The following is a 144,179-nucleotide window of genomic DNA, read 5'->3' on the forward strand; positions in this document are numbered from 1 at the left end:
ATGAAAATCTCTGACAGTGTCTGGTTATTGTAGGCCATTAATAAAGCGTAACTATGTAAGATCAAGTCCTGTTTGTTGGTATTTAAAGAAATCAAATATCAAAAAGGGGAAAAGTCACCATCCAAGATTTTAAAAAATTTTCTCTCTGTAAAGTTAAATAAAACACAAGCTTTATATTTCAAAAATGAAAAAAAAAATCACTTATTTTGCAATTAACAAAGGACAGAGTGGCTTTGGGGGAATTTTTACTTAAAAATTTAAAAGTCCAGAACTTAGCCTTTACATCAGTGGGCTAAATATGTGTACCTTTTATGGTTATTAGTTTTGGATATGTTAAATTACTATCCAAAGCAATTTTCTGTTTAAAAAATAATAAGACAGTAATAAGACAGCCCTTCATGTATTCCAAATTATCCCAATATGTGAATTGGGTGTGGGTCAAGATGCCCAGTGGGAGACCTAAGTTAATTCTAGCTAAATAATTATAAGCTTGCTTGGCTCAGAGTACACTGAAGTTTATACACCAAACTAAACTGTATTATTGATGCAGTTAATTAGAAATCAATCAGCAACAGGAGGCCTAAGGTAAAGACTATCTGAGAGTGCAGTAACATAGGGGAACACCGCTGGGTGGTTGCAGAGCAGGCAATACTGCTCTGGTCCCACAAATGCCTTCCCAATGTGGAGACTGCAAGAGGGTCTCGTAAAGAGGGCTTGTGCAAAGGTCTCTGAGAAGGGAGACGACCTGTCTTCAGGATCCTGGAGGGTCTTTGCAAATGAGAGCTGGCAAGGAGGAGAAAAGCCTTGCAGGGCAGAGATCAGAGAATGCCTCAGGCTCTGCCTAGGTTCTTGGAATATGGAGTGATTTTGATTGCTCAATGTCCTCAATGCCCCTTGATAAAAGCCCCTGGATGCATTGGGTTTGGTCAGACTAGGTGGCTCCTCATCTGCTATACTTCTGATGTAGCCGCACCCTGATAACAATTGGTGATAAATCAGAGTACTAGTGCTCTCTTCGGCAGCACATATGCTAAAATTGGAATGATACAGAGAAGATTAGCATAGCCCCTGTGCAAGGATGACACACAAATTCATGAAGTTTTCCATATTAAAAAAAAAAAAATCAGAGTACTAATTTAGCATGTCTTAGAAAGATCTCAAGCGCTGTTAAATGCTCACAGTACTAGTTTACCATGTCTTAGAAGGCTCTCAAGTGCTCCCCTGCCATCTTATCTACCCCTTCACCCTCCCCTGCCATGCCCATAAGATCAATGAGATTATGCATATAATAAAAGTGTTTGGAGCCCAGAGCTCCGGCCAATGGGATTGGTCCCCTGGACCCATGCTGTACATTCTATTCTTGTGTCTCTGTCTTTATTTCCTTTTCTCTATCCTTCGTCACCACCAGGACTAAGGGCACCCATGTATGGGGTTGGGGCTCATACCCAACATTGGGAAATGGTTTTCTACTGACATGAATCTATGAATATATCTCCTAAGGTAGTTTCCCAGAAAAATGGCATTAGAAGGTACATCAGGAGTTTCTAGTAGTCCTTATACCTACAGATTTCCTATTAAATTCATCTGGGAGGGGGTAACTTTATCAAGAATATCTGGGAAGGGGGTAAATTCATCAAGAATATCTGGAAAGTACGAAGTTAAATACTCCTTCCCTCCCTCTCCAGTAAACCTCAATAGTCACATACAGACACACACACATAATGATCATAAAACAAACAGACTAATTTTTACATTTTATTTTATTTCATTTTATTTGAGACAGGGTCTTTCTCTGTCAGTCCGCCTGGAGTGCACTGGTGCAATCACAGCTCACTGAAGCCTTGACCTCCTGGCTTCAGTGATCCTCCCACTTCCACCTCCCACGTAGCTGAGACTACAGATGCATGCCACCATGCCTGGCTAATTTTTTTTTTTTTTTTTTTTTTTTTTTGCCTGGCTAATTTTTATATTTTTTGTAGAGACCAGTTTTTGCCATGCTGCCCAGGCTGGTCTGGAACTCCAGGGCTCAAGTGACCCACCCACCTTTGCCTCCCAGAGTGCTGGGACTACAGACATGAGCAACTGTGCCTGGCCCAGACTAATTTTTAATAGCAAATATGTCAAACTAAAATATTCATGAATATTAGCACCTTCAAAGGAGTCACCTTGGGAAGCTATTTAGCAGCTGAAGACTATCATGATATCTCAGCATCTTTTTAGGATTCCTCTTTTATAATTAATTTTGGAAGCTAACACATTCTTTCCTGTACCACTTATCATAATAAATATGTACTTTAAGAATAAATTTGATTTATCTTAAAGAGTCAAAAGTTATCTAAGACCGATTCTGGTGAATTAAGTGATTAAGGTAATAATATTCTCTAGTAAAAGATGGAATATGGATTTAAAATACTATGACTCATAGTCTGTCTTGGAAGTAATGACACAGTTGTGGAATAAAGGCAGATACTTATTCTAAAATTTAAAGGGCAAGTCTCATTCAGGTTCATATGTAAATGCACACGAACACCCACAAAGTGATGCAAAAGTCACTAACAATTTTTATTTCAGACTTTCTTGAGCAGCAAGAACAGTGTTGCCTCTCTGCTCCTGGCTTCCAAATCACAGCATGCTGCAAGAACGAGTTCTTTTACCTCCCAGAAGGGGAGAGAGGGGTTGGCTGGAAAAGTATTCAAAGAAGTAATGGCTTGAAACTGTCTATATTTGGCAAAAATCATAAGCCTAGAGATTCAAGAAGCTAAGCAAATTCTAAACAGGATAAGCCCAATGAAATTCACAAGACACATCATAGTGAACTTCTGAAAACTAAGACAGAGAAAACCATCTTGAAAGCAGCCAAAGAGGAGTACCACATTACCGTTAGTGGGACAACAATTTGAATGACAACAGATTTCTCACTGAAACTATGTAGGTTAGAGAGAAATGGCACAACATTTTTCAAGTACTGAAAGAAAATAACTATTGGCCCAGAATTCTACAATCAATGAAAATTTCCTTCCAAAGACCAGGCACCGTGCCTCAGGCCTCTAATCCCAGCACTTTGGAGGCTGAGGTGGGTGAATTACAGTCAAGAGATCCAGACTATCCTGGCTAACATGGTGAAACCCTGTCTCTACTAAAAATACAAAAAATTAGCCAGGCACGGTGGCATGTGCCTGTAATCCCAGCTACTCAGGAGGCTGAGGCAGGAGAATCACATGAACCCGGGAGGCGGAGGTTGCAGTGAGCCAAATTGTGCCACTGCATTATAGCCTGGACAACAGTGAGACTCAATCTCAAAAAAAAAAAAAAAAAAGAAAGAAAGAAAGAAAGAAAGAAAGTATCCTTCCAGAACGGAGGGTAAAGGGATTGTAGTTTTAAAATTTGGGAAACTGACTAAAATCTGAGATCTTCTCTTAGGAAAGTCAAAGGCAAGCAGCAAGACCAGGAGATGTAGTTTGGGGGAGCAGGGAGGGGATATAGGATTAGAGATTCTTCTTTGGAGAACTGATTGAAAGGTTTAGGAAGTACTTGGAGAATAAGGAAATGTTGGGGTGTCCTGATGAGTTAGTTTGTGAACCCCAAGTATACAAAGACATTCTTATCAGGCAGAATGTCTCAAAGACTTAAAGGTTATCTCCTAGGAGTCAGTGAAGGGCCAATGTTTTCTTTGAAATGTACAGAGTTTATACATCCCAAGCCTGCTTAGTTAACCCTATATTGCACATATAGCAACCAAATGCAATGTGTGGACCTTGCTTGAATTTTGATTCAAACAAACCACTGTAAACAAAACAAAACAGGGCCGGGTGCAGTGGCTCACGCCTGTAATCCCAGCACTTTGGGAGGCCGAGGCGGGTGGATCACGAGGTCAAGAGATGGAGACCATCCTGGTCAACATGATGAAACCCCGTCTCTACTAAAAAAAAATACAAAAAATTAGCTTGGCATGGTGGCACGTGCCTGTAATCCCAGCTACTCAGGAGACTGAGGCAGGAGAATTGCCTGAACCCAGGAGGCGGAGGTTGCGGTGAGCCGAGATTGCGCCATTGCACTCCAGCCTGGGTAACAAGAGCGAAACTCTGTCTCAAAAAAAAAAAAAAAAAAAAAAAACCTTTTTCTTTTTTCATTTAACAGTTTATTAAGGTAGAATAGACACATAATACATTGCATTTGTTTAAATTGTACAGTTTGATAAGTTTTTTTTTCTTTTTGAGATGGAGTTTTGCTCTTGTTGCCCAGACTGGAGTGCAGTGGCATGATCTTGGCTCACTATAACCTCTGCCTCTCAGGTTCTTTTTTTTTTTCTCTCTCTCTTTTTTAATTTTTTTTTTTTTTTTTTTTAAAGATGTGGTTTCACTATGATGGCCAGGCTGGTCTTGAACTCCTGACCTCAGGTGATCCACCCACCTTGGCCTCCCAAAGTGCTAGGATTACAGGCATGAGCCACCGTGCCTGGCCTCGCCTCCCAGTTTCAAGCAATTCTCCTGCCTCAGCCTCCTGAGTAGCTGGGATTACAGGCATGCCCCACCATGCCTGGCTAATTTTGTATTTTTAGTAGAGACAGGGTTTCACCATGTTGGACAGGCTGGTTTCGAACTCCTGACCTCAAGTGATCCACCCGCCTCGGCCTCCCTAAGTGCTGGGATTACAGGCATGAGCCACCACTCCCAGCCGATAAGTTTTGATATATGCATATACTTGTGAAACCATCACCACTATCAAAATAATGAATGTATACATCACTCCCAAGAGTTTCTTCTTGTTCCTCTGTAATCCCTCTACCTGGCTCTTCTATGTCCTCCCTATCCCCAGGCAACCACTTATCTTCTTTCTGTTACCAAATGGTGCAATCATAGCTCACTGCAGCCTTGGACTCCTGGGCTCAAGTGATCTTCCCACTCAGCCTCCCAGAGTAGCTGGGACTACATGTCACCTTGCCCAGCTAATTTTTTTTTTTATTGTTTTGAAGAGATGGGGCCTCACTATGCTGCCCAGACTGACTTCAAATTCCTGGCCTCAAGTGATCCTCCACCTTGTGCTGGGATTACAGGTGTGAGCCACTGTACCTGGCCAAATGGTTACATTTTAGGGTATAATGTTAGTATTATGTTATGTACTTTTCTGTTAAAGATATATACTTAGGTATTTATTTATTTATTTTGTTTTTATTTTTGTTAGGTATTTTTTTTTTAATGACATGATTAAGATTAAAAAAAAACACTCCTGAGGGATGGATAGACAAGATGAAATAAGATTGATAAAATGTCTATAGTTGTTGTAGCTGGATGATGAGTACAGAGGAGTTTACTTCTATGTATGTTTGACATTTTCATAAATATAGGTTTAAAATAAATTTTTAAAGACCAATAGAGAAATGGAATAATTATAAGGATTAGAGTGCAATGGCCATATTTGCAATTTAGAAATATTACTCTGGCTGCAATGGGAAGCTTAATATGGGGCAAGAATGAAGACAGTGACTAAGAGAGCTATTGAAATAACCCAGGGAATTGGTGACAGTAGCCTGAACTAAGTTAGTGGTAACAGGTTAGAGTGTAGTGGATGAACAGAAGAAGTGGTGTCTATTTGGATGCGAGTTGAGAGAAAGGGAATTCAGAATCATACTCGGTTGGATGGTGCCATTTATCTAGTCAGAGATCACTGGAAAAGGAACAGGTCTCCAGCAGAGGAAAGAAGGTTATTTAAATTGGCCTTGGGTCAAGCTAGTGCATTTGTGTTATCTGGCCAGAACTGAGTGGACAGATGACAGCAAGGTACTTGAACAATTATTATTTAGTGAACAGTGGAGGAGTAAGCAAGGTAGACAGAAGAAACATGTCACTCAAACCTAACTTGGGTTAGTACAACAGGATTTTTTTTTTTTTTTTTTTTTTGAGGCGGTGTTTCACCATGTTGGCCAGACTGGTCTCAAACTCCTGACCTCAGGTGATCCACCTGCCTCGGCCTCCCAAAGTGCTGGGATTACAGGCATGAGCCACCGCGCCCGGCACAACAGGATTATTCTAAATAGACATGTAGCATTAGCAGGCAACCGAAGATAGAGTACAATGACAATGTCTGGGTAGACAGGTTATTTTATAAACTTGAAAAACTACTTGAGACAAGATATAAAGACTCCCTAAATTCACGTTGAGTGAACTGGGAAGTGAGCATAATTCTCTTCATGGGAAGGTAGCTCATAAAGAAGCCTGAGTGTAAAGACAGTTTTCAGTTGAATTTGCAAGGGGCTACTGGAGATCCCCCAAGCTGGGGAATGTAGTGGCAGAGATCATACATGGGGGCCTTGAATCTTTGGCTAAGGGAATAAGTTTGGGGGTACTAAACTGGGAGGGGGTCATAATTTCTACTCCCAATAGTCTTGTTTTGGGAAGGTTCAAGGTGAGATTACAAGTGACCACAGAACCCTTCGACGTCTGCCCTTTAAGAGTTTCCCGCACTAGTCATATCGAGGTGGAGGAGTTCCAGCAAGTACTTCTGTTAAAGATACTTGTTTCGTGAAAAGTATACAATGTGGCGTTATCATTCCTATCTGTGTGATTCATTTCTTAGGTTCGTGCAGTTCCTTTGCTCCCCTTTCCCCAGCAGGATGTGGGCAAAGCTATCCCTGCCCTCTTAGTTCTCCTGGGTTTCTCTTGCCTTGGGAACCACATCCCGGGGCGGAGTCCCGCCCACGGCCCGTCCGCCGAGCCTAGCCCCGCCCGCCGGCCCGTCTCCCTCACGGAGTCCCGCCCACAGCCCGTCCCCGACGCAGAACCCCGCCCACGAGCTCGTCTCCCGCACGGAGTCCCTCCCACAGCCCGTCTCCCGCGCGGAGCGCCGCCCCGCAGGCTGCCGGGGGTCCACCTCCGCCCCGGCTAGGCCGCCCTGCCTTGCGCGCAGCGCCGCCATGGCTGGGGGCCGAGGGGCCCCCGGACGTGGCCGGGACGAGCCTCCGGAGAGCTACCTGCAACGACAGGACCACGAGCTACAGGCCCTGGAGGCCATTTACGGCGAGGACTTCCAGGACCTGCGGCCGGACGCTTACGGACCGGTAGGAACGTGGCTTGTCAGGCCCAGGCTGGCGTGCCCTGGCCTCCCCGGGCCCTGGCCCAAAGCCTAGACGCTTCCAGGTTGGGCCGCCTCTTTAGGATCCTGCAGTCTTTTCATCCCTCAATTGCAGTCTGTTCATCCCTCAGGTTCTACTCATTCTCCCTTTTAGTCCTTGCACCTGCAGCTGGTCTCCAGAACCCTACCTAGGCCGAATTCTCCTACAGCCCTTTCCCCCTGATTTCCCCAGAGGAATCCCCCTGGATTCCTTTCTCTTAGCTGGCACTTCTCGCCTACATCCGATAACATATCTGCCTCCTTTCAACCTTGTCCTTTTTCCCCCCTGAAAGCCCTCGCGGATGATACAACAGCACATTCATACGCACCCGTTGCTACTTTGTTCTGAAAACGCTTTTTGGGTGCTCACACAGGCCTTATGCCCTCAATCAGGATTCTCAAGTCTCATCCGTGCATTCAAATCTGTATGCCACATAATTCCCGCTTTACTCCCCAGGTATCTTCGCTGTGTTTTCTGGTATGGAGGAACTTTCCATACCTCTGCACCGTCCTCTAAGGCATTTAGCTCAGAATATAGAACACATTCATCTTAGCTGCAGTGGAGAGAGGGTTCTAGACTGAGCCTAGAGCAGAACTGTCCAATCTTTTCGCTTCCCTGGGCCACACACAAAATACACTAACACTAACGGTAGCTGATGACCTAAAAAAAAAAAATCGCCAAAAACTTCAATGTTTTAAGAAAAATGTTTTAAAATTTACGAATGTGTGTTGGGCCACATTCAAAACCATCCTGGGCTTCGTGTGGCCCATGTGCCTCGGACTGGACAAGCTTACTCTAGACCTTTTAAAATGGCATTTTTATTGAACAAATTTCCACCATAAGAGCAGTGAAAAAAAAATAATAATAATAAAATAAAATAGCATTTTTGTTAAAATATTTTTTCTTTTTGTCTGGAAATTAAGGCAAATGATAAACTATTTATATTGACAGGAGTTGATCTACCATATTTGACTATTATGATATTATCATTTAAAACATACTTCTAACTTCATCAGCTTTTTTTTTTTTTTTTTTTTTTTTTTTTGAGACAGGGTCTTGCTCTGTCACCCAGGCTGGAATACAGGGGTATGATCACTGCTCACTGCAGCCTATTCTCAAGCAATCCTTCTGCCTCAGGCTGCCAAGTAGCTGGGACTATAGGCACATGCCACTACGCCTGGTTAATTTTTAAAATATTTTGTAGAGACAGAGTCTTGCTCTGCATGCTGGTATTGAGTTGCTCAGCTCATGCTGTCTCTCACACTGGCCTCCGAAAGTGCTGGGATTACAGGCATGAGCCACCGCGTCCGGTCCAAAAAACTGAATTCTTCAAAGTTTACTTTTAACTTGTTCATTACTTCATTTTTACATTTTCTTTTTCTTTTTCTTTTTTTGAGACGGAGTTTTTGCTGTTGTTACCCAGACTGGAGTGCAATGGCGCGATCTCGGCTCACCGCAACCTCCGCCTCCTGGGTTCAAGCAATTCTCCTGCCTCAGCCTCCCGAATAGCTGGGACTACAGGCACGTGCCACCATGCCCAGCTAATTTTTGTATTTTTAGTAGAGACAGGGTTTCACCTTGTTGACCAGGATGTTCTCGATCTCTTGACCTCATGATCCACCCGCCTCGGCCTCCCAAAGTTCTGGGATTATAGGCGTGAGCCACCGCACCCGGCCTTTTTTTTTTTTTTAAGATGGGTTTCACCATGATGGCTAGGCTGGTCTTGAACTCTTGACCTCAGGTGATCCACCCACCTCGGCCTCCCAAAGTGCTAGGATTACAGGTGTGAGCCACCGCGCCCGACCATTTTTACATTTTCATCAAATAAATACATAAGTAGTTTTTTTTTTTTTAAGTCCTTTGTTCTATGGAAGTATGGGCCTAGACCACCTCCCCTAGCTAGGCAGCTAGACAAATAAAGGCAATTGAGTTTTTCGGTGTCTTCCACTCTTTCGAAATGCCATTCCTACAAGCCCAGTGCCTAGTAAAACAAACAAACAAAAAAACTTTCAAAAATTGTTATTGAATGAAATAATTTCCAAATGTATTTTGAGTCTCTTTTTTTCCTTGTCTGGAATGCTTGATCTCTGGCTTGTCTCAGCTTCAATGCTACATCCTGCTACATCCTCAGATAGTTCTTGTCTGCTCACTGCATCTCAGTATATACACTCATACCCACCCAAGTCATTCCCTAAGGAGACCATCACCTCATCTCTTCAACAGCACTCTCTAAACTTGTATTTATGTGTTTATTTTGTTTGTTTTCCCCCACCAGACTGAAGTTCCATGACAGCTGGAACCATGTCTGTGTTCTCACCTCTATGGACTAAGCACAGCGCCTGACACAGAGTCAGTGCTCAACAAGTGTGGGTGATGGATGTGTGATGGGTGAATGAGATCGTGAAAGGCCTGTGGACCACACAGTGCTTAACCCTCCCCGGAACCACTTTTGCAGAATTATGCTTTACGGGAGGACCCTCACTGCATTTCAAAATGGAAAATGTATTTTCTCTGGCTCAGGTTTTGTTTTTAAATCATGCTTTTGGAAAATATGCGAGAATATCTATGTAAAACATAATTACAGATGTTTTTAAAGTAGAACTTTTGAGCTAAAATGATCATTATGACAAGGGTTATTATAAAGCAATATAAGATTATTATAAAGCCATATAAGAACTGAACTTAAAATTTTGTACACATAGTAGAAGAGAACAATGTTTATTATGTGGTACTCCTTGTGTTCATGTTATAAATTTCTTTTAGAATTTAGTGTTGTTTTGTACTTTGCTGCCCTAAAATAATTTTTAGGCTTTCTCCTTTCTGATGATACCATGTTTCTCTTTTTGCCCTGCCTGCCAGTACATTCAGAGAAAAAAATCAATGCTCAATTCCAGCAACTTAGGATGGCTTAATAAAAGAGTGGCTTATGTGAAGAGATAGGGTTTGAAGTCAAAGCTGGATTTGAATCCCAGTTTTGTCACTGTGTATCTGTGGGCAAGAATATAAAACTCCCTGAGTCTGAGCTTCTGCATCTGTAAAATGGAGGTGGCACCTGCCTTGCAGAGTTGATAAGGTGCCTGACTGTGAGAGCGCTCAGTCATTGTTTTTTCTCTCAGGCTCCCCTTTTTCATTATATACATAAAATATGAACTGCTTCAAATCCACTTTGGAAAAAGTGTATATAAATAAATTGAAGAACAAGAGTATTTGGTGATTTGGTGAAAAGCAGTTGATTGAAGACATGTGCAATTCTTTCCTTGTCAAGAGTTTTCATTTGTTAATATCTCAGTATTCAGATATCAATTCAAATCTCCCCTGCTCACAGAGGCCTTCCTTGACCTACCTGTTTAGATATCTTCTCCTCCCCCACCACTACTTCCCTCTACTCTGCTTTGTTTTCTTTCTTTCTCACTCTGTTGCCAAGCACCGGGCTAGAGTGCAGTGGAGTGATCTCGTCTCACTGCAACCTCCACCTCCCAGGTTCAAGCAATTCTCCTGCCTCAGCCTCCCAAGTAGCTGGGACTACAGGCACGCACCACCACGCCCCACTAATTTTTGTATTTTAGTAGAGACAGAGTTTCACCATGTTGGCCAGGATGGTCTCGATCTCTTGACCTTGTGATCTGCCCACCTCAGCCTCCCAAAGTGCTGGGATTACATGCTTTGTTTTCTTTACAGCACTCATCACTATTTGAAATCACTCATCTTCTAGTTTGTATTAGCTGGTTGGGACTGTGTCTGTCTAAATTTACCCTGCACTCCCAGCTTCCAGGAGAGTACCCAGACAAAATAACTCAGTAACATTTGAACGAATGGAAGCTGAATGGAACATTCTGGTTCATTCCTTAGATAACTTCAAAAAGGAAAATGCATTTTCTCTGGCTCAGGTTTTGTTTTTAAATCGTGCTTTTGGAAAATATGCCAGAATATCTATGTAAACTATAATTTCAAATATTTTTAAAGTAGGACTTTTAAAGCTAAAATGATCATTATCTTAATCATTAATGATTGGCTCTACAGCTATGAAAAAAAAATTTTGTTTTCCCTCTTTTAGGTCAAAGAGCCCCCTGAAATCAATTTAGTTCTGTACCCTCAAGGCCTAACTGGTGAAGAAGTATATGTAAAAGTAGATTTGAGGGTTAAATGCCCACCTACCTATCCAGATGTGTGAGTACATTTATAAATATCTTTGATGTGATTTCAGTTTTCTGTTTTGACAACATAGAAACAGATTGAAATTAATATTTTCTCTTTCCTGCTCCCATTCCACATAAAATTTCATTTCCTATATTGCAGCAAAACTACATCAGCAATAGATATTTCATGAAACCTGTCTCATTTTAAGCTTGTTTATAGTTATAGAATTGTCACTACAGACACTAACATTTGCTCAGTGATTATTTGCTTCTTCAGATGAGTTAACTTTTGTTTATTTCTTCATAAAATAGGGAGAGGAAAAATCTGGAAGAAAATGATAAAGGCATGGTGACTATTGAAAGCACTTGTGTAGTTACAGTGTGATTGGTATTAGAAATTCAGCAGCCTGTGCCTGAGATGAACTTTCGCTGCCTAGAGTGAGGAGAATGTTCGGAGCTGTCCTGCCTGCGGTGGGTGAGGCACTGCTGGCGAGTCTCCATTGTGCAGGGCTGTCCTGTGCATTGCAGGACGCTTACATCCCTGGTCCCCACCTACAAATGCCACTAGTGTCCTCCAGGCATTGAAACAACTAAAAAACCTACATATTTCCAAACTCCCCCTGAAGGTGATGTCAACTCTGGTTGAGAATCACTAGTTAGAGCCAGAGTGTTAGTCATCAGCACTTAAGCATGTCTATTTGAAGTAATCTTTCCCCACACATCCCACATGGAAAGGCAGGTTGGCCTGGATGGCGTTAAGTAGTTTAAACTTACTTTATGGGGAACCAGTGAAGGTTTTTGAGAAGGAAAGGGACAAATAAAAGGAAACTCTGCTTTATACAATGAGGGGTAAATTTATGGAATTTATTATCTGAAGAAGTGATGGGGAGGATATGAAAAGACAGCTAGGTCAAAATTGAGCTCCTTAATGTCAGTTCCGTTGCTGGCCCCCAACACTGTACCGAGAGTATTACAGTAGGTATACTATATATACTATCAAAATATTAATTCATGAAACAATTAATTATAAAACATTGATAAAAAAAGATAATTAAAAATATAGAAAGGAAATTAAGACAGTGCCTCTCTAGGTTTTTTTTTCCTAACACCAGATACATGGTGTCTTTTCTGATACCACGTGTGTATCCAATACTTCAGTTCAATACTGACACTATCTGTAGTTAGCATAGACCCCACACACAGATTAAGGACTCAGTTCCATGAAACTGCCTCTATTTCCGATGTTAGCTGAAAGTCCCAGTACTTCTGATCTGTAAATACTGGCTGTAAAGTTGGGGATTTCTACAGCCCCCTCCTTGGTTGTGACAAGTTGCTAGAATGCATCACAGAACTCAGAAAAATACTTTACTTACCTTTACCAGTTTGTCGTAAAGGATATGACTCTGGAATAGCCACCTGGAAGAACCCTGAACCCTGTAGTTTAGGGGTTTTTATGGAGGTTTCATTATGTAGAGATGATTGATTAATTAAATCTGGCCATTGTTGATTGAACTTGATCTTCAGTCCCCTACTCCTCCCCAAAGATCTGGGATGGGACTGAAATTTCTCACCCTGTAATCAAGACTTGGTTTTTCTGATTCTTTCCTGATCCTGAGGGTATTCAGGTACTGACCAGAGTTACCTCATGAGCACTAACTCTGGTATGGTTGAAAGGGGTTTGTTATGAATAATGTGAGATGCTCCTCTCACCCCTGTTGCTCAGGAAGTTCCAAGGGTGATAGGAGCTCTGTTCCAGGAACAGGAGTCAAAAACCAAATACATATTTTTTATTATACCATAGCCTCAAGAATTCAAAGAGTTTATTCTTGAAAAATCAAAATAAAGAAAAAGTCATAAATGCTATAATGTTACACATATATAAGTGCTAAGATATTAATTGTAGCATTATTTATGAAAGTAAAGAAATTGGAAGCAGTCTAAATGTCAAACACTAGAGTGAGGTTTCTCCACCTTGGCACTACTGACATGTGGGCAGATAACTTTGTTGTAGGGCTGTCCTGGGCATTGTGGGATATTGAGTAGCATCCCTGACCTCTGTCTGCTAGATGCCAGGAGTACATTTCTCCCTACGTTGTGACAACCAAAAAAGTTTTCCAGATGTTGACAGGTATCCCCTGAGGCTAAAATCACCACTGGTTAAGAATCATGCCACTAGATAACTATTCAGGTAAATCTTAATGTGTCCAGTTGATAAAAATATTAGATTGTTTTTGACATGGAAATGCTTATAAGAAGATAAAAAGCAAACATTATAATATCAGCTATATAAACTATGAATTATATGGCAAGGAAATAAAGAGAACATTAGAACTTTTTTGAAGTTTAATTAGTATCATAGATGAATTTTTCACCATTCTGTTAATATTGCTATATAATGATTGCTTATTTTTTAAAATTATGACAAAAAGCTTGATTTGGGGGAATATTCTTATCCTTTTGGATATAGTACAGGAAAACGTTTCTTTTCTGCGGAATAGTTCTTGATGCCACTGTGAGAGAGAATCCTAGGTTAGATTCTAGAATTCTGGAAATTTCAGCCCCATCCCAGACCTTTGGGGAGGAATTCTGGGAATTCTAAATTCTGGAAATTTCAGCCCCATGCCAGCTCTTTGGGGAGGAATCTAACCCAGGATTCCATACATAGACTCAGGACTGTATGGTTTTTCTATTCTTTTTCTCATGTAAACTACTTTCTTTCAGATTTCTATCTATAGAAATAGTTAATGATCCTAGCTCCCTATCATACTGAAGCACTGAGAAAACACATAGATAAGTGCATACTCAAGACTTCAAATGCCATGAATTGCTCAGTAATGCTTGGTTAAAAGTGATGAATCATTATCTCTTTAGTAGAATTAAATAACTCCTATTTAATCTCAGAGAGTTGTTATTGGATATTTATTGGTTGGGAATAAAATGAAAACCTGAGGGCTGGTTGTGTAATTTCCTTGAGTTGAAAATGTTGACTTAGATGAGCTCTAGGCAGAGTTCCAGAGAGTGTGCATGACTAGATGTATATATACACAAGGAGTGAGCATTTCCACCTTGTTCGTATCAGAATGAGTGATTGGGAAGCAGCAGCTTGTTGTGGGAATATTAGAGGGATCACCTGAGCTCTATCTCACCTAGTTATTCTTGTTCTGCTTTATGCTAGAGCACATGTGAGTGCAGAGCACTTGGTCTGGCCAGTGAGCTGTCAGAGCTAGGTTAATTCACTGTGGCTGCAAGCTAGGGTAGAGCATTACCATACAAAGGAGCACATGGTTAAGTTACTAGGCTAGAGTCAGCCACAGAACTGAAATGACTGTTTTTTTTTAAGTCAAAGAACTCAGAGTTAGGAATCCAGGGCAAATCAGAGGAAATAAATAGTAATTGATGTTGGGAAATTTTAATCAGATTGTAAAGCTGAAATTAGACACAGGGGTCAAGCCCAGTAAGTCTTACAGTCCACACAGAAGGCTTTGGCCAGCCCACTTCTTCCCTGTAGGATGAAGGTGACTTCACTGTGTCAACTGGAGTTGCAGGGATATAGTTGAAGTCCTTTTGAGATTAAGGACCTCAGCCCCTGAGTGCTTGCAATTTAGCAAATGTTAATGCAAACAGGCTATATTTTCTGGAATAACTCCTTTTTTTTTTTTTTTTCCTTTTCCAGGGTTCCTGAAATAGAGTTAAAAAATGCCAAAGGTCTGTCAAATGGAAGTGTTAATTTGTTAAAATCTCGCCTAGAAGAACTGGCCAAGAAACACTGTGGGGAGGTAAGATTGTTAAACTGGAATTAAAAGAAGAGAGTGAACTTCCCCATTGCACCTCAGATCCAATTTTGAGTAGTATGTTTTGTGTTTTATTGGACCTACAAAAGGGAACATTGTTATTTTTATTTTATTTTTTATTTAATAGGATTAATGAAATTTGTAGAGTGTCTGTAGATGATACTATTGATGCTTAAGAATGTTTCTGAAAAATGCTGGGCACGGTGGCTCACACTTGTAATTCCAGCACTTTGGGAGGCTGAGGTGGGAGGATCACTTGAACCTAGGAGTTTGAGACCAGCCTGAGCAAAATGGCAAGCACTTGTCTCTAAAAAAATTCACTGGACGTGGTGGTGTATGCCTATAGTGCAAGCTAATCAGGAGGCTGAGGTGGGAGAATTGTGTGAGCCCAGGAGTTTGAGGTTACAGTGAACTATGATCGCACTCCTGCACTCCAGCCTGGGCCATAGAGCAACACCCTGTCTCTAAAAAAAAAGACTTTTTCTGAAAACAGTTGATGTGAAACCAGTCATACTTTTTGTACACTTTGTATCTGACATCATGATTTGATCTTGACTTGAACCTTTTTGTTGGAAAATGTGGCCGACAAGCTAATTTCTGACCACCTCTCCCCTTTGCATATCAGAGGAATTTGTTGTTTTCTTTCTCAATGATTAGCAACACACTCCACTCCTTCAGTGTCTACCATATACCTGAGCATTTACACTGAATTCAGTACTCATTCTTTTTTAATCTTCTGGACATTAGGATGTACATGTGAGTTCTCCTTTGGGTGGCACGTCTCTCTCTGGAGGGCAAGACTAGGTGTCTTCTGGAAGCAGAGTGTGACTGCTTTCCTTAGGCCAGACCAATTCCTTTGAAGTATAACGCTACTTTGCCTCACTTTTCTGTAAAATCTCTCAGTGTTTTTGCCTGGCAGCTTATGCTTAACGATCCCTTTATGTGGAAACTGAGAAGAGGTAAGCCCTTAGCTTCCATGTCCGTTTCAGAATTCCATTAGAGATAACCAAAGATAACATTCACCTCATGGAAACTGATGACACAGATTTTTACTTGTATTTCATAACACAGTGAGTCATAGTACAATTCATGGAGTGCCTTTTAGCTGCAAAAATTGTGTCCATTTAAGTTGCTGCTTCCAAGAACTTCAGTGATTGATGAGATATAGAAAATCAGTGTAGAATGGTCTGGATAAAAAACTAGGCCTTGGGAATGATTCCAGAGTTCTTTGTAGTATGAGGGAACTCCAGTGTCTAACTGAAAAGTAATATGAAGTTATATGGAACGTTCAGCTACAGAGAAGCCTCTCGTTTGCCTTTTTTATGCTTCCGCTTACGTGAGGTACCTTGAGTAGTCAAATTCATAGAGGCAGAAAGAATGATGGTTGCTAGGAGCTGTGGGGAGGGGAGAATGGAGAGTTATTTAATGAGTACAGTTTGAGAAGAAGAAAAGTTCTGGAAATGGATGATAGAGATGGTTGTACAGCAGTGTGAATGCACTTAATGCTACTGAACATACATTTAATGGTTAAAATAGTAAGTAAGCTGTGTACATTTTGCCACAATTTTAAAAACACAGGCATACCTCTAAATGTGGTTTGCTTTATTGCATTTCACAGATTATTGTGTTTTTTACAAATGGAAGATTTGTGGCAACCTGGAATTGAGGAAGTCTATCAGTGTCATTTTTCCAAACAGCATGTGCTCACTTCATGTCTCTGTGTCACATTTTGGCACTTTTCACAGTATTTCAACTTTTTCATTATTATTATATCTGTTTTGGTGATCTGGTATCCATAATCTTTGATATTACTGTTGAAAGTGTTTTGGGGCTCCACAGACCGTGCCTGTGTAAGACAGCAAAGTTAATTGATCAGTGTTGTGTGTGTTCTAACTACTGACCAGCCATTCCCCTCTCTCCCTCCCCTTTTTTTTTTTTGGTCCTCCCTATTCCCTGAGACACAGCAATATTGATATTAGGCCAATTAATAACCATACAATAGCCTTAAATGTTCAAATAAAAGGAAGAGCTGCATGTCTAGCTTTAAATGAAACACTAGAAATGATGAGGCTTAGTGAGGAAGGCTGTTAAAAGCCAAGATAGACCAAAAGCTAGGCCTCTTACAGTAAACAATTAGCCAAGTTATGAATGCAAAGGAAAAGTTCTTGACAGAAAATAAAAGTGCTACTCCAGTGAACACATGAATAATAAGAAAGCAAAACAGCCTTATTGCTAATATGGAGAAAGTTTTAGTGGTCTGGAAAGATCAAATTAGGCACCACATTCCCTTATGCCAAAGCATAATCTAGATCAAGGCCCTAACTCTATTCAATTCTGTGAATGCTGAGAAGAGATGAGAAGCTGCAGAAGAAAAGTTAGAAGGTAGCAGAGGTTGGTTCATGAGGTTTAAGGAAAGAGGCCATCTTCATAGCATAAAAATGCAAGGTGAAACAGCGAAGCTTCAGCAAGTTATCCAGAAAATCTAACTAAGATAATTGATAAAGGTAGGTACAGATTTTCATTGTAGATGAAACAGTCTTATATTGGAAGAAAACGCCATCTAGGATTTTCACAGCTAGAGAAAAGTCAATGTGTGGCTTCAAAGCCTTATTAAAGGACAGACTGACTCTCTTGTTAGGAGCTAATACAGCTGGTGACTTTTCAACAGTTGATTCCAATGCTCATTTAACATTCCCAAAGTTCTAGGACCCTTAAGAATTATGCTAAATCTCCTCTGCCTGTGCCCTATAAATGGAAAAGCAAAGCCTGTATGATGGCACATCTGTTACAGCAGGGTTTACTGAGTATTTTAAACCTGTTGTTGAGACCTACCGCCCTGAAAAAAAAGATTCCCTTCAAAATATTGTTGTTCATTGACAGCACACCTAGTCACCCAAGAGCTCTGATGGAAATGTACAAGGAGATTAATGTTTTCATGCCTGCTAACACAACATCCATTTTGCAGCCTGTGGATGGAGTAATTTTGACTTTCAGGTGTTATTATTTAAGAAATACATTTTACAAGCTTATAGCTGTAAAAGATACTGATTCCTTTGATCTGTCTTAGCAAAGTAAATGGAAAACCTTCTGGAAAGGATTCACCATTCCAGATGCCATTAAATACATAATTCATGGAAGGGGGTCAAAATATCAAAATGAACAGCAGTTTGGAACAAGTTGATTCTGACTCTCATGGATGACTTTGATGGGTTGAAGACTTCAGTGGAAGAAGTAACTGCAGATGTGGTGGACATATCAAGAGGACTATTACTAGAATTAGAACTGGAGCCTGAAGATGTGACTGAATTGCTGCAATGTCATGATAAAACTTTAACAGATGAGGTGTTGCTTCTTATGGATGAGCATACAAAGTGGTTTCTTGAGAGGTTCCTGAAGATGCTGCGAACATCGTTGAAATGACAAGTATTTAGAATATTCCATAAACTTTGCTTTAAAGCACCAAGAGGGTTGGAGAGCATTGACCCCAACTTTGAAAGAAGTTCAACTGTGGGTTAAAGGCTATCAGACAGCATTGACTGCTACAGAGAAATCTTCCATGAAAGGAAGAGTCAATCTATGCAGCAACCTTCATTGTTGTCTTCTTTTAAGAAATTGCCATAACCACCCCAGCCTTCACCAACCACCATCCTGATTAGTCAGCAGCCATCAACATCAAGACAAGACCCTCTGTCTGAAAAAAGATTATGATGTCCTGAACGTTCATATGGTCACTAGCATTTTTTAGCAATAAAGTATTTTAAAATTAAGGTTTATTGATTTCTACAGACATAATGCTATTTCACACTTAATAGACTACCGTTTATTGTATGCATAACTTTTATATGCACTAGGAAACCAAAAACTTTGTGTGACTTGCTTTATTGTGACATTTGCTTTATTGAAGTGGTCTGGAACCGAACCTGCAATGTCTCCAAGGTGGCCGGTGCTAGTATTCATCTAAGTTATCGTCATATAATGAGATTTGAATGGGCGTTAAACATGGGAAGGCACTGTGCAAATCACTCTTCTTGTTTGTCTAAAATTTGTTTCCATTAAGTCTAAAGTATTGGGAAGTCTAAAATAGACATAATTCCGAAGAAGTTGTTTCTATTTTCAAGTAAAATAGAGTATAATTAGGTATTAAAGCATGGCACAGGGATTCATTGTGGTATGGTATTTACTGATACCTGCCTTTTAAAACTAGGAGTCATTTAATTACTTGAATGGAAATAAATACTCAAAAACAGATTGTTCTTGAGAACTTCCATTTGCTTCTGAATGATTTTTAATCTATACACAGCTTTTTATCGGTCATGTAAAAGTAAACTGAAGTATAGTCTAGTTTTTCAAATTTGTAAAGCCGTTTATTTTTTATTAATTTATTCAGCAAATACTTACTGTCGGTGTACCATGTATTAAGTGCTATTCCAGCACTGGCAAAACCTCAGTAAGCAAACCACACCATGGGCTACACTGGGAAGGTAACAGGCAGAAGGGAGTCAAATAACTGCACAACCCATCAGGCAGTTTTAAGTGTCGTGAAGAAACTCAGGGTGAGGGGTCTAGAGAGTGATAATGGAGTGGCTGTTCTTCACAAGGCATTCAAGAGAGGCCTCCAGGACTTGAGCAGTGGTCTGACGGAAACCAGTGAGCCCTGTAGCACTGGGGGAGTAGGAGGCAAGAGCCAGTCTGGAAAGTAGTTTTTTTCATCTAGTCTTAGAAGGTTTATCAGATTGATTTGTACAGAAAACTCTAGTAAATTAAATAGAACAGCAAAAGAAAAACCCTCCACAGCTTGGCTCCTGCCTCGTTTTTGGTTTACAAGTGGTTTCTCTTTGACATGATTGAAATTGCCTACTTTCCCAAGTTTTCCTTACAAGAGCTTTCCTTAGAATAACCTGCATCTTAGACTGTAGACTAGTGTTTCTGACTCTAAAGTGAATATGTCCAGTAAATGCCACAGCTTCTGGTATAAGAAAAAATGCATTGTTACCCAACAAGAGCTGTGCTTTCCTTGCATTTGCTCCCTGAGAGAAAGGCAGGATAACAAATGAACTAACTTTTTTTTTTTTTTTTTGAGGCAGAGTCTCATTCTGTCACCAGGCTGGAGTGCAGTGGCACGATCTCAGCTCACTGCAACCTCCGCCTCCCCGGTTCAAGCAACTCTCCTGTCTCAGCTTCCCGAGTAGCTGGGGCTACAGGTCCACACCACCACGCCCAGCTAATTTTTGTATTTTTAGTAGAGAAGAGGTTTCACCATGTTGGCCAGGATGGTGTCGATCTCTTGACCTCATGATCTGCCTGCCTCGGCCTCCCAAAGTGCTGGGATTACAGACGTGAGCCACCGTGCCCAGCCAAATGAACTAACTTTATATGTTTGTGTACAATGATTTCTATTATTATTTACCACCCTGTTAAGTCCCTTTAGAAATGGTTTCAAACATATAATTAAAATACAAATTTTAAAATTGCTTCAATGTAACTGAGAAAAAAAACTCAATGTTATGTTCCTCATCTGCAGAAGGAGTGGCACTCTTTACCTCTTTGGGGGTTGGGTAATCAGTCAGTGAGGGGTCTCAGAAACCTTGTTCTGTTGATTTATCAACCCAAGTATGATTTATGGCTTCTGGGGGTGAGGGAAAGGGGCTTCCTATGTTTACATAAAGAATGCCTGAAAGGGGCCAGACACAGTGACTCACACCAGTAATTCCAGCACTTTGGGAGGCCAGGGCGGGTCGATCACCTGAGTTCAGGAGTTTGAGACCAGCCTGACCAACATGGTGAAACCCTGTCTCTACTAAAAATGCAAAAATTAGCCAGGCGTGGTGGTTCACACCTGTAATTCCAGCTACTCGGGAGGCTGAGGCAGGAGAATCCTCAACCTGGGAGGTGGAGGTTGCAGTGAGCTGAGCTCACACCATTGCACTCCAGCCTGGGCAACAAGAGTGAAATTCTGTTTGGGCGTGGTAGGGCGGGGCAGAGGTGGAGTAGGGAGGAGGAATGTCTGAAAGGGAGACCTTTTTCTTCAGCATTTTATCTGAATGCTTCTCTAAGTGTAAATAAAATATTTTCTTTTTTTTTTTTTCTAAGACAGGGTTTCACCATGTTGGCCAGGCTGGTCTTGAACTCCTGACCTCAGGTGATCCACCTGCCTCGGCCTCCCAAAGTGCTGAGATTACAGGCATGAGCCACCACGCCCAGCCAAATAAAATACTTTCTAAGTATTTATCAGCTTCTTATTGACCTGTTACTAACAAGGAGATAATAATGAGGCCTTTAAATATTTGCCTCTGTACTCCCAACAGAATATTTTCAGTATGCTGGGTAAATAGAAAAAGCTCAGATGTTAGCAATGAGTATTCTCTGCCCAACTGTCATTATGTAGACAGATTTTCTACTTGGGAAGATAGCTTTTACTTTCATGCAGTCTTAAATGTTTTATCAGATTTATTTCTAAAGAAAAAGATTTTATTGGTCTTATTATAGAGAAAATGCCAATAAGCTGAATAGGTCTTCAAAAGGAAAGTGTTTTATTAACCTAGTTAATGATCTGTCTTGATAATAACACAGTGCAATGGGCCCTTTAAAAGCTTTTTCCTGCTGTGATTGTATCATATACTGAATTCAGAATACGCCACATCAAAATGAATAATGACATTCTAAGTGGTCCTCTGTGTTCCGGTTTGCTTTCTTATTCTGTAGCCCCTCCTGTTTGGGCCTTCCCATTATTTGATCACTTGTAGTTGATTTTTGTTTATGTGTTTAGGTGATGATCTTTGAACTGGCTTACCACGTGCAGTCATTTCTCAGCGAGCATAATAAGCCGCCTCCCAAGTCTTTTCATGAAGAAATGCTGGAAAGGCAGGCTCAGGAGGAGCAGCAGAGGCTGTTGGAGGCTAAGCGAAAAGAAGAGCAGGAGGTGAGATGCCCTTGTCTGTGTCCATGTGCGTAGCCAGCCTGGAGGATTGCAAATACTGTAGGTTTTATCTGTCTCTGCCTACAAACATTAAGTTTGCCCAGCTTTTGATTCAAGCAAGGTAGATACATGTGAGAGAAGGCCCCAGGAGTAACTAAAAAATATGAGTGATTTCCTCCTGACACGTATCAGTACTGCCCCTTAGAGCCCTCAGTCAAGGTCTTAAAAACATGAAAGAGAAAAGAAGCTGTTTAAAAAAAACCACCTGTGGTCTTTTGGAGCTTGTGAGGGTGTACAGGAATTCAATGTGTTTCAGAGGTTATTTTCTTCTTCCGTATGCGAGACAAATATCTCACACCGAAATGAGTAATAAAAGCCAGAGAATAAACTTTTTTATTCAAACATTTAGATGCATATATTACCTTTGACTTAAAGGATTTTATTTTTTTATTTTTATTTATTTATTTATTTATTTTTTGAGACGGAGTCTCGCTCTGTCGCCAGGCTGGAGTGCAGTGGCACGATATTGGCTCACTGCAACCTCCGCCTCCCGGGTTCACGCAATTCTCCTGCCTCAGCCTCCCAAGTAGCTGGGACTACAGGCTCGCGCCACCACGCCCAGCTAATTTTTGTATTTTTAGTAGAGACGGGGTTTCACCATGTTGGCCAGGATGGTCTCGATCTTCTGACCTCGTGATCCACCCACCTCGGCCTCCCAAAGTGCTGGGATTACAGGCGTGAGCCACCGCGCCCAGCCTGACTTAAAGGATTTTAAAAATAAGACAGGAATTTATATCCTTATACAAACAGATTAAAGAAAAATTACAGGCCGCCATGTCCTCCGGTGCCAGCGCGAACGCCCTGCAGCACCTTGTGGAGCAACTCAAGCTGGAGGCCGCAGTGGAGAGGATAAAGGTCTCTCAGGCAGCTGCAGAGCTTCAGCAGTACTGTATGCAGAACACCTTGATGCCCTGCTGGTGGGTGTTCCAGCTGGAAGTAACTCCTTCCCTGAGCCCAGATCCTGTGCTTTACTCTGAAGACTCTAGGAGAGAAGTTCGCTGAGGAGTGCCTTCAAGCACAAAGTGATGAATGACTGCCTTCAGGTCTCAAGAAAACACTTTTCCCTAGCCAAGTGACTTTAAGAGATATTTCAGCCCTTTCCTGGGGCCTGGTCCTATAGCCAAAATCACAGAAATTCATGAGTTTCTACTCAAGTAAGGAAACTGGGTGAAAGAATAGAGTTTTAAATAGTGATAGCCTGGTTTTCTGTGGAAATACTTTTATACATAAGACAAAAACCTTACCACCAAATACACCAAAACGCACCTCTTTCATAAGTGAGTCGCTAATGTTTCTGTACCTGGAATATCATATATGTTTTATTTACTGGATGTTTACATTTTAGGAAGGAAAATATTTTTGTTTATTTAAAAAATTGAATACTTGTAATTTGTTGCTGGTAGATTTTTATACCATAAAAAAATTGTTCTCTTCTCATGAATTTACAATTCCTAAATGAAGACAATAGTATAAATTGCTGGAGGGGGAAGAATAGGTTTTACTAATCTGCTGATGTCTTGATTTTTCTAAATGGGAAGATTGTTTTATTTTTAACACTAAATATGGCAGCAGTTTCTTAGCAGACTTGTTTGGAAAAGTTAATGTTGTGAGGTGCATTAGGCTGCCCCATTGTGTATATAAATGAAGCAGATTTGATCTTTGTATTCTCAAGTTCCTCTGCTTTGTAGTTGTGGCTGTACTTAAAGAAATACAGGATTTCATATATTTAAAAATGTTGAAAGTGTGACCCACAGAACATTGTAAACGGTTAAAAACTAACATGAAAATATTACAACCTAAAAGAATTCTTAATGTCACAAGTGTTTTACTTTGATGATGTGCCTTTAATTTGGGACACTTTTGTTTTTAGAAGAATACATTATTTGTGTTTGTAACAGTCTTTGAAGAGCTTGGAAATAAAATTTCTGCTTAATTAATCATTTTTCTATGACAGCAAAAAAAAAAAAGAAAATATACAAATGGTTACCATTTGTATTTAAATCAAAGATAATATATGCATCAAAATGATTACCATTTGTATTTTATAAACTCCTGTTTATATCCTATGCAAACAGATTGAAGATTTATTAAAGTACAGATTTGTTTAAATGCAAATAGTTATCTTTTGTATTTAAATCAAAAGTAATATATGCATCTAAATGGTTATCATTTTTTGGATGTTTCTGCATGTGTGAGATATGCCACCCTTGAACCTTGTTAGGACATTAGCACATTACTCATCTGAGGTGAAAGCAAAAGAAAGAAAAAGAAGTCATTTACTTGTTTTTAAAAAAACTTAAATACTGGCATTATCCAAAAAATGTTAACAGGTTTATCTATAATTATTATAAAGTTGAACTGCTGAAACTCGTTCACTGAAACATTTTGACTTGCGTTAACGCTTTACATCCCCTTATTTACATTAAAAATTCACACATGAATGAAAATAGAGAAATAACCAATGCATAATTTCTGTCCCCTCTTTTTCTTCTCACAATTATACATGTAGGTACGTTTTGACCCCATGGGAAAAAAAAATATGTAACATTCAGAACTATCAGGAATAAGAAGAGTTTTTTTTGTTTTGTTTGAGAATGAAGTTTCTCATCATGGTGGATTCTCTTTTTTTTTTTTTTTGAGACATAGTTTCGCTCTTGTTGCGCAGGCTGGAGTGCAATGGTACAACCTCAGCTCACTGCAATCTCTGTCTCCTAGGTTCAAGCGATTCTCCTGCCTCAGCCTCCCGAATAGCTGGGATTACAGGCATGCGCCACCATACCCGACTAATTTTTGGATTTTTTTAGTAGAGATGTGGTTTACCATGTTGGCCAGGCTGGTCTCAGACTCCTGACCTTGTTAGACTTCTCGCCGAGTTCAATGAGGAAACAGAGACCGGAGTGAGGAAATTAAAAGCCAATTTATTCAGCTCCCGGGCGAGGTTCTGTGGTCCGGGAAGGGGCCAGAGAAGTCGCGCTTCTCTTCTTGTGGTGCGGGGTTTTATAGGGAATAGAGGTAGCTGATTACGGGGGAAACAAAGACGAGGTAGTTCTATTGGTTATTAAAAGACTGGAGACGGGCTAGGTGAACAAAGCGGGGGCATTTCCATTGGGTATAAAGGGAGTGAGCACCGACGAGGGGCTGGTGGAGAACGTACGGGGGGCTACTATAGGGCAGGTTCTTGGCGGGCTTTTTCAAAATTTCTGGCGGGTGCAGGGCTGAGACTGGAATGCGGAAATGGGAAAGGGGGAGTCCGCGTGGAGAGGGCAAATGCTGAGCAATGCGCTCAGAATGATGACGTAGTTTTTAGGCGCAGAGGGGGAGGGGTGTGTCCACTCGGCTCCCAAGGAGGCACCGGCGTTACAACCTCATGATCCACCCACCTCAGACTCCCAAAGTGCTGGAATTACAGGCTTGAGCCACCACATCCAGCCCATAGTGGATTCTTAAGCACGCTCTCCACGTATTTGTCATACTAGCTGGACATATTTCAGCACAATTGTTACATGTTTGGCATGGGTAGATAGCCCACAGGTTGGTATTTTCAAAAAGGCTAACCAGTTAGGCCTCGCTTGTCTCCTGCAAACACCAATAACTGCGCTCTGGAAGCACAGATCTGTTTTAAAATCCTGAGCAATTTCTCACACCAGATGCTGAAAGGGGAGTTTGCGAATCAGTTCAGTGGACTTGTGATAACATCTAACTTCACGGAGCGCCATAGTACCAGGCCTGCAACGATGCGATTTCTTCACTCCTCCAGTAGAAGGCGCAGTCTTGCAAGTGGCTTTTTGTAGCCAGTGGCTTCCTGGGTGCTTTGTCACCCATGGATTTGTGGGCAGTCTCCTTTGTATTATACAAGCCATGATCTAGAGACCTCCTTCCTTACCCCCTTCTCCTGCTGGAGCTAGAGATGGTGCAGCGACGGCTGTGAATGCATTTCTAAAGTGCATCTTAACTGCTTACCTGTACTAGGTTCTATTTGTCAATGATCTGTTCAACTGATCTGTTTTTTCTTGAATCTCTACCACACTCTTTGAATTATTATATCTTGATAATGTTTTAATATCTGACAAGTCAAGCCTACCCTTCCCCATCCCTTCATCTTTTGTTGTTTTTGTTTCTCAGCCATTCTCACCCATTTATTCTTACAGAAGATCTATAGAATTGCTTTCCCAGAGTCAGAACAAAAACCAACCTCCTGGGATTTTTATTGATTTTTTAAAAAACTTATAGATTTATTTAGGAAGAATTGATATCTTGATAGTAGTTAGACTTCCCATCCAGGACTGTTTCTTTTTCCATCCAGGACTGTTTGTTTTTGTTTTCTGTTTCTTGTTTTATTGTTGTTGTTGTTGTTGTTGTTGTTGTTGTTGTTGTTTTTGAGACGGAGTTTCGCTCTTGTTACCCAGGCTGGAGTGCAATGGCGCAATCTCGGCTCACCGCAACCTCCGCTTCCTGATTCAGGCAATTCTCCTGCCTCAGCCTCCTGAGTAGCTGGGATTACAGGCACGCACCACCATGCCCAGCTAATGTTTTGTATTTTTAGTAGAGACGGGGTTTCACCTTGTTGACCAGGATGGTCTCGATCTCATGACCTCATGATCCACCTGCCTCAGCCTCCCAAAGTGCTGGGATTACAGACGTGAGCCACCGCGCCCAGCTTCTTGTTTTATTTTTTGAGACAGTGTCTTGCTCTGTCACCCAGGCTGGAGTGCAGTGGTGCAATCTCGGCTCACTGCAGCTCAAGGGATCCTCTTGCCTCAGCCACCTGAGTATAGGCATACACCACTGCACCTGGTTACTTTAAATTTTTTTTTTTTTTTTTGTAGAGACAAGATCTCCCTGTGTTGCCCAGGTTGGTTTTGAACTCCTGGGCTCAACTAGTCCTCCAGCTTCAGCCTTTCTAAGAGTTAGGATTACAGGCATCAGCCACCATGCCCAGCACCATTTGTATATCTGTTTTTATCTTTTGGTGAGCCTGTCTAATTTTCTTCCTACAGATACTACTGTTTCTTAAAGTTACTTTTAGTATTTTGTTTTTTCCTTCTTTTCTTAGGTTCTTGTGCCTGTCTTTTCTGACTTTATTTTGTTTTTACTTCATTTCGTTTATCCTATGCTTACATTAACACTGTCTCTTTGTAGATGCTATTCATTTTGTTGCTTATATTCTATTTAAGTTGGGTAGCTTAGTTATTGTTGGGAATTTGTAGTTCTTTTTTTATTATTTTTATTTTTATTTGATTTTATTTTTGAGACGGAGTCTTGTTCTGTCACCCAGACTGGAGTGCAGTGGCACAATGTTGGGTCACTACAACTACAACCTCCATCTTTTGGGTTCAAGCGATTCTTCTGCCTCAGTCTCCCGAGTAGCAGGGATTACAGGTGCCCACCACCATGCCCAGCTAATTTTTGTATTTTTAGTAAGGACAATGTTTTGCCATGTTGGCCAGGCTGATCTCAAATTCCTAACCTCAGGTGATCTGCCCGCCTTGGCCTCCCAAAGTGTTGGGATTACAGGCATGAGCCACTGTACCTGATCAGGGGTTTGTAGTTTTTTTTTGATACTAGCTCATTAGCAATAGATCCAAAGAGTTTGTAGTTTCTTATTATTGTCCTGTTGTTAGGAAGGCTTATTTTTATTAAAAGATAGTGACTCTTTAGCCAACAATCTTGTTTTGACATACTGCTATAGCTACCTATAAGTTTGGGTTATGTTTTTACATGTATTATTGTTGTTATGGTTTTTGGTGAATCTCTTAATAGTTTTGATATTTATAATCTGAAATTTTAGAGGAATAACACAAAATAGAGATCAAAATACCACTTTTAACATTGGGAAAGGTGATTGGAAAATGCAGGTGATTGAAGAATGGCAGGTAGGTGTGGTGCTTGGGCCATTGCCACTGCAGGTCCGGGCATTGAGGGTTGCTCAGCCCACCGGGACCCCCCCATGGCAAAGAGCAGGCACAAGTGCTTGTTCTCTGCAGATAGGCAGATATCAAACAGGAGGGGCTAAGACAAATGTGGGAAGAGTGAGAAGCCAGCAGTGTTGCTGTAGTGGAAATTCCCTGCACATGGAACCATGAAGAATGGGGAGTAAATGCCTCTCCCCACACTCAAAATCTGTTTTAATGGGAATGCCTAGTGCATAAGACCTCTGACAAAACTGATAGAATTGCAGTTTGTACTGAGATTCTGTATTTTCAGATCTCTTCAAAAAAGAGGGTTTGAATTATTGAAATTAAAAAGATTTTTCTATAGTTCCGTAATTTGTATGTTGTATGGGTTTCAGAGATTGGCATTTGATGATCGTTTGATTTATTTCAGCAACGTGAAATCCTACATGAGATTCAGAGAAGGAAAGAAGAGATAAAAGAAGAGAAAAAAAGGAAAGAAATGGCTAAGCAGGTACTCTATCAACTCTACCATAATAAAATAATTTACATTTTGCAAAACATAAAGTGTGTTTATTTCCATTGGTGACATCTGTGTTACTATCAGTAATAAAACTTAAAATGAAGCACTAAAAATAAATATTCGTTGTGTATTTTAGACTCCTCAGATAGGTGGCAAAATGTATGTTGTCTGTAGATGATTTAGACTTAAGTAATTACTGTAATTTATCAAATGAGGGAGGGAAGAAATTGCAGCTTTAATAATTAACCTGGACTAGAATTATTTTTTTTGAAACAGAGTCTTGTTCTGTTGCCCAGGCTGGAGTTCAGTGGCATGATCTCAGCTCAGTGCACCTCCACCTCCCAGGTTCAAGCAGTTCTTGTGCCTCATCCTCCTGAGTACCTGGGATTACTGGCATGTGCCACTATGCCTGGCTAATTTTTGTATTTTTTACTAGAGATGGGGTTTTGCCATGTTGGCCAGGCTGGTCTCCAACTCCTGGCCTCAAGTGATCTACCCACCTCACCATCCCAAAGTGTCGGGATTACAGGTGTCAGCCACCGCACCCGGTCTAGAATTCTTAATACCTGGAAAATAAAACAATTTGTTGATACTGAAAAGGGAATGAAAACCATATGGATCTACCTGAAATTTCATTCAGTGATGAAAAAGAGTAATTCAATAGAGCAGATTTAAAAGGCGGTGGTGAAAAAGGATGGAGTGCTTTTTCCTTTATTTTTCCTGAATCTAGCTCAAGCAAAAAGCCAGTCAGACATGTTTGGAGAAATTCAGAGAACATTGTACTCATTCTCTTTTACATAATTAGAGCATTAAACTTAAGGTACACGATGTGTGGTAGCAGGCAGAGGCGCTGAAGTGCAAACAAGCTTCTCCTGGTTCAAGCTTTGGCTTTTCTACTGCCTTGCTCTGTGACCTTGGCAAGGTGACATTCTCTATGACTCACTTTACTTGTCCCTTAAAATGGGACTGATGATGCCTTTCTGTCTTGTGTAATTACTTCCACAGACGAATGTACTGACCTATGGAAAACTAAGCTGTGTAGAAATGTAAGATGAGATCCCTCTTTCCACCAGCGCTCCTGTCTTGCGTCTGACCTGCCTTCCTGTCAGCCACTCTCTTCTCTCTCTTTGAATTCCCCTTCTTCTCTTCATCTCCTCTTACTCTTCCCTAACTTTTTACACTATTGCAAGATTCTAAGCACTTTTATTTATGAAATTTATATTTTCTTGAAACCATAACCTGGACTTCAGTTCTTGAGCCAGTACATATTTAGGCATTAACCTTTTTTTTTTATTTTATTTTTATAATTGACAAATAATAGTTGTATATATTCATGGGGTACATAGTGACATTTTGATACATATAATGTATAGTGATCAGATCAGGGTAATTTGCATATCCATCATTACATACATTTATCATTTATTTGTGTTGGGAAGATTCAGTATTCTCCTAGCTATTTTAAACTATTAAAAGTTAAGTTCAGTTTTATTTCACTTGTAAGCATTCAGCTTAAAATTTGCATTCTATACTGAATTAATAATTATGTACCATGATTGTCTTCCATTTATGACTTACATCTAAAGTTGGTTTTACTTTTCTGTTCTAGGAACGTTTGGAAATTGCTAGTTTGTCAAACCAAGATCATACCTCTAAGAAAGACCCAGGAGGACACAGAACAGCTGCCATTCTACATGGAGGCTCTCCTGACTTTGTTGGAAATGGTAAACATAGGGCAAACTCCTCAGGAAGGTCTAGGTAAGTCCCTGGGATTTCTGATCTGGGAGAATGAAAGATGTAGAAGGATTTCACTACATTAAAGATGTAGTGAAATTTGATGGAAATGTCAGGTGATAGTCTTAATAACTTTTTTCAAACCTTGTATATCTTAATATATTAGCAATATATTAACTATCTTAATATAATTAGCAATGCAAAACAAAATTTCATTAACACTTTCCAAGTATCTTTAATGAATCTAGTTTTGTTGCTCATTCCCCGCCCCCACCCCCTACCCCCTGCCTTTGTTTTCTGAAATGTAGTCTTGCCCTGTCACCAGGCTGGAGTGCAGTGGTGCAGTCTCAGCTCAGTGCTCCCTCCGCCGTCTGGGTTCGAGTGATTCTCCTGCCTCAGCCTCTCTAGTAGCTGGGACGACAGGCATGTGCCATCACACCCAGCTAATTTTTGTATTTTTAGTAGAGACGAGATTTCACTACGTTGGCAAGGCTGGTCTCAAACTCCTGACCCTGTGATCCACCCGCTTCAGCCTCTCAAAGTGCTGGGATTACAGGGGTGAGCCACACCACACCTGGCCTCGTTCCCCTTTATTACAGCCTATAACACATCACAAACTTGCCTTGGTATGATTTGATTTGATATTTAATAACTTAAATTCAGTAAGTGATTTAAAAAATTTTCTTGTATTTGAATCATCATCATCCAGTGTTTAAGTCTCTGACACCTTAGGTCCCACCACATATGTAGGGAGTGCCTGAAAATGAGCACATGTGGGACATCTGTTACATGAGAGCAGGAACTCCAGTTGGCTGCCAGGGGTCCCCTCCCTACTACTGAGGTGGGCTCCTGGGCTGTTCCCTATCACCCCTGGTCACTTGAAAAATACTACTTGTTCTTCCATATCCTTTTTCACTGAAGAATTGTGACTTCACTATCTATTTGCTGTGGCCCTTTGTAGACCAGAGGGAATTTTAGTGCAGGAACCATTTATGAGTAGGGTGGGTTATTAAATAGTGTGGGGACTTCAGCCTTCAATATATGTTTAAATTATCTCTTGTGAGACTCTAAGCAGAACTGAAAACCACCACTTTGCTTCTGTGAAAAGAAACATTTTAGTCACCACACTAAAGATTTATACAAACTTCTGTATAGTTTATTAGAAGGAACCATTTTAGTTCTTTCCCAAATGATCTACTATTAAAAGAAAAAGTTCAGAAATCATTTTGATACTAATGTTTACCTACTATTAGGGTGAACTAAATTTTTTAAAAATGCTGTTTAGAATTTTTTTTTTTAATTCTAACTCCTTACCAATTTAAATTATTTTTGAATCTGGGCTTCTAATAAGGAACAGAGTTTGAAGCCATCAGATGATTTCACTAGGAAATATCTAACACATTTTTATTGTATTAAAACCATTGAGTTAAATCAATGATATAAATAAGTCTTTTCAGATATATGGAAAACGATTGTTTTAAGTTTTAACATTTCTATTTTTGTGGCTAACTATAAACAGTGAATCCAAGGTTAGGCTTGTTTTTGAGATCAAAAATAGCATACTGTGCACGGTGGCTCATGTGTGTGATCCCAACAGTTTGGGAGGCCAAGGCTGGAGGATCACTTGAGCCCAAGAGCCCAGCCTGAGTAACAAAGCTCCTTCCCATCTCAGAGCCTCTGCTGATCCCTCTGCCTGGGCCACTCTCCCTCTGGCACTTCGCATGGTGGGCTCCTCCTTCTCATTCAGTTCTCCCCTCAAATGTGACCTTCTCTGGTATCCCTTCCTGAGCCCTCCCTACCTACTTTCCTGCTTTGTCACTTGCTATCCAATTCTCCATTTTATTTTTCTTCATAACACTTAGCGCTAGCTGAAATTGTTATGTATTTGTTTGCTTTGGAATGTGAAGTCTGTGAGAGCAAAGCCCTCATCTGTGCTTTCTTCAAAGCCTGAAACAGTGCCTGGAAGACACATGGTGGGCTCCTGGTAAACATCTGCTGTGGGGAGGGCAAGAGGGAGGGAAGACGACAGAGGGAAAGTGGGACACTGCGTTTCTGGTGTTTGTAGGGTCTATAGCGTCTTTAACTAGGGGAATTTTACTTTTCTTGATATGTGGGATACATAAAAAACCAGTGAGGTTTTATTTAACAGAAGATTTTTACTGCTGTAAAGAAGAGAAAGAGAGAAAAGAAAACTACTCACTATTCTAGTAGAAAGAACATAAAGGCCTGATACTCAAAGGCTTTTCACCGATCAATCTTTGCTTTTGTTGAAGAACTTTATTTTCTATCCTTCAAGTATTCTTTTCCCCCCTTGAAGGATTCACTTTTGAGAATATAGTGGTAAAAATAAAAAAACATAAAATTATCCATTTTATTGTTTACAGTTCAGTATGAGGCTCTATTTGTGAAGATATACATATTTGTGAAGATAGACATAGTCCTGCCAATCCCTGCCTTCCTTCCGAGATGTTGCTCCTGATCAGTGGGCAGTTTGAACTTTGTAGAAGAAGCAAAACAAAAACCCTCTAAAAGAGCCCATGGTAGAAAATTACTTTCACATGTTCAGACTTGCTGTCTTTGCAGATTACCATAGCATAGCCCAGAATCTAGAATATATTACCTATTTATTTCTGCCATCAACAAGATTAAGCTATCTAGTTTGTTTTCGCTATTCTAAAGCCAGGTATGGTAACTGCTGGCTCCTCATCCTTACAGAGAAGAGATCATTAAGGGTACAAGACATGGGATTCTCTCCGCAAAAAAAAAACTGGGGAACCGTTAAAGTATAAAGGTGTAGCGGAGAGGGGATCCTTGATACATCTCTTCAGACATGGTTCTCTGTGATTCAGTGTTTCTCTAGTTGGTTCCATGGAGACATAGACTAGTTTACCTCAAATTAAACAATATCAGGAATTCTTACTAACGTTGTCTCTACAAAGTGGCTCTGAATTTCAAAGTAAGGGACCTGGAGCTAGCATTTTCTGTGGCATCTTGGTGGATTAGGCAGTAAGGTGAGACTATCTGCCCCTGTGTCTCAGTTGAGATCCTCTTTCTCCATCCTGTCCCAGCCATCTATACATTGATCGTATTGGTGGAGCATTCTTTTGGATGGTAGCCCAATTCTTACCTCCCCACTTGAAAAATTGCCATCTCTCTTCTTGCCACTTGGCTTTTTTTAAAAAAAGATTATCCTTTTTTCTTTTTTCAGATGTCAAGCTCCTGGCTGCCTAATTTAGTCTTCCAAAATTGTATTATGTTTAATTCTCTGTTTTTTTTTTAAAAGACCTAGATTAATATTATTTGGCAATTTTATTTGAAACACCCTTCATCCATATAGGTTGATATAGGTTGGGTATCGCCACAATTACTTGGCAATACTGATAACATGGGTGATATTTCTAATATTATAATAATATTGCAAACCTCATGAACATCTATAATCTACAATAGATCATTGATGATGAGACCAGAGTCATAGCTTCTGAACACCATTTGTTTGCATTGGGGTAGCTGTTTCTGCCAGAGTACAGAAGCAGTTTTACTTATGAATGGATTCAAATCCATAAGGTTGTTCTAAGCCCAGTTCTTGATGAGTCCCAAGTAGAAAGTATGAGCATCCAATATATATGCGTCTCTTTGGTAAAAACAATAGACATTGATGACATTGCATTTGTTTCTTTATTCCTTCTTTTCTAACTCTGTGATTTACTTTTTATCCTTCAGAATTGTTTCTGCTACAACCTGTGCCATGCAGCATGTACCACATTTGTTGTTTTCTTTCTTTCACTTTTAAGATTATCTCTACTATTCCTTCAATCCTAGTTATTCCTTATCTTAGAGCCGTTCAACAGTCATTGTATTTGTACTTATCAGTCATAATAGGATGATTCACATTCTAAAACACCTTAAAACCAAGCATTTATACATTGTAAACACCTTAAAACCAAGCATTCACACCTTAAAACCAAGCATTTACACATTTACACTTTGTAAACTAAAGATCGGAAAGATGGAAAGATGGCCTAGACTAAAATGACCATTCGCACCATCTGCTGAAGAGTCCAGAGCTGATGTAGAGTTGTTTCTGCATAATTGATGTAACTAAGTCTAGCGTATAATTTTGAACCTTTGCTTTTATCCTTTTCTTTATAAATCTTAATGTGTCTCTAGTTGCACACATAACTTTAGAAGTAGAGATTTGAACAGAACTACAATGTATTTGTTATTCTCTGGTGTTTAGAATATGTGGACATATGTGTAGTGTAAGACACCTGGATCATAATATGTAATCTTGTCACTAGTGTGTGAGGGGATTGAGGAAAGAGAGGCTGTGTAAGATTGGAAGCAGATAGCCCAGAAAATAACAGAGTATTACATGTGTCCAGGAGAAAGCTGGAGATGAACTAAACAGGGCAGGGGAAATGGCGAGGAAAAGGTGGTACTTGAAGATCAATTAGATGCAGATCTAGAAGCCAAGGAGACTCACAGGTTTCTCACCTGTGAGATCAAATGGGTGCCTTTGCCTCTAATGAAAATTAAAGAGACAAGGTGGAAAAATCAGGTTTAGAGCGAGTGTGAGGGAGGTGGCAGTTTTACTGACATTGCAATGGTGTGAGGGGGTGAGTACAGAAGTGGGGACAGGAAGTGCAGAAGTGTGAATATTTGGTGCAGAAGTGTAAATATGAGGAACAGGACGGGGTGGGTGGTGCAGGGTTGAGGGAGCGGAATGTGTGGATCTGAGAGATTTATAGGCTGGGGGAGGGAGCCCATACAGAGGGGCTGATTGAACATACAGGGAAAAGGGACTAATAGACTAAGATCCCAGAGGAGACCTCTGTAAGGGATGGGACTGAGGACAGGGGTCGCCATCCTTCCTCAAAGTCACCCACAAAGAAAGAATAGTGCCAATGCCAAGTAACTTTATAGGTAGGACAATATAAATTGTGGACTGGGTCGGGCGCGGTGGCTCCTGCCTGTAATCCCAGCACTTTGGGAGGCCAAGGCAGGAAGATCACCTGAGGTCAGGAGTTCGAGACCAGCCTGGCCAACATAGTGAAACCCTGTCTCTATTTAAAAAAAAAAAAAAAAGAAATTGTGGACTGTATTTCTCATTGCCTCGTGTTCTCAGTGAAAGTAAAAGTCAAAATCATGCTGAGAATGAGAGGGTGATCTCTCTAGAGATCTGTCCATACACTTCATCAAAGTGTTTTTGATAAGTGTTCAACCCTGACCATCAAAAGCTCTCTCCCTTACCTCTTCCCCACCACCCTCTTCCCCAGTTTATGTTTTTGCATTATAATCTAGTTTTTTAGCTATTGCTTCCTCCAAGAAAAAAAGCAGAAAAAAAGAGAAGAGAGGTTGGGTTTTAAGTGTTTCGGAGAAGTCATGGAAGGGAATGATAGGAGTATCTACCAAAGACAAGCAAGAGAATGAATGTGCACTCAGTGGCTGGAGGCCCAGTTGGAAACCAGGAATTAGTGGTGTGTCCAACCCTCTGTTTTGCAGCTTTCCCCAGATGTGTATGTGCATGGGAATGAAGCAATATGGGACACATGTGGAATTGATCTAAATCACTGCTTACTGGTAGAACTTTTTATAGTAATGGAAATGAGCTGTATCTGTGCTGTCCAATACAGTAGCCAGTAGCCATGTATGGCAATTAAGTGGCTACTGCACTTGAACTGAATTTTCAGTTTTATTTTAATAGCCACAGCATTGGGCAGCACAGACCTAGAGTTAGGGATTTATGGATTTCACGTGGAGTAGATGACAATGGGAAGTGGGGAAATTGAGTGGCGTTCCCATTAGTACCTTCTACTTGATTCCCAGTAGAAACAGATGTTAGACTGTGAGTGGGCTAATAAACAGTAATAAACAGGAGAAAATGGAGTGGAAAGAATTTCCTATGTTAATCTTAAAGAAAAAAATTATTGTTCAAATTTATTTTTAAGGCGAGAACGTCAGTATTCTGTATGTAATAGTGAAGATTCTCCTGGCTCTTGTGAAATTCTATATTTCTATATGGGGAGTCCTGATCAGCTCATGGTGCACAAAGGGAAATGTATTGGTGAGTAAACTAGCAAAATCTATTTAAATTATTGTAATGGCAAAAGTTAATCACAAAGGAATGGGATAGATTAGACACTGTGTCATTCAGACCAGTGCAGTCCAAGGAAGACCATCAAGCTGGTAGTTAGTCATTCTGGCTCCCATCCTTAATGACTCCAGTGAGAAGTCACTCAGGTTTCCTCTAATGTAAGATAAAAATAAAATCCTGTGTTTTTGGCTGGGCGCAGTGGCTCACGCCTATAATCTCAATACTTTGGGGACCGAAGTGGGAGGATTGCTTGAGCCCAGGAGTTCAAAGCTGCAGTGAGCCATGAGCATGCCATTGCACACCAGTGTGAGTGACAGAATGAGACCCTGTCTCAAAATAAAATTTAAAAACCTGTGCTCTTGAAAATATTAACATAAAGATAATTTTAAATTTGTCATTATAATTGTCCAAGCTTTTTGAAACAAAAAATGATTAAAATATCGATCAGTAGAATTTTACATCATATACATCTAATGCTGATAAAATATATGTAACAAAATGAATTCTAATGCCTATGATCTTTTTTTTTAATTTTTATTCTTCTCTTTTTTTTTTTTTTGTTATTTCTATTTGTTGATCTTTTTTTTTTTTTTTTGAGACAGGGTCTTGCTCTGTCACCTAAGCTAGAGTGGCACGATCATAGCTCACTATAATCTCAAACTCCTGGACTCATGCAATACTCCCGCTGCCTCAGCCTTCCGAGCAGCTAGGACTGCAGTAATGCCTGTGATCTTTATTGACCAGATCTTATTTTCTTTTCTTTCTTCTTCTTCTTCTTTTTTTTTTTTTTAAATAGAGAAAGGGTTTCTCCATGTTGGCCAGACTGATCTTGAACTCCTGACCTCAGGTGATCCGCCCGCCTCCCAAAGTGCTGGGATTACAGGCATGAGCCACTATGCCTGGCCCCAGATCTTATTTTCTTAAGTGGACATCCATCCACTTGACATTTTCCCACTTGGCATGTTATACCTGACCAGGAAGAGCACTTTCTTTTCTTTTCTTTTCTTTCTTTTTTTTTTTTTTTTATAATGGAGGTTTGCTCTTGTTGCCCAGGCTGGAGTGCAGTGGCACGATCTCAACTCACTGCCACCTCCGCCTCAGGTTCAAGACATTCTCCTTTCTCAGCTTCCTGAGTAGCTGGGATTATAGGCACCTGCCACTATGCCCAGCTAATTTTTGGTATTTTTAGTAGAGACGGGGTTTTACCATGTTGGCCAGGCTGGTCTTGAACTCCTATCCTCAGGTGATCCGCCCACCTTGGCCTCCCAAAGTGCTGGGATTACAGGCGTGAGCCACCGTGCCCAGCCAACCACCTTATTTTCTATATGTCTTATTTAGAAGTTTTGTCCACTCATGGCTATTTGGAATTAAGCTGGTTCAGCAATTCAGAATTTGAATTTTTCATACTAAAGTCAAGTTTTTGATATCTCTTCCTTTGCCCTAATACAGATAAAACCAGTATTGTTGGTATAGGAATTATTTGTACATAGTGAATTTGGCAATTAGCTTTTCAATTTCAATCCCATAAATAGTTTTACCAGAGGTAACAGGTAGCCAAATTATGTGAATTGAGTTTGCTTTCTTTTCACATTTTTTTCCCCTTCCTCTTTAAGGAGATACACATAAGCAAAAGAGTTGCCAGGGAGCAGGGAGCAGGCAGCAGATGGAGGAAGAAGAAACCAAACTTCTTAATAATCTATGAGCGAGATACTTAACTTTGGCAGACAAGCAGCAGCCTGGACAGTACAGGACCCTGCACATATACAGAGCTACCATATTTAGACAAAGCAACCATTGGGCAGGTTCAAGACTTTGGTCATGGTGGTTGGTTTTGGACTTGAAACTGTCGTTGACCCAGAGGCATTTCAGATTCACAAAGTGACAACGTAAAACTCACTACTTCCAATTACCTGGGGAAATCAAGAAGGCAAATTAATCCAATTTCTTATTACCTTAACTTGGTCTCTTATTCTCACTGGTACTCATTAGAAAGATTCACCATAGTTAATACCCTTATTAGGAGACACATTTTCAATTGGAGAATTTTTAATAAAATCACCAAGTAAATTACTCATTTTGTTTTCTCACAATGGGTTTGATATTTTAAAATATGCCCTAATTGTCTATGAAATGTGCTTTATAAAAGATTAACTACTAATTTTTTATTTTTTATGAAGTATTTTTATAAAAAGCAATTAATATTTGTCATTTTAAAGTTGTTGGAACTACAGAGAAGAGAGAACTTATGGATAGAGCACTGTACAGACTGCGTAAATGATCATGGTGGGCATATCATAGAGTTTCAGTCAGAGTTCTTTTGTTAATGTATTTTTTCTCACCCTCATTGCAGTATATTCTTTTGTCCCTTTTTTTATCTCCATCATGAAAAACTGACAAGAAGAGGCTGGCAGCACTAAAGTTATGATTTAAAAAACCGCAGCAACTATGAAATGCTTGCCTAGTCCCAATTAGGGAAACAAGTATTGCAAGAGACTGTACTGCAAAACACAAATTTAATTAGACTTTGTGTAAATAACATCATACTCTGTCCCGTAAACATTTAATGCCATGTGTCTCTAGTAGACTGCTTAGATCCCACATTTTGCAGGTGGCTTCCTTTGGTTGACAAATTTTAAAAGGCAGGAGGATTTTTTCCCCTTAGGCTAAGACTGTCAGGAGTTATTTATGACTAACATAATAGATCATTTTAATTAAAATCTCTAAATTATCAGTGTTCCCATGAAATAAAAACTGCTTCTCAGATAAAAAGTCAAAGTGAGCTAGTTCAGCCAGATTTCTCCAAAGTATTTTTGCTGAGACATCTTTATTATATATACACAGGTTACTTCACTTTTAATCACTCAAAGAGAAAAGACAATTATCAGTATCTCTTTAAAAATTTGTTTTCATTATGAAGATAGTGTAGCATCATGGGAAACTATTATTTATATGGTAAGAGAAAAAGGCAGAATACTATATATCAGGGGTTATCAGGTGGGAGCAATTTTATAGCCTAGGGGACATTTGGTGATGTCTGTACACGGTTTTAATGGCTAACATTGGGGTCGTGGTGCTATTGGCATCTAGTGAGTAGAGACCAGGGATGCTGCTGAAATCCTACAGTGCACAAAACAGCTGCCTACCACAGAGATTACCTGGTCCAAAATGTCAGTAGTGTGAAGGTGCTATATATATGCTATGATTTGGTAAATTATGAGGTAAAAGGGAATAGAGGGAACTAAAAGAAAAATAAAACAAAATGGTAATTTTTTTCCTCCTTTTCCAAGTTTTTTAGAATTTTCTATTTTGTTATAATGAAAATAGAGATTTTTGTAAGAAAACTTTTGGTGTTACAGAAATTTAGCTCTCCCGTGTGTAAGTGAGACCCATATGACTATTACTAAATAAATGTGTCTCATTTTCTAGCTTCAAATCTAAACTGTCATCTCTTGTTCTTTCCCTCCAAAGCATTGACCAATTTGTATTTACTGAGCATATTCAAATATTGCATTTAGAAAGTTATTGATGTATTCAGATTTTCAAATTACTGTTTTACTGTGCACACTAATCTACATCGATCTTGATGGCTTATTCTCTATTTCCATATTCTTTCTGTCATTTCAGTTGGGTTGGTATTTAGCTGTATGAGGGTACACCAGTATATACAGTCAGCAAAGGTAAACTTGTTATGAAAATAACATCATGTATAATGGCTAGTAATATAAAACACTGGTCTCTCTCTCTCTTTTTTTTTTTTTGTTGTTGTTGTTGAGATGGAGTCTCGCTCTTATCACCCAGGCTGGAGTTCAATGGTGAGATCTAGGCCCACTACAACCTCCGCTTCCCAAGTTCAAGTGATTCTCCTGCCTCAGCCTCCCAAGTAGCTGGAACCACAGATGCCTGCCACTACGCCTGGCTAATTTTTTTGTATTTTTAGTAGAGAAGGGGTTTCACCATGTTGTCCAGGCTAGTCTCGAACTCTTGACCTCAGGTGATCTGCCTACCTCGGCCTTCCAAAGTATAGGGATTGCAGGAGTGAGCCACCATGCCTGGCCAAACATTGGCCTCTTTATTTGGTCTGATACTAAGATCTAATTGTTGATTCTTGCCCCTTATACAAAAATTATTTTAGGACTCTGGGTACATTGCTATATATCAGAAATTGTTTACAAAAGAGCATTATTACATAAAGTCATATTTTCCATACATGGTATCCATTGTTGAACTGAAGAATATGTATTACCCCATCCCTTTTTGCCCACCGCTGAAAACATACCAGTGGAATTTAATTACACTTTCTGTTTAACGTGCAGGCAGTGACGAACAACTTGGAAAATTAGTCTACAATGCTTTGGAAACAGCCACTGGCTGCTTTGTCTTGTTGTATGAGTGGGTCCTTCAGTGGCAGAAAAAAATGGGTCCATTCCTTACCAGTCAAGAAAAAGAGAAGATTGATAAGTGCAAAAAGCAGGTAAGCATACAAGGTGACTGACTGAGCAAAAGGCCTGATCTCAAGCTTTAGGAGATGGCAGAACAAAATAGCCCTGCATTTGTTCCCTTGCAAAGATGGTTCAGAGCAGTATGAGAACTGCTTGACCAGAGAGGACAGTGAAGGACCTACCTTTTTGTCCCTTGCTTCTACTTTCAGAACTTCCACAACATGGTCAAAGCTCTTCCCGCTGCCTTCTTAACCTCCTTTCTCAGCCCTTAGTGTGGCATTAAGAGTCATCTTTCCAACTGGGCCTAAACACTAGTTTATAATTGTGTTTTTTTGCAATTCTTCTTTCTTTTCCTACTCTTGAAATATTGCTTCAGGGCTGGGTGCGGTGACTAATACCTGTAATTCCAGCACTTTGGGAGGCCGAGGTGGGAGGACTACTTGAGCCCAGGAGTTTGAGACCACTCTGGGCAACATGGTGAAACCCTGTCTCTACAAAACATGAAAACATTAGTGGGCATGGTGGCACATACTTGTAGTCCCAGCTACTTGGGAGGTGGTAGAATTGCTTGAGCCCAGGAGGCTGAGGCTCTAGTGAGCTGTGTTCATGCCACTGCACTGCAACCTGGGTGACAGAGTGAGACCCTGTCTCCAAAAAAAAAAAAAAAAAGAAAAAGAAAAAAAAACTGCTTGAAAACAATTTTGGGGGACTGGAAGATTTTGAACTTAATTTATAAGTTATAATATATAACCAAGCATAAGGAGAATGTTCAGTATTGCATATTGCAATGTTATATAACAACAAGGTTTACAAAAATTGTAGATAAAGCATCATGTTCAGAAATGTATCTGTATTTATGTATAGAAAGAAAACAAAGTAAATGTGCCAAAATCTTGAGTTATCTTTGAGTGGTGACCACATAGATAACATGTGAGTATTTTCCATCATCCTAATTTTTAAAATGTTGACAGTGATCTTTATTAAATCAAAAAAGGTTATTTTTAAATTAAAGTTTGTTTTTTTCTGGTAGCCATACCTCAAAAGAAATTTATTTTTAAAACTGTTCACTGATTTTGTAGTATTTGCATACTAGGTTTTGGGATTAAAGAAGCTGAGAATTAACTAAATTTTTTTCCATCTTTATGAACTATTAGGTTGGCCATATGGTTTGGGGAGGATTCATTTCAGGGCATATTTGTTCTCTCATTCGAAAGTATATTTTTTATCAAATACTTCACTTTAGGTTTAGTTTTTTTGTTTGTTTCTTAATTCCCCGCATCTTGTATCATCACATACTTCACTTTTGAAATGAAACCCAAGTTAATGCTGATTGGTCCAATATTAACCTTTTTATTTTCCTTATCAGATTCAAGGAACAGAAACAGAATTCAACTCACTGGTGAAGCTGAGCCATCCAAATGTAGTACGCTACCTTGCAATGAATCTCAAAGAGCAGGATGACTCCATAGTGGTGGACATTTTAGTGGAGCACATTAGTGGAGTCTCTCTTGCTGCACACCTGAGCCACTCAGGCCCCATCCCTGTGCAACAGCTTCGCAGGTACGCAGCTCAGCTCCTGTCAGGCCTTGATTATCTGCACAGCAATTCTGTGGTGCATAAGGTCCTGAGTGCATCTAATGTCTTGGTGGATGCAGAGGGCACCGTCAAGATTACAGACTATAGCATTTCTAAGCGGCTTGCAGACATTTGCAAGGAGGATGTGTTTGAGCAAACCCGAGTTCGTTTTAGTGACAATGCTCTGCCTTATAAAACGGGGAAGAAAGGAGATGTTTGGCGTCTTGGCCTTCTGCTGCTGTCCCTCAGCCAAGGACAGGAATGTGAAGAGTACCCTGTGACCATCCCTAGTGACTTGCCAGCCGACTTTCAAGATTTTCTAAAGAAGTGAGTATCACTGAGATTCTCTCTAATAGCACTTGACTCCTGTGCTTTTGATTGTGCTAGAGTGTGCCAGACATCTAAGTGATATGGAAGCTGAAAAGTGAGGAACAGGACTTCATTCTTTGCTCTCTCAATACCGTTATAGTCTCATATGTTTTCTCACATAGGTTTGTGATTCTTTTAACTACCACATTCTCTGAAATTCACTTGGAATTCACACTTGATTTTCAAACTCCTTTTGGGGGACTAATGGTATATTCTTGGAAGTCAATAAAGATTGTTACGGTGAGAAATGCCCTAGGTATCCTAAATACTGACCTTTGCTCTGGTTCCTAAGGGGTCAAAGATGAGGTTTCTTATTTCAAAAACAATTTTGGGAGTGAGATTCTGCCCCTTGTGCTTCTTAACCATTCTTTCCTTCTTTTTTTTTTTTTAAGATGGAGTCTCACTCTATCACCAGGCTGGAGTGCAGTGGTGCAATCTCGGCTCACTGTAACCTCTGCCTTCTGGCTTCAAGTGATTCTCCTGCCTCAGCCTCCCAAGTAGCTGGGATTACAGACACGTGCCACCACGCCCAGCTAATTTTTGTATTTTTAGTAGAGACGTTTCAGTATGTTGACCAGGATGGTCCCCATCTCTTGACCTCATGACTGCCCGTCTCAGCCTCCCAAAGTGCTGAGATTACAGGTTTGAGCCACCATGCCCAGCCCCTTAACTATTCTTCATTGGCCGTTTCATTCATCTAAGTTGTACAATGCACATGACTTCCTTATTCTAGGCAGAGGATTTTCACTACCTGCAAATCACAGGTGCATGTTTAATTACAAAGGCAAGTTTTGTTTTTTTTATTTTTTTATTTTTTTTTAATAAAGATGGGGTTTCACCATGTTGACTGGTCTTGAACTCCCCACCTCAGGTGATCCGCCCGCCTTGGCCTCCAAAGTGCTTGGATTACAGGCGTGAGCCACCACGCCCGGCCCAAAGGCAAGTTTTATCCAATTTGGGAGAACCCTTCTTGAGATGTTTCCTCAGGCCTAACGTGTTTGTCCAGGTCCTTCACTTAAGTGTTTTCTAGTTTAGTGCTGCCTCTGTTTTCAGTCCAAACCAAAGGTAAGTTCTCTGTTTCTGTTAAATAGGAGATAAGATCTCTTCAGTCTGGATTTTTCCAGATGCTCCTCTGATCCATCTGTCCTGTAGAAGTTGACTTGGACTGGTTCCCCTTTCTGACTCTTTGTTTCTTACCTTCTTTTTTCCTAATCATTTGCTTTTATTCACTTCTTCCACTTGCAACATTTGTTTTACCCTTCACATTTCTTTCCCTATTCCTTCTATCCCAGTAGCCAGTTGGCCTGGTTTATATTGTGACACACTGTCACTCATGGTCTTACCATTGCAGATGCGAAAGTAGCTGCACTTGTGTTTGAATGAGATTGTTTTTGTGTAAAGTGAAAATGATATATATGCAGTTGTGGAAAGAGGCCAACTTTAATTCTTTATGTTGGTTTCTCTCCTGAAAGTATATGAAAATAATAAGATTTCTAAAGAAATATTTTATGCTATCTTTTTAATGCAATAGACCTTTTAAAGTATTTATTTAAAGCACTCATTTTAGGTTAGCTAAAATGACAAATATCATGTTAGAATCACAGATGAAAAGCCTCATTTCCATCTTCAAAATATCAGCTTTAGTGTTCTGCCTTCTTCATTGATCAAGAGTAATTTAGTCAAGATTAGCAGTAGCATCATGTGTTGTTAAAAAAACAGCACTAGGAGGTGTAAGTAGAAGTACCTTTCCCATTTAGTAGCAGAATGAATGGGCTCAGTAGCTAAAATTTTTCTAGTTTTCTTCTTAAAGAAAATAACTCTATGCTTTGTCAGTTTGAAATTTGAGATCAGTGCTATTTCTTATTCATTTAACAAGATCGTTCTTTTTTTTTTTTTAATTTTTTTTTTATAGAGACGGGGTTTCACTGTGTTAGCCAGGATGGTCTCGATCTCCTGACCTCGTGATTCGCCCGCCTCAGCCTCCCAAAGTGCTGGGATTACAGGCGTGAGCCACCATGCCCGGCAAGATTGTTCTTTAGAATATTTTGTGTACTACTCTCCCTGGAGTGGTTTGATAGACTGTGCTTGGTTAAGGAGCTACTGAGAACTGTTTTAGGAACTTTTTTGTCCAGCCCTAGTTAACAAAAGAAAAAAGCCATTCATGAAGAATGAAAACAGCAACTTTCCATTTGTAGTTATATTTTTACATACTGGTGAACACCCTTTGGAGAAAAATTTTGTTTCAAATCACCTCTGTGATGGATAAGACTCTAGAGCTAAACATCTGGGTTCAGGTCCCTCCTCTACACACTACTGGCTGAGTGACTTAATTCTCCACCCTGAGTTTCCTCCTCTGTGAAGGTGGGATAATAGCACCACCTACCTCATGAGGTGGTTGTAAGGATTAAATTAGTTAACACCCATAAGTGCCTGGCACTTGGCCCAGGCTTAGTCAGTGCTGGTTTTCATCACCATCCTCGAGAGTGAGAAGAAATGTGGATGTTTCCAGGCATTTTATCCATTTTGGTTCAAAGCTGAACCTTTTCTGTATATGGCTACCCTGTTGCCAAAATTATTAGTATGGAGAAGTTCATTTCAGAGAGATCTTGGTGGCTATAAATCTCTGAAAAATACTGTACATTCTAGGTAGGCTTTTTAACATTTTTCTGATCCAGATTTACTTTCAAATCAATAGCATTTATGTCACAATTGAGTTAGAGTTGATAATGTACTTCAGAAACCCAACAGGGCATGTATAGGGATGCTGATTGCAGCATTTTGTATGTGTGTATACAAGTGAAAAATTGGAAATAATCTCAACAGTAGGAGAATGTGTAAATAAATTCTGGTAGGTCCATGCCTACACAGAAATTTTAAAAAAAGATATTTAAGTACTGGCTTCGAAAGAGCTCCAAGACACATGGTGGAATGAAGAAAGCAAATTGAAGAATAATATATACAACATGATATTGCTTAAAAAAATCAATATCCAAAAATAATGCTATTTTGTTTGGACTGTTGTATGTTTATGTATGTAAGTGCATGGAAAAAGCTCTACAATGATACACACTTAGTGGAAGAAAGAATTGGAAGGGTAGGTTGGTCAAAGGCTTTATCATTATCAGTAATGTTTTAATATTTGCAAGGAGAAGGTACTTATGTTTTAATGATATAATTAAAAATTAATTGTAAATTTAAAGAAAAATACAGTATCTTATACAAATGGTTTTATTAGAATTTTTTTTTGCCTGTCCAAGCTATGAAATAAGGAGTAACTTGCTTTTTACTGCTGTGACATAAAAAAATAAAATGTTTCTATTTATGACAGTTGCTGTCACCACTTTATATGTATAGATTTTTAAGTCCAGAAATCACAATGACAGTTGATTCTTTTAAGTATATTGTTTAATTAAAGGTCAAGTGTTAACCAAGTCATACTACTTAGGCCATTGTAATGAAAGTAGTCTGGCATGGTGGTTCATGCCTATAATCCCAATACTGTGTGAGGCCTAGGTGAGAGGATCACTTGAGTCCAGGAGTTCAAGACCTGTTTGGGCAGCATAGTAAGACCTCATCTCTACTAAAAATAAAGATTTTTTAAAAAGTATTCCAGCACAGCTGGGCATGGTGCCTCACGCCTGTAATTCCAGCACTTTGGGAGGCTGAGGCGGGCAGATCACTTGAGGTCAGGAATTCAAGACCAGCCTGGCCAACATGGCAAAACCCCCTATCTACTAAAAATACAAAAATTAGCCAGGCATGGTGGCACTTGCCTGTGATCCCAGTTACTTGAGAGGCTGAGGCAGCAGAATCACTTGAACCCAGGAGGTGGAGGTTGCAGTGAGACGAGATAGTGCCACTGCACTCCAGCCTGGGCAACAGAGCAAGACTCCGTCTAAAAAAAAATAAAATGACAATAAATAAAGCATTCCAGCATGGTGGTATACGCCTATAATCCCAGCTACTCAGGAGGCTGAGGGAGTAGGATCCCTTGAGCCTAGGAGTTTGAGGCTGCCGTGAGTGATGATCACACTACTGCTGTCCAGCCTGGGTGACTGAACAAAACATTGTCTCAAAAAAAAAAAAAAAATTTTTTTTTAAATGCCATCTTAGGCCGGGCACGGTGGCTTATGCCTGTAATCCCAGCACTTTGGGAGGCTGAGGTGGGCGGATCACGAGGTCAGGAAATCAAGACCATCCTGGCCAACATGGTGAAACCCCATCTCTACTAAAAATACAAAAAAATTAGCTGGGTATGGTGGCTCATGCCTGTAAACCCGACTACTCAGGAGGCTGAGGCAGGAGAATCACTTGAACCAGGGATTCAGAGGTTGCAGTGAGACGAGAATGTGCCACTGCACTCTAGCCTGGTGGCAGAGTGAGACTCCATCTCAAAAAGAAAAAAAAAAAGGCCCGCTTAAATCAGTTAGAATTTAACTACATAGACTTTAACTTAGACTTTAGCTTGCATTGAAATCATGCGGAGCTCTTGTTAAAGCACAGATCACTGTCCAAACCCCCAGAGCTGCTGATTTACTAGGTCAGGGGTGTAGTAGAATTTGTATTTCTAACATTTTTTTAGGGGATACTTATGCTACTGGCCAGGGACTCCACTTTGAGAAGCGCTGGGTTAAAGGTATGGCTTGTTTTTCTTCATTAAGAAACAAAACAAGAATTGTCTATTATACCATTAAACAGTAAGTTAATGGGTTCAGGGAATGAAGATTAACAGAACGAATGTGAGGCCCAGCATGGCAGCTCACACCGATAATCCCAGCAATTTGGGAGGCCGAGGCAGGCAGATTGCCCAGCCTGGGCAATAGCAAGACCCTGCCTCAAAAGAAAGAAAGAAAGAAAGTATGTAGTAAAATATAGGACTTGAAAAAAGTATTCCCTAAATGTTTCCAACTTCATCCTGTAATGAGCAGGCTTCATCTAAAGCTCATCATACTGAGCCATGCTCCTGCACCAACTCTCTGATTTGCTTTGTCTTTAGAAAGCTTTATTGATGACTGGTTCCTGAAAAGGCTTAGTTTCTCATGACAAGGCATTAAACTGTTAAATTGAGGTAAAAATTTATAGCCTACTTGTGCTACCTTAGACTTTTAAAAAATTGTTCCACGAGAGTAAGTCTTCTCCATCTAGAGATGCCTTTTTTTTCATTTGCCTCTTGTATCCAGCCTGTTGCTTAGCATGTAAATCCTGCAGGAATGGTTATTAATTTAAATTCACCTATGAGTACATTCTGTTCTATGAGTAACGTGAATTCTTTTATGTGTTTCTTTTAAAAATAAACCCATAGTTAATGCCTTGGATTAACTAGTTGAGCTCTGATTGTATGTGATGCTAAGATTCTTCCTTCCCTCTCACCAAGATGTGTTTGCTTGGATGACAAGGAAAGATGGAGTCCCCAGCAGTTGTTGAAACACAGCTTTATAAATCCTCAACCAAAAATGCCTTTAGTGGAACAAAGTCCTGAAGGTGAGTCTGTTACCATTCTTTATGTGTATCCTGTTGACATTAAATTATTTTGAACATATACATAAACCTAAAACTGGAAGGCGCTGCATGTATTATTTATTTTATGTCTTTTATTCTGAACTACTTATATCCATGAGTTTGATGAGTGCCATGTGCATGGGACTGTTTTGCCACCCTGATTTTTGTAGTCTCTACCGATGGAGTGTCCATTGATGTAGCCTCTTTTAGTGTTTAGTCACCCTTAGTGCAATGTAACTAGATTTTTCCTGCTGCACCTCAGATTAAGGAACCTCAGTAGAGATTGGGATGGATCATGAGACCTGGGTTTCAGTTCTAACTCTACAGTTAAGTCACTTACTCTGTATAACTCCCACCTCTAAACTTGGGCTAATTATATATTTCTGCCTACTTTAAGGAAGGCAAGGTTAGGAAAAGTTTTAAAAGGCCACTCAGGTAAGAGGTAATTTTTCAAACTACTGTTTGGGGTCTCTTCTTCAAGGGCTTGCATCATCATTGGCTATGTAGCTCTTCCTAAATTTCCAGTGCCTCATGTGCCTCTTGCTCTTTGTTTTATCTCAGATTCTGGAGGACAAGATTATGTTGAGACTGTTATTCCTAGCAACCGGCTACCCAGTGCTGCCTTCTTTAGTGAGACACAGAGACAGTTTTCCCGATATTTCATTGAGTTTGAAGAATTACAGCTTCTTGGTAAAGGAGCTTTTGGAGCTGTCATCAAGGTGTGGTACCAAGTCATCCCCAGTCCCCTTTAGACCTCCTTCTCTATTCCATTTCCACAAAGACTCATGGACTTGACTTCTATTTTGGGAGTGGAGAGGGAAGTGAATATGGCTGTTCAATACCATGCTCATCCTCACCTTCCAGGAGTTAAAGATTTTATTTAAGTTACGCTGGACACAGTTAAGAATTGTTCCATTTCTCTTTCCTTGCTTCATGTGGAGCATTAACATGAAACACACGTGATTATAACAGCACTTCAAGTGGAATCAAGACCTCCACAGAAAGAACGTTTTTGTGCGCTTTGGTTCAGAAAGAACATTGTTCTCTATTTTTTCCTGTTTGTTGTCAGAGTTGCTGTAGAGAAAAAGGTTCTGAGGTTAGAGGAGAGATGGACTTCAAACTGGGAAATGGTCCCAGCGGGTCTCAATGGCTTTTATTTTCCAGCTCTTATTGGGACAGAAAGGTAGTGATGTATTATTAAGGTGTGCTGTTGTTAGATCTTCCTTTCTTCGTTCCAGTCTATTTGGGTGACTTTTATTATTATCTGCCCCTTGTAGAAAGAGGGTTCAGCTGTTTTTGTATAACTGAAGTATTTCTCTGTGAATCAGGAGACCCAGATTATTGTATTAAGTCTATATACGGTACATGTCTTCTTTCACATATGAAGGTGACCCACCATCAGGCATATTGTCTGCTTAGGGTACTGAGAGTATCGTTAGGAAGCATTACTGTTACCATAGAAAAACTTTTACACTGAAAAATGAATTATATTAGTTTTCCTGTGGTAAAAGAAAGACAAGCAAGAGAGATATCCTGATCAGAAAGATCATAATTGTGTCTAAGAGGAGGGGATGATTGAAGCATATATTGTTCCTTTAACTCACAATGTCACTTTGATTAAGGCCTTTAACTTACTGTATTATAGATTCTTGAATTTAGAACACTAAGAAACTAAAATCATTAAGAAATTTCATCTACTTACAAGTACTTAACAATGATAGATAAGCTCATATAACAAAATCTGAGTAATTTAAGCCCCCATGATTTCCAGTAGTTTCTCCCTATGAGAATCTACAGCCCTCACATCCCATCTCTATGCTTCTGGGTCAGAGTAGGGCAGCCTGCCCAGCGATCCAGCATTCATTAGCAGTTGAACCCATTACTGTTTCTGCACCGTTTCATTTCAGTAAATGAATTCCTAGGGGTTTCCCGTGTAGCAAGCTTCATCCCCAACTCATTTCGTATATGATATGTACCGAGATGTGAGAGTGAAAGATAATGCCAATATCCGCACCCCTCATCCTACACTGTCCTTTTCCCTATTAACCTGGCAGTAAAAGAACACAGGGCTGTCATTTTTTTGGAGCACCTGCTATATTTCAAATTGTGTGCCAAGTGGTTCACAAACCTTGTCTTTAAATCTCAGGACATTCTTACAATATAAGTATGATTCTGATTCTCTAGATGAGGGAACTGAAGCTGAAAGAAGATTTGTCCTTTGCCTGAGATGACACACCTCTGCTAAGAGATAAAACCACCATTCAGAACCACCTCTGTGTTATTACAAAGTGTGTGTTCTTATCACTATTTCCATACAAAAAAAGATAATCTGAAACTCAGTTTTCTAGTACTCCCTCCTAATTCCCAGGACTTCACTTAGACTTTTATTAGTTTACGTGAGCCAAACAAAAGAATGATGTTCTGTTTTGTGTTTTGTAATCAACTAATTTCCCTGTCACCCATGGCCACATGGCATTTGCTTTTCTAGAGTATATCATCACCTCAGCTGACCTGCATGGATGGGACTGCAATGTTCCAGTGAATAAGACTTTATTAAAGCTACTTCCATCACTGCAATTACATAGTGGAACTACTTGACATAAGGATGCCTCTATGTGGGATGGGGGACTTGTTTTTTTTTTTTTTTTCATTTTTATTATTTTACTGTGTTGTTAATTGTATTGTTCTGGTTTCAACACATCATCTTAGTTATGTAACCAAATCAGTGGGCAGTGATTGTGTTAATACCAGTTGCTGTTATTTACTGTGCTAATAACCTTTCTCTGTGAGGCCTTGATCCAAGTACTTTACAGTCACCATTTGGGGTAATGGAAATTACCCCATTTTAAAGATAAGAAAATTGAGTCTCAAGAAAACTAAATAATTTCCCCAAGTTCACATGGCTTTAAAAATCAAGGAATTAACCTTTGTGTTCAGGTCTGTTAATATTTTTGGAGTTTAATTTGTTTTTAGTGACTTTTAAGTATATAAAAAAAAACCCAGAGAGAAACTAAAATCATCCAAAACCTTACCCTGACTTCAGAAAATAATTTTTATCTTCGAATCAAGACATTTAGAAATTTAGATAGCAGATACATTGGAAAAGCAGGGAAGTAATTGTCTGTAAAATTATTAAAATGGAGATTCTGTTTTCCCCAGGAATACATCTAGATTGGGGTGGGCTGTTTTCTGAATTTTGTGGCAGCCAAAGCTTTTTTTCAGTTTAAGAATTTCAGACGTGTGGTTCTTGACTGTAGCTGTGGGTTTCATTTAGAGCTTCAGGCTTTCCTTGGGAGGGGATGGGGGAGTGGGGCACATTGCAGAATGCAGGTTTGTGCAAGGCTCCGAGCCGCTGACCTTCCCCTGTGCTGCAGGTGCAGAACAAGTTGGACGGCTGCTGCTACGCGGTGAAGCGCATCCCCATTAACCCCGCCAGCCGGCAGTTCCGCAGGATCAAGGGCGAAGTGACACTGCTGTCACGGCTGCACCATGAAAACATTGTGCGCTACTACAACGCCTGGATCGAGCGGCATGAGCGGCCGGTAGGCCCGGGTACGCCGCCCCCGGACTCGGGGCCCCTGGGCAAGGATGAGCGAGCTGCGCGCGGGCAGCCGGCCGGCGACACAGACGGCACGGGCAGCGTGGAGGCCGCCGCGCCGCCGCCCATCCTCAGCAGCTCGGTGGAGTGGAGCACTTCGGGCGAGCGCTTGGCCAGTGCCCGCTTCCCCGCCGCCAGCCCGGGCTCCAGCGAAGATGAGGACGACGACGAGGACGAGCACAACGGCGTCTTCTCCCAGTCCTTTCTGTAAGCGCCCGCACGGCGCGGACCAGCTGCCTCTGAGGCGCCCCCTGGTTTCCTTTCTTTATTTTTTTATTTCCTTCCTTCCTTCTTTTCTTTCTTTCCTTTTTTGAGATTGGGTCTCGCTCTGTCGCCCAGGCTGGAGGGCAGTTACATGTCCTCTGCTCACTGCAACCTCCGCCTCTCGGGCCAACGAACGTTCCCCAACTTTAATCCCCACCAAGTCCAAACCAGGGAAAAGGGGATTCATACAGAAATCCAAATGAGTTGACCATTTTGTTTTTGTTTTTAAACCCACTTTTAGAGAGCAACCAAATGCAATCTAAAGGAGCAGTCCCCAACCTTTTTAGGCACCAGGGACCAGTTTCATAGAAGACAATTTTTCCACGACGGGAGTTGGGGGAATAGTTTTGGGATGAAACTTTTCTATCTTACATCATCAGGCATTATGAGAATCTAATGTCTGATGAAAACGCGCACAACCTAGATCCCCTGTGTGCACAGTTCACAATAGGGTTCGCGCTCCCATGAGGATCTAATGCCGCTGCTGATTTGACAGGAGGTGGAGCTCAGGCCTTAATGCTCGCTCACCTGCTGCTGTGCGGCCCTAACAGGCTGTGGACCTATATTAGTCCATGGGATTTGGGACCTCTAATTAAAAAAAAAAAACAAAAAAACAAAAAACTAACCCCCCCGCTATTTTCAAAAGATTTCTAAAATCCAAGCCCTGGAAAAAGGAAAAATAGAAATTACTTCCCATACTTCCATCTTATACATTTAATAGAATTTCTCATAGGACATATCCTTTGGATAAGGGCTTGCAACCCTGTGAAACATTTAAGAACTAATTTGGAGTCTTGATACAGTGCCAACTGCAGACCCCAAAAAGGTACCAAATCAGTAATTATGATCCTAAAGTTTATGCTTCTCAGAATCTACCCTGTTTACTTTTCAAGATTTTGTTTTATTTTTTCCAGGTGGATACACTTTATGATTACTCTTAGTTATTAAATTTTTTCAGGAAACTTAATCTGGCTAATTTTTATTAAATCAAAAGAGCTCTGTGTTTTGTATAATAGCAAGTACAAATCAGCACAGTGTAGAGTATACATCAATGCCTGTGGGCTCATGGTGTGATATCTCTAGCCTCTTGTGCTTTCTAGTATTTGAAAGTGTCCATTTTTATTATTGTAATAGGGATTTCTATTCCTTTAGTATTTCTCTGTTTCTCTTTTTCAGACCTGCTTCAGATTCTGAAAGTGATATTATCTTTGACAATGAAGATGAGAACAGTAAAAGTCAGAATCAGGTAAATATATGAATAGAAATTATACCATTTATTCAAGATATAATTGATTTCTGATGTCATAAACCTTAGGTAAAGTATTAAAGCTTTAATCTGATATTCAAATACAGAAACCATTTTGAAATATGATTATTCATTTAAAATATATTCTACCTGTGTTTATTTATAGACCTTTATCCATATAATAAAGCATATCTCCTTTTAGAAGAGAGAAGTCAGTTGAGGCACTGCATTTTTGTATGTGATGAAACAGTTTTCTAAGGGTTTGAGAAACTATCTGGTTAAGGATGAGAAATGAATGCAAATTGATGAACTAAACAGTCTAATCATGGTGTTACCTCAGTCTGTCCCACATCAATTAATCTTGATTCCTTGTTTTCATATGCTACCCTCTAGAACAGTGTTTTTACACTGTGTATCATGATCCTATAATGCAGCAGTGTCCAAACTTTTGTCTTCCATGGGCCACATTGGTAAAAGAATTGTCTTGAGCCACATATACTAACACTAATGATAGTTGATGAGCTTAAAAAAACTGCAAAAAGTCTCAATGTTAAGAACATTTACAAATTTGTATTGGGCTGCATTCAAAGCCATTCTGGGCTTCATGTAGCCCACAGGCCGCAGGTTGGACAAACTTGCTGTAATGAGTTAAGAAATCAATGTAAAGAGTCACAACCAGATTTATTTTATTTGTAATGCCATAAAAAGGAGTAGTGAGGCTGGGGACAGTGGGTCACGCCTGTAATCTCAGTATTTTGGGAGGCCAAGGCAGGTATATCACTTGAGGTCAGGTGTTTGAGACCAGCCTGGCCAAAATGGTGAAACTCCATCTCTACTAAAAAATCCAAAAATTAGCCAGGTGCAGTGGCGTGCGCCTATAGTCCCAGGCATTCAGGAGTCAGGCACAAGAATCACTTGAACCAGGGAAGCGAAGGTTGCAGTGAGCCGATATGGCGCCACTGCACTTAAGCCTGGGAGACAGTGAGCCTCTGTCTCAAAAAAAAAAAAAAAAATGGAGTGGTGAATACCACATGTATTATATTTTAAAGGTTAACTTTGTAAAGTTACAAAGTTAGTTATAAAGTTTACAAACTGTAAAGTTACAAAGTTAGTTATAAAGTTTGCAAACTATGTAAAGTTGCAAAGTTAGTTAAAAAGTTTAACTTCGTTCTTGGTACTTTACCTCATAAGTATGTGTACTGGCTGTGATATAAAGTATATTTCTTCATGTGGATTATGGTTTTAAAAAGTTTGAAAAGCACAACTCCTCAAAGCCTGAAAGTCCCTTTAATTCTGCATCTTCCTCTGCCTAGGCCAGAAGAGCCTCTCTGTGCTGGTGCATGGAGTTCAGAGTGAAGCTTTTTAACTACTAGAGCAGTCAGTTGTGTCTGTGGGGAATTATTCTACTATTGGGGGCTGAACACAACTTTTTTATTAGTTTTTCTAAGAGACAGGGTCTCCATCTGTCTCCCAGGCTGGAGTGCAGTGGTGTAGTCACAACTTACTGCAGCCTAGAACTCCTGGGCTCAAGTGATCCTCCCACCTCAGCCGTCCAAACTGCTACAATTACAGATGTGAGCCACGTGCCCAGCCTGCAGTGACTTTATTACCAGGAATAAAAATATAATTGCCAGCAGTTATAAGGGTTCATTCATAATAGGTAAAGAAAAGTCTAAGTGTAGACTCTTAGATAAGCAGTTCAGTTGATTTGAAGGAGAGCTGAGTATTAGCCAGTGTGTTTTTTATAAGTAGTTCCCTTGTCAATTAAATCACTAATAATAAAAACTTATTAGTTATAAATTTAGCCAGGAATAATAGCATAAATAATCTAAACTATGCTGGCTGTGGTGGCTCACACCCGTAATCCCAGCGCTTTGGGAGGCCAAGGCAGGTGAGTCACTTGAGGTCAGGAGTTTGAGACCAGCCTGACCAACATGGTGAAACTCCATCTCTGCTAAAATACAAAAAATTAGCTGGGTTTGGTGGCAGGCGCCTGTAATCCCAGCTGCTCAGGAGGCTGAGGCAGGAGAATTGTTTGAACTCAGGAGGCAGAGGTTGCAGTGAGCTGAGATTGCATCATTGCGCTCTAGCCTAGGTGACAAGAGCAAAATTCTGTCTCAAAAAAATGTCCAAACTACTGCTAAAACGAAAGTTAATGTTTGGTTTTTAGCATTTGTTATGCACGTAATTATTACAGGGGGCCATCAAATCCTGGTTTTGCTCAGATAAGAGCAGCATCCACGGGCATCCTAATTGATGGATAGAAGACTCCAAGAGATTAACAGATTTTCTTTGATAAAAGAAAAAGTTCTATGCTGGGCACGGTGACTCACGTCTGTAATCCCAGCACTTTGGGAGGCCGAGGCGGGTGGATCACGAGGTCAAGAGATCGAGACCATCCTGGTCAACATGGTGAAACCCCGTCTCTACTAAAAATACAAAAAATTAGCTGGGCATGGTGGCGTGTGCCTGTAATCCCAGCTACTCAGGAGGCTGAGGCAGGAGAATTGCCTGAACCCAGGAGCCGAGATCGTGCCATTGCACTCCAGCCTGGGTAACAAGAGCAAAACTCCGTCTCAAAAAAAAAAGAAAAAGTTCTAAAAATTCTTCCTCAGGAAAAAAAAAATCAGAAGTGGTCAAATGCTAACTAATGCTTTTTCTGCACTTGGGGTTATAAGTATTCAAATATATCTATTGGGGGAAAAGACTTTTTTAAAGAAAAGTATCACGTAGAGAAAGAAAATCAACTGTAGAGGACAAACAGAGTAATGGTTTGAAAAGTGTTCTGGAGGGTCATAGACTGTAAGTGGCAGCTGAGTACATGTTCTTCAAGCATGTACCTCTGAGGGCAGTGTGCCCTTTTATAATGTGGTCACTTTTAAATGGTTTCAGCTAAAGATGGATTTCTAGTCTTGTGTTTCTGAAATAAGCCTACCACCAAAAAATGCGTAATTCCAGCAAAATTGAACGCTTCAAATATTAGCCTGTGTGCATTCTGCCCTTCTTAGCCATAGGAAAGATATCAGTGGTAAGAAAGAATTGACTTGACAAGGAGTCTTTCTGTAGATTGCACATCTTTAATACCTACCTGTTTTCTGTTTACCCCATCGTTGTTCTGTGTAGCGACAGACCTGTAAGCCACACAGAGGATTCTGGAAATAGCAAACTTGCAAAAATGCTGTGAGCTTCTATTTTTTCTTTTTTCTTTTTCTTTCATTCTTTCTTTTTTATTATACTTAGATTCTAGGATACATGTGCAGAACATGCAGGTTTGTTACATAGGTATACATGTGCCATGGTGATTTGCTGCACCCATCAACCTGTCATCTACATTAGATATTTCTCCTAATGCTCTCCCTCCCCTTTCCCCCACCCCACAACAGACCCTGGTGTGTGATGTTTCCCTCCCAGTACTCATATGTTCTTACTGTTCAACTCCCACTTATGAGTGAGAACATGCAGTGTTTGGTTTTCTGTTCTTGTGTTAATTTGCTGGGAATGATGGTTTCCAGCTTCATCCATGACCCTGCCAAGAACATAAACTCATTCTTTTTTATGGCTGCATAGTATTCCATGCTGTATATGTGCTGCATTTTCTTTATCCAGTCTATCATTGATGGGCATTTGGATTGGTTCCAAGTCTTTGCTATTGTAAATAATGCTGCAGTAAATATATGTGTGCATGTGTCTTTGTTGTAGAATGATTTATAATCCTTTGGGTATATACCCAGTATTGGAATTGCTGGGTCAAATGGTATTTCTAGTTCTAGATCCTTGAGGAATTGCTACATTGTCTTCCACAATGGTTGAACTAATTGACATTCCCACCAACAGTGTAAAAGCATTACTATTTCTCCATATCGTCTCCAGTATCTGTTATTTCCTAACTTTGTAATGATTGCCTTTTAACTGGCATGAGATGATATCTCGTTGTGGTTTTGATTTGCATTTCTCTAATGACCATTGACGTTGAGCTTTTTTTCATACGTTTGTTGGCTGCATAAATGTCTTCTTTTGAAAATGTCTGTTCATATTCTTCACCCACTTTTTGATGGGGTTGGTTGGTTTTTTTTTCTTGTAAATTTGTTTACGTTCCTTGTAGATTCTGGATATTAGCCCTTTGTCAGATGGACAGATTGCAAAAATTTTCTCCCATTCTGTAGGTTGCCTGTTCACTCTGATAATAGTTTCTTTTGCTGTGCAGAAGCTCTTTGGTTTAATTAGATCCCATTTGTCTATTTTGGCTTTTGTTGCCTTTGCTTGTGGTGTTTTGGTCATGAAGTCTTTGCCCATGCCTATGTCCTGAATGGTATTGCCTAGGTTTTCTTCTAGGGTTTTTTTGGGTTTAGGTCTTAGGTTTAAGTCTTTAATCCATCTTGAGTTAATTTTTGTATAAGGTATAAGGAAGGGGTCCAGTTTCAGTTTTCTGCATATGGCTAGCCAGTTTTCCCAACACCATTTATTAAATAGGGAATTGTTTCCCCATTGCTTGTTTTTGTCAGGTTTGTCAAAGATCATATGGTTGTAGATGTGTGGCATTATTTCTGAGGTGTCTGTTCTGTTCCATTGATCTATGTATCTATTTTAGTACCAGTACAATGTTTTGATTACTGTAGCCTTGTAGTATAGTTTGAAGTCAGGTAGCGTGATGCCTCCAGCTTTGTTCTTTTTCCTTAGGATTGTCTTGGCTATGTGGGCTCTTTTTTGGTTTCACATGAATTTTAAAATAGTTTTTCCTAATTCTGTAAAGAAAGTCATTGGTAGCTTGATGGGAGTAGAATTGAATCTATACATTACTTTGGGCAGTATGGCCATTTTCACAATGTTGATTCTTCCTACCCGTGAGCATGGCATGTTTTTCCATTTGTTTGTGTCCTCTCTTATTTCCTTGAGCAGTGGTTTGTTCTCTTTGATGAGGTCCTTCACATCCCTTGTAAGTTGTATTCCTAGCTATTTTATTCTCTTTGTAGCAATTGTGAATGGGAATTCACTCATGATTTGGCTCTCTGTCTGTTATTGGTGTATGGGAATGCTTGTGATTTTTGCACAATGATTTTGTATCCTGGGACTTCACTTAAGTTGCTTATCAGCTTAAGTAGTTTTGGGGATGAGACAATGGGGTTTTCTAAACATACAATCATGTTATCTTCAGAGATAATTTGACTTCACATGTTATTTATTCTTTACAAGTCTATAAGAGCTTTACTACCTCTTATAGAATACTTCCTATTTGAATACTCTTTATTTCTTTCTCTTGCCTGATTACCCTGGCCAGAACTTTCAGTACTATGTTGAATAAGAGTAGTGAGAGAGGGCATTCTTGTCTTGTGCCAGTTTTCAAAGGGAATGCTTCTAGCTTTTGCCCATTCAGTATGATACTGGCTGTGGGTTTGTCATAAATAGCTCTTACTATCTTGAGATACGTTCCATCAATACCTAGTTTATTGAGTGTTTTTAGCATGAAGTGGTGTTGAATTTTATCGAAGGCCTTTTCTCCATCTATTGAGATGATCATGTGGTTTTTGTCATTGGTTCTGTTTATGTGATGGATTACATTTATTGATTTGCATATGTTAAACCAGCCTTCCATCCCAGGGATGAAGCTGACTTGATCATGGATGATAAGCTTTATAATGTGCTGCTGGATTTGGTTTGCCAGTGTTTTCTTGAGGATTTTTGCATCAATGTTCATCAGGGATATTGGCCTGAAATTTTCTTTTTTTGCTGTGTGTCTCCCAGGTTTTGGTATCAGAATGATGCTGGCCTCATAAAAAGAGATAAGGAGGAGTCTCTCTTTTTCTATTGCTTGGAATAGTTTTAGAAGGAATGATACCAGCTCCTCTAACTACCATCAGAGAGTACTATAATAAACACCTCTATGCAAATAAACTAGAATACCTAGAAGAAATGGATAAATTCCTGGACACGTACAACCTCCCAAGACTAAAACCAGGAAAAAGTTGAATCCCTGAATAGACCAATAACAGATTCTGAAACTGAGGCGTAATTAATAGCCTACCAACCCAAAAAAGCCCAGGATTGGATGGATTCATAGCCAAGTGCTGTGAGGTTCTAAGGACAGTGGTTATGTTCTGCTCACTGACCTCCCCCTCAGACAACAGGGTGGCCCTGTGTCAGGGGTGGGCACAAATACTTGACGATGATGATGATTTTGCTTAGTTTTGGCCCCCATTTTGAGTTATTGTGTGTTCCTCTTGGTTAGGACGAAGACTGCAATGAGAAGAACAGCTGCCATGAAAGTGAGCCATCAGTGACGACCGAGGCTGTGCACTACCTATACATCCAGGTGGGGTCCTGGTGTGTAACAACACCCACTAGTGGCTGGTGGGCCTGTTTCAGGGTATTGGAACAAGATAATGGACAGAGGAGGGCTTACTGCCACTACCAAAGGTTAATTGGTCAAGATGATTACCATATGGAGGCCTTTTCCCCAGCCTTGAACTCATGCTTTCTTGCAGTATTTCAGGATGTGCCACAGGGCAGCTCTGGGCTCAGGCTGTGCAAGTTCACATCCTGGATCCACCTGTTAGGACTGAACTCGGACAAGATTCTTCAGTATCTTGTGCCTCAGTTTCCCCATCTACAAATTACATAATAGTAGCTCTTATAGACTTATAAAGAATAAATAGGGCCGGGCACGGTGGCTCACGCCTGTAATCCCAGCACTATGGGAGGCCGAGGCGGGTGGATCACGAGGTCAAGAGATCGAGACCATCCTGGTCAACATGGTGAAACCCCGTCTCTACTAAAAATACAAAAAATTAGCTGGGCATGGTGGCGTGTGCCTGTAATCCCAGCTACTCAGGAGGCTGAGGCAGGAGAATTGCCTGAACCCAGGAGGCGGAGGTTGCGGTGAGCCGAGATCGCACCATTGCCCTCCAGCCTGGGTAATGAGAGCGAAACTCCGTCTCAAAATAAATAAATAAATAAATAAAAAAGAATAAATAACTTATGCTTAGAACTATATCTGAGTTCCATAAATGCTAGACTGCATGAGCACAGAAACTCCACTTTGCCTAACCAGCTGAATCTGGACAAGTAAGGTATGATGCACACACATGTTTGTCTGTGCAGAAGTAACACCAACATGACTTTAGACAAAGTGGCTTGTCCAGGAACCTCTGGAGACCAGTACACAGGCAAGCCAGTCCCATTGGGGCGTTACGAAGAAGCCTAGGCTTTGGCCTCCCACCTGCCAGAGCAGCAACATCCTAAACAGGGGTGGGCTCTGCCAGTAGAGGGGTGGCCATAAAACAAAGAAGTCTCTGCACCAAGTGAACAGGACTGTGGGTCACTGTTAGTATTTCAGTTATAACTGCAGACAGGCAGATCTTTAAATGTGAGATACAGAACTGTGCAGAAAAAGGAACCCTGAGACAAGTTGTAGCATTTTAAATGAGATGAATTAGGCGTTTGCTTTCCTGGAGTTGGAGCTGGTTTAGTTATTCCCTAACATAAATGTCTTTGAAGTACCATTTACACAGATAATAAAGCATTTGTCCCCCAAACCACTATTTATCCTCTATTATATTCCATTAGCTTCTACACAATTAGAATGACATATAAGTACACAAAGGAGGTGCATCCAACATGCAGCAGGATCACGGTGTGGGCATCAGAGAATGCCTTGTGAGAGCCGGAGGGTGAGCCAGAGTTTACTGACAGTTTTACTGAGGATGATAGAACAAAGGCTGATCTTCCTCTCTTTAAAAGCAATAAAACCCTTCATGAGAAATCTCAACTGTGGTAGTAGTTGAAACATATAGGCTAGTTTCGTAAATCAAATGCTGCATGTTGATTTAAGATTTAAGTCATGTTGCACTGTTTCCTGATACATGAATACACTCAAGAAAGGGTGAGGCAGAGCCCATCTCACTGTCCCAAGAAGACTTGAATGGTTTAATATTTATAATATTTTACTCTAAACTTCAAGATCATTTGTCTTTAATGTAAGAAAAGCTAATGACATCATTAGATTAATTAACCCTCCTTGTAAATTTGAGTTTGGAAGCGATCTTGTAAAACAATAAATAAAATTTTACTACATCGTCAGTTTTTTAATATTAATTGTGATATGTATTTTAAACGTCATATTTTTAAATGAGCAATAATGTAAAAAAAATTAAAATAGTTACGTTGGAGTGCTAAGATTGTGCATATTTACCCCCAAGGTTTTTTTTTATACTGTTGGTTTCTTTTTTCAGTGTAAAAAACCAAGTCTTTACAACTGTTTAAAACCCATGGTACAGGTTTTTAAATGGAGGACTGTATAAATTGCAGTTATGCAGCTTAACTTAAACCTGTTGTATAATCAGATTCTCCTGATTTGTCCTTGTCTGTGTGTAGATGGAGTACTGTGAGAAGAGCACTTTACGAGACACCATTGACCAGGGACTATATCAAGACACCATCAGACTCTGGAGGCTTTTTCGAGAGATTCTGGATGGATTAGCTTATATCCATGAGAAAGTAAACTTTACACCATTTCATATCTGAAGACTTATGTTTACATAAATTTATGACTGCATGAAAATATCAAATGTAAGATTGGAGAAAAACTGAAATAGAAAACTATGGGAATATGGACATAATCTATTTTTGTAGGAAATAGAACAATGTGCCAAAAGACAATAGAATATTACAAGGTATCAGAGTATAACATTAAAAAATGTTAAGAAAACATTAAAGGTTAGGACAGGATCAGCAAACTGTGACCTGCAGGTCAAATCTAACCCACTACCTTCTCTTGTATGGCCTGTGAGCTAATAATGGCTTCTACATTTTTAAATGGTTGTAAAAAATTAAAAGAACATTTCATGACACATAAAAATTACATGAAATTCAAATTTCAATGCTACCAAGGTTATTGGAACATAGCTATGCTTGTTTGTTTATATATTGCTTGTGGCTATTTTTTCCCTTAATGGCAGATTTGAGTAGTTGCAACAGGGGCTGCAAAGCCTAAAGTATTTACTCTCTGGCCCTTTACAGAAAAAAAATTGGTTAACCTCTGGGAGAGGAGAAAATATTTGAACATTTAGGGAATGTGAGGATGATTTCTTGAGTAGTTTAGAATTAGGGCAGGGCGCAGTGGCTTCCATCTATAATCTCAGCACTTTGGGAGGTTGAGGCATGCGGATCACTTGAACAGGGATTCAAGACCAGACTGGTCAACATGGTGAAACCTCGTCTCTACTAAAAATACAAAAATTAGCTGGCTGTGATGGTGCACACTTGTAATCCCAGCTACTTAGGAGGCTGAGGCAGGAGGATTGCTTGAACCTGGGAGGTGGAGGTTGCAGAGAGCTGAGATTGCACTCCAGCCTGGGCAACAGTATAAGACTTTGTTTCATAAAAAAAGAATTAAGCAAGGATGTGATTAAAACCTGCCAAGTTATTTGATTCTAACTGAATTAGTGCTGCCCTTCCTAGGAACACAGAGAAACCAGAAAGTGATCTAGCAAAAAGAGAAATGAGACTTTCTGAGTAATGTAGCTTGTCGCATGTCTAAAATGTTATTTTAAAGCTAGAAATTGCCATTATAATGTAAATGCTAATAGGCTTAGCTTCAGAATGAAACCCTACTTACATTTTTAAAATGGAATTGTCTAATGCAATAACCAATATAAATTCATTAGTTTTTTTCTCCTTTGCCTCAAATTCTTTAACCTTAAAATGTTTATTCTGTACCATATTTATACTGAGAAGCAAGGGCTGTAATTTACACATATGTAGTTTATAAATGATTTAGTAGAAGCAGAATTTGCAAGGTTAGAAATGAAATGAGTTCTAATTAGGGCCACTAAAGCTGTCTTACTGTGATTTTATCCTGGGATGCTAGAACCATGCCCCCTGTGCTCTCTTTCACTCTATCCAATTTGCTCAGTATTGGCTATCCATTTGCTGGCTTCTAACACTGCGCCATATCTAGAAATACAGAGAGGCACAAGTGTATGTCCCATGCTTGAGAAGGACTTCTTGCTTTTGGAGGGAGCCAGAATTTGCCTTAATGTAATGGTAAAAGAGATTATTATTTTTTATAATACATGAAACAGTCCACATTACGAGCCATGAGGAAAATGAGAAAGCAATCTCATGTAACAAGTAATTGTTGCACACCGACTGTGTGTGCTGAGGATGCCAAGTCAAACTGTTTGAATTACTGTGGAAGCCTCATGAAGGAGCTGGCACTTGCAAATGTTGGTACAGTGTGAATGCATGGGAAAAAGCAAGAGTATCCTATGAAGAGGAGATGGTACAAAGAAAGAAATAGAAGAAGGAACGAAAATGGCGTGTCTCCTGACCAGAGCAGAGATTTTGTAATGTAGCAGAGGGAAAGGTAATTTGGTGAACCCAGTGGAAGGGGCCTTGAATGCCACAGAGAACTATTTAGAGTTCACCTGGTCAGGATAACACCAGGTAGAACTAGGAGATGGTAAGGAGGTCATAGGACAGTCAGGAGACATTGCAGAGGCCAGATAGCCAGGACCAGGGTGGTCTGTGGGAGAAGACCTCATATAATTTCATCACTAGGTTAGCCTTTTAAGTTAGGAAGTAGGTGTAACTCCAAACTATGGATGGGAAACCATTGTTTCTTCCCTCTCTTTCAAAAGGGAATGATTCACCGGGATTTGAAGCCTGTCAACATTTTTCTGGATTCTGATGACCATGTGAAAATAGGTGATTTTGGTTTGGCAACAGACCATCTAGCCTTTTCTGTAAGTATTTTAAAAATTAGGCTGTACCTAAAAACAGACCCAGATGCTTTGATATTCTGAAAGTATTAGCAGATAGAATAGTGTGTTCACAGAACTATGCTGTCTAATCCTCAGGAGATTATGCAAACCTGAAGGGGCATGCTGCAAATGATCTTGTAGGCTTTGAAATTGTGCGTATATTTGAGTGAATGTATTCCACTTGAGGTACACAAAATTATTGGCTTGGGAAAAATATTGACATCAAAGACATTGAATACTTTATGAAATCATTGGGTATTTTGGTCTACCATGCCTTGCGCTGGGCTAGATGCATTATACCTCAGAGGCTTTTCTTGGTTTAGGGAAATGAGGCTCAAAAACATGAAACACCAGGAGAGCATACAGTTGTGAGGATCAAGAAAGGCTGGATAACAACAGTGGCATTTCAGATGTCCTTAAATGGTGGATGGGAGTCCAATAGGTGGAGGTTAAGGACAGCGAATGGTAACACCAGGTTGGGGATTCCAGAGAGAAAGCACAGCATACACAGAGGCCCCAGGGTGAGCAGACTTGGCTATGTGCAGACCAGCATATTGTCTGACTGGCCACAGCTGTGAGGTGCAGGGGGTAGTGAGAGGATGCTGGGCAGTTGAGGAGTCATTGGAAGGTTGTGTAGTCTTGTAGGTGGTAGGTCTTGAATGCCAGAGGAGAAATTTTACTCCACATTATAAGCCCAAATTATTAGGCACCAAGATCGGTAAGAAATGCATTAATTCTAAGGGTGATCAGGAAAGGAAAATAGGATTTGAGTTACTGGTGAGAACAACCATTCCGGCCAAGTTGGAAGGTGAGGCTAGGCATGGAAAGGGAGGAGAGGGAAGGCAGACAGTAAGGACTCAGTCCCAATCATGCTCCCCATGGACGACCAAGGACGGGCCAGAAGGTGGAATCTTGATCCCCAAACTAAAGAATTTAGCTTGATGTCTGGAAGGTTGTAGCATAATAAGGTAGATAAGAGTTCAGGCTCTGGAGTCCCACTGACCTGGACTAGAATCCTATCTCTGCCACTGCTTTGTGGCATGATCTTGGACAATTAGTTAACCTCTCAATACCTCATCTGTAAAGTGTGCCTAATACTAACTAGCGCCTAGCTCAAAAAGTTGTCAGCAAGATAAATAAGAATGCAGGTAAAGCACCTAGAACAGTACCCAGCACTAAAAATGTTGAAGCCAGTGTTACTGATGGTGGCGCTTGTAATGGGAATGGTGACTTAGGGTATTGACAGCACTGTTGCACATTGTGGACAGCAACGTAAGGCTACCTGGGAGGTGTTAGCCATGAGTCAGGGTGGAACACGTTTGCTGAGCAGACTCTAGAAAAGAAAAGTAAAGATCGACCCAGAGAAAGTAACAGCAATGGGAAAATTGAAAGATGAATTTGTTGTTTTTAATATACTCTTACTCTTCTTAGAAAATAGATTCTGTTTTTGGCATTTGCTACTTGAAAAATTGGTTTCTCTAAGCTTTTGCATATTTCTATCCTAAAGAAAGAGTTGTATAGTGATTGCCCCTCTTCCTCTTGATTTCATTGGGTTTCCTGAGAGCCTTGCATTAGTGAGTTAACTAAACTAGAGAAAAAATTAAAACTCAAAGCATTATTATATTCTGATTTCCATGTAATATTTTCTCAGTCTTCATTTAGAAATGGACAAGCCATTCTCATGGAATAATATCATGTTTTAATTGGATATTTGGCTTACTTATATTTTTAGGCTGACAGCAAACAAGATGATCAGGCAGGAGACTTGATTAAGTCAGACCCTTCAGGTAAACCCAGAAGACTATATATTTTCTTTTCTTTTTTTTTAAGACTATATATTTTCATCCATGAGTTAAAGACCACAGAATTTCTTAACCTGAAACCTGCTTTTTACTTGTAAAAGTTTTATTCTACAGCAGATTTTAATTGTTCCTTAACAAAATTATGGAAATGTGTTAATTTTTTAATGTATGAATTGTTCTTTGAACTTTAAGAAATTAGAGCTTCAGTGAGTAGAATAATTGGCTCCCAGGGGTAGACAGTTGTATTCTGTGTAATCTCAGTTGGTAATGTGAGGTTACTAACTCACATTGATAACCAATTCACATCGGTAACCTCAACCTCATGAGCTGATCCATCTGGGGTTTTCTATGTGGCACTTTCCTTCCTCTGCCACAGCAAAGGCATCCTTGTATAGAACAGAGTGCATGGCCATACGTGACTTATGGTTATTCATTTGGTACAATGCATGCTGCTGCTCCCTATGAGTAGTATAGACAGTTAACAGATCATGCCTCACTTGTAAGAAACCTTTGTTTGTTTTTAATTCATGTCATCTATAGTCCTATTATTGGGAAGTTTTCCCTCTGTTTTCCTCCACACAGGTCACTTAACTGGGATGGTTGGCACTGCTCTCTATGTAAGCCCAGAGGTCCAAGGAAGCACCAAATCTGCATACAACCAGGTATGGGGTTTTGTGGGGAAAAGGAATCTCAAAATTAAGGTAATATGACATCTAAATCACAGCATTTGGGGCTTAGTCCCAGCTGAAATAGTCAGGACATCCACTCGTTCACACTCCAGGAAGGACTCATGGTCCCAGGGAGCTTACAGTCAGTCCATCCATCCACCCATCCACCCACCCACCTATCCACCTTGCACCCATCCATCCATGCATCCATCTATCCACGCACCCATCCATGCACCCATCCACCCACCCACCCATTCCTCCATCCAAAGAATGTGTGAATTGACCTGTATCTTGGGCAAGGTGCCAGGAACAGAAGTGACTCCAGCTCTCAGGGATCTTGTCCACTGGTGGATGAAACAGACAATAAATAAGTAAAAAAATAAAATATGTAATCACAAATTGTGATGGAGCTAAGTGACAAAGAGAACAGATTGACCCAAGAAGATCTCTTGAAAGGATGGCATTTAGGATAAAGGATGAGAAAGGAGAAGACACACAGAGTTGGGGGCCGACACATGCAAGGGAGGGAGATAGTGAGAAGCAGAGGGAACTACACACATAAAGAGAAAACCCTGGTTGATAGAGAGCTTGACACATTCAAGACAGTCAAAAAGAAGGCTAGTGTGGCCACAGTGTAGCAAGCAGCAGGGAGAGAAGCATGAAGTAAAGCTGGAAAAGAAGGCAGGGAAAGATCACACAGGGCCAGGTTGGCCTGGATAAGGAGTATGCATTTAATTTGAAGTACACAGGGAGCCACTGAAGAATCTCGAGCAAGAGAGTTCACTCTGGCTGCTGTGAGGAGGGTCTGCAGGAAATCCAGGTAGGACGGCTGGCAACTGGAACTGGAGTGCAAAGAGTAGAGATAGAGAGAAGTTTGCTGATTTAAGAGGGGAACTGAGAGATCTTCCCTGTGGAATGTATGTTGGGTGAGAATGAGGAAGGGAAAAAGTCCAAGGCTCAGGTTTCTTCTGGAGCACCTGGGTGAAGAGTGGTTGACTGAAATGAGAAAACCTAGGGAAAGACATAAGGGAAAGAGGAGAAGATGGCAGAGAAATTCAGTTTGAGGCATGTTAGTTTGAAATACCTGATGAGAAATCCAATTAGAGATGTCAGGTAGATTGCTAGATACCTCACACTTGAGTTCAGAGGAAAGGTGAGAGTCAGAAGTGTAAATTTGAAGTCAGCACACAGATAGGAATTAAAGCTATGAGACTGGATGAGATCACTTAGGGCAAGAGTGTAGAGCTAAACTTTAAAATCACAGGGGCCAGGCATGATAGTTCATGCCTATAATCCAAGCCCTTTGGGAGGCTGAGGCGGGAGGATTGCTTGAGCTCAGGAGTTCAAAACCAGCCTGGGTAACATAGCAAGACCTCACCTCTACTAAACATCAAAAAAATTAGCCAGGCCTGGTGGCACACGTCTGTAGTCCCAGCTACTTGGGAGGCTCAGGTGGGAGGATTGCTTGAGGCCGGGAGATTTAGGCTGCAGTGAACTATGATCACGCCAGTGCACTCCAGCGTGGGCAACAGAGTATGACCCTGTCTCAATCAATATATATGTATAAAATACATTAGGAAGACAATTTCCATCAAAGCAAATGTTCAGGCTTGCAGTGGAGATCCAAGCCTGGGTTTTGGTTCTGACAGGAATCATTGGGCAACAACATAAAGTTGAAACAAATCTCTAAGTACCCAGTGAGGGTGAAGGTTAGGGTATGGGGAGATGGATTGCACACACTGTGAGTGTGGGCAGACATCTTTAGTGTCATCTTTCTTTTTCTTTCTTTTTTTTTTTGAGATGGACTCTAGCTCTTTTTGCCCAGGCTGGAGTGCAGTGGTAGCTCCCCCAACCATGCCCACCTAATTTTTGTATTTTTATTAGAGATGGGGTTTTACCAAGTCAGCAGGCTGGTCTCAAACTCCTGACCTCAGGTGATCCACCCACCTTGGCCTCCCAAAGTGCTGGGATTACGGGCATGAGCCACCACAGCTAGCCTAGTGTCATCTTTCTGAGATCAATTTGGAAGTGTGTCATTAAATCCTAAAAAACGCTCTACCCTTTAGCCCAGCAGTTCTACCTTTAGACATTTATTTAAAAAAAAAAAAAATAGCCGGGAATATCTTAAAAAAATAGATGTGAAAGAGGTTCATCACAGCATGATTTGTAATAGAAAAAAGTAATAAAATAAAAAAATGGGGATCTTGTTAAATAAATTATGGGAGTTTTATATAATTGAATACTATATATCATTAAAATTATGTCCTTAGAAACCTGTTTTAGAAGAATGATGATATAATACAGTATTGAAAAATACTCTCATTGTAAGTGAATACAAGTTAGAAACAGTAGTGTGGCTCTAGTTTTGTAGTATGCATGTGTGTGTGTATATACTTTTTTTTTTTTCTTTTTGAGACCAAGTTTCACTCTTTGACCCAGGCTGGAGTGCAGTGATGTGATCTCCATTCACTGCAACCTCTACCTCCCAGGTTCAAGTGATTCTCCTGCCTCAGCCTCCTGATTAGCTGGGATTACAAGTGCCTACCACCACACCTGGCTAATTTTTGCTTTTTTAATAGAGATGAGGTATCACCATGTTGACCAGGCTGATCTCAAACTCCTGACCTCAGATGATTCACCCACCTTGGCCTCCCGAAGTGCTGCAATCCCAAAGTACGGTGGCGTGAGCCACCACACCCAGCTATATATACATATTTTTTAAAAAACCAAAGTGGGTGCATGTTAGACATCAGTAGTAGATGTCCCTAAGCGGTGGGATCATGGGAGATTGCTGTTTTATCTTGGTACTTTTGTTCTATGTTTTCTATGGCCAACATGTATAGGAAATGCCACAACGAATGTTTTTAAGACGTCGGAGGCCACTGGTGATAATTCAAGAGGTTTGCCGCCTCCTCTTTGAGTCTAGATGTATTGAGGAGTATTTCTTAAAATGGCTTCCATTGTCCTGAAAGCGGCTCCACACCTATGTGCTCCTGTCGGTGTGCAGTCTTCTTCTCGGCAGCCATGTCATGGTCGGCTTCCTCAGCCGCACTCCCTTCCCAGAGCAGTCTTCCCCTTTGTGGCACCCTACTTACAGTTTCTCTGCACTGACTTGCCTTTTAGCTTCTTTTTTCTTTTTATTATGGACGCTTTTATTTATTTTTGTCAATTTTTAATAGTTACCTTGATTATTATATCCTAGTTTTTTTGAGTTTACTGTTTTATTTCTCTAGCTTTTTATTTTTATTTATTTTTTATTTTATTCCCAGCTTATGGCGGTATGATTGACAGAACTTGTCCATATTTAAGGTGGACAGTGTGATGTTTTGATATATATATACTTTGTGAAATGATTACCACAACCAAGCTGACTAACATATCCATCACTTCACCTGGTTTCCATTTTCTGTGTGTGGTAAGAACACTTGAGAGCTACTTTCTTAACAAACCTCAAGAATACGATAGATTATTATTAAGTATAGTCACCATGCTGTGCTTTAGATCTCCAGAATTTATTCATGTTATAACTGAAAATGTATTCCCTTTGACCAGCATCTCCCCTTTACTCTCAGCCCCCAGCCCCTGGTAGCCACCATTCTAGTCTCTGTTACTGTGGGTTAGACTTTTACTTAGATTCCACAGTGAGATCATGCAGTATTTGCCTTTCTGTGTCTAGCTTATTTCACCTAACAGAATGCCCTCTAGGTTCATCCATGTTATAACAAATGGCAAGATTCCCTTCTTTTTGAAGACCATGTGACCTTGTAGTCAGGAGCTGGCCTTTTCTGTTAGCTGCAGATTTTGGTCTATGTTTCATTTTTAAGATGATTAGTCAAGATGCAAAACAAAGCAAATTCTTATGAGCAATCTCGGTTGTCCTTGCTCTTCAGCCATTATTTCCAGTTTTCAGCCAGTGGTTTTCTATGTCTATGGATACAACTAAATTACCATTAATTAATTTTCTAGGAAGGCCAGGCATGTTGGCTCACACCTGTAATCTGAGCATTTTAGGAGGCCAAGGTGGGTGAATTGCTTGAGCCCAGGAGTTAGAGACCAGCCTGGGCAACATGGCGAAATGCAGTCTCTACAAAAACTACACAGAAGAAAATAGTTGGGCATGGTGGTGCACACCTGTAGTCCCAGCTACTCGGGAGGCCGAGGTTTAAGGATCACTTGAGCCCAGGAGGCAGAGATTGCAGTGAGCCAAGATTGCACCACTGCACATCAGCCTGGGTGACAGAGTGACACCCTGCCTCAAAATAGAAAAATAAATTTCCAGGAAAATGTTTAAAGAAATCATGCCAAATATTTTATCATCACCCAAATATAAAATATATTACTTAGCCTTTATAACCATAATTTTTAAGAATGAATCTTCATGTTTTGCCAGTGTGACCTGTTTTGTACTTATACAAATTTTATTTCAGCTAACAGTGCTTATCCTATAATTCCCTGGTAAATTATACTTTCATATCAAGGCTCTCTAAATGCAATTATTTTTTTCCCCACAGAAAGTGGATCTCTTCAGCCTGGGAATTATCTTCTTTGAGATGTCCTATCACCCCATGATCACGGCTTCAGAAAGGATCTTTGTTCTCAACCAACTGAGAGATGTATGTATCAGGTGGTTTAGTGCCTACATTTTCACTAACCTGAATCTTAGCACGGAGATCAGAATTCAAAGCAGGATATTTTTCTGGTATTTATAATATAGAAGAGGCTGTCCTACTGTAATATTAGTGACTCATTTATTCACATATGCCAGGCTAACCAGTTTTCCCATTTTCAGTGAAGCATTTTTCTGAGCAAAAGAAGTCATCTCTGTTAAGTTTTTAAAATAGCAGTTTTGGGAGCCAAAGATCGTCAGCATGTGGCAGGGATCTTACTGGTCTCTCTACTGTGTTTCCAATAAATAGAACCCTAACCCCACTGATGAGAAACTTGCTCCAGTTTTGTTTGATTTTGGAAATCTTACTTGGAGAAATTGCTAGGTTATAGTTACTTTTTAAAAAATTACTCTGAGATTTACTCTTGATCTTAAAACAAAGGAAGAAGCCACAAAATTGGGCTTGATGTTAATACAGTTATAACAAGAGAGTGGATTGTAAGGATAATGGATATTTAGTGTTAGAAGTTAAAGACACCTGTTGAATGGACGAGGTGTAGTAACGTCTAAAGAAAACTACCATGACCAGAAGTTACAATGAGTCAAAAAAAAAAAAATCTGCCCGTTGAAATTTTTTTCCCAGTGAAATTTCCATTTGTGTTCTTAGGATTAATCCTTGCCTCTTTTACTGCCTGAGCTAAAAGGCACCAACATTACATGCGCAAGGTAAGAGGTGCCCATGCGCAAACAGCATTAAGATGAAAGTGAAGAGCGAAGTTTGGGTGAGGGTGATTTAAATTCACATGTTTATGAGCAAGACATCTGGAGAGCCGCCTTCTTTCTTACTGAGCAGAGTGAAGCAGAAATATTTATTAAGTTAAATCATAAACATGGTAACTAGAATACAGTAAGAATATTCCTGTATTCTAATGTAAGAATACTTCTCTGGATAGTTTTGAAAATAAGTAAATTATTTTACTGTCAGTACAGTGTGGATAGCTGTTTATATGAAGTATAGGACTAAGTAAAGTGATTACTGTCACCTCGCCTTGACTGGAATCCTCTTAGATAATTATGTCCTTGATGAAGTGCCTTTCTTTAGTCTAAAATTCATGTTTATTTACCAGAAAGGTGAGAACTTTTGGGGAAGTAGAGAACTTTCAGGGAAGCAGAAGTTTTTTTCTCTTACTCTGTGTTGGTAGGTGGGTGTTTTTTTCCCTTTTATCATCTACATGTATAATAACACAACTTGGTTGTTCTTCGAAGCCATTAGCGTTTTACTTTGTACTCAGATGTGTTTTCTGCGCCTTGACATTTTTTTTCTCAATGAAATTTCCATCTATATTCTTGGGATTAATCCTTGCCTCTGTTACTGCCTGAGTTAAAAGGGACCAGCATTACAGTATGCGAGGTCAAGGGTGCCCTCGAGCTAACAGCATTAATGAGAAAGTGAAGAATGAGGTTTGGGTGAGGCTGTCATTTGGGTAAAGTTTATATTAAAGTAATATGTATATAATTAGAAGAATAAGCATCAGGTTTCAGGAAGGTATCACTTATCTTTCCCTGGTAGCAAATTTTTATTTCTGTATTTGATTTTCTTACTTATGGTGAATAAATGCTTTCACTGTGGCAGTCTGCCAAAACCTTGCTGATTTGAATATATTTTTTTAGCCCACTTCGCCTAAGTTTCCAGAAGACTTTGATGATGGAGAGCATGCAAAGCAGGTAATTTTCTGATGCATCAATTACTATGTCTTCAGTCTTGCATTTTAATTATTATTTTTCTTTTTTTTTTCAATTAGTAATCTTCTGCAACTCATTCTCTTGCATCCTGGAAACAATGTGGGGAAAAAATATCAAAAGATGAAGCACTTAAAATGTTATTAGACTTGAAATACACGATTAAAAATGCCAAGAGCTGGCATAGAAAATTAGCAAACTGCAGGGTTCTTTTGTGCAATTCATTGTGCTTTTGAAGTGCTATTTGGACCCTTGGCTTAGCTGTTGGAAAAAAAAAAAAAGAATGCTTTTACAACTCATTGTTTTAGATAAAGCTTGGGGCTTTAAGAAAAAAATGTAATTTAAAACTGTAATTTTGTTCTGTTTTCTGGTTGCAGTAGCTCAGATAATGGGGGAAGGGTTGCATTTTCTAGACAGTCTGTTATTACAGTATTTTAAATTTTAAAGCACAATTATTTCTCCTATATAATCTGAGTGTGCGTGTGACTCATGACATAGGCTAATACTGGCATCCAGCAAATATTAAAAAGGCAATTATTAGTGAACTTGTGTATTGGGCTCTGGTATGCCTTTCTTAGTGCCAGTTGATTGTCTTGGTACAGTGGTTAATACTCATCATATGGAAGTTTATTTCTTAAACTGACTTACTGGCAATTATAATCAAGGCACATCCCTTATTTAAATAATTAATGCTGAAAACAGAAGCATAGATAGATACTGTATTAATTTGTTGCTGCTTGCTTGCTGGTTATGTATCTGGATGTACATGCCACTTTTCTAGACTTCAATTTCCCTCACCTATAAAATGTATTAAATATTCCGTATTTATATTATCACATTAACATTGTGTCATTTGGTAATGTTTAACATGATGGCTATATATGGCTGTGGGGACCCATTCTGCCTCATCTGTTTAATTAGTGAAGGCCATTAGAAATAACACTGGGTCAGAATTTCCAGCTCCCTGGAATCCCCTCCCACATAGTGGGAGCTTTAAAAAAAAAAAGACAAAGGAAAAAAAAAAGAAATACATTGAGTCATGTTTCTGCGTCTTTTGGTAGCTTTTATTGTTTCTGGGTGTCATAAGTAAATGTTCACTTCATAGCCTTTCCTTATGACAAAGTCAGTCTTATTCAGTGTTTCCCCTTGTTGACAGCTATGATGGCCCAGGAACTATACAAACCATTTCTCACAATGAGGACTGCACTCCTATCGTCAGATATATATTAGGCACCCTTGAGCGTTTGAGTCTGGACTGTACAAATTGGCACCAAAACAAAAACAAAACCACAATCACTTCCCATGTCATAGTCATTGCTTTTTATCTGAAAGGAGGAAACATAGAAGATGCTTATGGAATGAGCATAATTTTTTGCCAGGCACACTTACCAGTACAGCAGTCTAGTATGCTCAATAGGGTATTCTTATTTTTGTCTGTTTAATATACCTTTCATAAAAGTTGTATCATGTCATTTTCTTTCTATATAATATAAAACTCCTGTATCCCATGAAAAGTAATTACCTGTGTTTTTATTTTAGCCTAAGACCGGAGGGAGAGTGGTGTGGGGAGGGGGGAGTATTTTAAAGATTTATAATTAGAAAATGAAGTCTGTCTAATCATTGAGGTTTTCTTATCTCAAATATTTCTCTGACTCTTTATAAATCTTTATTATAAACAAAAGGATTAAGAATCCTTAAGGAACCTCTCAAAGGTTTAGATTGCCTTCATATGGTTCACTGCTTTAATGAGATGGCTGTGAAGATAAAACAAATGAATAACATAAATCAAGAGAATTAAAGGGTAATGGTATTAATGCAGATAACATAAATGGAGCAGAAACCATTAAAACAAGATGTTTTACATTGCTTTTAGGATTCCAGCTGCTATTATACAATTTCTACTCGAATTAGGCATGTAAAGCTATTTGTTTTATCCTTTTACATCTGTTTATACAATATTTTGTGTGTTTATAAGGCCTAATTTCTGCTTCTGTGTACTTGTTGAGTTGATGATTTTTTTTGGTTGTGACAATAAAGTATAAAAGGAAAGGGCCTCCTTTTAAGAAATGTTTATATTTCATTGTTGCATAACTCTGTGGTCATAATAAAGCAGAAAAAATAATGACCTATTCAGAAATTTCATAAGTGCCAGTTAAGTGCAAGAATAGTAGTACCTTTTCTTTGACCTGAACTGACTACTGACTTGTCCGGAGAATAGCTGCATTATCCATTGCGTCCCATCGGCAGCATGCCTGGATTTTATTGCAGAAATCCGTCATCTCCTGGCTGTTGAACCACGATCCAGCAAAACGGCCCACAGCCACAGAACTACTCAAGAGTGAGCTGCTGCCCCCACCCCAGATGGAGGAGTCGGAGCTGCATGAAGTGCTGCACCACACGCTGACCAACGTGGATGGGAAGGCCTACCGCACCATGATGGCCCAGATCTTCTCCCAGCGCATCTCCCCTGCCATCGATTACACCTACGACAGCGACATACTGAAGGTGGGCTTAAACCACACTGCACAAAGGGAGCCTCACCTGGTCCACAAAAGGATCAATTACGTTTCTCATGAATTCTTTTAATGCCTCCAACATAAGTTCTTATGTGATGTCTTGGAATCCCCTAGAAGTACATGCAAAATGTGTGTATATGCATTCTGGGAGGAAGAGCCATACTCTTAATCACTTACTTGAAGGAGTCCTTGACCTTTCCTCCTTCCTACCTGCCCAAGAGATTAAGAAGCAGTGCATACAAGAATTAGTTGGGTGTGGTGGTGCACGCCTGTAGTCCCAGCTACTCAGGAGGCTGAGGCAGAAGAATCGCTTGAATCTGGGAGGCAGAGGTTGCAGTGAGCTGAGATCGCACCACTGCACTCCAGCCTGGCGCCTGATGACAGAGTGAGACTCTGTCTCAAAAAAAAAAGAAGAGGAAAAAGTGCATATAGAGACTGATCCCTGGCCCAAATACCCCGAGCAAAAGCATCAACCAGCTCATACCTAGATGAAGTAGAAAGTAGTTCCCAGTGCTAGTTGTACATCCACTTCACCTCAGAAACTCTGACAATGCAGATGCCCAGGTCCCATAGCCCATCTGGTGGCTCAGAATTTCCAGGTGTGAGGCATTTCAGAATCTCATTAAAAGCTCCGAGGCAGATTCTGAAGTGTAGCTAGGTTGCCAGTTTGGAGAGCCTTCAACATTTTATTTCTTTCAAAAAAAAAATAATAATAATCTGACACATATTAGTGAAATGTTAAAATTTGATAAAGTTGGGTGAGTAGATAACAGGTATTTGTTATATTCTCTATATGTTTCTGTATGCTTAAAATATGATATAATTTTAAAAGATAGAGCAGTGGAGGAAGTCATAGTAAAATTGTGAAAGATCAGTATAGATTTTAGGGACCAAACACAGTTTTTGTTGGCTGTCACTGTTATTACAGAAAGATATTTGCAGGATTATAGGTGACTTTTTTATAGATGTCTTTTTGCTTATTTGTTGTTTCTAAATTTTCTATAGTGAAACAGTACGACTTTTATAATATGAAAACAAATGAAAAAGAAAGCTATTGGCAAAATACGTAAATGCCATGTAGCTTTCAACAGGCCTGCCATGAATCACCTTGGTATGTGGGAGGGGGCGTGATGCTGTTAGGTGGTTTATCACGCCACAGTATCCCTGAGAGTCAGAGAAAATGTGTTTATTTGATTAGCTCCCTCTGAAAGGCAAATATCAATGTGCCCAAGAGCTTGGATTTTGAACCCAGGCAACTTTCCCAATGCTTGAAAGGTTAGCTCTTGCTTTCCGAAGCAGGACATGAAAGATACGTGTCCTCTTCCCTGATGTGTTCACAGATGGATGGACTTGTTGAAACTTCTTTTTTGAACGTGGGAATAAGCAATGTAGTGCCTACTGTAAACCACAGAATAATATATATATATATATATTTTTTTTTGAGACGGAGTTTCGCTCTTGTTACCCAGGCTGGAGTGCAATGGCGCGATCTCGGCTCACCACAACCTCCGCCTCCTGGGTTCAGGCAATTCTCCTGCCTCAGCCTCCCGAGTAGCTGGGACTACAGGCGTGCGCCACCATGCCCAGCTAATTTTTGTATTTTTTAGTAGAGACGGGGTTTCACCTTGTTGACCAGGATGGTCTCGATCTCTTGACCTCGTGATCCACCCGCCTCGGCCTCCCAAAGTGCTGTGATTACAGGCGTGAGCCACCGCGCCCGGCCCAGAATAATATTTTAAAGGATCCCTTTGATAAGGCTTTGATGATGATGTTTTAATTGGTCCTATTTTAGGGCAACTTCTCAATCCGTACAGCCAAGATGCAGCAGCATGTGTGTGAAACCATCATCCGCATCTTTAAAAGACATGGTATGTATGCCCTTTTTAAAAAAAATATTTCTTCTCATAAGACAGTTTTTATCATTTGAAAGAACTGTTAATGTTTGGGCATACCATATTCCACTTTCAAATTCAGTTATAAATAATTGGCATTATATGGAATTTAAGCTTATTTTTGAAACTGATTTAAATATTACAGCCTTGCTATTAATACTAAAATACAATTGGTTTGTGGAGTCAGAAATATGACCAAACTGTCAAACTTAACTCTAAATGAGCTCTCTATTTATAAATTTAGAGAACTAAAGAAAAACTGATATGATTTCAATGGTCCCCATAGCAATTACTTAACTGTCAGATTTGTGTTAATTTTAGGTTGCCTCCTAAGAAAAATGTGAACCTGATGATAAGCTATTTTTTCTAATTTGGTGTAGGAGCTGTTCAGTTGTGTACCCCACTGCTGCTTCCCCGAAACAGAAAAATATATGAGCACAATGAAGCTGCCCTATTCATGGACCACAGTGGGATGCTGGTGATGCTTCCTTTTGACCTGCGGGTGAGGCTGGGAACATACCGCTGACAATCAGGATGCTGTATCTAGTCACAGGGATGGCATCTCTGTTAAAGGATTTTTTCCCTAGGCTTATATTGTAAATGTCACCTTGAGGAAATGTATTCTTGAGGAAGTCATCAGGGTGAGACCATTATTAGAGTAGAGAAAATGTTTGGCCCTGAATGCATCCACCTTCCTCATAGCACAGGTGTTTATGGCTCTAAGAACTGTAGGAACCCTGCATTGCAGGTGCCACGTGCACCTCTGTGTTGAGTAACCACAGCAGGTTAAACTCACCCACTCAGACAAATAAATATTGTTTGTTTGTTTTTTTAACTTCCTGGCTAGATCTTCAGTAAACATCCTAACATGTTAATGCCTAGAACAGCTAAATTCTTCCAACAGCAAGTGTCTCTCCTAATTGGGTATGCTGAGTTTTGCCTGTGCTTGCTTGCTTCTGACCCCCAGGGATCCCGTCGACAGCAGCAGCCTTACTAGTCATTTACTCACATAGCATTGGCTGCTAACAAGCCATCTGTGGTACTGTATGATAGAAAACATGCTATGCCTATGACAGACAAGGGTTTAATACCCCTCATGTACAGAAAGCACTCACAAGTGGAGACATGAGCAAAGGATATAACCAGGCAGTTCTCAGAAGAGAAAATGTGCATGGCTGATAAACTTCTGAAAAGCTGTTCCGCCTCACCAATAATAAAGAAATACAAAGCTATCTCAGCTTCACCCATCAGACAGGAAACATTTTTAAATTAATGTTATCCGGAGATGACAGGGGTATAGGAAAATAGGTACTTTCATACATTGCTGATGGGAATGTGGTATACTAAACCTTTAGAAAAGTAATCTAAAAGTTTATAATAAAACTTTAAAATTTTTGATGTACATTCTATATCCTTAGAACCAGCAATCCCACCTTGAGCAATTTATTCAAAGAAAGAAAAACACATTAGTGTACAAATGTTAAGGGGATGTCGATTGCCATATTATTGTCATAGTCAAAAACATAGTCCTGTTTATCAATAGGAAAATTGGTTGAATAATTTGTCATCAATATTATGGAATATTAAGGAGCCATTGAAAAGAACATTTAGCCTGGCACAGTGACTCATGCCTGCAATTCCACAACTTTAGGAGGCTGAGGTGGGTGGACTGCTTGAGCCCAGTAGTTCAAGACAAGCCTGGGCAATATAGGAAGACCCCCATCTTTATAAAAAAAAAATTTTAAATTAGCCCAGCGTGGTGGCTTGTGCCTGTGGTCTCAGCTACTTGGGAGGTTGAGGCGGGAGGATTGCCTGAGCCCAGAAAGTCGAGGCTGCAGTGAGCCACGACTGTGCCACTACACTCCAGCCTGGGAAACAGAGCAAGACTGTCTCGAAAAGAAATTTTTTTGTTAATTTTTTTGTAGAAATGGGCTCTCACAATGTTGCCCAGACTGGTGGTCTCAAACTCCTGAACTCAAGCGGATCCTCCTGCCTCAGCCTCCCCAAATACAAGAATTACAGGCATGAGCCATCATGCCCAGCCAATCTATGTTTTTATCTGGATCAAATATGTATTTTTGATATATATATATATATATATATATATGATGACAATACAGTCAGCCCTTCGTACATATCCTTGGATTCCACATCCACATACCCAGCCAACTGTGGATGGAAAATACTAAGAAAAAAAAATTCCATAAAGTTCCAACAAGCAAAACTTGAATATACCATGTGCTAAACACTGCATTGAATTCACACAAAAGAAAGGATGTGTAGGCAAAGTAGTAGATATTGTAAATAATCTAAAGATGATTTAAAGTATACAGGAGGATGTGCATAGGCTATATGCAAATGCTATGTTATTTTATATCAGGAACTTAACCGTCTGCTGATTTTGGTATCCTTGGGGGAGTCCTGGAACCAGTTTCTGAGGGACAGTGATATACATTTAGATATATACATGTTTATACTTGATTTGTAGGAATGTGCATGGTATATTGTTAGCTTTTTTAAAAAAGTAAATTTCAAAGGAACTCTAATATCCCATTTTTAATACAGAGAAGGAAAAGGTTTTTTTAAAAAACTGTGTGTGTAAAGGAGGCTGAGGCAGGAGAATCACTTGAAACTGGGAGCCAGAGGTTGCAGTGAGCCGAGATTGCACCACTGCACTAACCGCAAGACCCTGTCTCAAAAACAACAACAGCAACAAAAACTGTGTACACAAGATACATTGTATGTGTTTGCGTACACTTGGTATGTGTGTAGATGTATTTGGCCCTCTACATCCTTGGGTGGGTTCTGCATCCATGGATCCAACCAACTGAGGATGGAAGATATTCAGAAAAAAAAAATTCCACAAAGTTCTAGAAAGCAAAACTTGAACTTGTCACATTCATGTGTGTGAATGACCTTGCACATCAGGTTGTTTGTATCACCAAAGAGTAAGGTGTCAAGGAATACACTCATTTTGACCATATTTTTTGGAGAGGGGGAGTGGAAAGTTTTTTTTAATCTATGTCATATGGCTTATTGTGAAACAGGTTTTGTGTTTATAGTCTAAGAAGAAATTCCTTCCGCATTCCTTACTTCCGTTTTTCTTTTATAGTGAGTAAAGTGATTTGGGATTATTCTGAGGTAGAAGTGAATAAACAGCAAATCAGATGAGACATCTGCACTTTGTTAAAAAAAAAAAGAATAGAAGTACAAATATTTACATAGCTGTACTTAAAGCTCGCTTCTTATTCTCTAAATATTAGGAGACTAAAGTGCAGATTTTTAAACATCAGCTCCCTTTCTATAAGCTGATATTCAAATGCAAAAAATTAAAGCATGTTGAGAATTTGGCCCATCAGTTAATGACACTATGTTGGATCTCTTGGGTCAATCTGACAATGGTTTTACTAGTTGTGGTTATTATTTGAAGGTAGTTATTAAGAATTTATTCTGAGTGATTGATAGGAAAATCAGAAAATTCACCCTAAGAGATAATACCTATTTTGACTGCATTACTATAAAAGTGACATTTAAAAAAAAATCATAGATAACCAAATAACTTGCACTAATTTTAATTGGATGTAATAAAAGCTCCACAGAGAATATTTCATTAAAAGTGAATCAAAAAAAAAAAAACCTAAGAAATGCCACAGTGAATAAGTTTGATGGTATGTCTAGCAGCAGAGTCCACCACTGACCAAAACACTGAAGAACATTTCAAGGAGTGTGAGTGGTGAGCAGTGCTTACCTTAGTGAATATACTAAAAGCCACTGAATTACATACTTTAAAGGGGTAAACTTTATGGGACAGGAGTTATGTTTCAATAAAGTTGTTATTAACAAAAGGACTGTGGTAGCTGGCACATTTTGACATTGACCTTTAATACTTTTTTCAGATCCCTTTTGCAAGATATGTGGCAAGAAATAATATATTGAATTTAAAACGGTAAGAAACAATAGGGGATTCCATTTGGTAGACATAGGAAAATGGCTGAATCGTTTGTCAGTGAAGAAAGACTATTTTATTTCCTGTGATCCTTACACAGTTAAGAATTCTGGGTTCAGAACATCGAGCTTAGAATACAATCCAGAAGCCCAGCCACAGTACCCCTTTCTGTAAGGTAACTAGGACTGTTAGATGGAATATAGCAGGTAGGTACCGTCATGTTCCCACAGTCTATTCTGTACCTTCTAAATGTCCCCAAGCAGCATAACTAATTATTTTCACAAACAGTTGCTTGATAAAAACATCTGGCTCTTCATGATCACAGATGGCCCCTTTTAAAATTTAATCGGTAAGACAAATGGCCACTGGTCTCTGTGTGAAAACTGCCTACACAGGTAACCAAACAAAAGCTGCTTGTGGAGAAGTGGAGTAAACCCAGCAGGAACACTGAGCACTGAGGACCTCCAGGCACTTAGCCCTGGAAAAAGGCTTTCTGTACATTCAAATACCACAGGGGTCCAACATTGAGATCTTCATAATTTGGAGCAGTATTGTTGTCAATGAAGCACCCTACTTTAAAGCTCCTTTCTTCAAATGAAAGCAAAGCTCTTTACATGCTTTTATTCTAGCTACAAGTGAACAATTAATAATCATAGTCCTATGGTGTGGGTATCCTTGTGTAGAAAGCAATCACTAAGGTCAATTTTTTTGGTGTAATTTCCTCTCTATTTCAGACATTTAAAAAACTTTAAGCCCCATAGCTTAATAGTGGCAAAATGGGGAATTGGAACCTAGATCACAAGGCAAGGCTGTTCCAGGGAAAAATCTTTCAGTCTTCTTGATCATACCACTGATTAATTTTTTTATATTTGTTTCTTACATTGTGTTCAACAATTTCTCATACATATTTCTTTCTAGTAAGTAATGACCTTAGAAATCTGGGTTTCTCTCTCCAGATACTGCATCGAACGTGTGTTCAGGCCGCGCAAGTTAGATCGATTCCATCCCAAAGAACTTCTGGAGTGTGCATTTGATATTGTCACTTCTACCACCAACAGCTTTCTACCCACTGCTGAAATTATCTACACTATCTATGAAATCATCCAAGAGTTTCCAGCACTTCAGGTTCCTTTCCATATTTTAACATTCCAAGATTCCCCACTGTAGTTCTTCACCAAGTGTGGTGGGGAAAACCACAGCTACAGACCTGCTTCTCAGTCTGTCCTCGAGATGAATCACATCTTTACCAAAGTAACTGAGAAGAGCTGGATGGTGTCGCTTTGGAGGTTCATCTTAGGCTCTTACCCTCACAGGAACTGGGGGATGGGTGTTCTCTGCCCATTCTTCCCAAATGCAAGATATCTGGCTAAGATTTCTAAGATGCTCTTCGCCTGTTCATACCCTGTTCGGAACCCTCAGTGGCTCCATACTACACCTGATCTCTTCACTCCCCAGCTTCCCTTTCCACCAAGTCTGCATGCTGCCTAGCCAGTGGGGACTGCTGCCCGCTCTTCTCAGGCTTCCCTCCCCCGCCCGACACATAAGCCCTGTCGTTCCCGCCACCGTTGGTTAAATGTTCCCTTGTCTAGAAAGTCTTTGCCCAGCCATGGTTTGGGCCCTTTCTCCCCAGGAAGCCTGACTGCACCCTCATTGATTAGTTGGCCACCTTTTCTTCTCAACTCTCACAGGTCTTGATCTGAGACATCCATGTGCTACCCTGAGTTATGTTTGTTGTTTTCTCCAAGCAGAGTGTGTGCTTTTAGGGCAGAGCCTACGAGTCTACTTTGCCATATATCCCGTTGGACCCAGCTCGGTACATGGCTCACCACTCTGTGAATGCTCATTAATCGATTTGTGTGGACAAAGTAACAATAACTGTTCTGCCAGCCTGTGCTTACGAGTCAATTACTATTGGACCAGATCCTTCTGTTTTTGAAATCAACTTTCTCAGGCATTTTAACATAGCTCAAGACCAGTCAGAGTTACTTTTTTGTTTTGTTTTTGAGACAGTGTCTCACTCTGTGTCCCAGGATGATGTGCAGTGGCGCTATCACAGCTCATCGCAGCCCCTACCCTCCAGGCTCAAGCAATCCTCCCACTTCAGCCTCTTGAATAGCTGGGTCTGCAGGTAGACCCAGTGACCCCAGCTGATTTTTTAATTTTTGTAGAGATGGGGTTTCCCTGTGTTCCCCAGGCTGGTCAGGGTTCCTCCAACCTTGGCCTTCCAAAATGCTGGGATTACAGCTGTGAACCAGGACCCCAGCCAGTCCAAGTATTTTGGATGTATATAATGTAGTGTTAAATTAGAGTATACTCTGACTACAACAGTACAAAAAGAATGTATGTAAAACAATAAACTAGGAGGCCATATGCTAAATTCAGTCCTTCCATTGTGTTAGGATGACAAATTGGTGATAAGATTCCAGATTTGGTCATATACCAATAATTGCTTTTATAATGAAAATAATAATTTTTCTTCATATCCCAGGAAAGAAATTACAATATTTATTTGAACCATACCATGTTATTGAAGGCAATACTCTTACACTGTGGGATCCCAGAAGATAAACTCAGTCAAGTCTACATTATTCTGTATGATGCTATGGTAAGCATTTAATTACTTATGATGTTGAAAGATAATACCTTGATGTTGAAAGATAATAATAATAGTTCCTGATAGCTTTCTTACTGATGCAGCCATGAAACTGAATTGGGAGTCTTATCTCCTCCTCTCATTTCTCTAAAGTGAAAGAACAAATTGGCTTTACGGTTAACAAATATTGGTTGATCTTTTGTTCCATGCTCAGGCCTGTGCTACTAATAACCTCTGGGATGTTTTTAAAAGGCTAACTTTAATTTTAAAAGATCAAATTATTTAATTTGTAAGATAGTAAAGTTCATCACTAACCTACTTATTAAGGCAAGAAATCACTAAGTAATTGGTTCTGATGCTTGCCAATAATAATTTCAAAAATAGTTAGCATTGACTGAGCCCTTCTCTGTGAGCTAGGCAGTGTTCTGAGCTCCGTTCATGGATGAACTCACCTCGTTCTCACACCAGTGCTGCTATTACCCTTCCTTTACAGAGATCAAGAGAGCAACTGTTCATGTTGAGAATTAACAATGTGTGCCTTGCTCTTGATTCTTCCAGGCTGCCTGTGCTTATCAGTAAAGTCATGTATAGATTTACATTGATTGAACTGGGGGAGAACGGCTTCGACCTCTGGTGGGGCCTCGACCACCTCCTCCCTGTGGGACTGAGGCTATGGACTGAGGCTAATTTAGTCTCATCATAGTATTCATTACTTTATAGTGTGTATGCAGGTACAGAGCCTAGAGGGGGACACGTTGAAAAAATGGATTCGTGTTATATTATGATGCTAGGACGGAAGTAAATGCTTACATTTTCTAATATCTTTTTATGTTTTGTTTTCATAATGAATAAGAGGCATCTAGGAGATGTAATGACTAACGGCACCAGAAAGTCTATGGTTAAGAGAGTAGTGGAAGTCCTTACATAATGGCTTATTGTTTTTATACACCAAAAGGATCAACTAGCTTTTCTTTTATCTGGCAGGTACACATCAATGGCCCAAACTTTATTGCTTGTTTCTTAGTGGTTCTTTACTACCCCTAAAGCTCTGCTGCTGTTTGTCAGTGATGCAGTATGATGTCAGTCGGACACTGGCAGAAACCCCAGGGATTGTACAGAGGGGCTTCAGCTTTTACTGGTTCATGTCCTACGGCATATCTGCCAGCGTGGGATGAAACGCTCAGAGCCTGGCCTTTGTTAGGGGAGCCCAGAGCAAAATGACTCCCTCCCTGCCCAAACAAATGCCCTCATTAAGCCTGTCCAGATCTGGGTTTCCTCACCATTCAGCAAGTACAACTTTCCCATTTTAATTCTTTTATGTTCGGGCTTTTCAGATTTTAAAATAAGTTAATTATGGTTTTATATGAATTGGGGGAAAATGTTTTCTAATTACAGAATTAAGTCTAAACTGTACAATCAGGAGCAGTTTGTTCAAAATATAGGCTAGAATTGTCAGAATTAGCCTGGAAATGGTGTCTTGTTCAGGGCCAGATTTGTCGACTCTCATCGTTACCTTTTTCTTCCACATTAGACAGAGAAGCTGACGAGGAGAGAAGTGGAAGCTAAATTTTGTAATCTGTCTTTGTCTTCTAATAGTGTAAGTACCTTCTAATGGTATTATTACAGCTTTCTGTGTAATTTTGTGATACCAGAAAATGTCACCAAATTCTCATTGCAGTAGGGTAGCAGCACTTCGTACCGCCTCGCAGGTGCAGTTAGGTACCATGGCAACCTCTGGGATTAGAAGAAGGGAGAAACGAATGCTGTGATCAAAGAATGTCTCTCCATGCTTCTTCTTGATGTGCTGTAATCATCCTGCTCTTTCTTGATCAGCAGATACTTTTCTTTGACACCCATTATAGAGCTGTGCCTGGTAGAGCCTCCTGCTGAACAGACCTAATACCAGTTGTCCTCTTTTGAATTAAATTATACAGGACTAGAAGGAGGCACAGAGTTCTGCAAATTCATCTGGGGAGCTACCCTTCTGCTGCCTCCATGTCTTCTAACTCTTCAGAGTTGAATTAAAGCTCTTGCTTTTCTGGTATGTCTCTTAATCCTAAAATCTTATATTTGATCCCATCATCAATAAGAGAAATCTTATGGAGTAAACAGGTTGGTCATATTCTCTCTATAGGCATCAGAATGATCCCAGAGTTTTGGTACAGTAACCTACACTTAATTGAGTAGCTGAACAATAGAAGACAATAGGGAATTTTTACATTTTCCTGAATATTTAAATAAGAAAAGTTGTTTTCTTTAATTTCCCACAACCCTTCTAGCCCCTTTCTGACACTCAGTTATATGATCTTGTGTTGACCAGCAAAATTCACATACAAGATATATTAAAATATGATTGTACACAGGGCAGGCAGAGTCAATCTTTCGGACACCTACAGTGTGGCAGGCACAGTGGCAGGGATAGAAAGAGGAGTAAGTTGAGGAGTCCGTAGACTGCATTCAGCTTCTTAGTTCATACTGGCCTTTAAAAAGCCACAAGGGGATATGCATAGCATGTATGTGCCCTCAACTCTGTAAAACAACTTTCACAGGGCACATGGAAACCACAGTTTAAATAAATCACCCATTTGCAGGTAGGGAAAGTAAACCAGATGCATAGCACTAGGAGTTCTGAAAAGTAAGCCAGTTAAATCTTAAATATTTAATATTAGAGGAGATATTAATGATATGCAAAGTAACCCAACAGCAAAATATCCCAATATGAAGAACAGTATACAGTACTTAGATATCATCTAAACATGGGCACAGCACACCTATTTGCAGAAATAGTCCCATGTGTATATAGACAGAGAATCTGCATGAGACGGCCCAGTTCAGTGATTCCATACTATACCCAAAGTTTCAAACCCAAAAGGTTATTTGAACTAAAGTCACATTTCATAAAGTCTTTTTTTTTTTTTAAGAAAGTCTTGCAAATATACATTTGAACATAATAGCCACATTGGTTGTTCACATGTCAACTTCTTTTCTTTCTGTGAAGTCTCTAACCACTGGTTATTTGATGATGCTGAGCATTAATTAGACATGTGTTTGATTCATTTTAAAACAGAAAAATAGTATCTAATAAAGGCATTTGGTACTTTGATTATTTTAAAATGGATTCTAAGGGAATTAGGAAAGAGAGTACAAATATTGCCAAAGAGTTTCACATATCTGACACAGTCTTCTTATTTCACAAATGAGATACCTGTAGCCCAGAGAGATGTTGTGATTTGTCCTGAGTCACATGGAGTTAGTCGACGATAGGATGAGGATCAAAATCTGGAGATACTGACTCCATTGCTTCTGGTAGTTCGTTATTGGGATAATGTAATGTTCAAATTTATAGAGAAATCATTTTTATTTTCTTAAAAAATTTTTAAATCAAAGGTATGATTTTAAATTTAAATTTTTAATTTTTAATTTTTTGAGACAGGGTCTTGCTCTGACATGCAGGCTAGAGTGGCACAATCACAGTTCACTGTAACCTCATGCTTTTGAGCTCAAGGAATCTTTGTTCCTCTGCCTCCCAGTTAATTTTTTTTTCTTATAGTGGGATTGCAGGTATGACACATTGCACCCAGCCAAACTTTTTATCTTTAATATAGTAAGCAGATGTGTATTAGTCTGTTCTCACACTGCTAATAAAGACATATCCAAGAGTGGGTAATTTATAAAGGAAAGAGGTTTAATGAACTCACAGTTCCACATGGCTGGGAAGGCAAGGAGGAGCAATTCACATCTTACATGGATGGCAGCAGGCAAAAAACTTGTGCAGGGAAACTCCTCTTTATAAAACCATCAGATGTCATGAGACTTATTCACTATCATGAGACCAGCATGGGAAGGACCTGCCTCTGTGATTCAATTACCTCCCACTGGGTCCCTCCCATGACACAAGGGAATTGTGGGAGCTACAATTCAAGATTAAATTTGGGTGGGGACACAGCCAAACCATATCATTCCACCCATGTCCCCTCCCAAATCTCATGTCCTCACATTTCAAAACCAGTCACCTTCCTGACAGTCCCCCAAAGTCTTAACTAATTTCAGCATTAACTCAAAAGTCCACAGTCCAAAGTCTCATCTGAGACAAGGCAAGTCCCTTCCATCTACGAGCCTGTAAAATCAAAAGCAAGTTAGTTACTTCCTGGATACAATGAGGGTACAGGCATTGGATAAAAACACCCATTCCAAATGGGAGAAATTGGCCGAAACAAAGGAGCTAAAAGCCCCATGCAAGTCCAAAATCCAATAGTGCAGTCAAATCTTAAAACTGCAAAATGATCTCCTTTGATTCCATGTGTCACATCCAGGTGACACTGATGCAAGGGTTAGGTTCCCGTGGCCTTGGGCAGCTTCACCCCTTTGGCTTTGCAGGGTGCAGGTTCCCACCCAGCTGCTTTCATGGGTTGCCATTTAGTAAGGATTCTGTGGGGGCTGCAACCCCACATTTCCTTTCTGCAGTGCCCTAGCAGAGGTTCTCCATGAGGTCCCTGCCCCTGCAGCAAACTTCTGCCTGGGCATCCAGGTGTTTTCATACATCCTCTGAAATCTAGGTGTAGGTTCCTAAACCTCCATTCTTGTTTTCTGTGCACCCGCAAGCTCAACACCACATGGAAGCTGCCAAGGCTTGGGGCTTGCACCCTCTGAAGCAAAAGCCTGAACTATACCTTGGCCCCTTTTAGCATCAGCAGACCAGCTTAGATGCAGGGCACCAAGACCCTAGGCTGCACAGAGCAGCGGGGGCCCTGGGCCCAGCCCACAAAACCATCTTTTCCTCCTAGGCCTCCAGGCCTGTGATGGGAGGGCCTGCCATGAAGACCTCTGATATGCCCTGGAGACATTTTCCCCATTGTTTTGATGATTAACATCTGGGTCCTCATCACTTATGCAAATTTCTGCAGCTGTCTTGAATTTCTCCTCAGAAAATGGATTTTTCTTTTCTGTCTCATTGTCAGGCTACAAATTCTGTGAACTTTTAGGCTCTGTTTTCCTTTAAAAATGAACTATTTTAACAGCACCCACGTCACCTCTTGATGCTTTGCTGCTGAGAAATTTCTTCTGCCAGTTATCCAAAATCATCTCCCTCAAGTTGAAAGTTCCAAAAATCTCTAGGGCAAGGGCAAAATGGCGCCAGTCTCTTTGCTAAAACATAGCAAGAATCACCTTTACTTCAGTTTCCAACAAGTTCCTCATCTTCATATGAGACCACCTTAGCCTGGATTTCATTGACCCTATCATTATCAGCATTTTGGTCAAAGCCATTCAATAAGTCTCTAGGAAGTTCCAAACCTTCCCACATTTTCCTGTCTTCTTCTAAGCCCTCCAAACTGTTCCAGCCTCTGCCTATTATCCAGTTCCAAAGTCACTTCCACATTTTTGGGTATCTTTACAGCAGTGCCGCACTCTACCTGTACCAGTTTACTTTATTAGTCTGTTCTCATGCTGCTAATAAAGACATACCCAAGACTGGGTAATTTATAAAGGAAAGAGGTTTAATGGACACACAGTTCTATGTGACTGAGGAGGCCTCATAATCATGGTGGAAAGCAAGGAGGAGCAAGTCACATCTTATTTATATGGTTGGCAGCAGGCAAAGAGAGAACTTGTCCAGGGAAGCTCTTCTTTATAAAACCATCAGATCTTGTAAGACTTAATCACTGTCACGAGACTAGCATGGGAAGGACCTGCCCCCATGATTCAGTTACCTCCCACTGGGTCCCTCCCCGACACATGGGAATTGTGGAACTATAATTCAAGATGAGATCTGAGTGGGCACACAGCCAAACCACATCAAGATTACAGGAGGTTTCAACATTTTCTGGATTTTTAAAAATTTTGAGTGATTTATGATTAACTATAAGGTTAAGCTGTGTCAGGCTGAACCTTCATTCAGCCCTTAGTTTTGTGTGCCAATTTATGGATGAGCTACATTCTACTTGCCTACAGTCTTAAAATGGCTATAATTTTGTTTCTTAAAAATTTCTACTTTAGCTCCTGGGAGTTTTCTTTCTGGCTTTATGACTATGGTTGTTTCTCTTACTCCTGCCTAAGTACCAGGGACTGTGAAATCAATCATCTCTAGCCACTGCCTTCTTCTGGGGCAGATGATGAGTACAGCTGATGAGAGCCAGAATCTGGCATCCAGGTGGGAGGAGAGGGAAGGGAGGATCAGGAGGCTGCCCATAGGGAAGACATCTCAAGACTGCAAATAGGAAAGATTCAAGCCAAGGAAGGGAATTTCTAGCTAATTCTCCACAAGTCAGATTCTGCCTTCCTGTCCCCCCATGTCTATGCCTGCAATAACAGGAATTCATGAGAATGAGAAAGGTAAAGAGGAAAAATGCTGGCCTGAAAATAGATAATGGAAGCTCTGCTGGTGCCAAGGTCTGCTGGGCTCAGCATTAAGTGTGAGTAAATGTGTCTGAATAAAAGTGAAACATGAGTGTGTGTCTAAAGCACTCTTGCAAGGTGCTTTAGAGCTGTTGGAAAAGGATAATCCTTAGTCAGGACTGTGGCAAAGACTAAAATAATCTTTGACCACAAAGATAATCGTATGGTCCCATGTGCTCCCGCTCCTGCAGGTGCACAGTCGATGCAAAGGGAGTCTTCCCTTGCCATGGATGAGAAGCTAACTCTGCCCCTTTGCTTTCCAGCTGTGTCGACTCTACAAGTTTATTGAACAGAAGGGAGATTTGCAAGATCTAATGCCAACAATAAATTCATTAATAAAGCAGAAAACAGGTATTGCACAGTTGGTGAAGTATGGCTTAAAAGACCTAGAGGAGGTTGTTGGACTGTTGAAGAAACTCGGCATCAAGTTACAGGTTTGGCAACTGTTTGATACTGGCAGCACAAATGTGAAGCATTAATAATAGCACAGGGAGGAAATGGGTTTCATTTCACTAATGCTAGTTAGTATTTTATTTATCCAGAAAACCTGCTTTCTGTGTTTTGGAGCATTTGATATTTAGTAATAATTTTGGCTTAAATCAAGATTTCTTTGCAAGTGCCACTGTCCCTGTCATGAAGCATGAAGCAGTTCTTACTGTGTTAGCCTCAGAGAGGTGGTTATTCTTAAAGAGAAGAGAATTTATTTTACTTGTCAGGCTGTGGATAAACAGACTTTGTGCCAGACCTTACTGAATATTTTGTATTGTTCTGATGCTATTCATGGGAAACACCATTTTCAGCGTTGTATTCCACATTCTAAATTTCAAACCACTGACAACGTTTGTGTGGCATCTCTCGTTACAGGTCTTGATCAATCTGGGCTTGGTTTACAAGGTGCAGCAGCATAATGGAATCATCTTCCAGTTTGTAGCATTCATCAAACGAAGGCAAAGGGCTGTACCTGAAATCCTTGCAGCTGGTGGCAGATATGACCTGCTGGTGAGGGCTTGCCCTTTATTTATTTATTCTGACTTAATCTTATTTATTCTCAACTTGTTACTTTGAAATTTTCAAACTAACACCAAAAATTTGAACCAGTAATATAATTGGATACTTCTAGTAATATATCTTCCATCTAGAAATAGAAGTATAATGTGAACCACATTTGTAGTTGTTTAAACTAATATTATTTTGCAGGATAGTTGCAAAGATAGTAGAGAGGCCTTATATACCCTTTACTCTGTTTCTGTGTATACACACACACACACACACACACACACACACACACACACACACACACACAAAAACATTTTGGAGATAGGGCCTTGCTCTTCTCCAAAATTACCCAGCTAATTTTTTTGTATTTTCAGTAGAGACAAGGTTTCACCATGATTCCCAGGCTGGTCTCAAACTCCTGAGCTCAAGCAGTTACCCACCTCAGCCTCCCTGAGTGTTGGGATTACAGGCGTGAGCCACTGCACCCACCCTCACATAAGTATAGTAAAATATCAAAACCAGGAAATTGATATTTGTTCAATGTATGTGCATTGTTCTTTTCCATTTTATCAGGTGTACCTTCCCATAACAACCACCACAGTCAAGATACACAGCTATTCTATCACCACAAAGATTTATGGGTATCAATATCTTATCAGTTCAAATGAAATGTAGAAACTTTACCTCCTTTTATGTCTCTTTACCTCATGCCCCATTTATAATATAATTGTCTTAAATATTTCCTCTAATACATTGAGATCCACATCAAAGTGTTAATTTTTTTTTTTTTTTTTTTTTTTTTTTTTGCTTTACTGTTAAACATAATTAGAAAATTCAAGGGGGAAAGAAAGTCTATTGTATTTACCCCAAATTTCTGGTTTCTGATGTGAAATTCACTGTTATTTGAATTACTTTTCCCCTATAGGAAAGGTATTCTCACTTGATGCTTTAAAGATTTTTTTCTTTGTCTTTAGTTTCAAGTTAAATTATGATGTGTCTTGGCATGCATTGGATTTATCCTGTTTAGGGTTTACTTAGCTTCTTAAATCTGTAGGTTTATGTCTTTTGTGAATTTGGGGGATTTTTTTCAGGCATTATTTCTTTGAAATTTTTTTTTCAGTCTTGCCCTCTTTTATCTCTCCTTCTATGACCCAAGTGACACGAATGTCCATGAGGTTATGGGACATTTTTGCCCAGGCTGATCTCAAACTCCTGGCTGCAAGAGTCCTCCTGCCTTGGCATTTTCAAAGCACTGGGATTACAGATGTGAGCCACCACACCTGACCTGTAATTTTAAATTATTTAGTAACATTAAGTAAAAAGAGGCAAGTGGTATTAATTTGGTATTAATTTTATAATATATTGTATTTAACCTAGTATATCCAAATATTACTTCAACATGTACTCAAACTTCTAAAAATTATTAATGAGCCATTTTACATTTTTTTCAAAGTCTTTGCAGCCAGTATGTATCTTACATGTACAGCTTCTATCAATTTGGATTAGCCATATTTCAGATGTTCAAGAGTCACTTGTGACTAGTGGCTGCCATATTGAACAGTGCAAAGTTAGATGCAACATGTGTTAATATTTTCCTAAGTTTGCATATATGCTTGCTTGTCTCTTTTACTACACACACACACACACACACACACACACACACACACACACATTTCTTTTTGTTGAACTCTTTGGTGATAAGCTGCTGACAGTGCTCACTCTTTAATCATTGTTTTCCCTACCTTTGCTATTTCATAACCATAACTGTTTGTGTCTCTCCACAGATTCCCCAGTTTAGAGGGCCACAAGCTCTGGGGCCAGTTCCCACTGCCATTGGAGTCAGCATAGCTATAGACAAGATATCTGCTGCTGTCCTCAACATGGAAGAACATGTAAGTTCTGGCTTGGCTTTCCAGCATGCTTTACGATGTCTTTCATTTCTAAAAGTATGATTTGCCTTTTACAGTCATTTACATAGGGCTTCATATGTGGAAGTTATAGACCCAAGGTTTTGAAACTTACCTTTAATATGATAGACAAGCCTAAGACTTGATGTCAGTCCTTGCATTTCAGTCCTTATCATCTGTTTTCTAGCTAGGTGACCTTAGACCAGGGGTCCCCAACCCCCAGGCAGTAGTGGTACCCATCTGTGTTAGGAACTGGGCCGCACAGCAGGACGTGAGCAGCAGGCAAGCAAGCATTACCACCTGAGCTCCACCTTCTGTCATATCAGTGGCGGCATTAGATTCCATAAGAGTGTGAACCTTGTTGTGAACTGCGCATGCAAGGGATCTAGACTGCACACTCCTTATCAGAATCTAACTAATGCCTGATGACACTCCTTATCAGAATCTAACTAATGCCTGATGACCTGAGATGGAACAGTTTCATCCCAAAAGCATCCCCTCCCCACCCCCACACCATCCATGGAAAAATTTTCTTCCATGAAATCAGTCCCTGGTGCCAAAAAGGTCAGAGACTTCTGCCTTAGACAATTAATTCATCCTTCCCTAACCTCACTTTCCTTATCTGTAATGTACCATATAAATGTGAGACGTTATAGTTATTAACAGATTCTTATCAAAACCTCTTGTTCAGGCCGGGCATGGTGGCTCCCGCCTGTAATCCCAGCATTTTGGAAGGCCGAGGTAGGCAGATCGCTTGAGCCCAGGAGTTCAAGACTAGCCTGAGCAACATAGCAAAATCCCATCTCTACCGAAAAATACAAAAAATTTGCTGGGCATGGTTAATTAGCCACGCACCTGTAGTTCTAGCTACTCAGGAGAGTAATGTGGGAGAATTGCTTGAACCCAGGAGGAGGAAGTTGCAGTGAGCTAAAATCATGCCATTTGCACTCAGCTTGGGCAACAGAGCCAGACCCTGTCAGAAAAGAACCAAAAAACAAAAAACAGAAGAGAAAAGGAAAGGAAGGGGAAAGGGAAGGGGGAAGAAGAAGGGAAGGGAGGGAAGGGCAGGGAACGGGCAGGGTAAGGGGAAGGAAAGGGAAGGGGAAGGAGGGGTAGGCAAGGGCAGGGCAATCCAATCCAATCCTATCCTATCAAGATTAGTTTTCCCAGAGAAAAATAATATTGTCCTGATGGCTCAGGGTAGTTGAAATAATTTCCGTCTTGAAAGACTAATATAACAGGTATTTTTTTTCACTATGGTAGAGCATGGTGACTCATGCCTGTAATCCCAGCTGTATCCCAGTAAGGCTGAGACAGGTGGATCACTTGAGGTCAGAAGTTCAAGACCAGCCAACATGGCAAAACATGATCTCTAGTAAAAATACAAAAAAAAAGAAAAAAGAAAAAAAAATTCCTTCAGTGCCATAAATAAATAAATAAAGCCAGGCATGATGGTGCATGCCTGTAATCCCAGCCACTTGGGAGTCTGAGGCAAGAGAATTGCTTAAACCCAGGTGGAGGTTGCAGTGAGCCAAGATTGTGCCACTATACACCAGCCTGGGTGACACAGTGAGACTCTGTCTCAAAAAAAAAAAATTTTTTTTGACTATGTCTTTTTTTTTTTTTTTTTTTTAAACTATGTTGTTTTGAACCAAAGCCTTCAGCACACTGCATTTCTGTATGGAATTTCAAGAATGCCCATCTTCCCATGAGTGCTGCCTCTGCTGCTGGTACTGGTCTCACTTGCATGCCTATAGTCTTGCTCCTCTAAGTGTAACCCTTCTGTTTCTGATCCAGGTTACAATAAGCTCTTGTGACCTCCTGGTTGTAAGTGTTGGCCAGATGTCTATGTCCAGGGCCATCAACCTAACCCAGAAACTCTGGACAGCAGGCATCACAGCAGAAATCATGTACGACTGGTCACAGGTAAGAGGTCAAAAAGCACCTGTGAGTGAAGTGCAAATAGCTGTGGGTTTCATGGCAAATATCCTCTGTGCCTTTAGACTGTCACACTCTGTTTATCTCTGTAATTCAAGTTGCATCCTGTGTTAGCTTCTGATTGCTGCAGTAACCAATTACCACAAACTTAGTGGCTTAAACACATAATTATTATCTTAAATTTCTGGAAGTCAGAAGCCCAAAAGCAGTTTGGGTTAAATTTAACAGGGCTGGCTCCTCTGGAAGCTCTAGGTGAGAATCTGTGTCCTTGACTTTTCTGGCTCCAAGAGGCCTCCTGCATTCCTTGGCTCATGGCCTCTTCCTTCATCATCACACTCAGCAGTAAAGTGCCTCCTTTCTCTCTGACCTGTGCTTCTGTTCTTACATCTATCTCTAACTCTTGTCAGTCCAGCTCCCTCATACAGGCACCCTGTGATTACACTGGGCCCACCCAGATAATCCTGGGTGATCACTCAAAGGTTCTAGGAATGAGGATATGGAGATCTTTGCAGGGCTGTCCTCCAGCCTGCCACACTTGTGAAGGCACTCTATGCTTAGTCTATTTTGGGCTCTGTATCTTCAGACCTCCCACAGCATGCAGGCCTGACACTTGCCATGGGTGTAGAGGTGTGAAAAGTGGCACCCAGGACACATGCCTGCCCTTTGGAATGGGGAGTATAAGCGGATCACAGAAGGGGTGCACTCCCAGGAGATCATTCAGGTTGTACCCACATTCGCCCACACTAACAGTGCCCCAGAGCATGGTGATGACCAGGGACACAGACCCACCACTCTCCCACCTGCTCTGTTTATATCACCTGCCGGGAGGCTTCTGAAGTTGCTGCTGTTTACTCATGTGTGTGTTATATTAAAATTCTTATCAGAAGTGTACTGAGCTACAATTTTAATCATTTGACAGAGCAATGTCCTCTTCTACTAGTTCACTTGTTTCAGAAATCATTAGAGAAGTGTTCTGTCCTGCAGTAAAATCTAAGCCTAGTGGCCAGTGACCCCAGTCCTGCACCGTGGCATCCCCGCAGGCTTCTCTGCCCCGTCCTGGTTTGTTTCTTCAGTTCTGCTTTTCACCTTCCCTAATTTCCTTTGTTTTCTTCATTTTCCTCAGAGGCTTTTTCTGTGTGTGTGTGTTGTATAATTTTTGGCATCTTTAAGTCTTGAAGCTTTTGAAAACCTCTATTGACTGATTATTCATGGCCCCTTAGAACAATCATGAAGGTAAGGAAAGCAACAGAGGCCTTGTTCATCCCTTGAATTCTGTGTACTTCCTACTTACTGGTTATATCCCCTGAAGTCAGGATATTTAGTAATTCACATTGAGAATATGATTGGAAACAGTATTTTCATTCTCCCTAATTACTTGAAACTGTTCCAGGTGCTCTGTGTTTATTTTCTACACTGTGTTTGTTTGTTTCAGTCCCAAGAGGAATTACAAGAGTACTGCAGACATCATGAAATCACCTATGTGGCTCTTGTTTCCGATAAAGAAGGAAGCCATGTCAAGGTAAAGATGTCGGAGATGTTTTACGGTTCAGTAGTCCGGTGTTAACTGTGGAGCCCCCGCCTTCACACGGAGGCCTGGCCATGTAGATGGCTGGAAATCATTCACTCTGCTCCCCCTTTCCATTGTTTGGCTTCTTACAGTAAAAATGTGTATAAAATAAGGAAGAGGGTCCACCTTCGTTACAGCTTTAAAAAGCAAACGAACAAAAAAACTGGCTGTGGTTTTTTCCTACTTTTCTCCTCTTGTTCTCTTTTTATATCTAAGGAAATAAAAATAAGTTGATATCTGCTGATGACCATATCCTCTGACTGCTTTGTAACTAATTTTACTTTTTTGTATTCAACTAAAAGTGTTCATAAATACACCACCTCATAATTTTCATTTCTAATTATTTTAAAGGGAAAAAATTTTTTTAAGAATATTTTTCTCTTCTCATGTCTTCATTTGGTTTTGGTATCAGGGTAATGTTGGCCTGATAAAATGAGTTGGAGAGTGTTCTCTCTTCTTCTGTTTTCCATAAGATACTGTATACAATTGGTATTAGAAGTCCAGCCTCACATATTTCTACATATAGAGCTATTCTGGTTACTTCTTTCTTCTAGAGGCAGCTTTGGTAGTTTATATCTTTCCCAGAATTTTTCCATTTTGTCTAAATTTTCAAATATTCCTGTTACTATTTCACTGTCCCTAGGATCTGCATGATGCTCCTTCCTTCAGACCTGATATGGGTAATTTGTGTCTTCCCTCTTTTTTTCCTAATCAGCCTGTCTAGAGATTGATCAATTTTGTCTTTCAAAGAACCAGCTTTTGGTGTCATTTTTCTCAGTTTTTATTTGTTCACGTGTTTTCTACTTTGTTGATCTCCACTCTTATTGTTAGCATTTTCTTCTTTCTGCTTATTTAGAATTTAGTTTATTCTTTTTCTAGTTTCCTCAGACAGAACGTTAGATGAATTGACAAATTACGGCTTGGACCAAATTCAGCCCATAGCCTACTTTTTATATGTCTGTGAACTAGAAATTTTTACATTCTTTATTAAAAAACAATAAACAAAGGAGTGTGTGTGACTCAAACTATGTATGGCCGGCAAAGCTTAAAACATTTCCTATCTGGCCCTTTACAGGAAAATATTTGAAATTTTGTTATTCTACATGTTTACGATTTTTTTTTTTTTTTTTTTTTTTTTTTATTGGAGATGGAGTTTCGCTCTTGTTACCCAGGCTGGAGTGCAATGGCGTGATCTTGGTTCACCGCAACCTCGGCCTCCTGGGTTCAGGCAATTTTCCTGCCTCAGCCTCCTGAGTAGCTGGGATTACAGGCACGCGCCACCATGCCCAGCTAATTTTTTTTGGTATTTTTAGTAGAGATGGGGTTTCACCTTGTTGACCAGGATGGTCTCGATCTCTTGACCTCGTGATCCACCCGCCTCGGCCTCCCAAAGTGCTGGGATTACAGGCGTGAGCCACCGCGCCCGGCCGATTTTTTCTTTTTTTTGAGAGAGTCTCACTCTGTCACTAGGTGCCAGGCTGGAGTGCAGTGGCGCAATCTCGGCTCACTCCAACCTCCGCCTCCCAGGTTCAAGCAATTCTCCTGATTCAGCCTCCCGAGTAGCTGGGACTACAGGAGCAGGCCACCACACCCAGCTAATTTTTGTATTTTTAGTAGAGACTGGGTTTCACCATGTTGGCCAGGATGGTCTCGATCTTTTGACCTATGATCCGTCCACCTCGGCCACCCAAAGTGCTGGGATTACAGGCGTGAGCCACCATGCCCAGCTTTGTTTAGGATTTTATATCTTTTTGATGAATTGTCCTCATCATTATAAAATATACCTCATCCTTGGTAGTATTTCTTGTTCAGAAATCTTTGGTTACTGTTTACATCACTACCTTTCTCCATTCTTTTATTTTTAACCTTTTTTTTTTTTTTTAAAGAGATGGGGGTCTCACTGTGTTGCCCAGGCTGGCCTTGAACTCTTGGGCTCAAGTGATTTTCCCACCTCAGCCTGAAGCTGTGATACAGGTGTGTGCTACTGCCTCTGGCTAACTTTTCTGTCTTTATATTTAAAGCGAGTTTCTTATACATAGTCACTAGGTTGAGTTTTCTTTTTTTTTTTTTTTTTCTGACAATCCTGCCTTTTGGTTTGTTTTTTGAGACAGGGTCTTACTCTGTCACCCATGTTGGAGTGCAGTGGCATGATCTCAGCTCACTGCAACCTGTCTCCCAGGACCAAGTGATCCTCCCATTTCAGCCTTCCGAGTAGTTGGGACTACAGGCACGTGCCACCCTGACTGTCTGATTTGTTGTATTTTTAGTAGAGATAGGGTCTTCCCACGTTGCCCAGGCTGGTCTTGAACTCCTAGGCTCAGGCGATCTGCCCAACTCAGCCTCCCAAAGTGCTGGGATTATAGGTGTGAGCCGCTGCACCCAGCCAGAAGCATCATTTTCATATTTGAAAAGCAAGACTTAACTTCATTTATCCGTTCAGCAAACGTATTTTCAACATTCACAATGTAAAAGGGATTGAACTTGGGGTCATCAACGATATAGGAACATTTAAGCCACAGCTCCTGCTGTCAAGGATTCTGTAATCTGGTAAGGAACATGAGACATTTGTGCATGATTGTGAGCTCAAAATGCTAAATGCCATGAGTCCTACAGATAAAGTTTTCCAGAGAGTTCCTCGGGCTGGGAGATTACATAAGAGGCAGCAGTGAAGACTTCAGGAGGGTGGTGGGATTTATCCTGCCCTCAAGGATGCACAGGATATAGATAGGTCCTGGAAGGGCCTTCTAAGAAGTGGGAACCGCAAAGGCGATAGTAGTTCTTTTAGTAGTTGTCCCAAAGATAGAGGCAGGCCAACAGAGAACCATTCTGGTACTACCCTGAGTAGTCTATTTGGGGTGAGACAGATGGATCAGCAGCAGAAAATGGTTATAGCTACATCATGGAGAGCCCAAATGCTCTGGAATCTGGTTTTTATTTAGTAGTTAATAGGGTGGCCCCGAATGTTTTGAACAGAAGGAGACATCATAGTTGTATTTCAGAAAAATTAATCTGCAGGGATGTGTAGCATGGAACAGAATGAGGGAGAAACTGAATACAGTGATAGTATCGTAAAGAATATCAAACTAGCCTAGGACAAGGTTAGGTGCTGGCCAGGGGAGTAAAGATGAAGGGGCAGAGGCCGTAAAGGTGGGATGACAGGACTTGGGTTTAGAAAGGAGAGGGAGGAGTATTAGATAAAGCTGAGATCTGAGAAACCCTGGTGGCGGAACAGAGGATGTTTAAAGGGGAAGATGAGAATGAATCACATGAAATAAGAGCCCATTCATCTTGGACTTTAAAATAAAAAAATTCTATCATCTATGATAAACTAGTCCAGACCAGGGTTTCTCAACAGCAGTGCTGTTCACATTTTGAGCCAAATAATTCTTTGTTGTAGGGGGCTGTTCTGTGCAATAACAGCATCTCTGACCACTACCCACTACATGCCAGTTATGCCATCCAAAAATGTCACCAGACATTGCCAAATGTCCCCTGAGGAGCAAAATTGCCCCTTGTTAAGAACCACTGACCCAAACTGTTGATTTAGTAGTCTTACTGTGGTGCTCTGAGCCACTCTTCTGGGTTCAAAAACCTCTAAGTGATGGATCTGTTTCATTCTTTTTAAGGTTAAGTCTTTCGAGAAAGAAAGGCAAACAGAGAAGCGCGTGCTGGAGACTGAACTTGTGGACTATGTACTGCAGAAACTGAGGACCAAAGTCAGTGATGAAAGGAGTGTCAGGTAACTTAGGAAACAAAGCCTAGAAAACTGACTTCAATTACCTATGTGGAACCTATATAAATTTATTTTAAAAGTCAATTTGAGCCAGGTGCTGTGGCTCACATCTGTAATCCCAGCACTGTGGGAGGCCAAGGTGGGGGAATCTCTTGAGGCCAGGAATGCAAGACCAGCCTGGGCAACATAGCAAGACCCCATTTCTAAAAAGAATTTTTTTTTTCTTAGCTGGGCATGGTTTTGTGCATGCCTATAGTCCCAGCTACTCAGGAGGCTGAGGTGGGAGGCTTGCTTGGGCCCAGGAGGTGAAGGAGGCAATGAGCCATGTTCATACCACTGCACTCCAGCCTGGGTGACAGATAACGACCCTGTCTCAAAAGAAAAAACAGTTAGATCCTTTTGAGAAACAAAGATAGGTCAGGATTTCTTTTAATGAACCATTCTGTTGTTTCTGAGTAACTCAAACAGCAGTTTAATTATATGACCATCTTGTGTAAGACTAATCATTGCTGACATTCAACATTTGGTCTTCATAACATTTCCAAGAATACTTTATCATTTTGAGAAGTGTCAGGAGCCAAAATCTATCTGCCTTTATCTTATTCAGTCTGCTAATCAGTAAATCTCAATAATACTTTGTCCATGTAAATATACTTTGATCATTTGAAAAAATAATACTTTGTCCATTTGAAAGATGTAATGTTCTGGGAAAAGATCTCATTTCCTCATGATGGGAGTATCAGCCTTCTGGGTAGGAATTTGGTAAAGTAGTTAAAAGCCTTAAAACTAAACATTTTTTAAAAATGACCGAGCAATTCCACTTTCAGGAATTTATAGTAAAAATTACTTTAGAGATATCAATCAAGGCTCATTTGTAACAGCAGTTCTCAAACTTTTACATCTTGGAACCCTTTTACACCCTTAAAAATTATTTGAGGATCCCAAAGAACTTTTGTTTATATAAGTTAACATCTGTCAATATTAAAATGTAAACATATTTTAAATGTTTATTCATTTAAAAATAACAATACCCCCGTTACATGCTAACCTAATAGGTTTCCAGTAAGGAAAATGGCATTGTTTAAAATATTTGCAAATCTCTTTAGTGCACTGTTTTACTTTGTAATTTCTTTTAATGCTTTAGTAGAAGAAACGATTCTCATATCTGTTTATGTATTCAATCTGTTTTGATACCACAAATCATACAGTTTCTGGAAAACTCTGTTGTACATTTGTGAGAGAATGAGAGTGAAAAGGCAGTTAATGTTTTAGGATTATTATAAAAAGTTTTGACCTTGCAAGACCCCTTGAAAGGATATGAGGTACCTTCAAGAGTCTCTAGACCACACTTGGAGAACTTCATTTCAAAATATACATTGGTAGAAGATTGAATTATGATAATTTCGTGAAATATTGTGCAGCCTTTAAAAATGATGATTCTACTAAAACTGAGTTCATTGACATGGAAGGATGTCCACAAATAGGATGTATGGTATAATCCCATTTTGTTTTAAACATCAGTTAATATCTATACATAAAAAAAGTCTAGAAGAATATATCAAATTTTTAATTGTAGTGATTGTTGGTTAGTGGGATTACAAGGGATCTTAACTTTGTTAAGCTATTTAATATATTTGCAACTCCTTTTTTTGTTTTTCAGACAGAGTCTCGCTCTGTCACCAGGCTGGAGTGCAGGGGCATGATCTCAGTTCACTGCAATCTCCTCCTCCCGGGTTCAAGCAATTCTCCTACCTCAGCCTCCCAAGTAGCTGGGACTACAGGCATGCACCACCACGCCCAGCTAATTTTTATATTTTTAGTAGAGATGGGGTTTCACCATGTTGACCAGGATGGTCTCGATCTCTTGATCTTGTGATCCACCTGCCTCAGCCTCCCAAAGTGCTGGGATTACAGGTGTGAGCCACCGTGCCCAGCCTTTTATTTTTTTTTTGAGACAGTCTCACTGTTGCCCAGGCTAAAGTACAGCGGTGCAAAGACGACTCACTGTAGCCTCAACCTCCCAAGCTCAGAAGATCCTTCCTTCTCAGCCTCCTGAGTAGCTGGGACCATAGGCATATACCACCTTGCCCAGCTAATTTTAAAAAATTATTTGTAGAGATGGGATCTCCCGATGTTGCCCAGGCTGGTCTCCAACTCCTGGGCTCAAGCAATTGTCCTGCCTCAAGCAATTCTTATATATATACTCATTATCAGAAAATATAACACTGTATAATTTTTTTGGCTTACTTACGTAGTGATTCTCAATCAACAATAATTTTGCTTCCCAGGGGACATCTGGCAATGTATGGAGACATTTTTGGTTGTCACAACTGGGGAGTTCTGGTATCTAGGAGAAGCCAGGGATACTGCAAAAACATCCTAAAGGGTACAGGACTAGCACCCCTCAACAAAGAATTTTCTGGCCTAAAATATCGGTAGTGCCAAGATTGAGAATTCCTGGCTTATAGAAAATAAGCCTTGCCCTGTCCTTCTCATCCCCCCACCCCTTCCTATTTGCACCTAGGTTTAATAAATTCATCATTAGGTGTTTCTGAGGGAACATAATGTTCTTGAGATCACCAGTATTAGAATTACAGATCTAAATCAAAGACAGAGGTTTAGAAGAGAAACAAAGAAATAGCCAACTAGTGAGTATAGGGGAACATTATCAAGACACTTAAAAGGCTACATGGAATTTAGTTTTAGCAGGGAAAGGTTCAAAGTTTTTCCTCCACGCAGATGCTTATTTCCCTGTTTTCCCAAGATAGAGTGCTGTCGTCTCTCTGAAAGGCTATAAATTAATTCGCAGCATTTGAAAGAACATCCATTCACTGCTTTTTAAAGACTATCCTTATTTACCAAATGTTCTCCTGTGGGTGGTTGCCAAGGCTGTGCCATAATGAAGGTGGGGCTGCTGTTGCTCATGTTTCCTTGTATTATGAGGGGGGCGGAAAAGAAAACCCATTATATTTCATTGAAATCAACTTCTTGTGTGGATCCAGGATTTCAAGTCCAGCTGAATAAATCAGAATGTTTTCTTTAGGCATTTGTTAACTTAAAAAGACATCCTTTATAATTTTTTACTTGCTCTTGACCAAAGCTTAACTAAATGCAAATTTTTTGTTTTTCCACCCACTAATAACCAAGAAGATGTTTTTATATTTAACGGAAAAGTGGCTCACTAAACATGTAGTTAACTGTAAGTTATGTGTTGCTTTTGCCTTATTGACTGTTCTTTTTGTTTGCTTGTTTTCAGAGAAGCTTCTGATAATCTTGCAGTGCAGAATCTGAAGGGGTCATTTTCTAATGCCTCAGGTATAATTACTAATTATAATCTGAACATAATAATGCTTATTTGTTTGCTGTAAGCACTTATTACTGTGGCTGCTTGTGACACTGCAAATATATTTTTTAAATAACATATACATAGTAAATTGTACCACATGGAATTCATCCCTATGCTTTGAAATCCACATCCTAGAAAATGATAAAACAACTGGAATTTAGGTGACTCTCCTGCTATATCTCTTATTTTTACAAGTGATTTAATCTTCCTTTTACTAAATTTATTGTATAAGTGAAATGTGGATAATTTTCCTCATACAGAGGATTGAAGGAAGTATTTTGAAATCCCCTGAAGAAAGACACTATATACATTTTGTTCTCATGAAAGCTAAGACGGCACAGTGGTGATAGTTATGCCTTTACTTTCATCACCTCTCTTAACCTTACTGAAAAAGAAGTGTTCCAATTAAGTCCGTGAGGAGACATAGTTGACTTTTAACAGAATTGAGTCTTTCCTATTCACTTCTGTTAGCATTGACTTTGTGTTGCCATCAGATTTCTAATTCTTGGAGAAATTTAAAGAAGTATCAGAATTTGGCAATATCAAGCTTGATTTTCTTAGGCCCCTGAGGTTTTGATGACTCATGTTGTCTCCCTGCACCTTCCACCAACCCCTTCCTGAGGAGAGAAGCATCAAAACTACTGGGTGTTGGGGTTCTGGGCTCCTCACCTGTCAGGTGCAGATGGTTGCAGGGATAGAAAACAAATCCCAGTCATGATCTAGCCTTAGAATCATGACAGGATGTCTAGTAATAAACTCTGCCATCTCTCTGTAGGATGATGTAGAAAGTAGGACCAGATAAGGCCATACATTTTGAAACTCTCTTTGTCTCAGGTTTGTTTGAAATCCATGGAGCAGCAGTGGTTCCCATTGTGAGTGTGCTAGCCCCGGAGAAGCTGTCAGCCAGCACTAGGAGGCGGTATGAAACTCAGGTACACTGGGTCAGGGTTTCTTTGGCTTTCTAATGTGAGTTACAGAAGAGAAAAAAACAGGAAAGGAAAATAAGAAACATGGAATTTCTTGGAAATATTTTTTGCAAGAAAAAAATTGTTCTTCCAACTTCCCTAACTGGGTGGCTTCTGAAAGAGTTATCAATACAAAGCATCTCTCTGGCTCTAGGATTCCCATCTGTCCAAGAGGGGCCATTGTGCACTGTGGGCACCTCAAAGCAGCTGTTGTCAGAGTGACTGCATCTAAATGAAAACTATCTAATCTGGCTCTAAAGGTAGTCGAGGTTTGTTTGTTTGTGCTCTAAATGGCAAAGTAGAAGAGGCCAATGACAAGACTTAAGGCAGGTTTCTCATTCCATACATGGTTTTGGCATCTGCTATATACCTAATGGTGTGCTAAGGGCTGTGTAAAATGTAGAAGACATTAACATGGCCCCAGTCCTTAAACAAGTTTATAACTTAGAAGCATATGCGACCAGGCACGGTGGCTCACTCCTGTAATCCCAGCACTTTGGGATGCTGAGGGGGGCAGATCATGAGGTCAGGAGATCAAGACCATCCTGGCCAACACAGTGAAACCCCGTCTCTACTAAAATACAAAAAATTAGCCAGGTGTGGTGGCCCATGCCTGTAGTCCCAGCTATTCAGGAGGCTGAGGCAGGAGAATCGCTGGAACCCAGGAGGCGGAGATTGCAGTGAGCCAAGATCATGCCACTGTACTCCAGCCTGGGTGACAGAGCAAGACTCCCTCTCAAAAAAAAGAAGCATATGCATTATATGGAGAACAACATAAGAAAATAATTATAGGCCAGGTGCAGTGGCTTATGCCTGTAATCCCAGCACTTTGGGAGGCCGAAGAGGGCAGATCACAAGGTCAGGAGTTCGAGACCAGCCCGGGCAACATGGTGAAACTCTGTCTCTAGTAAAAATATGAAAATTAGCCAAGCGTGGTGGCATGCCTGTAATCCCAGTAACTCAGGAGGCTGGGGCAGGAGAATCACTTGAACTGGGGAGGCGGAGATTGCAGTGAGCCGAGATCACGCTATTACGCTCCAGCCTGTGCAACAGAGCAAGACTTTGTCTCAAAATAAAATAATTACAGTAGAACACTGAGTTAAATTTACTGAATATGAGTATTAGAGTATGCTGTGGACATATGCAAAAGAGCGAGTGCTAAGAAAGCAATTTTAGAAATGTAATCAGACCTAAATACAAAGATCAGGTACTTTATTTTTGTAAGCTCGTCTAGCTGTTTCTCAGGATTTGAGTGGAAGCCTGTTTTTCCCATCTTCCTACTGCCTTCATCACCTACCAAGTTTCAGTTCTCATGCCAAGTCCTCATTGCTGCCACCTCTCCCTTTTTCCCAATTTAGCTTCATACTACCATCTTTCTCTCTGCTTCTGCATGCACTGTTTCACTGTACTGGGCCTTTATTAGGCATCATTTCAAAATTATAAAGAGATAATTGACAAGGATTATTTAAACAAATGGTCAAGATAGGTTATAAAAATCTAATTTCCCCTGAGATCATATTGTTAGACACCCCTTTCTGGCTGGATTAAGAGCAAATCTTTTTTTTTTTTTTTTTTTTTTTTGAGACAGTCTCACTCTGTCGCCCAGGCTGGAGTGCACTGGCACGATAACGGCTCACCAATACCTCCCCAGTAGCTGGGATTATAAGCGCCCACCATCACGCCCTGCTCAGAATCCTGAGTAGCTGGGATTATAGGTGCCTGCCACCACACCCTGCTAATTTTTTTATTTTCAGTAGAGACAGAGTTTGACATGTTGGCCAGGCTGGTCTTGAACTCCTGACCTCAGGTGATCCCCCTAGCCTCGGCCTCCCAAAGTGCTGGGATTACTGGTGTGAGCCACCGTGCCGGGCCAAGGGCAAACCTTTAGACACTATTTGGAATCCTTTGTAGGCTTTGGTGTGTTACCCTGTGATTATATCCTGGGATAGGAAATAAGATGGCAAGAAAGATGGCTTGGTTTAACATGTTCTGAATTCTGTTTTCATATTATTAGGTACAAACTCGACTTCAGACCTCCCTTACCAACTTACATCAGAAAAGCAGTGAAATCGAAATTCTGGCTGTAAGTAGCTTTAATATTTTGAAGGTGGCTTCTGTCCATACTGTCAAAGTGGTTGCCTCAGGGTTCAGAGCTTTTTGCTCAGTGTCAGCAAAATTTGTATGCAGGCCTTATTGTCACTGATGTGAACCACATGCAATCTAAAACTATTAAGAACTAGGGGGAGAACTGAAGGTTTTTTATTTCTCCTCTTTGTTCCTGAAACATAGAGGAAGGGAAATGAAAACAAAAATCATTTTCCTACATATTTCAGGCCTCTGCCTCACTAAGTTTACACTGAATACATGTAGCAGTGTCAAACCTTTCAGTTGTGATGTAGAGGGACAGGGAGTACAGTTTACACTGCTTATTAATTCTCCAGTGCTAAGATCTTATCACTGCACAGTTCATTAAGCCCTTTCATAACACAATAGCATCCCAGTCTCTGCCAACCCTATTCAAATTGCTGTATCCCACATGACACCGTAGTCACAAGGCAGTATGTGCTGCTGAGAGTTCCCTGAGAGATGATATACATTTCTGTGTATTCACAGGTGGATCTACCCAAAGAAACCATATTACAGTTTTTATCATTAGAGGTAAGCAATATGAACTCTTCTGCACTGTGGCCTTTAAAATCCCAAATCTTTGCTGTTACTTTGCCAAAGGAATGCTGAAGATGGCATTCAGTTTTCTTAGTGATAGTATTTTTCTGGCAACTGCAGGAATTTAGTAACATTTTTCCTTTTATGTAACATATATGTTCCTAAATCCCATGTTGCAGGACTCATACTTTTCTAGTGACTAAGTTTTTAGAGATACTTATTTCATTTAAAAAACAACAACCCACAGCCAGTATCATACTGAATGGGCAAAAACTGGAAGCATTCCCTTTGAATTGTGGCACTAGACAAGGATGCCCTCTCTCACCACTACAATTCAATATAGTATTGGAAGTTCTAGCCAGAGCAATCAGGCAAGAAAAAGAAAGAAAGGGTATTCAAATAGGAAAGGAGGAAGTCAAATTGTCTCTATTTGCAGATGACATGATTGTATATCTAGAAGACCCCATAGTCTCAGCCCCAAATCTCCTTAAACTGATAAGCAACTTCAGCAAAGTCTCAGGATACAAAATTAATGTACAAAAATCACAAGCATTCCTGTACACCAATAATAGACTTAAAGAGAGCCAAATCAAGAACGAACTGCCATTCACAATTGCTACAAAGAGAATAAAATACCTGAGAATACAACTAACAAAGGATGTAAAGGACCTCTTCAACGAGAACTACAAACCACTGCTCAAGGCAGTAAGAGAGGACACAAACAGATGGAGAAACATTCCATGCTCATGGTTAGGAAGAATCAGTATCGTGAAAATGGTCATACTGCCCAAAGTAATTTACAGATTCAACGCTATCCCCATCAAGCTACTGTTGTAACCGAGCCAGTGTGAAATCACCACTGAGACAAAGACTAGGCCAAATTACAGGGTCTTTATTGCCGGCGGCCACAGAGAACTCGCATCTCTCTAACCCATGGCCCCGAAAGTAGGGTGTCAAGACCATTTATGCCTGTAAACCACCTCCTGGGCAGGGGTGAGGGCAAGAGGCTTCGGACATTCCGAGGGCCAGCGGACTTTGAACATTCGGATTGTTACTTAAGTGGTTCACAGAAGTCAAGATAAGTGTTAGTTTATACATTGTCTGGGTAGGATGGAAATTACAGACCTTAGTTACTTAATAAATACAAGTCACAGGGGCCAAGATGGCATGGGTTTGGACTACTTGCCTGTCACATTAGGGTTACTGAGAGCAGTTTCAATGGAAAGCTGAGATATGGTTGAGGTATGCAGTTTATGGGGCAATTACCATGTCACACTACCAATGACCTTCTTCACAGAACTGGAAAAAACCACCTTAAACTTCATATGGAACCAAAGGAGAGCCTGCATAGCCAAGTCAATTCTAAGTAAAAAGAACAAAGCTGGAGGCCTCATACTACCTGACTTCAAACTATACTTACAAGGCTACAGTAATCAAAACAGCATGGTACTGGTACCAAAACAGATACAGACCAATGGAACAGAACAGAGGCCTCGGAGGCAACGCCACACACCTACAACCATCCCATCTTTGACAAACCTGACAAAAGCAATGGGGAAAGGATTCCCTGTTTAATGAATGGTGTTGGGAAAACTGGATAGCCATGTGCAGAAAGCAGAAACTGGACCCCTTCCTGACACCTTACACTAAAATTAACTCCAGATGGATTAAAGACTTCATGACTAAAACACCAAAAGCATTGGCAACAAAAGCCAAAATAGACAAATAGGACCTAATCAAACTCCAGAGCTTCTGCACAGCAAAAGAAAAAGTCATTAGAGTGAAGCAGCAACCAACAGAATGAGAAAAAAATGTTGCAATCTACCCATCTGACAAAGGGCTAATATTCAGAATCTACAAAGAACTAAAACAGATTTACAAGAAAAAAGCCCATTCAAAAGTAGGCGAAGGGTATGAACAGACACTTTACAAAAGAAGACATATATAAGGCCAACGAACATGAAAAAATGCTCATCACTGGTCATTAGAGAAATGCAAATCAAAACTACATTGAGATACCATCTCATGACAGTTAGAATGGTGATGATTAAAAAATCTGGACACAACAGATGCTGGAGAGGATGTAGAGAAACAGGAACACTTTTACACTGTTGGTGGGAGTATAAATTAGTTCAACCATTGTGGAAGACACTGTGCCCATCGCTCAAGGACCTAGAAATGGAAATTCCATTTGACCCAGCAATCCCATTATTGGGTATATATCCAAAGGATTATAAATCGTTCTATTATAAGGACACATGCACACGAATGTTCATTGCAGCACTGTTTACAATAGCAGACTTGGAACCAACCCAAATGCCCATCAATGATAGACTGGACAGGGAAAATGTGGCACATATACACCATGGAATACAATGCAACCATCAAAAACGATGAGTTCGTGTCCTTTATAGGGACATGGATGAACCTGGAAACCATCATTCTCAGCAAACTGACACAAGAACAGAAAATCAAACAACACATGTTCTCACTTATAGGCGGGTGTTGAACAGTGAGAACACATGGACACAGGGAGGGGAGCATCACACACTGGGGTCTGTCGGGGGAACCTAGGGGAGGGACAGCAGGGGGTGGGGAGTTGGGGAGGGATAACGTGGGGAGAAATGCCCGTTATAGGTGATGGGGAGGAATGCAGCAAACCACACTGCCATGTATGTACCTATGCAACAATCTTGCATGTTCTTCACATGTACCCCAAAACCTAAAATGCAATAAAATAAAAAATTTTAAAAAAACAACAACAATACATACTGCTTTTACTACATGTCAGGGTCTGGCAGGCCTTGTAAGCATTTTACAGGTAGTAACTCAGTTAATCATAACCACCCCAGTATGTAGATACTGTTATTATCCCCACTTTACAGATAAATGAAATCAGAGTATAGAAGTAGAGAGGTTAAGTATCTTACCCACAGTCACCCAGCTAAGTAGCAGAACCAGTATTTGAGCCTAAGCAGACTAGCAGAATCTGTGTTCTTAATCACTATACTATACTGTCTCAAACAAACCTCGATTCCAGCTAGAGAAGCTCATTTGCAGGTTAGAACTATATTTTTAAAAATCCTTTTGTAAAAATTAGGTCCTTTATAAACATTTTTACAAATATATCCCTTTATCATCAAATAGCCTAAATAAGAACTTTAAAAATTGGAATACTTATCTTTGCTATTAAGAATACTTAACTATACTCATAGCTAGAGGTGACTTTTGCAACGTCCTATCAAAGTATACTTTTTGTCTATCCAGAGTGTTTAGTCACAGATTAAATTAGATTAATAGTGAATGTGGCTATTTTATATATCATTTGTTGCTCGCTTACAAATAAGCATATACCACTATACTGGCAGTGTACTGATTTATGATCCAATCAAATGGATATACTTCAGGCTGCTATCACCATTGTACAAAAGGTAAACAGAGGCCAGGCACAATGGCTCATGCCTGTAATCCCAGCACTTTGGGAGGCTGAGGCAGGTGGGTCACCTGAGGTATGGAGTTTGAGGCCAGCCTGGCAAACATGGTGAAACCCCATCTCTACCAAAAATACAAAAAAATTAGCCGGGTATGGTGGCGGACACCTGTAATCCCAGCTACTTGGGAGGCTGAGGCAGGAGAATCGTTTGAACCGAGGGGGCAGAGGTTGAAGTAAGCCGAGATCACGCCACTGCACTCCAGCCTGGGCAGCAAGAGCAAAACTGTCTCAAAAAAAAAAAAAAAAAAAAAAAAAAAAAAGTAAATGGTAGGCAGAAATAACTGGTATAAAGTGACATCAGCACACTAGGGTTCAGCACTGTTAATCAGGCTCTAATTAGGGACTCTTGTTTTAAAGAAGATTGGTGCTTCAAAGGAAGAACCCCCATAGTCTCCTAACTGGTTCTACTATCTCCCGGTATACTTGAAGAGGGGAATGGCACTGAAATTTCATTAGTGACCCAGAAAAAGCCAGCTGGTAAATCCTAGTGCCCTGTTAAGTCTTTATTTATTTTTTTCCTAGTGGGATGCTGATGAACAGGCATTTAACACAACTGTGAAGCAGCTGCTGTCACGTCTTCCAAAGCAAAGATACCTCAAATCAGTCTGTGATGAAATTTTTAACATCAAAGTAGAAAAAAAGTAAGTTATCACTTGGGCATAGCAGGTTTCACATGGTTAAAATTCAGGGAGGTGGTTTCAGAGTGACATTATTTTGTTGTCTTGTTGAGGCTTGACACCTAAGCTGTTCCTAGAACTGCAGCTGACAACCAGTAAGTCTTGCTTGGACTGTGAATCACAGTCATGATCTTGTCAATAGGAAAACACAGGAGTCCTAGGAGTAGCTGTTTCAATTACAGTTTTGTTCACCCAGGTAATTCACTTTCTAGAAGTATGTTTAAAGAAAATAACCATGACTACTTGCTCTATGTCAAAATGCCCATCATTCATGTTATCATCCACTTAAAAAGCAACAAGGAAGCCTATGAGGTGAATGGTTATCTCCTTATTAGGACCTTATACTACAGACTCCCATCAGTCATACCTTGTTTAAAACCTATATCATTTTTTAGTAACAGGTTAAGTGTTCTAAAAATTTATTAGCTCTGTTCTTCACTCATTAAACTGAGTCTGTCCTTATAATCTTTTCCTTTCTTTTGCAGGGTGTCTGTGCTATTTCTGTATAGCTACAGAGATGACTACTACAGAATCTTATTTTAACCCTAAAGAACTGTCGTTGACCTCATTCAGACAGAGGCTTATACTGGAGTAATGGAATGTTGTACATTCATCGTCATTCAAAATTATATTCTAAGACGACACTGGGCACAGTGGTTTACACTTGTAATCCCAGCACTTTGGGAAGCCAAGGCAGGAAGATCGCTTGAAACCAGGAGTTCAAGACCAGCCTGAGCAAAAAAGCCAGACCTCCATCTCTACAAAAACTAAAAAAATTAGTTGGGCAAGGTGGCATACACCTGTAGTCCTAGCTACTCCAAAGGCTGAGGTGGGTAACTTGAGCCTCAGGAGGCTGAGGCTGCAATGGACTATGACTGCGCCACTGCACTCCAGCCTGGACAACAGAGCAAGACCCTGTCAAAAAAAAAAAAAATTTCTAAGAAGCTGTCCTACAAAGTTGAGCTTTGTTAGTTTTTCATGTGTAATATATTATAAATTTATCTTTTGGGACATAATAAATGCTTTCATATACCTGCTGCTTTTTAATTGTAAATCTGTTAACACTAAAGGTTGTGTGGAGCTGGAACATAAGATAATAGCCTTCTCTTCCCTTGGCTGTTATGACTAAGCACATGAAAATATCCAAACTAAAGGGCATAAAGAAACCAAAAATCACTATTTGGAACCTATATTCTTGATGACTTTGTAGTATGTTTCTCCTAAGGTAGTTAAACTCTCATTTGACTATGAGTACTCATTCAAACTTGGCAAAGGAACTATGATGATAAAATTATACAGCCAGGTAGGAAGGAACTCATGAGATAACATGACTTTTTACAGTTTTCAATTCCAATAACCTAGAAGGTATTATAGAGCTAAAGCCTATTCATTAATCACATCATTCTAGAAATAGTTATTGCCAGAACTATTAAAGTGGGGTGGGAAAAGGAATAGAGAGACAGTGCTGATAAACAGACATGTTTAATAATAGCTTGCTCTTCAGAGATGACTACAGAGACTTTTAATCTATAATCCAGGAGTATATAACCATGCAACACAGACCAATTAACCAAATGTAAAATAAACTAGGTTCTTACTACAACTACCCTATAAACATTGCAACTATTCTTTCCAAAAGGACCCTCATCTTATGTGAAAACACCTACTGTGGGGGAACCAGAAGCCTAGCTACGTGGCCAAAAGTAAAAACCAAAGGAAAAAATAGCAACTCAGTGGTTAATTGGTGAAAGCAAGAAATTTGTGTCCTTTACTGTGCTGCTGCTGCTGCTGCTGCTGTTGCTGTTGCTGCTGCTGCTGCTGCTGCTGGCGGTGGTGCTGCTGCTGGTGGTGGTACTGCTGGTGCTGCTGCTGCTGGAGCTGGAGCTGGAGCTGGTGCTGGCGCTGCTGGAGCTGGTGCTGGTGCTGCTGGAGCTGCTGCTGCTGCTTTGGTCTTCTTAGTTTTGTTCTTTTTGTCCCTCTTCTTCAGCCCATCCATGTTAGCTCTCAGTAGGTTTGAATAAGCCTGAAAGACACAGAGCATACCTTAGTGGGAAGATGTGCAAATTGGTAGAACAGCTGCCCTATTTGCATAAGGGATTTAGGGTAGCCAAAAATCAGGAAGCCTACCTGATAAAAAATATAGCACTATGGGACACTTGTACTGAAAAATGGTGTAAGCATAAAGTACTCTTCCACGTTATAGCAGCTTCTGCAACACCCACAGAGAGTTACACATATTTTTTACTTTTTTTTTCAAGGTAAAGTTGCAGGCAACTTCTTGTTCAACTATACTATAGGTAGCGTATATCCACAGCCTAAGACAAAAATCTAGCTAAAAAAAAACTGAAAGGAAGATGGCATTAGCATTGAAATTCACACCCTGACAGCTTTTTTACTTGAAACACACTGGTAAAACTTATCTCCAAAGAAGAGTGAACCTAAGTATCAATCTTCCCCAGTGTTCACTATCATGCTGACTCTTGCCCTGAGAAGGGAGACATAAGGAACAGTTAAAACTCACCATCTGAAACTTATTCACTTCCTTGGAGCTCACCTGAAAAGGAAGGAAAAATGAGGTCACACCTATTATCCATATAAGCATCCTCTTCTCCACCCCAGATAGTATCTCAAAAGCCTCCCAAAGACAACATCCTATCTTTAAAATACTTCTTCCCGACTTCAGGGCTCATAATACACAAACGGTTATTTTTCTACTCTACTTTCCTCTGCCTAGAGAGCAAGCAAAGGAGCTCTGCATCTTTTTCCAAATGAGAATTGCACCAAGATGTGAAAGACAGTAGGCTCCTAAAAAAGCTTTGTTTCTCACCCCTTGAAATTCCTTAGAGAGGTGGCACTGAGTTTTCTACCTGCGTTCTGAGAAATGTCAGAGGACTTCTCAGTATTAATTTTTTATACATTAATACAAGATATATTTAAACTACTCCCTTCCCATCTTACTTTTAAACCTACTTTTCATTAATTCAAACATATTTAAGCACAGTACAAGTTACCACAAAATAAATTGTACTTCTGAAGAAGACTCCTTAGGTTTTTGTATTTCATGATAAAGAACTTTATTTGTAAAAACCACATAAGCTTGTTTTACTGTAAAAATCCTCTCAAGATAACTTGTCACGGAAGACCTATCAAGTAAGTATAGTTTACATTTTCATGTAATAAGTATCCTAAACTAATGTGATTAGAGAGCTAGTCTGGTTCTGCCACAGCAGAATAAAACAGTATTCACACAATTCAGAGTCACTTATTCAATCTCCACTGAAAGGAAAGACTAGGGCTCTTGACTAAATGTATATTTTCTCAAGTGTCAAACCTAACATTTAGCTACATATTCGCTATGTGAACCACAAAGATAAGAAAATAATAGCATACCCGGAACCAAGAAACTTTACTGAAGGCCCAGCACAGTAAGGGGCTAAGGAATCAAATATTTATGCCAACTGCTCCTTACAGTACTACAAGGACCAATATGCTACTTTTATTTCCACAAAAAAGTTAGCAGAACTAACGACTGTTTGATCTCTACTTTCTTCATTTTATTTTATTGTTGAAGTTTCTACTACTAAAGTATAGAAAGGTCCTGGTCTTAAAAATAGCCAAAGACCTACACAGGGCAAAAGGGAAAAATAATTAAAAGCCTGGTTCAGAAACGCCCCATCCTCTGTTAAGTTCAAGTCTTTATATTTCAAAAGATGGCCTTAGCAATCAAGCTCACCACAGTGCTGATCTTCTTTTTCCCATCGGTAGCTCTTAACAGACACTTGTTGTCTGCGGGCTCAAAGCCCTCCACAGTACCTTTCTTTGGAATGGGTTTGGTTCGACCATCATCTGTAGGAAAAATGCATCTTGGTGAACACGGCCGCGTAGGAAGCTGAGCGGCAGACAAACAGTTAAAACAGAGGCGGCGGGAGGGAAGTGATGACCTAATCCAGCCCCGCTGCTCTAGTTCTGCTAAACACCTCGTCTGCTATCACGGCCTGGCGAAACCCTGGAGAAACGATTACTTCCACGACGGAAACATGTAATACCGAAGCTTGTTAAATTCCACTCTAAGTGGCGGCGTTTGGGATCCCCGACAAAGAGCCCTGGCCTGCTCGGGGCCCATTGTTACCAGAAGCGACCTAGGCGGCTCAGTGCTGGGGGCCGCGCCAGCCACAATCCCTAATATTTTCCAGGCCCGAAGCCCCGAATGTCCCCAGTACAGGGTGGCGGGAGGTAGGGGGAAGGCGGGGATCCGCGGCAGACAGACGCCGGTGGCTCCCAGACACCGGGAACCCGGGGAGCATTGCCCGGCTCCCCTCCGGCTGCTTACACTTCTTCAAGGTGATATAGACGCTGCCCGACGTCCGGCACTTCTGGAAGAGTCTGGTCAGCTCCGTCAGGAACTGGAAAACAACAGGCCCAGCCCCGTTAGCCAGCCCCAAGTCCTCGCCCCGCCGCGTCAAGGCCCTGATCCTCCCGCAGAAGGAGGCAGAGGCCTCAAGCAAAGCCTGAGCCGCCCCCATCCCTCGGCCGGCCAGGCCTGGCCCATACCTGCTCGCTCTCCAACAACACCATCGCGGCAACGCTGCCTCGACTCCCTCAGCTTAAGCCCCTAGCAGTAAGAGCCGGAAGCTCGGCCTAGGCTGGGCGGGACTTCCGCTACAAAGCTTCCAGTGTTTTCCATCAATCCCTTCTCTTCCACCAATCCCTGCCTCTGCCCTCCCCCCACGCTCTGTCCGCCTCGCGCCGGCGCCCTGGGACGTCCTGGGGGGCGGGTAGGTGACCCGGAGGCTGTCCTGGGCTGCCGCAAGCGAGATACCGTCTCACCCCAGCCAGTGTGAGGGAGCGAGAGCAAAAGAAAGCTTTAATAGCAGCCTATAATTTATATTCAGCTGTATGCTGGGCTGAATGGTTACCTCACAATTCAGTGCCTCAGTTTCCTTATCCGTAAAGTGAGGGTAATGAGTGTATCTACTTCGCAGTGTGGTCGTGAAGCGTAAATGAAAGTTAAATACGTCTGAGGCCTGCATTACATCTGAAAGCTTCTGGGTAAAAAGTTTCTATGCCCTTCTAGAAGCTGCCTGCATTCCCTGGCTTGTGTTCCCTTCCTCAAGTTATTAAAACCTTTTGCCTCCACTGTCGGATCCCTTACTACTGAGTCTGATGCTCCTACCTCCCTCTTATGAGAACCCTTGTTACATTGGGCTCACTTGAATAATCAGGATAATCTCTCCATGTGAAGGTCCTTAATGTAATCACATTTGCAAAGTCCGTTAAACATGTAATATATTCACACATTCTGTGTACTAGGACATAGACATCTCTGGGGGATCATCCAGCCTGCCACAGAAATTTTTGTAGAAGTCCAGATGCTAATGTGACTGCAATCAGATTAAACTTTGAAGATAGCCGACAGACTCATGCAGGAGTAGATGTGAAAATTAAAAGGAAGAAAAAGAACAGCTGGGCGCAGTGGCTCTTGCCTGTAGTTCCAACTACTTGTGAGGCTGAGGCTGGAGGATAGCTTGAGCCTGAGAGGTGCAGGGTGCGGTGAGCCAAGATTACACCACTGCACTCTAGCCCGGGTGACAGAGTGAGACCCTGCCTCAAAAAGAATGGAATCCGGGATGATTCAGGAGTGTTTTTATTTGAGTAACTGGGCAGATGGTGGTATCATTTAATAAATAGCAAAGATGTGGGAAGTACAAAGTTTTGATTTGGTCACGTCATATCTGAGATGCCCATTACACATCCAAGTGGAACCACCAAGTGGATAGCTGAATGAGCAATTTTGGAGCTCAATACAGAGGTAAAAGCTATAATTAAAAATTGGGAGGTCATCTTCGTACACCTCAGGATTAGCAAAGATTAGAAGAGTCTGGTGAAAACCCTTCCTATAGGGCTGCTAACATAAGACCACTCTGTGACGGCACCATATGAATGACCTCCAGTATGGGTGTCCAACCCTTTGGTTTCCCTGGGCCACAATGAAAGAAGAATTGTCCTGGGCCACATGTAAAATAAACTAACACTAATGATACCTGATAAGATTTAAAAAAAAATTTTTTTAAAAAGGTCCATGCATAATTTTCGTGATATCTGCCAACACAGATAAGCAGAAAAGTCCTCACATTCAAAGTACTGGACACCTGTGCAAGAACCCTGGGCCTTGGTATCACTGCCTCAGAAGTCAAAGTCCTGGTTGAGAGCGTCAAATTGACGCATGCTAGGGCATATGCTTGAGCCCACGTGCAGAGGGCAGGTGAAAGAGTGACCCTCTGACCCTTTCATTTAATTATTTATTTATTGCCTCTCACCAAAACCCACACAACGGGGGATTGCAAACAGGTTCAAATCCTAGAGAAACAAAAGCCAACACAGGTTAGCTACACAAGGTCATCAGCCTAGGGCAGGAAGGGGGCAAAGGGTGCTAGATATTTGGAAGAAAATGTGAAATCAGAGAGTGAACCTATTTAATAATCTGTTGTTGAATTGCTAGGGAATATGAGGGCTCACTTGATATTCATGGTCATAAATTTAAATGAACAGTTATAGTGTTTGTGTGACCTAAGGGTTGGAGATGATGACCATTGTGCTCTGAGCTACTGTCATTCACTGAACATTAAGCGATGTTCTTTGTAGCCATGGGGTGCAGGGGGCACCAGGATGAAGGAAACGGCCCTGCCCTTGAGGAGCACAGAGCGTGGAGGCCATGATTCATTTGGGGCCTCATCAGGATTAGCCCTCAGTGTGGACATATCTCACTGTTTGCCGTGGACTCATTCACAACTCACTTCCACTTAAGAGTCAGCAGTCATGCTGGCCACCCTGGGTGAAGTCTCAAGGCTATCCGCAGCAGAATAAACCGGTCTAATAACAAATACTCAGGTCTGACATTTTAGCATCGCACTTGAGCCAGTACAATTCAACCACTGACAGAATATTCTTGAGGCTTTGTTTTTCTGTGGTAAATGACTAACAACACCTATTCAGAAGTCAAAGTGATCGGGGTTCAGATCCTGCCTCTGCTACTTATTAGTTATGTGGCCTCAGGCAACCTCTCAAGGCCTAAGTCTCTTCACTGGCAAAATAACAATAGTAATGCTTACTTCACTGATGTTATGAAGACTTTCTAAAATACTATATGTAAGACCCTTAGGCTTGCTCTAATATGGTAAATATAGATGTTTAAATTAATTTTAAAATTTCTTTTTTTTTTTTGAGATGGAGTTTCGCTCTTGTTACCAAGGCTGGAGTGCAATGGCGCGATCTCGGGTCACCGCAACCTCCATCTCCTGGGTTCAGGCAATTCTCCTGCCTCAGCCTCCCGAGTAGCTGGGACTACAGGCACACGCCACAATGCCCAGCTAATTTTGTTTTTGTTTTTTTTGTAGAGACGGGGTTTCACCATGTTGACCAGGATGGTCTCAATCTCTTGACCTCGTGATCCACCCTCCTCGGCCTCCCAAAGTACTGGGATTACAGGCATGAGCCACCGCGCCCGGCAATTAATTTTTAAATTTTAAGTCATCAGTCACGCTAGCCACATTTCAAGGATTCAGTAGCAACATGTGGCTTGGATAGTGCAGATGTAGAGCATCATCACATTGATAACTTTGGGCCTAGCACATAGTAAATGCCCAATAAACAGTATAGTATCAAATAGCGTTATTATTTATAGACCACACACTTTCCATCATTTCAACATCACCATCCTAATTTCTGCCATTATCTTAATGCCACCTGTACTATTAGTTAATATTTTTCTTTGACTCATTTTATACTGAAGTGTATTTAATATTATCATCATAAGTGGAAAACCAGTATCATTTGCCATAAATACAAGGGACCATAAAAGGAAGTACTATGAAGTAAAATAATGTTGCTAAATCTAAAATTTTGAGATTAAAAAAGTTAAAACAATGAATAAAAGCAATGATAAAGTTCACTGATTTATAAGACTATATCTGAAAATAAATTCCTCAGTGAGAAAAATGGTATTGTATGTGATCAGTCAGGAATAAAGGTAGCTCAGGGTACAATGAAATTGAGAGTTTATATCAATATAACAGGGTTAAATTTTGATGTCTTCCAGCACCCAAAATCCTAACTTGCAATTATGTGTGGTTAGGGTAACATATCATTAATCAAATCATAATTTAAATGCATAATAGAGGTTAATAGCTTTTGGCCTTAGAACAGAGCAGTATGTATGTGAGACATGGAGCTGGGTCACTGTCTCTAAGTCATGTAGGCCACACACCTTCCTGCTCCCTGTCCCTCAGTTTTTCCTCTCCCTTTCACAGTTCTAGGAGAACCATGACATGAAAATGTTTCCCAGATCCCTTCCTACATCATGGGGACTTTATCAAAGGCCTAGGCAGCACCAAGATCTAAAGGAAGGCCCTGGGCACAAAACACTGTACTAGCCTTGGCCACTTCCCCGTGGGTGGGGATAATACAGGAAGATGGGCAGAGAAAAATAGCCCCTGCTCCTTAGGGATCTGCAAGTGGACCGAAGGGACCTGAATAAATATGCTTGTTTGTACAACCTGAGATCATCTTTCCCAAAATACAGGGGTTATGTGTTTTTTCCTCAGACAGAGCACACTTTAATTTATTAGGTTTTAATTCGAGTTGGTTTTGAATTAGGGACAAGGATCTTTTTAAGGTTAGGGTTAATTTACAGCTGCAGTTACTCTCATGCAATTACACTTTGCAGTGCCTGGAAAGTATAATGGTTAAAAACACAGTCACTAGTTCCTGGCTGGGGTTCCTAGCTGGGATAGTCACTCAAGCCTGGCAAGTCAAGGTTGCAAGAAGGCATAATTGTGCCACTGCACTCCAGCCAGAGCAACAGTGAGATGCTGTCTCAAAAAAATTTTTTTTTGGTTTAACCTATTATTAATAAGGAAAACAAATGTATATTACAATCCATTCAAAGGAGAATCCAGTAAACATCAGGAATTCTAGAATGAATTTGTAAATGGAAGCAAAATTGGATTTTGCACAGTCCCTTCACTGAGCAGAAGCATTTGTATGACCGTCCATGACAAGAATTCTCTGCATTGTCATTGAGTCTCTACAAATTACAGAGTTGCAAAATAGCTCAAAGGAAATGAAAGGCTAGACATCAGCTAATCCAGAGGGGTGTGTTCTAAACAGTGTATCATTTGTCATTGGAAACATCCACTATTTTTTGTTTTGTTTTGTTGTTGTTTTTTAGTTTATCTTTTTCTTTAATATGTTTGTTTCCACTAATCTTTTTTGCATATTCCAAAATTACTTAAGTCTCTCTGTGCCTCAGTGTCCTCATCTGTAAAATGGGGATGTCAGAAAAGTGCCTACCTCATGTCAAAGGGAGGAGTAAGTGAGCTCAAGTATGCATTATTACACTGCAGCCCCTTAGATGGGAGTTGGCTGTTACCATGTCCTCCTTGTCAAGGTGGATTCATCCTACAGGAGCAGATTGCAACAAGACGCTGTGCACCTTACTGAGGACTGAGGTCTGAGGGGAACCATACGTTGGGTTCTGAGCTGCCTCACCGGAGCTCCAGTGTGCTGATTTTTAAGGCTCAGTTCTGGATGAAGGAGGAAGGGTGTCATCTAAACACATCGAGGAATGGCATTGGGCAGGTCTCGCTTCAGGATGACAGAACCTAAGGCTGGGAGACCTCTTATGTCAGCGGAAGGTGGTTAGCTCTGCTGGAGGCCTCCTAGAGAAGGCCAGGGGGATCTGAGAGTGTGTCCTGGAAGCCTGGGTGCCTGGAGAGAGAAACCACCCTGAAGCCCCACCAACACACTCGCTGGACTCAGTCCACTCCGACACTGGCAGTTACCAATTCCTTTATTCTTTTCTGCAGTCAGTTGGTCAACAAGTGTTCATTGTGTCTGCTCAGCCAACGCAGGGCTCCAGGAACTCTCTCCATCCCCACCCCAGGATGAAGTCCTGGATTTAAATCCCAAGCCCCAGTGCCCTAGAGAGATAGCACAGGAGCCCCGGCAGCAGGTGCACCCTGCTCCCGCACTTGCTGAGACCCTGCAAGAGGTACCTGCCTGTGCCTTATCCTCCACAGGGAACCTGCCCCAAGAGGGTTGTTGTCCGGTTTCAAGGACATCATCCATGTAAAGGACTTATAATCAACACCCAGTTGATTCACTGTTACGTTTTTTCACTGTTACGTTCAGGACTTAGGCTAGATTGCTAATGTCACTTCTACTTCCCAAATTCTGAGAACTGCTGCTTTTCTCCCCCTATCCCCTTCTGGAAGCCCTAGGGAAGTTTCCAGAGCCCATGAGTGTCAGTGATTAACATTGGCCTTCCCCTTGCTCACTGCAAGGAAGCAGACACCACCACCATGCCCAACCTCCAGGCACCATCGCGGAGGTGAGGAGTGGCCCCGATCGACCTGCCTGCGGCACGTCTCGGGCCAGCAGGGGACGCCCTGGCCTCACCAGACAAGCACAGCCATGGGCAGCAGCCTCAGATGGTCCCAGATCTTGCCCTATCATTTATCTTAGATCAACCATAAGAATACTCAAGATCGTGGTCGTCATTTTTCAGAAGTACTCCTGTGAATGCTAGAACTTTCCATGTTACAGGAAGATTATCATTCATCATTCACTGATCAAGTGCTAGACACTGTTCTGGGTACAAGAAGCTGACCAAATTCTCCACTAGAGAAGAGACTATTTTTTTCTCAGATAATAGCTTGCTCATATTTGTTGAGAAGTTACTAAGTGCCAGGTTCATTTCCAGGTGCTTACATATATTCTCTTTTGAGTCCCCCGTAGTCCTGTGAGGTGAGCATTGTTTTACGCCTATCTTTGGGCTGGAAATACTGAGGAGGTGAAATGACTGTCTGGGGTCATACAGGTAGAGTGGAGATTTGTACCCCTGCTGACCCACCTCAGTTCTTTTCTGCACAGAGGAGGCTGCCACCTCTATGCAGAGAAGAACTTGCAAATGATTGCAAGCCACGGGCAGCTCAGGAGTGGAGCGGGGACTTTCAGCTGTTTAAAGAGGTGGCAAGAAGCCACGGAAGGCAGAAAAGAGGCCTGCTCTAGGCAGAGTGGAATGAGCTGGGACTCCCTCTCCACTCCTCATCTTTTCCTCCCTCCCAAGCCCCTGTCACCCTCTCACCTCCCATGCAAAATCCTGTCTCCTTCGTCCTGTCTTTGGATTCAAGGCCCAACTTGGCATTTCCTGGTTGTGTCTCTGAAGGAAAGTCATCCTAATCTCTATAAGCCTCCATTTCCTCAGCTGTAAAATGGGAATATCTTCCTCACATTGCTGTGGTGAGTAAAATGTGACAATGTGAATATAAATACCTTCTAAGTGAGAAAGCATGCCAGAAAAGCTAGGTTTCATTGTTCTTTTCCTCTCCTTCTCAAGTATAAATACTCAGTCCTGCAAAACACCCTCCCTCCACCCCCACCAAAATCCCAGTCTCTTACTAAGCTCAACTAGCTGTGTGGAGGCAACCTATCTGGTAACTGAATCACACTAACATGTTCAGGACAAATGGTAAGTATGTCACACGCACTCCATTTGTGGAGGAAACTTAGGTGATGTTAAACTAAGAAAAGACTCTAATGGTTGGATTTCTGGTATAGGGGCTTTGGAGAGATACAAAGGAATTGCCAGTACCCTCTAGGCTACACCCCATGGGCAGCCGCTGGCCCCACATGCCTGCAAGCCACCCTTGTACAGAATCGGGTGGCGGCACTCATGAAGCATGTGTGAACTTTAACAGGTTCTCCCCTTCTCATCTAGGATTTCCTTCCTGGCTGAACCTCAAGAAGGGGGCCGGCATACCTCATATTGTATGTGGGGAAACTGAGGCCAGGAAAGGCAAGCATAGTTATTGCTCAAGCATTCCCAGCCAGGCTGGAGGTCTGGGGTGTGAACACCTCTTCTTGCCTTCCTCCTCCCCCAACTTTCATGGTTTTAGTGGGTGGAAGGAGGGGCTCCCTTATTCATGATGATTAGGGGTCCCAAATTTAAAGTTTCCTGTCTAGAAGTCTAGGACAGGAAATTATATACCCAGAGTTCTGCACAAATTACCCAGGTGTCTCAACTCCCTAAAGCAACAGATGCTGTTCATCTCTGGGCCTCTATGTCATCATTCATCCTTGATTGTTTGGGAAAGCACACTCCACCTCTCTAACAGACCAACAGATGCAGATTTATACAGGGAATCCTAGACAGACACAATGAACAAACTCCCATCTGATCAGAGCCAAGTCCCAGTAATAACATCAATGAATCATCAACTTCAGTGCGTCACAGTATTGAGCTGCAAGAGGACTCCAAGAACTTTTAGTCCAACCCTTTACCTTCTAGTTATTCACAAATGAATAGAAACCGAGTGAGGTCCAAAGAGGGAAAGTGACTTGACCAAGATCACAAAGCTTGATAATGATGAGATCGGAAGCCCTGGGCCCTGAGTCCCAGGCCCATGCACTTTTCACCACCCTTCACACCCCTCTGCCTGCCACCACCTGCCAGGCACAGAGAGGGGGAGGGAGAGCATAAGCCCCTCGTGGCTTAGCCAAGGGCAGCTCAGTGTCTCCGTGCAGGTGGACTCCCTGTGTCAGCCTCAGCCCTCCCTTGGGGAGGGAAGGGCCTGGGGCCGTCCTCACACCCCAGGCGCCAGGCCATGGAGCTATAGGAGGCAGCTTCCTGCTTGGCCCTTATCCAAGGCCATTTCACAATGGGGGGAAGAGCGCTGAGCTGAGAGTCCCGGGTTGCTGCTCGCTCCACCCCCGCTCCACCCCCCCTCCAGCCCCTTTCAGACCCCCCAGGGAGAATGAGCCAGGTCCTGACTGAGGCCTGGGGAGAAGAGAGCCACAAGAATGGAGACAGGCTAAACAGCCCCTATTGGGAGTGTTCTATGAGCCGTGTCCCTGGAGCTGGACGAGGGCACCGCCTTGCAGGTCACCACCGCTCTCCCCCTTCCCTTGCCATCCACCTGCAAGCATTCATGCTGGGGAAGTCCCTGCTAGGACAGGAGCAGTCCGTTCCAGTCAGCCCATAGCACTCTCATGATTAATCAGAGGGGAACCTGGAGGCCCATAGCTTGGCGGGGGGCAAGGCCTGGGTCACTTCCTGCGGTGAGGCAACGTGACTACCAGGCAGAGGAGCCCACGTTTCTCCTCCCAACATGCTCCAGGTTCTGGGGTGAACTGTGGCTCAGCAGACTGAAATTCAGGCAGGAACCAAGAGAGAGACACTGAGACGGGACATTCAGCCAGGATTTACTGTGCCCTTATGGATAGGGTCTGCTATGAGCTCAGCTCTGTACGGGATCTTGTTTGAAGTAGGAGGCAGTGGTTAAGGACCCAAATCATCCCATCTTCAAGTCTTGAGGAGAAGACAAAACAAACCTAGGTGAAATGTCAAACCGCAGGACAAGGCAGTGTGAAGTGAGGGCCCACACTCTCCCGCTGGATGGTCCAGCATGGCCAGGGGAACGGGGGAAGAGATAGAACCAAAAATGGTAGGGAGAGCCTGACTTTGCAGATGGGATGGGAAAGATCTTCCAGACAGGGAAAGGAAGACAAGACAGAAATGAACCCGCATAGGTGAGGACAGGACCCTGTTTGCACAGGGGGTGGTAAACCACGAGACTGGAAATGTGCCTGGCCACAGGCACTTCCTCACGCTGAGCTCTTGCTGCTTGAACACAGCCTTCCTTGGTATCCGTGGAAGTTGCTGACCTACTGAGGCAGGACACCACACGGAGAACTAGGCAGGGGCGTGGAGGTGCCAGAGAGCTCAGCTCCTTGGTGGAGGAGTCCTCTGACAACAGGAAGCAGCTGCAGCAGGCTCGAGGGCTGTACTGGTATCTGCCACTCTCCCCCACCCTGGCTGCACCCTGCAGAACAAACTGTTCTTCAAGAAGCTCTGGGGACGGAGGGCCCACACCTGCTCCCAGGACGGGGTGGAGAAACCCCCATCAGCCAGGCTGGGAGCCCAGCAGAGACATCACACAGCTCAGCAGCCCTCCTTGCCCACTGGCCCCCCTGCCTCCTCCTACCCCAGACCAGGCTGCAGTTGACTATGGCAATACGACACAAAACGAGAGCTTTATACTGTTACTATTATTATTTTATAGAGATTGGGGTCTCACTGTGTTGCCCAGGCTGGTCTCAAACTCATGGCCTCAAGTGACCCTCCTGTCCCAGCTTCCCAAAGTGCTGAGATTACAGACATGAGCCACATTACCAGCCAAGAGCTTTGGAGGGGGAAATGAGAACCGAATCCTCGTAAATACCTCATCCTGGAACTTCCAACAACGTCTCCAAAAATAGTACCTAAACTCCAGGCCCCAAACTCTAAACTGAGTGGGGATGTTAAGTGGTTATGGCTTCACAGAAACAGCACAGGAGTGGCAGCCAAGGCACTGAGTTCTAGTCTGAATTCTGCCACTCATTGGCATGTGACCTTGGACAAGTCACTTTTCGCTGGACTTGAGTTTCTTCCTCTGTAACTTAGGGAGCTGGGACTGAGCTATAAAGTCCCTTCCCATTTTAAATGTGACACTCCGATGCTCGCAGGTAACTTTGGGATTGCTGTAGTGACTGTTTGGGGGCCAGTACAGCTGGGAGAGAAATTAGATGAGAATCCAATTGAGGGAAAGATAAAATGGAATTGTATTCTATTCAGAACCTGAAATAGATGGGATTTTCTTTCCCCTAGATCCTCATGATAAAGAGATTTGGGGGAAAATCTCGGGAGATTTGGACTGAGAATATCTTAAGAAGAGATAATTTCATAGAAGATTCCCCAACACTTGGTGGGGAAGAGCGAGAATTCTTCCAGATTCCTTGACGAGCAGAACATGGGGAGTGGGGCACAGTAACACCAGGAAAGACACGTCCCATCCTCCCAACCCTCTTTTCCACTTAAGCTGCTCCTTAAAAATTCCTATAACTGGGGACCAGCCATTCATTCCAGTTACAGCTAAAACTTGACAGGGCCGTTTAAATTTCCATGAGGGTATAAATGGCTAATATTCTCTCCTTCTGAGACCCAGGATATGCTGAGAGAGGCCTTTAGTGGAGGTGGGGGCTGGAAGAAAGAGTGAAGGTGGAGACCCTAAGATTATGCAGGAACCATGCTTTTTCCGAAGCCAGATCTAGGCCTAGCAGCTCAGAGCAGTTCCCCGTGGGCAGTGATGTGGGAGAAGGCCCTGAGCTTCCTAAGTGCCTCTGGGTCACTTTCTGAAATCTCTCACATTGGCCTCCCTGGGAGAAGGAGCCCAGTGTAGCTCCCACCTGTCTACTGCCTGCTCGTCTTCCGGGGTGTTGGGGGGATGGGTAACATGGCTAGCCCTCTGTCCCCACCAGATTACCCAAATAGACTCTGTCAGAGCTGTTTCAGGAGCCACAAACCTAGGCTTTTGGAGGCAGCTCCAAGGAAAGGTGGAGTGTGTGAGGTGGAAGGCGGGTGAGAAAGCGTGCGAGAGGGAATGCACTGTTGTCTACTGGCCCTTTGCCAAACGTCGGCAAATAGCAAATGGAGAGAGGAGTAACAAGGCCAGACTATGGCCATGTTCGGTGATTTGCAACTGCAGCCCACAACGAGGCAGACATGGGCTTGGCATGGTCTGGCCCCTGTGCTGTGTGGTGTGTGTGTGTGTGTGTGGTATGTGGTGTGTGTGGTGTGTGTGTGGTATATGTGTGTGTGTCTGTGTCTGTCTGTGTGTGTATGTGTGGTGTGTGGTATGTGTGTGGTATATGTGTATGTGTGTATGTATGTGTGGTGTATATGTGTGGTGTGTGTGGTGTGTGTGGGGTATATGTGTGTGTGTCTGTGTCTGTGTGTGTATGTGTGGTGTGTGGTATGTGTGTGGTATATGTGTATGTGTGTGTGTATGTGTGGTGTATATGTGTGGTGTGTGTGGTATGTGCATGATGTGGTATGTGTGGTGTGTGTGTGTAGGTGTATGTGTGTGATGTGTGATGTGTGTGGTGTGTGTGTGGTGTGTGCATGATGTGGTGTGTGTGGTGTATGTGTGTGTGGGTGTATGTGTGTGGTGTGTGATGTGTGTGTGGTGTGTGTGTGGTTTGTGGGGGCTGGGGGGTGCGGGTGTGTGGGGTGTGTGTGGGGTGTGGTGTGTGTGGAGTGTGTGTGATGTGGTGTGTGGGGGTGGGGTGTATGTGTGGTATGTGTGATGTGTGTGTGGTGTATGACGTGTGTGTGGGGAGGCGTGGGGTGTCAGGGTGTGTGTGGGGTGTTTGTGTGAGGTGTGTGGGCGTGTTTGTGTGATGTGTGTGTGTGGTGTGTGAGGGGTATGGGGTATGTGTAGTGTGTGTGTGGTGTGTGTGTGATATGTGTGTTGTGTGTTGTGTGTGATGTGTGTGGGGGTGTTTCAGGTGTGTGGGGTGTCAGGGTGTGTGTGTGGTGTGGGTGTGGGGTGTGTATGGTGTGTTTGTGGATGTGTAGGTGTGTGTGATATGTGTGTGGATGTGCATGGTGTGTAGGGTGTGTGTATGGTACGTGGGTGTGTGTGGGGGTTGTGGGGAGTGTGCGTGTGGTGTGTGTGGTGTGTGTGGGGATGTATGTGCATGGTGTATGCATGTAGTGTATGTGGTATGTGTGTGGTGTGCGTGTGTCTGGTGTGTGTGTGGTGTGGGGGGTGTGTATTTCAGGGTGTGTGTGTGTGGTGTGGGGGGATGGTATATGTGTGGTGTGTAGTGGGGGGGTGGGTGTGGGGGGAATGTGTGGCATGTGTGAGAGGGTGGCGTGTGTGTGGTGTGTGGTGTGTGTGTGCATGTGTGGTGTGTGTGGGGGTGTGGTGTGTAGGGGTGTGGTGTGTGTGTGGTGTGTGTGTGGTATATGTGTGTGTGTGTGTGTGTGGTATATGTATGTGTGTGTGGGTGGGTGTGGGTGTGTGGGTAGGTGGGTGTGGTGTGTGTGTAGGGGTGGGTGTTGGCCTGGGTGAGCACTGGCAATCACAGTAGAGAAGATGCCAAAACTCTGTATTTACTGTCAGAGCCAATGGTGCTGGAAACTGTGGAGCCAGCGCCCCAAAACCCGGCCCATCCCAAGACACCGCTTCTCACAGCCAACAGAGGAAGGAGGGAGGAGGAGAGGCCTGAAGCAGAGGCTTCTTCTTGGAGGAGTGCTCACCAGGCCAGCAGCCTTCCTCACTTCAATGCAGCCTTCCCCTTCTAGCCACCGCTGCGAATTCAGTCAGCAACTCCTTTGTCCAGGGCAAGCCTCCCCAGGTCTCCCTCTTCAAAAGTGGATGCTACCTAGTGGGAGGTGCGGAGTTATACAACAAAGGGCTACAGGACAGCATCACTAGTACCAAGCTGTGAAAGAGGTGGACTTTGAAAGGAATAAAGAATTTAGAAAAACAGACTAGTGGACTAGTTAACTCAGGGAGCAGAGAGACATTTTGGGCAGAAGGGGTGTGATGTGCATCTTAGGGAAGAGAGGCTTTTTGGTTGTATGTTCTGACAACTAGTCTCTGACACCTACGGGGCATCCTGCAACTGGATTCAGTGTCAATTCTGACACTAACTACCACAGTTGGTACCTATGATATTGTGAAACAGGTATTAGGTCTTCATTCCTGACATACAACTCCTAAAAGCCTTGGACTCTCCCAAGTGATAAGCGTTTTTTTGCATGCTAAGCCCCTAGGCAGCTTCAGGATGGGAGCTGATCACCAGAAGGACCGAGACAAGGTTAGAGGATGGGAATTTCAGCCCCACCCTTCAACCTCCAGGGAGAAGAAAGGAGCTGAAGTTTAAGTTGATCACCAGCGGCCAATGGTTTAGTTAGTCAATCATGCTTATGTAATGACACCTCCATAAAAACCCAAAAGGGCACGGTTCAGAGGATTTCTTGATAGCTGAACACGTGGGGATTCCTGGAGGGTAGAGCACCACTGAGGTTAAAGAAGCTCCACCCCTCCTCCAGAGCTCACCCTATGCATCTGTTCATGTACAGCTTGTGGAATGTCCTTATAGTAAGCCAACACGTGTAAGTAAGTGTGTCCCTGAGTTCTGTGAGCTGCTCCAATGAATCCCAATTAGCTGGTCAGACAGAGCAGGGGCAAAACAACCCAGGGCTTGTGCTTGGCTTCAGGAGTGAGGAGAGGGGACTGAGCCCTCAACCTGTGTGGCCTGACACTATCGCCAGGTAGAGAGAGTCAGAATTAAACCGGAGGACGCCCCGCTGTGGTAGAAATGGCAGCTTGCTTGGTGGATGGGGGAGGCCCCTGCCCCACACCTGGTGTCAGGAACGTGTTGAGAGAGTATAGTAGGAAAAACCGAGTTTGTTTTCTACAATGTCCGACTCCACGAGTTAAATGTCCAAGTCCCCAAGACTACCCTTGCTTCAGAATTCGGATGCATGCGGGGTCCACAGGCTACTGACACTTCTGTCTGACTTGACTACAAATTTGGGTTCTCACCACCTAAACTGAGGGTTCAGCAGTTCACTAGAATGACTCACAGAACTCACTGAGCATGCTATACTTACAATTAGTTCTATTTTCATATAGACTCAGAACAGTCAAAGGGAAGAGCTATGCAGGGCAAGGTGTTGGGGGCTGTGCAGAGCTTCCAGGCCCCCTCCTCATGGAACACGGCGTGTCCCCCTCCCAGCACATCCATGTGTTCACCAACCGGGAAGCTCCTCTCAGTTTCAGGGTCAAGTTTTTACATGGGGCTTTACTCCACAGGCACCATTGATTAAATCATTAACCACTGAGGAACTCAATCTCTAGTCCCTCCTTCTCTCCCCAAAGGGTGGCGGTGCGGTGGGGATGGGGGTGGGAACAAAATTTCCACTCCGATCACATGCTTGGTCTTTCTGGCATGGCCAGTTTCTCCCTTAAGACTAAGAGCCACCTTGAGTCGCCTCCTTATCATAAGCTCAGGCCTGATGGAAATGCTCATCACAAATGACAAAAGGTGCTGCTGTCACTCAAGAGATCCCAAGGGTTTTTGAAGCTCTGCGCCAGGAAAGGGGGACAAAGACCGAATAGGCTTTTTAAAAAAATCATACCACAGATTATAATGGGCAGTTCCTGTAGGGAAAAGAATGGGGAGCTGAGGATGGAAAGGCAGGGCAGGGCAGATGTATAAGGTCAGAAGTTGATGGGTATGGGGAGGAGAAATTACCCCCTCCCTTCTGAGGAAGGGGAGGCAGAGGAGAAGCAGTAGACACCACTCCCTCACTCGAGTGTCTTGGCAGAATCTTTCACTCTTCCACTATATTTAATTTTCCCCCAGATAGTTCGTCTGGGAGGAGGCATCCTTCAGTCTCGGCTTTGGCACCAAGGTCCCCACAAGTCAGGTCCGGGTTCCCTCAATTCAGCCTCCTGACATTTCCCACAGTTCAAATACTACCTCCTTCTAGAAGCCTTCTCTGATTACCCAAGTGGGAAATGACCGTGCCCTGAATTCTGAAAGCCCTTTGAAATAGTCCCCTGCTGCCCCACGGGGACTTCAAGACAACTTACTGTGGCTCATTCCCATCTCCCAGTGTGGTCCTGAGTGCTTTGCCTTCTCCCTTTCTGCTTCATTCCAAACAGCCAGCACTGTGCGCTTGGTAGAACGTTTGTGAATTCTGCAGACATTCTCCATCATCAGCGGCCCCTCCTCTGCCCCTGGCGAACTTGGTGCCTTCCCTTGCAGAGCCCTGTCTCTGAATAGAGTGTGAATGTCTGCCCTGCCAGCCTGTGAGCTCCTCCGGGGAAAGAACGTGTGTCTACCTTCCAAGCCTGGCAAGTAGTGGGTGCCCATGTGTGCAGAGTGAACTCAGGCACTTTCTCCTAGAGAGCATCACCTTTCTCACATTTAGGGAAAATCAAGAGTAAGAGAATGAGTTACTTATTCCGGTAGAAGAATGGGAAGAGTGAGAGGAAAGTTGGGGGTTGGGGCAGGACTCACACAAAGGCAAGGCTGGCCTCTTCCCGCAGGGCCGGGGGCCCCCTGGGCCTCTTGCCAGGACACTGTTCTGGGTGGGTGCTCCACCAGGAGGCAGGTAACTGGCAGGATGAGAGGTCAGATTAACCAGGACCTGTGGCAGACAGGCATGTGGGCAGCATGAGCATCCCACTAGCATCTGGGGACAGCACGGCAGAAAGGAGCCGAGCCATTCTGGGAACCTGTGAAGGCTTTCCCCTTGAATGGCCTCCAGCCCCTTTGACAACCCCAGAGCAGTGTCCGAGCCTCGGGGAGCTGGAGTTTACTCACTCACACTCACGGTTACCACCCAGAGGCCCAGGCAGAGAGGGAGGAACCGCCTGCTCAGCAGCCAGCCCCCACTGAGGCCGGCCCGGTGGTCCTCTTGGCAGCACTCTGAGGGTCCTCAGTGGGCAGAACCCAGATGGGATGAATGGCACAGCCCAAGGATGAGGCTCCCTTCTGCCTCCCCCAGGCAGGTCCCATGACTAGAAGGAAATTGCTCCAGAGAGTAGCAACTAGATATGAAGTGGGACACGGCGCCCAGGGTTTCTCAGGGGCCTCTGAAGCCACCCAGAGTCAGTGAGAGTATCATGGCCTCTCTGTGTGAGCTTCAGGGGTTTGTCTCCAGGATCCCTGGACCTCAAGCCCTGTGACTCTTCCGTGGCTGCTCCCCACCCCACACTTCTGCTGAGCACACTACCCTGCATTGTGGGGGAGCCACCATTTGGGAATGGATGGATGGAGAAGGCCTGCTCCCAAGAAACAGTTAATCCCCTTCCCTTCCCTTCCCCCAGGCCCCTTGCACCTGCAGGCTGCGGTGTGTGGTTTCCCACAGCTGCAGCTGGCTCTGCAGAGCCCCTCCCTTCAGGGAACCTGAGAGGCTGAGGGCCTGAGGCGCCAGGAGGGGCTCCTCGTCCTCCGTCCAGCTGCTGGGGGTGGCATGGGAGGGTCTTGCTGCCCTCTGACCTGGACATACCACAAGAGTGCTCTGGTTGAGTGACCAATCTGTGATTCCCGGCTTGCAAGCCAAAGGCAGAGATTCCAGTTTAGGAGGTCAGGGAGGTTTCTGAGAAGGGAAACCAGCCATGAGGCCCCTCAGCCCTGGGCTCGCCTTGGCTCTGCTGCCTTCTGGAAGAAGCTGACTGGCCTTGGTGTGGGCTGGGCATTCCCCTGGGGTAGGATGCAGTGCTCCAGAGGAGAGGGTGAGTAGAGGGTAAGAGGTGAGTGGGAAGGACAGGGAGGAACAGGAGGAAGTGAGATGTGGCGGGGCCAGGACAGCCTCTACTGGTCAAGACAGCCTTGAAGCCACAGTGCTAGGACTCAGAGTCAGCCCTCTGTCTATCCCAGAAGACGGCTGGTTGCCACAGAGCCTGGGCAAAATACCCAGCTGCCCTCAGAGCCAGGTGTTCCAGGGACGCCACTGAATACTCCTTACGCTGAGACAAGAGACAAAAAGTGCCCGGAGCTTCATGGCCAGGACACTTCCCCAGGAGCATTAGCCTGGAGCAGAGGCTGGGCCCATCCTGATAGCTTGCCCATGTCCCCAGCCCCAGGCTGCTGGGCAAGTGCTCGTACCCCGGGGGACAGGTGGGTGGCACACAGGGTGATGCGGAGGGATGCTCACTGGGTCCAGCGCCAGGGCCTGGGAAGAGGGAGGGAGATGCAGGAATCTGACAGGCACAAGCCTGGCAGGGCCCAGCGCTCTGGCTTCTCTCATATCCAGCTCCGGGCAATGCTTCCATTCAACACGCTCCCTGCAAGGCCATGTGGCCTTGGGCTCAGGGCTTTGGCGGCCTCCTGTCTGCAGAAGTCCCACTCCCTACTCAAAGAAAATTCCCCACCCCAGGGTAGGAAGAGAGGACGATTACACCAAGGAGGCCTGGGAGGAAACAGAGATACCCATCTGCAGGAGCCCCTGAGTCAGGTGTGGGAGGAGGGAGAGACCCGGCCCAGCAAAAGCTACAGTTTGTGCCACACTCCTCTGCCTCAGGCAGAGAGCAGCTGCAGGGTGGCAGCCAGGGCCTGGAGGAGGTGAGGGTGTGTGCTGGGCTGGCACCCAACAGCCTTCGGTCTTGGCTCCCATACAGCTTGACACTCCTTTCGGGGTATAACTGATGCCAACCACCCAGGGCCGCTGCCAGGAGTCCACTGTGTGCTCAGACCGTGCTGGGCCCGTTTGCAGCGGTGCCACAGGGCCACGGGCGCAGAGCTCTGGCTGGGAGTCACTGCCAATCTACAGTTTGCCCTCAGGTGTGTGGAGGCAAAGTCCTCACATACTTTGTGAGTACCCCAGAACTTAAAGTATAATAAAAGACCAGCTTTGCGCTCCTGGGGAGAGGGCGAATGACAGGTAACCTGCCCACAGTGGCTTATTGGTGGCTGCACGGCTGTGATGACACTATGTTTAACATTTACTCATTATTGTTCTCCAGACCCCATGTCTCAAGAAAAGTACAGAAGATGGGGCAGTGGATGCAGCAAACCACCACCATGGCACGTGCATACCTATGTAACAAAACTGCACAATCTGCACATGTACCCCAGAACTTAGAGTATAATAATTAATGCAAAAAAAAGCACAGCACAGGAAATGAGTTGCTGGGAGAGCAGCAGCACACATGTGGAGTGCCGGCTTCTCATCTGGGACTCAAACAGCATTGCTATTTTCCTTCTTCCTCCGAGTCATCCATTTTGACCATTTTATATCAGCACAGACCCTTGCCAAGACTGAAGTAACTGTTAATGAGTTAGGAATCTTTCTATTCGTGCATTGATTTAGTATTTCATTCCACAGACATTTAGTGAGTGCCACTGTGTGTCATCCATTGTGACATGCTGGGAACATACTGATGAATAAAACAAGGCCCCTGTCCTGGGTGAGCTGATAGGCCACACCCCATACATCAGCTGACATCTTAGAGAGGTCACTAGCTACATCCAACCCTCACGAGTAAACACTTTCAGTTTCTTGGAAGAAAGATTTTTTTTTTTTTTTTTGAGACAGGGTTTTGCTCTTGTTGCCCAAACTGGAATGCAATAGTACAATCTTGGCTCACTGCAACCTCTACCTCCCAGGTTCAAGCAATTCTCCTGCCTCAGCCTCCCAAGTAGCTGGGATTACAGGCACGCGCCACCACACCCAGCTAATTTTGTATTTTTAGTAGACATGGGTTTCTCCATGTTGGTCAGACTGGTCTTGAACTCCCAACCTTAGGTAATCTGCTCGCCTCAACCTCCCAAAGTGCTGGGATTACAGGCATGAACCACCGTGCCTGGCCAGAATAAAGATTTTAAAATCTGGCTGGGGGCGGTGGTTCATGCCTGTAATCTCAGCACTTTGGGAGGCTCAGGCAGGCGGATCACGAGGTCAAGAGATCAAGACAATCCTGGCCAACATGGTGAAATCCCATCTCTACTAAAAATACAAAAATTAGCTGGGCGTGGTGGCGCACACCTTTAGTCCCAGCTACTCAGGAGGCTGAGGCAGGAGAATTGCTTGAACCCGGGAGGCAGAGGTTGCAGTAAGCTGAGATCGCACCACTCCACTCCAACCTGGCAATGGAGCAAGACTCTGTCTCAAAAAAAAAAAAAGATTTTAAAATCTTCAGAAAATGAGAACTCCTCCAAATAAGATTGTAATTGTTTTCATATATTTAAAAATTTTATATTTTAAATGTAACAGTCATATGGTTCAAATATAAAAATGACATCATGGCTCAGTGAGAAGTTTTCTTCCTAACTTTTCCCTAACAGTTCCCAATTTCTGATATAAAAAAATGTTATAGCCTTGCAGGATTCATTTATGTAAATACATGTTCTTAGTTTTCCTCTTCATTATTCCAAACGTCGTTTACGGCAAGCACAGTTTCTCTTGTTCATACATCCTGGAGATTGTCCCATTCCACACAGAGAAGGTTTCCCATTTTTTTCTTACAATCGCAAAGTGTTCCTTGTTCTAAACCAGCCTTCTGTTATTGTACTGAGTGGCTGGTCCCCAGTCTTTTGCTCTTAGACTGTGCCATGTATGTCCTTTCAGACGTGGGCCGGTACATCTGTAGAATGGGTTCAAGGGTCCGTAGCTGAGATAGAGATTGTAAATTGTCCTCCATAGAGGTTGTAATGTATGAAAAGGCCTGTTTCCTGTTTTCCCTATCAGGCTATTTATTTATTTATTTGTTTGTTTGTTTGAGCCAAGATTTCACTCTGTCACCCAGGCTGAAGTGCAATGGCATGATCATAGCTCACTGCAGCCTCAAACTCCTAGGCTCAAGTGATCCTCCTGCCTCAGCCTCCTGATTAGCTGAGACTACAGATACGTACCACCACACCTGACTTATTCTTCACTTTCAGTAGAAACAGTGCCTCGTTATATTGCCCTGGGGTTGGGAGGAGTCTCTAACTTCTGGCCTCAAGCAATCCTCCTACCTCCACGTCCCAAAGTGTTGGGATAAGCTAATAAAGAGAAAGGGAAGAGGCAATATGAGGCCTCTAAAGAAGAGAGGTAGGAAGAAGGTGAAGCCCAGACAGAAGCCTGGAGCATGCAGAGCAGTAGCCCCTGCCTGCAGCTTTGCTTATGAGGCTGCACAGATGGCTGGGGACTGTGTATCTTCAGGCCATGATGTTTTAATTGTGTTTGGAGCAGTAAGCCTTACAGCTGATAAATGGGGTTTTCTCTCCTGGGGGAGCACAAGACTCTAGGAAAATAATCTATGAGGAAGAGAGCTCAGCTGGTGTATGGGGGTATGAGGCTGTGTGTTAGTCCCTTCAGGCTGCCATAGCAGAATACCATAGACTGTGTGGCTTAGAAACAACAGAAATGTGTTTCTCACAGTTCTGGAGGGTGGGAAGTCCAAGATTGAAGTGCCATCAGATTCTATGTCTGGTGAGAGCCTGTTTCCTGGCTCACAGAAGGCGCCTCTCACTGTCCTCACCTGGTGGAAGGGTGTCACTGGGGACTGTCTTCAGTGTTATTAGTGCTTCTTTTGAAAGGGCACTAATTGCCCTTGTGAGGGCTCCACCCCCATGACCTAATCACCTCCCAAAAGCATCACCTCAGGGATGAAGATTTCAACATGTGGATTGTGGAGGACACAAACATTCAGAACATAGCAGGTAGCCCGTAATCATGCACAGCAAATACGTACGCATTTCCAATAGTCAGGGGAAGAGACCGAGGGAGACGCAGAGGAGGGTGGAGAAGAGGAAAGTCCTCTCTGAGGAGGTAAGGTTTGGGCAGAATCCATTTCACAGATCTGGGAAGAAAAGTTCCAGCAAAGGGATGAGCTAGGGTCAAGGTCCTGAGGGGAAGGAGAGGAGAGGGGCCTGCTCAAGACAGTCAGTGACCTTGAAGGAAATGGGGCAGGGATGGTAGTCATCAGCAAAGCTGGGAGCCCGGCGGATGCTGGACCATGGAGAGCCTGGAAGGCCACGGCAGGGAGTTTGGGGTTTATCTTAATAATAATGAGAAAAAGAAACTGGTCAGAAAAACCACATATTGCATTTTTCCATTTCTATGAAATATCCAAAATAGACAAACCCAGAGAGACAGAAAGCAGATTCGTGGTTGGCTGGGGCCGGGGAGATTGGGAGGAAATGTAGAGTGACTAATAACGGGCACTGGTTTCTTTTGAAGGATGATGAAAATGTTCTAAAATTGATTGTGGTGATGTTTGCACAATCCTGCAAATATACGTTAAAAAAAAAACCCCATTGAATTGTATCTTTTCAGTGGGTCAAAAAGCTGATTTATTTATTTAGAGACAGGATCTTGCTCTGTCGCCCAGGCTGGAGTGCAGTGATGTGACACAATCACAGCTCACTGCAGACTCGAACTCTCAGGCTCAAGTGAGCCTCCTACCTCAGCTTCCTAAGTAACTGGGACTATAGGTGCATGCACTGCCATACCCAGCTAATTTTTAAGGTTTTTTTTAGAGATGGGGGCCGGGGGGTGGGGGTGGTCTCACTACATTGCCCAGGCTAACCTCAAACTCCTGGACTCAAGTGATCTTCCTGTCTTGGCCCCTCAAAGTGCTAGGATTATAGCCATGAGTCACTATGCCCAGCCTTGTTATTTTTAAAAAAAGATTTTTTAAAATAATAAAAAAAAGGATAATAGCAAGCTGTTAGAGGGCGATTTAATCAGCAGTAGCATTGTCACTCAGGCTGTTGTGGGAGAACAAACGGTAGGGAGGGGAGAGTGGGGGCGGGAGATGGTCGGGAGGTTAGTGCAGTGGGCCAGGTGAGGGGCAGCAGTGACTTGGCCTAGGTCAGTCACTTTGTGATGAGGATTAATGAGAAGCCCAGACTGTGGTATTTTCTGAAGCTAGAGTTTGATAATGAATTGGATGGGAGGGGTGGGAGAGAGAAATGGATCCCACCCATTTAACTGCAGTGAAAAGACTGGAGGAAGAGTTGGACAAGGGGAGAGATGGGGCATATGAGCTCCATTTGGACATGACAGGCCTCTGAGGTGTCCGCTAGGCAGAGGGGATGTCAGGGCAGGGCCACCACCATGTAGATAGTCACTGCTAAGAGCCAGGCACTCCTCCTAACACATACATTAAATCATGAGTCTTCTCAGTAACCTATGAGGTGAGAGCTATAGTTACCACTGTCCATACAGGGCATATCCTATGTACCACTTCAAACGCCCACGGCCTCATCTCTTGTTCCAGCCATTGCTCCAGTGACCAGTTTTGCACAGGTCTTGACCAGCATTGTGTAAATGCAGCCTGACAAGGCCTCTCCACATGCCTCTCACCTGATATTGTGATGGGGGACACCCATGGAACCTGCTTGGCATTGACACATGAGCCACCCAGAAGTGCAGCAGAGCTAACATTCCATGGGATGACACGACAGGAGCCGACGGATGACTGGCCCTCTTCTTCCAGCGGCTTCTGAAGCACATTTCACAAAGCGTCACAGAAAGACTGAGTGGTGTTCACTCAGAGAGATGTTAACACACTCTCGAATTGACTCCCCTCTTTCTCTGTTTCATATCTCCTCCCCAACACCCCTGCTCCTTGGGATCATGTTTCCAAATAAACTACTCATGCTTAAGCCTTTGTCTCAGGCTCCATGTAAGAGCCAATCTTACATGGAGAATTTAACAGCAGCAACATCACACTAGCGCCATGCTCACCAGGGCCAGAGCAGGGGTCCACACCCCAGCAAGCTTCTCTACTGTCTTCCGCATTGCCTCTCAAAGATCCCAACCTCTAGAAGACATTTAAAGGCACAGGCCTAAATGGAATCTAACCATCTAACTGGGAGAGACTGTAAACAAGAAAAAAGTCCCCACCCCACACTCACATTTAGAGATGACGAAGAGGAGGAGCCAACGAAGGAGCTGGAGAAAGAGCTGCCACCCGGGTAGGAGGAAACCAAGCCAGTGTGGAGTCCGGGACTCCAAGAAAAGGGAGCATTGAAAGAAGAGTGAGTGCTCTACTGTGCAAACACTGCTGAGAAATTGATGAGGTGAGAACAGGAGACAGACCTCTTGGATGCACCGACAGGAGGTCACTGGTGCAAGGGCAGTTTCAATGGAGTGGCAGAGACAAAAACTTGGCTGGAGCAGGCTAAGAGGGAGGTGAGGATTCAGAGAGGCAGCCAGCAGGGACAACCAGTTCAAGGAGGAGTGTGGAAAAGGGAGGAGGAAGTGGAGCAGAAGCTGAAGAGGGTGTAGGGTCAAGGAAGTGTTTATTTTGAAATGAGAGAGATCATAGCACGTTTATGTGCTGAAGGGAATGACCTGGTAGAGAGAGGGAGTTGGATAGTGCAGCAAGGAGAAAGATGATTTCAGGCAAAGTCTTGAGTAAGTGAAGGGATATGGTATACAAAATGAAGGGATTGGCCAGGGATGCAAGAGGAGGCCATCTATCCATCCATCCATCCACACATTCATCCATCCACCCATCCATCCATCCATCTGTCCATCTGTTCGTCTGTCCATCCATCCATCCACCCATCCATCCATCTATCCATTTGTCCATCCATCCACCCACCCACTCATCAATCCATCCATCCATCCACCCATCCATCCATCCATCCACCCATCCATCCATCCAGCTATCCACCCATCCATCCATCGATCCACCCATCCATTCATGCATCCATCCATCCATCCACCCATCTATCCATGCATGCATCCGTTGTGAGAAAAGAAGGCAGCAGCGGGCGTAGATGCAGGCATCTTGGGAGATCTGATAGTGAGAAGGCAGTTACATTCCAGCTGATGACATTTAGTTTCTCAGCAAAGCAAGAAGCAAGATCTTTAACAGCGAGAAACTAAGGGAAGGTGTTGAGGGTTGGAGAAGATGTGGAATGTGCATCTGGGGAGTAGGGGCATGAATTTAGTAGAGAAATATAGTCAGATTACTGGGCAAACTGAGCGCCCACTTGAAGTTTGTGGTCAGAAGAGTCAAGTGCAGCTACTCAGCATGGCTGTGAGTTTTCCCAGCAATGCTCAGCTACTCAGTGCAGGTGCAGGGTGTTGGGTTTAAGCAGAGTGGAGGCTCTGTCAGGAGATTCCAACTGAAGGGAAAGGAGCAAGAGAGGAGAGGGCTTCTGCAAATGGGTGATTCTTGTCAGGGCCCACAGAATCGAGCTGGAGAAGGGGGTTGCAGGCAGTGAAAGAGGACAAGTTCAAAGGCAAGGAGGTCCCAAAGGGGACACAACAGTGAATGCAGATAACAGAGTAAATCAGTTGAGGACCCAGGAAGGGGTGGTCAGACAGCAGGGGGTTCAGAAGTGCTGAGGCATAAGCCATGGCCATGGGAGTGGGAGGCAGAGGTAGCAGAGTAAGAGGTGGAGAGTGAGGAGGTCAAAGACCAAGAGCAGGGGGTGCTGGGTAGACATCTACATGAATGACCTTCCTTGTCCCCCAACTCTTAAACAGCTCCCCCTACTACCACTACCCCTTCATCTGCCTTTCCTTTCATGGCGCCTCTGCCTAACATTATATTACGTAGGGCTGGCTCATTGGTTAACTATCCTTGCTGCCATCAGAATGTAAACCTCTGAGGGCAGGCACATTTTCTCTCTGGTCCACGCTTATAAACTCTATTCTAAGAACAGTACCTGGCATACATTATGTGCTCAGGAACATCTGCTGAACAAAAGAATGGATGAATGTTAAGGTTTAGGAAAAGCAGAGAGGAGTGGTGGTGGAGAGGAAGACCGTGAGCCAGGTACTAAAATCTGCAAGTGAGCAGGAGTGGGCTAGAGTATGGTAAATACTAGAAGGGATGGTGGCTGGGCTGGTGTCAGGGCATAGCCGCAAAGGAGACGAAGACTTAGTGGGAGGAGGAAGTGGGAGAAACCTAGAGGTGGCCGTGAAGGCAAGGATGACGACTCGCCGCCTCCAGCCACACTGGTGTCAGGGATGTGGAAGAAGAAAAACAGCCAAGACAGGAGGTGGCGGCAAGGAAGCTGTGTGTGGGGGTCAGGCAGGTTTCCAGTAGAACAGGACGGTGAAAGGAACGTTCAAAGGGAAGGGTGAGTGTATGGGGAGATTTTGCTGATGACAAACCATAAGTTCCCGAGAGCAGAGTGAAAGGATCCCAGGGATTGGGTCAGATTAGAGGAATAGAGCTACATGGGGGTGAAAGTCTTGGGGACAAAGGATGACCAAGAGTCTCAGGCTTCTGGGGGTGACTGGGGACACAAGGCCACAGGGCACGATGGGACTATCCTGAAGGTCTCTCTCGGGCAGGTGGGTACCCCTGCTCATGCCAGCTCCTCCTCCAGCCAGGGCCCGTGGGCCATGGACCACAGTGAGGCAGTGATATTGGCATAGGAGGGGGCTTGTCAGACACCGAGTGTCCGGGGTGGGAGGAGAGAGCAGCTTTGGGTACTGGAAGGAAAGTCAAGCAGTCACTCCAGAGACTAGATTGTCATCCCCATCTTTCCTACGAACCATGATGTAACATTGGCAAAACGGGCATGATTTTCCTTATCTATAACATGGAGAGGAGAGGAGGCCTGTCCTAGCTCTGCAAACCCTGGCCTCTGTCTTCTTTCCTTGACTTCTAGCTCCTGTCTCCTCAGCCCTCCCAACTTGTAGCTAAGCCTGGCTTTATATTAACCACCACCCTGCTGTCAGCATAGCTGAAAGGCATAGTCAAGGCCTGCCCTCTTCCTTCTCCCTGGCTCCAGAATGATCCTTGCACTGTCCCATGCCACTCTGATCCTGAGCAGCCAAGGGGACCGGCTGACACTTCTTTGGGCGTGGAAATGAACATCAGCCATAATTAGGGAGAGGAACCTGCCCACAGAGAGGGCAGACTCCATCAGGGGTGAGTGACAAAGCCACAGACTGACATGAAGAGGCTTCCCAGGCCCTCTGGAAGGGAGTGAAGCCAGCAGCCTGGCTCCTGGGATGGGCTGTCCCCTATTCAGCAGCTCCATGGGACTGGAAGTGGGCCCAGGGAGCCAGCCAGAAGGAGGCTGTGGCCAGAGGCTTGATTTGTAGCCAGTGACTAGGATGCATAGAGCCGGATTCTCATCCAGGCTTCACCCACAGCAAGTGTGTGACTCTCCCTGGCCCTCTGGGTGGGGATTATAATAACTACCTTGCTTACTCCAGTTGCTGGAGGCCAATATTCACTGAGCATTCATCATGAGTCAGGCATTAAGTCATCCTCACAATGGCCCTAGAAATTGGTCTCTACTATTTCACCCCTAGGGGAGAAGGTGAGAGACACATATAACATCTAAGTTACTTGCCTAACACTCCATAGTTTGTAAGTGGCAGGGCCAGGATCTTGACTTTAAACCACACTAGAGATTTATTATCATTTAGGTTCCTCAACAACCTGTGATCCAGCTATTCCCTACTATAAACAATTACTATCTACAAAAAATTACCATTTACAAACATGGCAATGGCTCAGAAGTGTTCAGTTATTTGCCCAGGGTCACTTGGCTGACTGTAGCAGAATCAGGATTTGAACCCAGACCCAACTTCAGAGCCAATCCTCTTCTCATTGGGTTGCACCCCCAGCATCAGCACACGGACAGTTCCTCAGACTGGCTGCCCAAGGCTCCATCTGTGCAAACAGGAGAGGAAATGGCAGCCTAACTCCAGGCAGGGCCCGGGCTCAGCGAGGGGGTCTACAGGGCTGAAGAGGCAGCTGGCCAGAGATTCCACAGGAAGCATTTTGTTGACACGTCTTCATCACTCTGGAATTTGGGCAACAATATTTACCCCTTCTGAAATTCACCCAGAGGAAGTGGATTTTCTGACACATATGAAGAGTGAGACCTGTCTATAGCTAAGTCTTCTTTAAGAACAATACCAGCTGAGGGGCTGTTTACATTCCAGCTTCTTTTGAGAATCTCTGAAGATGATTAAGTCATTGTCAGCTGTTAAGGGTTGGCCTCACCACTTCTCATGTTGAATCATTAAGGCATGAGTCCTTCAGAGAATCCTTTTTGGGTATCATTTAGTGAGGAAGGAAGTGGGGACGACACTATGTAAGGCACTACTTGCCAGAAGTCTCGGGGTGGGAAGGAGAAGCGTGCAGACTTCTAGAGCCTTTCTTCACCTGGGATGTGCACTGACGATGCACATACTGGGCTGTGAAGGCCCAAATTTAGGACAGGGAGTTAGAACCACCCACATTGAAAGTCTAAGGGCCCGTTTCATCTTGCAGTCCCACCATGCTCCCACCAATAACACAAATACTATAGTACAAATACTATGCTCAGTGAATGTTGATCAGCCTCATAAACGGTTCAGAGAAGGCTTTGAGGAGGAAAAAGGCGGAGATTCACCTGGGCCTTGAAGGGAATTTAGGAGGCGCAGAGGCGGGGAAAGGAACAAGGCTAAGAGAACAGCATGAGCAGGGCACGTGGTGCACTGGGGGAGGGCATCATGGGAGAGATGAGATTAGACAACTCCAGAGCCTGGAGTCCTTTACTCCAGGGACCTGGTGACCACGTGGTGATCTGCATTTCCTGTTCTCTACACCTTGACTTCTCTTAGGCCCAGAACCATATCCTGCTCCACAAGCCTCATCCCTGGCAAGGAGTTGCAACTGCCCAGAGAGAAAACCTTTTCAAAATGGCACAAAAGCACTGGAGAGATGGGCAAGGCCCCCACTTGATGATCTGGCTCATCCATCTGCAGCTCCGACCATGCTAATAGCTGTCTGCGGTGATGGAAACCTTCTCCAGCTGTGCTGTCCTCTAGAATGGCACTAGCCACCTGTGGCTACTGAGCACTTCAAATGTGGCTGCAGAGACTGAGGATCTGTATGTTAAATTGTATTTCATCATAATTAATTTAATTTTAAACAACCACATGTGGCTGGTTTCTGTACTGGGCAGTGCAGTACATCTACCTGGCCAGGGATGGTAAGCTCCATAAGAGGCCGATTGTGCCTGGTTTGCTTATAGGCTTATCCTCAGCACCTGCACCAGCCTAGAACATGATTGGCACTCTATTAATTAAAAGTTGCCAGGTAAATGAATTAGTGGATTCTCTTGTTTCCTCCACTATGCCACAACCTCCTTAAGAACAGAGATGGTATCTTTTAAAAAGAAAAAATTCTGGTCAAAAACACGTAAGATCTACCACCTTCACCATTGTTAAGTGTCCAATTCAGTAGTATTAACTATACTCACGTTGTGATACAACAAAAGAGCGTGTCTTTTTATATTCTTAGGACCTAGCACAGTGTCTGGCACATAACCTTTGTAAATATTGGCTGAAGAATTGCAGAGTACATGCCTTTGCAAAGGCCAGAACAGAGGTTCAGTGCCGGCCATTACCACTCTCCCACACGTCCACTGG

General features: G+C 42.0%; 2 protein-coding genes, 1 non-coding gene and 1 pseudogene across 4 annotated transcripts; 3 read left to right on the top strand and 1 right to left on the bottom strand.

The window, feature by feature from the left end:
- Positions 1–1,006: 1,006 nt before the first annotated feature.
- On the top strand, positions 1,007–1,113 carry LOC135274344 (U6 spliceosomal RNA). The gene has a single exon (XR_010342189.1). It is a non-coding gene; the product is annotated as a U6 spliceosomal RNA (small nuclear RNA).
- Positions 1,114–6,830: 5,717 nt separating this feature from the next.
- On the top strand, positions 6,831–112,477 carry EIF2AK4 (eukaryotic translation initiation factor 2 alpha kinase 4). 2 transcript variants are annotated; one of them, XM_021668801.2, is made up of 39 exons: positions 6,831–7,054; positions 11,163–11,275; positions 14,918–15,020; positions 21,802–21,954; positions 28,336–28,416; positions 30,035–30,183; positions 36,111–36,226; positions 40,570–40,727; positions 42,062–42,597; positions 48,014–48,120; positions 48,700–48,857; positions 51,513–51,943; positions 53,177–53,246; positions 59,470–59,553; positions 61,614–61,736; positions 63,881–63,985; positions 65,736–65,790; positions 66,388–66,467; positions 70,985–71,086; positions 72,751–72,804; positions 75,088–75,324; positions 77,128–77,203; positions 77,608–77,729; positions 81,124–81,173; positions 82,130–82,298; positions 83,662–83,778; positions 85,298–85,363; positions 90,423–90,593; positions 91,024–91,158; positions 92,940–93,047; positions 94,860–94,988; positions 96,433–96,519; positions 100,194–100,306; positions 103,557–103,615; positions 104,481–104,578; positions 106,626–106,694; positions 107,225–107,269; positions 111,291–111,409; positions 111,931–112,477. In XM_021668801.2, the coding sequence occupies exons 1-39, from the start codon at positions 6,911–6,913 to the stop codon at positions 111,986–111,988; spliced, it is 4,950 nt and encodes a 1,649-aa protein (XP_021524476.1). In that variant the 5' UTR covers positions 6,831–6,910; the 3' UTR covers positions 111,989–112,477. The 2 variants fall into 2 exon arrangements, with proteins under 2 accessions (XP_021524476.1, XP_064230910.1); XM_064374840.1 differs by lacking the exon at positions 6,831–7,054 and adding an exon at positions 11,557–11,715 and having other exon boundaries at positions 9,658–11,275.
- On the top strand, positions 24,132–24,258 carry LOC135274500 (small nucleolar RNA U13; annotated as a pseudogene).
- Positions 112,478–112,908: 431 nt separating the features above from the next.
- SRP14 (signal recognition particle 14) lies at positions 112,909–116,103 on the bottom strand. Its single transcript, XM_064374841.1, has 5 exons — positions 115,997–116,103; positions 115,776–115,848; positions 115,179–115,291; positions 113,967–113,999; positions 112,909–113,468 (listed from the first exon to the last, which is right to left on the bottom strand). The coding sequence occupies exons 1-5, from the start codon at positions 116,018–116,020 to the stop codon at positions 113,214–113,216; spliced, it is 498 nt and encodes a 165-aa protein (XP_064230911.1). The 5' UTR covers positions 116,021–116,103; the 3' UTR covers positions 112,909–113,213.
- Between the last annotated feature and the right edge of the window lie 28,076 nt (positions 116,104–144,179).

This window comes from Aotus nancymaae, unplaced genomic scaffold, assembly GCF_030222135.1.
Source record: "Aotus nancymaae isolate 86718 unplaced genomic scaffold, 86718_ANA_hifiasm-v0.15.2.pri h1tg000011l, whole genome shotgun sequence".
Lineage (NCBI taxonomy): Eukaryota > Metazoa > Chordata > Mammalia > Primates > Aotidae > Aotus > Aotus nancymaae.

What these genes read in the sequence shown, in the direction of transcription:
- EIF2AK4 (XM_021668801.2), top strand. Translation starts at nt 6,911, where the DNA reads ATGGCTGGGGGCCGAGGGGCCCCCGGACGTGGCCGGGACGAGCCTCCG. An exon ending in GCACAAAGGGAAATGTATTG is followed by an intron (nt 36,227 to 40,569) that starts GTGAGTAAACTA and finishes TTTAACGTGCAG; the next exon opens with GCAGTGACGAACAACTTGGA. An exon ending in GTGAAATCGAAATTCTGGCT is followed by an intron (nt 106,695 to 107,224) that starts GTAAGTAGCTTT and finishes GTGTATTCACAG; the next exon opens with GTGGATCTACCCAAAGAAAC.
- SRP14 (XM_064374841.1), bottom strand. Translation starts at nt 116,020, where the DNA reads ATGGTGTTGTTGGAGAGCGAGCAG. An exon ending in TGTTGTTGGAGAGCGAGCAG is followed by an intron (nt 115,849 to 115,996) that starts GTATGGGCCAGG and finishes GTTGTTTTCCAG; the next exon opens with TTCCTGACGGAGCTGACCAG. An exon ending in AAAAGAAGATCAGCACTGTG is followed by an intron (nt 114,000 to 115,178) that starts GTGAGCTTGATT and finishes CTTCCTTTTCAG; the next exon opens with GTGAGCTCCAAGGAAGTGAA.